At 33.4% G+C, this 143,235-nt stretch overlaps 11 protein-coding genes and 2 long non-coding RNA genes across 43 annotated transcripts; 3 read left to right on the top strand and 10 right to left on the bottom strand.

The window, feature by feature from the left end:
• Positions 1-6,451: 6,451 nt before the first annotated feature.
• LOC121223805 (uncharacterized) lies at positions 6,452-8,499 on the bottom strand. 3 transcript variants are annotated; one of them, XR_005921204.1, is made up of 4 exons: positions 7,918-8,498; positions 7,706-7,784; positions 7,559-7,601; positions 6,463-6,584 (listed from the first exon to the last, which is right to left on the bottom strand). It is a non-coding gene; the product is annotated as an uncharacterized lncRNA (long non-coding RNA). The 3 variants fall into 3 exon arrangements; XR_005921205.1 differs by lacking the exon at positions 7,559-7,601 and having other exon boundaries at positions 6,452-6,584; positions 7,918-8,297; XR_005921203.1 differs by having other exon boundaries at positions 6,455-6,584; positions 7,559-7,784; positions 7,918-8,499.
• A 4,366-nt stretch (positions 8,500-12,865) lies between these two features.
• On the top strand, positions 12,866-15,468 carry LOC107963830 (CBL-interacting serine/threonine-protein kinase 10). The gene is made up of 2 exons (XM_016900328.2): positions 12,866-13,043; positions 13,382-15,468. Exon 2 carries the CDS (start codon positions 13,813-13,815, stop codon positions 15,241-15,243), a length of 1,431 nt encoding a protein of 476 aa, XP_016755817.1. The 5' UTR covers positions 12,866-13,043; positions 13,382-13,812; the 3' UTR covers positions 15,244-15,468.
• A 600-nt stretch (positions 15,469-16,068) lies between these two features.
• LOC107963831 (uncharacterized) lies at positions 16,069-18,431 on the bottom strand. 2 transcript variants are annotated; one of them, XM_041106363.1, is made up of 3 exons: positions 18,186-18,431; positions 17,987-18,115; positions 16,069-16,883 (listed from the first exon to the last, which is right to left on the bottom strand). In XM_041106363.1, exons 1-2 carry the CDS (start codon positions 18,330-18,332, stop codon positions 18,011-18,013), a joined length of 252 nt encoding a protein of 83 aa, XP_040962297.1. In that variant the 5' UTR covers positions 18,333-18,431; the 3' UTR covers positions 16,069-16,883; positions 17,987-18,010. The 2 variants fall into 2 exon arrangements, with proteins under 2 accessions (XP_040962297.1, XP_016755818.1); XM_016900329.2 differs by lacking the exon at positions 16,069-16,883 and having other exon boundaries at positions 17,480-18,115; positions 18,186-18,423.
• A 2,398-nt stretch (positions 18,432-20,829) lies between these two features.
• On the bottom strand, positions 20,830-25,991 carry LOC107963829 (uncharacterized). Of its 3 annotated transcripts, none has more exons than XR_001702044.2 (12): positions 24,696-25,991; positions 24,474-24,586; positions 24,253-24,372; positions 24,084-24,171; positions 23,500-23,591; positions 23,311-23,415; positions 22,772-22,881; positions 21,682-21,769; positions 21,554-21,589; positions 21,371-21,464; positions 21,163-21,233; positions 20,830-21,079 (listed from the first exon to the last, which is right to left on the bottom strand). XR_001702044.2 is itself a non-coding variant. In XM_016900326.2 (11 exons), exons 1-10 carry the CDS (start codon positions 25,255-25,257, stop codon positions 21,381-21,383), a joined length of 1,398 nt encoding a protein of 465 aa, XP_016755815.1. In that variant the 5' UTR covers positions 25,258-25,478; the 3' UTR covers positions 20,830-21,079; positions 21,371-21,380. The 3 variants fall into 3 exon arrangements, 1 of the variants encoding a protein (XP_016755815.1); XR_001702045.2 differs by having other exon boundaries at positions 20,830-21,090; positions 24,696-25,481; XM_016900326.2 differs by lacking the exon at positions 21,163-21,233 and having other exon boundaries at positions 24,696-25,478.
• A 2,524-nt stretch (positions 25,992-28,515) lies between these two features.
• Positions 28,516-30,545, bottom strand: LOC107963828 (CBL-interacting serine/threonine-protein kinase 11). The gene has a single exon (XM_016900325.2). The coding sequence runs from the start codon at positions 30,249-30,251 to the stop codon at positions 29,028-29,030; it is 1,224 nt and encodes a 407-aa protein (XP_016755814.1). The 5' UTR covers positions 30,252-30,545; the 3' UTR covers positions 28,516-29,027.
• A 9,002-nt stretch (positions 30,546-39,547) lies between these two features.
• Positions 39,548-41,653, bottom strand: LOC107963826 (EPIDERMAL PATTERNING FACTOR-like protein 5). Of its 7 annotated transcripts, none has more exons than XM_016900323.2 (3): positions 40,853-41,653; positions 40,685-40,737; positions 39,548-40,069 (listed from the first exon to the last, which is right to left on the bottom strand). In XM_016900323.2, the coding sequence occupies exons 1-3, from the start codon at positions 40,908-40,910 to the stop codon at positions 39,803-39,805; spliced, it is 378 nt and encodes a 125-aa protein (XP_016755812.1). In that variant the 5' UTR covers positions 40,911-41,653; the 3' UTR covers positions 39,548-39,802. The 7 variants fall into 7 exon arrangements, with proteins under 7 accessions (XP_016755812.1, XP_040962276.1, XP_016755808.1 ...); XM_041106342.1 differs by having other exon boundaries at positions 40,685-40,734; positions 40,853-41,652; XM_016900319.2 differs by having other exon boundaries at positions 40,955-41,651.
• A 19,921-nt stretch (positions 41,654-61,574) lies between these two features.
• On the bottom strand, positions 61,575-70,411 carry LOC107963825 (nardilysin-like). Of its 3 annotated transcripts, XM_016900317.2 has the most exons (19): positions 69,935-70,411; positions 69,784-69,859; positions 69,645-69,691; positions 69,302-69,414; positions 69,040-69,113; positions 68,762-68,857; positions 68,553-68,672; positions 67,933-68,166; positions 67,288-67,436; positions 66,792-66,948; positions 66,221-66,370; positions 65,498-65,877; positions 64,771-64,920; positions 64,329-64,511; positions 63,567-63,770; positions 63,354-63,460; positions 62,805-62,958; positions 62,577-62,698; positions 61,575-62,190 (listed from the first exon to the last, which is right to left on the bottom strand). In XM_016900317.2, the coding sequence occupies exons 1-19, from the start codon at positions 70,274-70,276 to the stop codon at positions 61,941-61,943; spliced, it is 3,108 nt and encodes a 1,035-aa protein (XP_016755806.1). In that variant the 5' UTR covers positions 70,277-70,411; the 3' UTR covers positions 61,575-61,940. The 3 variants fall into 3 exon arrangements, 2 of the variants coding, with proteins under 2 accessions (XP_016755806.1, XP_016755807.1); XM_016900318.1 differs by lacking the exon at positions 69,935-70,411 and having other exon boundaries at positions 69,302-69,406; XR_001702042.2 differs by lacking the exon at positions 62,805-62,958 and having other exon boundaries at positions 62,047-62,190.
• Positions 70,412-82,011: 11,600 nt separating this feature from the next.
• Positions 82,012-83,028, top strand: LOC107963824 (uncharacterized). Its single transcript, XR_001702041.2, has 2 exons — positions 82,012-82,677; positions 82,775-83,028. It is a non-coding gene; the product is annotated as an uncharacterized lncRNA (long non-coding RNA).
• A 1,926-nt stretch (positions 83,029-84,954) lies between these two features.
• Positions 84,955-86,262, bottom strand: LOC107963823 (uncharacterized). The gene is made up of 3 exons (XM_016900316.2): positions 85,744-86,262; positions 85,406-85,509; positions 84,955-85,302 (listed from the first exon to the last, which is right to left on the bottom strand). The coding sequence occupies exons 1-3, from the start codon at positions 86,260-86,262 to the stop codon at positions 85,023-85,025; spliced, it is 903 nt and encodes a 300-aa protein (XP_016755805.1). The 3' UTR covers positions 84,955-85,022.
• A 1,726-nt stretch (positions 86,263-87,988) lies between these two features.
• Positions 87,989-95,019, bottom strand: LOC107963822 (B3 domain-containing transcription repressor VAL1). Its single transcript, XM_016900315.2, has 13 exons — positions 94,591-95,019; positions 94,307-94,429; positions 93,651-93,732; positions 93,447-93,563; positions 92,453-93,111; positions 92,235-92,331; positions 91,934-92,108; positions 90,865-90,938; positions 90,450-90,767; positions 90,283-90,332; positions 89,579-89,692; positions 89,397-89,464; positions 87,989-88,960 (listed from the first exon to the last, which is right to left on the bottom strand). Exons 2-13 carry the CDS (start codon positions 94,417-94,419, stop codon positions 88,230-88,232), a joined length of 2,598 nt encoding a protein of 865 aa, XP_016755804.1. The 5' UTR covers positions 94,420-94,429; positions 94,591-95,019; the 3' UTR covers positions 87,989-88,229.
• Positions 95,020-99,411: 4,392 nt separating this feature from the next.
• Positions 99,412-103,370, top strand: LOC107963820 (methylesterase 17). Of its 12 annotated transcripts, none has more exons than XM_016900309.2 (7): positions 99,412-99,732; positions 99,851-99,944; positions 100,698-100,775; positions 101,407-101,757; positions 101,858-101,998; positions 102,756-102,890; positions 102,983-103,370. In XM_016900309.2, exons 4-7 carry the CDS (start codon positions 101,527-101,529, stop codon positions 103,262-103,264), a joined length of 789 nt encoding a protein of 262 aa, XP_016755798.1. In that variant the 5' UTR covers positions 99,412-99,732; positions 99,851-99,944; positions 100,698-100,775; positions 101,407-101,526; the 3' UTR covers positions 103,265-103,370. The 12 variants fall into 12 exon arrangements, with proteins under 12 accessions (XP_016755798.1, XP_040962229.1, XP_040962234.1 ...); XM_041106295.1 differs by having other exon boundaries at positions 99,415-99,732; positions 100,704-100,775; positions 101,507-101,757; XM_041106300.1 differs by having other exon boundaries at positions 99,431-99,732; positions 100,704-100,771; positions 101,507-101,757.
• Positions 103,371-106,443: 3,073 nt separating this feature from the next.
• On the bottom strand, positions 106,444-111,044 carry LOC107963819 (probable inactive receptor kinase At5g58300). Of its 7 annotated transcripts, none has more exons than XM_041106256.1 (5): positions 110,817-111,044; positions 110,447-110,677; positions 110,237-110,333; positions 107,500-108,870; positions 106,444-107,362 (listed from the first exon to the last, which is right to left on the bottom strand). In XM_041106256.1, exons 4-5 carry the CDS (start codon positions 108,848-108,850, stop codon positions 106,734-106,736), a joined length of 1,980 nt encoding a protein of 659 aa, XP_040962190.1. In that variant the 5' UTR covers positions 108,851-108,870; positions 110,237-110,333; positions 110,447-110,677; positions 110,817-111,044; the 3' UTR covers positions 106,444-106,733. The 7 variants fall into 7 exon arrangements, with proteins under 7 accessions (XP_040962190.1, XP_016755791.1, XP_040962200.1 ...); XM_016900302.2 differs by having other exon boundaries at positions 110,846-111,044; XM_041106266.1 differs by having other exon boundaries at positions 110,237-110,326; positions 110,846-111,044.
• Positions 111,045-130,734: 19,690 nt separating this feature from the next.
• Positions 130,735-142,456, bottom strand: LOC107963818 (ABC transporter B family member 25, mitochondrial). Its single transcript, XM_016900301.2, has 19 exons — positions 141,834-142,456; positions 141,354-141,732; positions 140,171-140,232; positions 140,023-140,066; positions 139,731-139,833; positions 139,400-139,507; positions 139,221-139,304; positions 139,008-139,068; positions 137,996-138,141; positions 137,747-137,863; positions 136,902-136,987; positions 134,887-134,975; positions 134,156-134,211; positions 133,796-133,876; positions 133,641-133,706; positions 133,480-133,572; positions 132,389-132,453; positions 131,806-131,941; positions 130,735-131,200 (listed from the first exon to the last, which is right to left on the bottom strand). Exons 1-19 carry the CDS (start codon positions 142,131-142,133, stop codon positions 131,057-131,059), a joined length of 2,220 nt encoding a protein of 739 aa, XP_016755790.1. The 5' UTR covers positions 142,134-142,456; the 3' UTR covers positions 130,735-131,056.
• Positions 142,457-143,235: the final 779 nt, after the last annotated feature.

The raw sequence follows: 143,235 nt of genomic DNA, 5'->3' as shown, positions 1-143,235 counted from the left end.
ATAAATTGTGAATATGTCAAAAGTGACTTTAAATTTCTATAAATTTGGATTTTTGAAGAATGTAAAAGGACATAATTGAAATTGGAATGAAAAATGAATCTCAATTGTGAAAGTTATACTTGTTTCGATTTTACGAACTAAATTGAATAAAATACAAAAGTTTAGAAAATTTATGTAAAATAAAATTAAAAGATTATAAGCATGAATTTTAGTGTTATTATGATATTTGTATTGATATTTCGAATCTTAACCAATATATAGGTCAAGTTGTTGACTTAGGCGAAAAAGGGAAAAACTGTCGAATAGTCCCTAGTATCCAAAGCGTTACCGTTTTATCAGGTAAGTTCAGACGGTATAAAAATGTTTAAATTGCTGTTGAGTTTTATATGTATTTTCATTAATGTTTTATTAGCCATTTGAATTGGCTACAAATTAGTACTTAAATTGAAAATTGAATCAAATTGAAATGGATTGTTGCGAAATGGTATAATGTGAGGTTAAATCCCAATGAAAATAGTAAAAGTCTCATATATGAGGTTACGAGTGTTTCCTAGCTTCCGAGCTTCTGCATATGTTGTGGACTCGAGAATGCAAGAATAGGTTTCGAACTCCGGCATATGTTGCGGACTTAGGAATACAGGTTACGGTTCTGAGCTCCTGCATATGTTGTAGACTTGAGAATACAGTAATATTAAGCCCTGGCTAGGCTATTTGTCATATAGGTTCAGCCCTAACGAGTAACCAGACACTATTACTTTAACCTGTATATAAAGTTCTTTTACGAAGATTCATTAGGTCGGAATAAAAGATGGAATATATAAAATTTTGAATTTGGTGTGGCAAAAAGGATGAATATGATATGAATGATTATGATAAAGATATATGATGCAATTTGAATGATAAAAGTGAGCAATGTGATAAATTGGAAAATGGATTCCTGATGTATTTTGAGTTGAAGTTGGTATTTTACCATTTGAAATTATTTATGTGGTTTGGCCTAAATCTCATTTGGTTGATATTGTTTTGAATATCATGATAAGTGAACTTGTTTCATATTGATTCATGTAACTGTTAAATGACTAAGGTAAGTTATTTGTTTATATTGTATGAGCTTACTGAGTATTTTATATATTTACTCATGTTACTAGTTTTTTGTAGATTTTGGACATCTGGAATGTGTCAATCGGATTAACGAAAAGCATACACCTTTCATCCTCCTTAATATTCTAAGACTTTCAATTAGTCAACTTCTACTTTGCATCATTTACTACAGCTGAATACATATGATCTTATCATTCTCGTATACGCCAATCATCATATCCCTGTTATACTTAATCTTTCATACTTAATTAACTGAAGGACCCTTCTCATTATTACATGATTCTCTTGCCCCATAATACTTTTGTAACAAAATATATCCTTAGAATCCACCTCCAACAATCCATAACTTAACTCATGCTATTCTTTCAAATAATTTCTTACTGACATTATCTTGGGAGGATACATACATATGCCAGATACCTACATAGTTTTTCATACTATTGGTTCACATTCAAATATAACCTGATTCATTTCTGTTCATATACCCATATTGATAATTCACTACAAATAACATCCAGATGGACTTCATATTATGCTATATCAGAATATCATAACTCATTTTAGCATTGAGTCAGATTCAAAATAGATTTTGAAAAAGATACGATACCCCTTACTTTTCATACTTACAGGACATCATAATAGACACCTCTTTTGTAATACAGGTAAACATTTCTTTTTCATGGATAACCTTTAAGACTTTATTCAAATCTTATTTCAGAGTATATTAATACCTTGGCTTAGTTATACTTGTTATAGAACTACTAGAACTTACTCATATTTTACCATCGAGACAGACATTTAGATTCATGGCTTACCAGATATTACTAACAATTCACGCCACATAGACTTAGCAAAATTCATCATACCGGTTATCAGATAGAGCACTCCACTAAGGCGATCCTTTCATGATTCTCCACAAAGGCTTTTCTTTCATGGCATGTTTACGATATGGATTTGCCTAAACTCACATTGCGTGAGGTTTGCCCATCATCGTCCTAGGACATGTAGGGAACCTCATTAGGTAATAACCATCCTTTAGTTCCTTTTAAAGAGAGCCATGGCCATGGACTTTTCATTTTAGATTTCATGTTTAAAGTCCCGACAGACCCCTTTTGACAACTTTGTAGAAAATAGACACAGACTCATTTTATAAACTCCTCATGCACTGATGTCTTAAACTCAATTTGTAAACCCTTCATGCACTTATTATATACATTCCAAGCATACATACATAACCATACTTCAGCATCACATTATTTATACACCATTCAACATATACTCGAACTTATCAATTTCCATATCAGATATACATACTATTCTCGACAAACAATCATGCATTCACAGACATCCTTTTGTAATTACTCATATAGCCATATACATAACATACCATACCTTTCATGATTCCAATTTCATATTTTAGTTAATATCCTATAGATCTCTTTGTATGAATAGTGAGCATGTAAGAGTCAACAACTTGATCTCCAAATTCAAACATTCATCAAGACTTCAGCAACCACTGTTTATAAGACATAAGAACACCATTAAAACTCATTCATTTAAGTTTTACCTTCATCTAAATCCCAAATAACCTTCATACAAAGCCTTACTTTTTCATCTTACTCTTCACACATAAAACAGACTTAGTCTTTCAGAAGTCAACATGCAAAACTATAATACTTACCCAAGATATGAAACAACCTTCTTCATGAACCCAGATCTTTAGTTTTAGTTTAACAAGAGAGATATATTCTCAGCTCCAAGGCAAATCAACCATAGCATTTTGAATGCAAGAAAAAAGAAAAACCCTTTTCTCTTCAAACCCAAATCAATATATGTATATTTAAAACTCATATTCTCATAGTGGAACTTGACACGTGTTACAATCTATCCAAGCTGCCTTATAAATGGTTTACAACTGTGAAGAAACGTACACGAGAATCCAACATTTTTATATATTTAGTTCATCCATTTATTTCATTCCTAACCACCTCATTAGAACATAACTAGCACCGTAACTAAACAAACTTGATGCACAATACCTTTGGCAACAACCCAAGATGCCCAAATATCCTTAATATTCTTACCTATCTCCTCTTCTTAATGACTCAACACATGTTAGGAACAATCCTTACAATATTCTAACATCTACTATGCGCCTGATCTATTGGCCAAAAGTATCAATTGGGCAGATAGTACTACACCCCTCAAATTACTTTCAATTAACTCGCCAAACTCAGAACCTGCCAAAACTGGGTATTACAGCATCAGTTTGTTACACAGTTGGGGACATGGCTGTGTTATACTATACCACACGGCCTCAACCCTATCACACGGCCATGTGACCCCTCTTTTTCTGTTTTACCCAATATTTTTATAAATGTGTAACACCTCCTAACCCCAAACCGTCGCCAGAATAGGGTTACGAGGTATTACCGAACATATTGGTTAATTTACAAACAATTCATGAATAAACAACAAGCATATTAAAATTAAATCATTAAATCTCTTTTATGAACTCTCGAGGCCTAAATCATGTATTATAAATGAATAGCGACTTATTCAAGTACTCAGGAATTTTTTTGTAATATAATTATTTTTTATTTTTTTGTTTATTTATTTTATTTTTATTATTATTTTAAAAAAACTCAATATAACCCCTTTAAAAACATCTAACCTTTCCTGCAATATTCAAATTTGCGACCAATTCAACACAAACAACAACTCAATAAATACAATCTTCATCCAAATCACATTCGTTTCATAACAATATCACTAGTCCTTATTTTATCTAACATTATATCCATCCATACTTTCAAGTAGTATTTAAACATCTTAGTTAATTTCCATTCATATCATATATCAACTTATATTAACTTAACTAATATATTCATGAGTTAATACAAAACATAGTCATATAAGCTCCTATACATGCCATATAAACCATTTAAAGTATTTATAACAAAATCTACCGGAAAATCCAGACAGTGTGACTTGAGCGTGATGATCCGATCCTCTGACCCTCCCGTTAATCTACAAAGAGCAATAAACATTACAAGTAAGCTGACTATAGCTTAGTAAGTTCGCCGGCTTTAACTATAAATCTTACCAAATATTGGTTTTCCAAAATTCAAATCATATGGACATTTCAAGTAAGTTACTTTCATCTTGTAAGTCATAATCTCATTTAAAAAAAATTTACTTAATTGAGCTCAATAATAATAATGATAACATTACTTACATTTCTTTTTCTATACGTTACATTTATAACTTACCAACTTGTCCATTCAAGGAACGGCTTACGGATTTGAGTACATCGTGATCTGAAGCCCGAAGTCTAGCTGAAGCACATAAGTGCTAAACGGAAGCCCGAAGGCTAACTGAAGCACACAAGTGCTAAACGGAAGCCCGAAGGCTAAACGGAAAGCAAACACGAGAATTCACAACAAATGCTGAATCATGGTTTACTTCGGTAATTTACTATCAATTCAACTTTTTTACTGAACGATCGTACTCATTTCCTGCTTTCCGTTCCTCCGAAATACTCAGTTCAATTTCGTAACTTTTGTACATAATTTACTTATTTTCAAAAATTAACATACATAAATATTAATCACCATTCATAAAATAATATTGAAATTTAATAATTTAATCGTACAAACTTACCTGGAAAAATTTGCAGTAGTTGTAGAGATTTCTGGAACTATTCCGAAATTTTCTCTTTTCCTCATTTATCCTCCATTTCTTGATATGATGCAAAAATATGAAAAACCAGCTTGTTGCAAGCCTCCTATGGCCTTTTTAGCTGATGAGAAAGAAGAAAAATGAAGAAAAACCTAGATAATTCCAATTTAGTCCTAACTTTATTTAGTTAATCTTGGCAATATTCCAATTTTGCCCTTATTTCACTAATTTCCTGACTTTTTCTCAGCTATTGCTGTCCAAAATATCTCCCTTGGGAAAATTTACTCTTTAGGTCCTTCCTCATTAGACACTTAAGCTATTTAATCACTTTCACAAGTTTTACACCTTTACAATTTAGTCTTTTTTTATTTAATTAACCACTCAAAGGATAAAATTTTCTAATAAAATTTTAACATCATATTACTAACACTCCATAAATATTTATAAAAATATTTTCGGCTCGGTCTTATGGGATCGAGGTCTCGATACCTCATTTTCAACTTAATTTATTTAATAATTTCTCTTTAAATTTTAATTTCACCTATTTAAAATATTTCTAACATCGCTCTCACTTCTAAATATTATTTTATTTTAATTTCCTAATCCTAGTCGTCGGATTTAGTGATCTCGAATCACTGTTCCGACACCACTGAAATTTTAGGCTGTTACAAAATATTTCAAATTAGTCCTAATTTAGTTCCAAGCTTGTTTAAGGGCTTGCATGAGCCTAAATGAGACTCGATTTTATTTACAATGCATGTTTAATGTAGAATTGACTTATTAATATTGAATTGCAGAATATTATTGAGTAATTTTTATATGAAAGTTTTTGTTTACTACTGTGACATCATGTAGCTCGGGTCCAGCGACTAGACCAAATATGGGGTGTTAAACTTGTTTTTGGTAAAATTTGGCCATTTGGTACTTGCTTCAAACCAACCATCCAAATAGGCCAAAGAATACATTTGACATCATTTAAACTTGTTCAAAACATACCAATTCCATGCCAAAACATAACATATAATCATCTAATCAACCACAAAACCAATTTGTCACATTTGGCACTAATTCACACCAAGGATACATGAATCAATACAAGTTATTCCACTTATTTATACCATTTCATATCACTTATCCATTTCATACAACAAGTTAATTCAAGCATACCTTGTAACACCCCAAATCCCGGCCCAGACGTTACGGCCGAATTCGGCGTGTCACATTAAAGTGTTTTTCGAAAACCATGTTTTCATTGAAAACCCTTCTTGATGTAAAACTCATTGGAGCGTTATTGTAAAACTCATGTTTTAATTAAAAATCTTTGAGAAAAATATTTTCGTTATAGATTAAAGTGAATGGAAGCTGTGCACCAGGTAGGAAGCCAGAAAAGAGGAGGTGTGTCTATTGGACTGCTTAAGTACCAAGCTCTTCATGGATCCAATCCTAGACATGAACACATCCATTGCCACACTTAAAGCATATTACTTGTCCTCAAACAACAAATTAAGTTTAAGTCTATTTAAAATATTTATTTCCTTTGAAAACATTTACGTTGCAGAAGCTTTGCTCGGTAATCGTGATATTTTGAAAATAAGTAACTTTTATAAAACGCACCCTAGAGCTAACCAATTTAATAACCCAAAATATTAAAAATAATAAAAAGAGCGGCCTTATTACAACTTAAACCAGAATAAAAATAATCAAAATAATAAATGCGAAACTTATTTTAAAGAAAACAGAAACTTAATCTTCGTGGCAACTCTGAATCCTGCCCAGTTCCAAGTCCACCAACTAGGGCTCACCTGCAAGGATGGAAGAGAAAGGGGGTGAGTTTGGAAAACTCAGTGTGTAAAGTATCCCAACTAGAGCCCAAATCAGTTCAAGCTTTACTGGGCCTAAGCCCTATTCAGAAATCAGTGTTAACTGGGCCTTAGCCCATATCAATATTAATCTAGGCCATAGCCCTTTACAGTATCAGAGTATATTGGGCCTAGCCCATATCAGTATCAATCTGGGCCGTAGCCCTATTACAAGTCGAGATATATTGGGCCTTGGCCATATTAACACAGTTGGGCCCATTTTAATACAGTTGGTCCATAACAAAACAGCTTCATATGATTAATGCATGATAACCTCATCCAACCCTGCACTTGCCTCCGTCCATCCCTACACTTCCTGTGGGGAATAAATCACCCACACCATCCCTACACTTACAGTGTTAGCACCGATTACGGCACAAACTATAATCCGCAGCAAAGCTGCTTATATCAGAATATGTGGCACAGCCACCAGAACGGGTTCATCCTCCATAACATAACCCAGATCCCATGCAACAGATATACATGTCATGGCATCCAACAAACAGATTCAAAATATCATGCATTTCAGTCAAAATTAACCCTAGGGGTATAACAGTCATTTTGCACCTGGGGTAAAATGGTAATTTTCATACTTAGGGGTATTTTAGTAAAATTTAATATTTTAGGGTTTACATACATCCTACAACCGTTAACGCATCAACAAAAACACTTATCGAGTGTCTTTACTGAATTGGGCCCGTTGGCTCATTAACCCGTTTTCGGCCCATTAAGCCCAAATATACCGAAGTGCACGAAATTGCGCACTCTACAATCATACCACTTTAGATTACCAAAACTAACAAACAACCATCTCACGAGCGCTTGCACGCTCGCAAGTTCACAAAATGTTAGCTTTTCGGCATTTCGACTTTTCGACTTTTGCCGATCTAGTCTATGAGTGGGTGTCGTTTACACACCTATTTTTTGACAAAACGTTGACGAGTTCCACACACGAGTTTCCTACAATCAGTTACTAACACGTTAAACTATTAATCCATAACAACTTAACACATCAAACCCTTACCATATTTGGCCCTTAACACCTTAGGCACTAAAGTTCTTACCTTTGCCGGAAAAATGGACTAGATCTAATTCTGGTCGTTCCAAATATCCAAGCCCTCGATTAGTAGCCTTTAATCCACACTAGAGCAAAACAAATCAAATAACACCACTAAACCCTTTTAGTTTAGTCGACAGGCACCCTTTGCATATAGGGGTTTTCGGCTTTTCTTTAAATCCTGAAATAAAGAATGGAAATAAGATTCCGAGTACTTACCACCAATGATGTACTTGTCAAGAGCGTTTCAAACACTTCCCCAATCTCAGATCCACAGTGAATCCAATCTTAAAATGCAAGTAGAGAATAGAACTAGATATTAATTCCCGAATCACTATGACTTATGAAGGTTTCGGCTTTTGTGAGTGATCGGTTAAGGTGATTGAATGGGAGAGGTTTTTTTCTTTTATGATTGGTGAAGCAAAGAAGATGGGAAGATGACGATAAAAGAAAAGAGAGGAATTGTTTAATGGCCTCGACTTGAAGAATTAAGAGAGCAAGAGAATGAAAAAGAGAAGAGAAAAAAAATGAATCATAAAGGCCAAAAATAAATGGCACTTATTTGCTATGGCCGAATGAGTGCATTTCGATATAAATCTTCCTTTTAAATTCCAATCCCCTGAATTGCTCCTTGATTGATCTACAGCCTTATCCACCACTTCATCATACTGCTAAGAAGAGTTTCGGTCAAACTCTAACTCTCCCCCACGTGAACAGCAAAATTGGCAGCCCATTACGCGTACAACAACTCGAACTCCAAGACCTCAGTCCACCTTTGCACCTACATCTGTGCTGCTAGCCACTGCACCTGGCTTCCTTCCTTACTAATATATGGTTACAATTAAATATAAACCTTACCTGCTTCAGTTCTGGCCCGCTTTAAAAATAAAACAATTTTCGTCTTTCCCTAGAATCAAACTCATAACCTCAAGGTAAGCCTAGCACACTGCTGCCACTGCACTAAAGCTCTTCTTATGATATTAACTACTCACAATTAACTATAATACTTATCTACTGCAGTCCCGGTTCGTTTAAAAATAAAACAAGATATCACTACTTACCAAACTCGAACCCCTAACCACATGCACACTCTTAACAACTCCTTGCCACTTGACCACATGCCTCTTTTGTATCACCTTTCCTCCCAAGATATTCCTTGCGGCAAATCCTTGATTGTAAAAAAAACAATCATTGGCGCACACCGTGCCTTGAACCCAGGCACCTCCGACGCCTTCCTAGCGTGCTTAGCCACTGGGCCAAGTGCTTCTTTATGCTAACATACAGCCCAAATTATTATTAAGTCCTACTGCCCAGATTCCCTAAGGTAGCATAAAATTAAAATTTTTCTAGAGTCTTAAACACCAAAACAACAATACTTTTATAAATATATATATATATTTTTTCCCTATCTAATAATAATAATTATAATAATAATAATTTTATAAATATATCTAATAATAAAAATTTCAAATATCAATAATACAGTAAATAATAATAATAATTTTCATAAAAAATTTTCAAACATACATGCAGTATTATTTTTCTAATAATAATAATTTTATCTCATAATACTAATTAAAATTTCGTAAAAATTTAAAATATCCGTAATAATAAATACAGTAAAAATTTTCTAGTAGTAATTTAATTCAAAAATTTTTTCTTAAACGATAATATTTAAAACTTCTTAATTATTCAGGTTTTCTTCTATCCAAATCCCAGACTCAAGGCCCAATTCTTTCTAAGCCCAATTTTTGGGGCGTGACATACCTAATTCATTATAATTGCCCATCCATATACGCATAGCAATATACTAAAACAGTGAACATGAGCAAATTAATATTACCATAAGTGTTCAAAATCAACTGTCTCAAAACATGTTTAACATTTCAACAACTAGACACTCTTAAGTACATGCCACATATAACCAGGTACAAGCGATCAAAAGTCTACCGAAACAAGAGATGGATAGTGTGAGCTCCTTGAGGATCAGATTGACACATTCCACAAGTCAAAATCTACATAGAAAAGAAAAGCATCAAGGTAAGCATTACGAAATACTTAGTAAGCTCATATATTTACCTAATACATCAAAACATAATCACATCAAAGTAAGTTTGATTCAAATTCAACCATGTAACATATCAAGTAAAAGCATAATATTTCAGATCATCTAAATATGATTTAATCTCAACTCAAACAACTGTGTATACTCAATTTGTCACTAAACCCTCCACTTTGCTACCTTTGATCATTTAGCATATTACATAGTGTTCAATTTCCACATTTCGCATCTAGTAAATTACCCAATGAAACATCGTAAAAGAATTTGAATACATTGGTATTAATCATATCTGATTCTAGTCCAGATTGAACTATGAAGACATTTGAATTTAATTCGGCTTGTTTGGAAAACAACATGTGAGTTAAAAAATTTGGATTTAAGTTTTCAAACCTAAATTCTTTGTTTTTATGTTCAATAAAAAAATGAATTTGGATTTGAGCAAATCCAAGCTCAATTTCATAAAAGATCAATTTTGAATTTTAAAATTCATTTTGAAACTTGAAATTTTCAAAATCTAATATTCATAAAAAAAATTATTTCTCTCTTTATTCACTCTACGTTCAAAATAAGGTATTAACCATGTCGATGAAAGTTCTGGTTTTGCCTTGATATTGATACATATCAACATTGCTGGCCGGTTTTGGTGTATCATTTTAAGTTTTTCACATATATATTTATTATATAATTTGTAATTTATTGATAAATTATATGTTATATATACATACAAATATTTCTTATTTACATTTATATAAATATATTTATATGTAAATATAAATTTTAAAATTATTAGTTAGATTCAATAACGTAATTTCAAAATTATAGTTTAATTTTAAATGTAACTATAAAAAAAATTAAAAGTTTGGTTTAAAATAATAACAAACTATCAACTAAAACAGGCCGATATGCATAATTACAAGTCAGTATTAGTTAAAACACACTTGGACAATCAAAATGCATCGAAATACTTTGAAATACTCAACTTGAACTTCAAATATTTTAATTCTTAAAAAAAATCATAAATATAAAAATCATAATTTTCAAATCTAAAATTTTGCAATTTGTCCTTCTTATTGCTTTAGAAATAGTCGAGCGAGTGGAAATTAAGCAAAATTTGAATAATTCAATTATATTCAAATAAAATCAATTTTTTTAAATGTTCTATTGAGTAAAGATAAGAGTTTAAACTTAACTTTGAAGTTCTAATTATAATTAGTGATGGAGCATAGTAGAGACATAGGGGTTATAATCCCCTAAAATGGTAAGTTTTTAATTTAAATCTTTTATAATTTATAAAATTTAAATTAATAATGGTAAAATTACATTTTGGTCATCTAAAAAATGAAAAAAATTTAATATAACCTTTTAAAAGTTATAAAGATATAGGCTATTAAAAATTTAAAATGGTGAAATTACATTTTCACTACGTAAAAATATACAATTTAATTCCACTCCAAAAAAATTTCCTGGTTCCGCCATTAAGTATAACTATCTAAATTATATACTTCTCTTCAACCTTAAATAGAAGAATAAATACGTTTCAGCACGTTTAAAGTCATATCCTACTGCATTTAATAATAATGTCAATACCAATCAAATTAAAACTCAATTCACCTAATTATAACTCTCTAAATAATTGTTTTTTAAAAAATTAAATAAATAAGAATTATCAAAGAAAGGCGAAGGCATTGGAAGTTATGTACAACTTTGGTTCATATACTAACACAAGTATTTGTTAATAAGTTGAGTAAATTCTTATAAATAAATTTATTGAAAATAAAAAAGAAAAAAATTGTCTTTTTTTATATATTTTTTCTATTTTTACCCTAAAAATAAAATAAAAAAGATTAAAATAGTAATTGAAATACAAAAATACCTCCCTTGAATGCTTTAAAGTAATAAAAATAAAAATTAGTAAATAAAGTAAAATGAATGGTGAGGCAATTCCAAAATATCAGTGGTCCGTCGTATTAGAGATAAAGCCTGTCCGGTTATCATTTCCTTTTCGGATAATCAGAAATTTCTGGATCACTTTTTAACTTTTATTCCAAATTAATAATAATAAAAAAGAGTTTTTTTTTTCTGGATCTGATTTCGACACACTGGGATCTCACCATTTTTTTAATATGTTCCTGCTCGCACCATATCTGGTCTCCTCCTAGTATTTTTCCCAATCTAAAAAGTTAAATTTTGCCTATAGTCTCTGTATTCATGTACTTGTATTTCTAGAAATTTACTTCTCTCCTTTTCAGATTTTAAAATTCAAGTTCAACTATTAAGACTATTTTTTTTAAATCTTTTGTTGTTACTAAAAATAACTAGGGATGAGCGTTCAATTGAATCGAAACAAGTGAAAAAATTTAGAGTTAATTGAGTTGACGAGTTTTATTTTATCATCCTAACTCGATTTGAATTTTTTCTTTTGAATCTAGTGAAATTGTTTGAGTTAAATTAAAAAATTAAACATGCCAAATTAAAATCTTGTTGCAAAATAAATAATTCTATATTAGAGCACATAACTTTGAAACCATAAATATTTGAAAAAAAAAATTCAAAGTAAAATAATAAAAAAATATTTTTGTATGATAAATTTGAATCATTAATTAACTTACTTAAGTCCCAAAAATTATTGTTCTAGAAAAAAATTAATTTTTTTAACTTTCTTTATATATTTTTTGAAATTTTATAATTTTTAAAAAAAATATAAATTTTGGAATTTTATAAATATTTTAAATTTTAAAATTAGGTTTGAATTTTTTAAAATTATTTTGAATTATTTTGTAACTTTTGTTGAGAGTGACCAATTTGCTCATTTTTAAACTTGACAGGGACCAAAAAGTTATTTACATCAATCTATTATTCGAATGATTCAAGTTATTCAAATTGTAAAATTCATCTCGATTTGAACTCAAAACTTGAATTACTTATTCGAATAACTAGATTCGATTAACTTAAAATTCAATTTTATTTTTATTTTTTCGGATCAAATTAAGTTTTGTTCACCCTTAAAAAATACTACTCACTTAGTTGTAATTAACCATTGGGCCTGAATTTTAAAATAAAAAAAAATAGTGAGACTAAATTACTAGAAATACAAGTATAGAGACTAAATTCATAATTTTCAAAAGCTCAGTGACTATCGGCATATTTTAACTTTAAAAAAATACAAAACCCTTATAATTAAGCAAAGCTCTGATTATTTTTATTCCTGTCAAAAAACAGCTTCAACATAATAATCTCAAGGATTGGGATCAGTGTTCGTCCTCCAAAACCCAGAAAAAAGAAGGTATTTCTTTATTATGAGGGATTTTTTATTGAATCTGCCTTCTTTGATTCTCCTTATTGCCATTTGATTTATGCTTTGATGGTGGGATATTGATTGACTTGTTATTTCGTCCATCTTGAATGCAAAATTTTACCTTTTGGTTTAAATTTTGTCCCCCCTTTTTTTTTCTGCACAATGAATATTGAATATCTTGCAATCTTGTATTCTAATTGAACTGAGTTTCATTTGTGGGCAATAGCTGGAAATGATGAACTTCTCTGCGGCCATCTGTGTTTTTTTTTTTTGGTTTATGTATTCGAAGTTAAGATATTGAAGGTGTATAATTATTCTCTTTGCAGGTTTCGAATCGACTTCAAATTCTGACAAGTAATTGTTAAAATTTTGATTGAGGGTCCTTCGGATTTCCTCTGGTAAATCCTTTCAGCGCTCTCAAGTTGGTTCCCAAAGAGAGGGTAAAAAGCCTGGGAATGCTGGAAGATGTGCCTCATCGTTCAAAATTCCATTTTTGAAGTTGATGAGCTTACGGCTTTTCGATCCTTTTTCATCTTTGATGATTCTGGATTTGGAGTTATTGGCGAACCATCACTAACTCTCCATGCACAGAAGCAGAATTGGCATATAAGTGATACGAGAGCACCTTTTCTGGTATTGCGTGAACTTTGCGGAGACGGTTGAGCTCATTATAATACCAGAACTACCTGCTGTGTAAATTACATAAGTTGTGCTTGCCAGGGTTAGTTGATATCTCTATATATTAGTTTAGTTCGGAATGGAAAATAAACCAAGTGTGTTAACACAAAGGTATGAAATTGGTCGGTTACTTGGCCAAGGTACCTTTGCAAAAGTATATTATGCAAGGTGTATACAAAACAACATGAGTGTGGCCATTAAAGTGATAGACAAAGACAAGGTCATGAGAGTTGGTATGATTAATCAGATCAAGCGAGAGATTTCAGTGATGAGAATTGCTAGGCATCCTAATATCGTGCAGCTTTATGAGGTAATGGCCACCAAAAGTAAGATTTTCTTTATTATGGAATACTGCAAAGGTGGAGAGCTCTTTAACAAAGTTGCTAATGGAAGACTAAAGGTTGATGTTGCAAGAAAGTATTTTATTCAGCTGATCAATGCAGTGGATTTTTGCCATAGTAGGGGTGTTTTTCACCGCGATATAAAGCCCGAGAACATTCTGTTGGATGAGAATGAGAATCTAAAGGTCTCTGACTTTGGGTTAAGTGCGCTAGCAGAATCAAAGCGCCAAGATGGCCTGCTTCACACTACTTGCGGTACTCCTGCATATGTGGCTCCTGAAGTGATCAACAGAAAAGGTTACGATGGAGTAGCAGCTGATGTTTGGTCTTGTGGAGTGGTGTTATACGTGTTATTGGCAGGTTATCTCCCATTTCATGATTCAAACTTGATGGAGTTGTATAGGAAAATTGGCAAAGCGGAGTTCAGATTTCCTAGCTGGTTCCCTTTAGAAGCACGCAGGCTAGTGTGTAAGATGTTGGATCCAAATCCCACTTCTAGGATTTCAATGTCTAGGATCAGGGGAAGTGCTTGGTTTAAAAAAGGATTGAATGTAGAACAGAAAAAATTGGAAAAGGAAAATGAGCAAGCTTCTCCGGACATGGGTCCCTCTGCTCCTTGTGGGAATAGCAATGACAGTGCTGAGACTAAACAAGAACCAGTTCAACTTCGAAGTCTAAATGCTTTTGATCTAATCTGTGGATTTGACCTGTCAGGATTGTTTGACGGAGTTTCTGAAAAGAGAGAAACGAGATTTTCGTCCAGACAACCTGCCTCAGTCATCATCTCTAAGCTGGAAGAAGCTGCTAGACATTTGAGACTAAAGGTGAAAAAGAAGGATGCAGGTGTTCTGAAAATGGAAAGGCTAAAGGAGGGTAGAAAGGGGATCCTGTCGATTGATGCGGAGATTTTTGAAGTGACTCGGACTTTTCATCTGGTGGAGATTAAGAAATCTAATGGAGACACTTTGGAATATCAGCAGATACTAAAAGAGGAAATGAGACCTGCTCTCCAAGATATTGTTTGGGTTTGGCAAGGTGATCAACAACAGCAGGAGCTGCAATATGAGGAACAGCAGCAGCTGCAATATGAGGAACAGCAGCAGCTGCATCAGCAACAGAATGAGTCTAGCTCTACTTCCAGCAGCAGCTTTGACAAGTATTCAAACTGATCATTTCTTAAGATACCTTATGTTTGTACATTGCCATACTATGTATTCGAACATTTGTTTTGTTCTTCCTATGATTGTATTAATCTTGTTTCAGTAAAAATTACTGTCGTCTGGCAAACCATTCCCCATCACCCTACTTGTACAATTTCCATCTCCCTTAGCATATTCAAAAATTGCGTTATTAGATGAATGAATTGGCATTAATGCTGCCAGCACTTGAGATTTTGAGTGTCTCGTTCATATTCTTGTTTGAAACTGAGAGTCGTAGTCAAGCCAAAAAAGAGTACCTATCTGAAACACAAGTGTAACCAGCAGATCAACAACCATTGAATCACATGCGGCGCCTGTTTTAGTTCCATTTGTAATAAAGAAAATGTCTGAGCTAACGTTGTTGAAGGTAGATCATCATACTGCTTTATTCATGGATGATGATGATGATCATAAATGGGATGACTTGAGATATTTAGGTAGGTGTGTGGTTCAAGTAGTACCAATAGGTGGCCAAGCAGACCACAAATGTAATTGCTTTTGAATTCAAAGATGGTAAGAGGGCTTGATGAAATCTGATCATTAGGCTGTGTTCGGCTTCACCTTTTCAAGTTCAAAAAGGCAAATATGGTAAGTGATTGATAGCGCTGTCCCCAATCCCCATATGAATGTGGCTAATCCAATCACCACTCACATGTCTTTTGCCTTTTGCTTTGCTTTGCTTTGCTGTGCTAGGACATTCACAACCATACATAAATGTGGATTTAACTGAGTAATTTTTTTAATTTTAAAATGTCACCTTCATTGTCAATACTAGTAATAGAAGCACTGAGAAGATGTTAACAACTAATTTATTTCCTGAATAAACTAAGATTTGTAAGGATTTAGAGTTACGGATGTTCTTGCCTCCTTTTAGATCACTCTACATTCCCCTTTTGTTAAGGACTGAACCCTGGGTCAGCCCCTCAAATACATCAGGTATTGCTCTCCATGGGGATTTTGTTTCTCGACTCTATCAAGAGTCCAAGCAAGTACAGAATAACTCTATCGAAAGCCTAAGTGCTTGAAGAGGTAGTCTGAAAAGACGATGAATTCTTGGAGCACGAGTGCCTAGGATTCTCACCCATAAGTGCCCTATATGTTATAAGGCACATGTTCGAGTCCAACCACACACAACACACATGATTTGCCTGTTGAGTTGCTCCCGCTTTGTGAACTCGTCGCCTCTTCAGTCGACCTCTTCAAGCACTCAGGTTCTTAGTAGAGTCACTCTATGAACCTGCTTGGGCTCTTGGCAGAACCGGAAGGCAACTCACATGAGGGACAACGCTTAGATGTGTCAAGAGTCCTGCCCAAAGTCAGATCCTCATTATCACAATGCCCATAGGTAATACATATAAGTTGAATCACAATTCACAATGCCACTTCCAAACGTCTCTACTTCTTCAATCCTCGTTCTCACAGCAACCAATGAGTTGAACATGCATAAGCATGAATCCACAGAAGCAAAGTAGAATTTTCACAGCTACAACTATCTACTTTTATGTATTTTTCAAAGGTAGCATCCAATATCTACAACCATAAGTATGGCACAAGATAATTGAAACCCGCAGTTCTTATCATGCCTTATTTCACTGCATCATCTGCCATTACTTTCATATATGCTCCACAAGTTAGTATGCTCATAACAAAGACAACATATTATTTATTCTTGGCATCCATCATTTTCATGCATTGCCGCACAGAATTCATAGAAAGTTTCTCTTATTAGTATCTAGAAGTGAATAAATAAAAGTCATTGAAATTATTGAGGAACATTATTAGTTAAAACCAATCTAATTTAGTGAAACCAAGGTTAAAGAAAGAAAAGAAAGGGCAAGAGGGGCAGTTTTATAAAATGTATAGCAACGGTCATGGAGATTATGAAAGATAAAATGGCAACCATTCAAAGAAAAAAGGAACAGACAGACAGTAATGCAAACTCCTGAGCGAGATCCTTGATCAAGAGGAAAACTACTTTGAAACATCAACACCAACCATATAGGAACATTGTAACGGGGAAGTTACAAGATACCGCAATGCATAGTTACATACATGGTGTCAGTAACAAACTGCAAGTCGGCAACCACCTAAACCTGATATATGCACATATATAGTTCAGAAACAACAAGGTGCTTATTCAGAGTAACAATTCAAGATTTCTTGGGTTTTGACTATATTTCCACAAACAACAAGATGCATAGAAAACTGAAATAAATGCTTCCAATAGCTTTCAATTATATATAAAACTCGTCAATCCTACAACCCCAGTAATTTACGGTTAACCAAGATACAGGTTATAAGTTTGAAAAGAGCAGTTATACCTAGGAAGTTCTGAGTTCCGACCCCTTTGATAAAAGCAATAAGATCGACTCATTTATGAACCATTGGATGGTGTTCTGACAAACTGAGTCCAAGAACAAAGTCATAATAAGGTCTTTGTTCATAGTTTATTTAGACATAAGATACCCATAGGTTGACACGAAATCTGTGTAGGAGGAGCAAATATTCAAGGAAATGAAGAAATTTGACAACTTACAACTGACAGAGTTGAGTATAATGAGAAGAAAAAGGACAAGTTCCAAAGCAAAGCAGACAAAGAAATCTCTTAACAAACAGTATAAGTTGAGAAGAAGTTCAATTCCCACAATGCATCCAAAAGATCCAGGAGATATGTACAACAGTAGTAGAAGAATGGGAAACAGCAGGGACACACCAAAGAATGGTTTTTTTTGCAGAATCAAGAGGAAGGCTTGGAGTTAGAGGAAACCAGATGCCTCCACAAGTAACGACCACTTGCCATGTCAAGAGATGCCCAGAATCCTGATTCTATAGCTGCCCAAACCTAGTCCAACAAATTGAAGCATTGACTGTTAATTACAAGCGGGAGAAGAAGAAGAAGAAGAAGTAGAAACCTTGGAGAAAGCAGAGTGGGAGTTATTGTTGTTGGGGCGGGTATGATCGTCATCGTTGGTTTGGGGGTGGCATTTGATGTTTCTAAGGAGGAAAAATCCGGCGAGTGTTGCCGACAGGAATATGAGGATCAGCCTCAGCGGACACATTTCTTTTTCCGAATCTCCCTCCTCCTTTCTCTCTCTAGCTTTAATTTCTAAACTACTCTGACGGTGAATATCATTGCTTTATTTATTTTGTTTGTTAAGTGGAGCAACTTAATGATTAATCTCCGTTTTATTTAGGTTGAAAAAGATGTAATGTTGTTGATTACTAGTTTTAAAGTTATTATATATAGATGAGGATAAAACTCTCAATCATTAGTTATTAGTCTTTGTATTATTTTTATATTTTTATTATCAAGAGTTTATTTCTTCCATCTTTTAAATTTTTATATTTAGATTTAATCATCAATATCGTTAAAATTTATCTACTAAATTTATTAATGTGACATTTAATATATTAAAATTAAAAAAAACTTCATAATAATCAAGTGATCAAAAAATTACTTTGTTATTTTTAGAATATTTGATGGTTTTGTGTTTTGTTCAAATCAATTGAAAAACTAATATGTCATCTATCAAGTCCAATTGAAGAGATATTGTGTCTTGAGCATCAAAGGGATGACTGTCAAAAGATTGAAACATAGGTAAGACATCACATTATTATTGAGATATTCAAGAGTACGAAAATGGCATATTAGTTGTGACATGTACTAAGGTGTCTACGTTTAGATATGTTAATTTCATATTACTTGTTTTGTGTTAGAATTTTATTTAAATGTGAACTTAAAAGCTCGGCTTGGTATTTCATTATACTATTCTTCTTTTGGTTAATCGATGATATGAATGAATACTCTACTTTTGAGATTATTTGGTTGTGATTTTAAAGTGCTTTGTAGTAGTTTTTTATATAAAATTAAGAGTTCTTTAAATAGGTTATATGCATACCATGAATAAAGAGACTTTGCAAAAACATTCGAAATGTTTTTGGGTGAACTCAATGAGTCATGTCGCAATCATGAAGTTGTAACAGCGCGACTTTGCGCTTCGCGTTGTCGCAACCTCATTAACTCAATGAGTCATGTCGCGATGTCAAAATGTTCATCATAGTAATGTCGCGCTTGTTTCAGCATTGTATTATTTTAAGTCATTTTGACATTACAAAGCCTATTTTGGGTTCCGATCAACTCTAAAGAAACTCTAAATGACATATGATAATTCTTGATAGGCTAACCATGTCGAGTCATAAAAAATTAATAGCATTAAAAAAAAGAGAGGCTAATATGTCTAACATAATACAAGTTTAGAGGTGAATCTGGAACAAAAAAAAATTCAAGGGCCAGTGTGGGAAATGGTAACAAGTTCAAGGGCCAAGTGTATAATTAAGCCTTTATTTTACTTTTCATTCTAAAAAATTATTTAGGGTAATCATACAAAGATGGCTTAATATATAATTTGGTACCTTAGTTTAACACCTTTTTTTTCTAATGTGATACCTGTGTTATTTTTTGTTCAAATTTAGTAATTGTATTTGACAAAAAATTATATTTTGATACCCAAAGATAATGATGTTAACTTTTTAGTGCTTAATTTAATTTTAGGAATGAATTGATGAAAGTTAATTGTTAATATTATTAGGTTTAAATATTTCATAATTTTGTTAATAGAATAACTTTAGCATTAATTGCGAAATTGTTTAATTTTTCAAATACAACCAAAAGGATGTGATTTAATTCAAGTTTTAAGGTTAATTTGATAAAAAGTTAATTACTTAAATTATTACCTAATTATGAATTTTTACCAAATCAACTCTAAAACTCGAATTAAATACTAAAAAGTTAACACTAGTAGCTTCAAATACCATAATGTATAACTTTTGTCAAATACAAATACCACATAGGGTAAAAAAAATACAAGTACTACATTAATAAAAAGTATCAAACTCAGATATCAAATTATGTATTAAATCTAAAAAGATACAATAAACTAACTAATTAAGAAATTTTATTTATTCAATTAATTTGAAAATTACAAATAGAATGACGAAATCACTATACTATATACACAAAATCCTAACCAATAATTTGTTAATAATATAAAAAAAATATATTTAATACGCTATCAATAATATTTTCAAATTCCATACCGTAATTATTTGTTTTAAAAAAACACATGATGAGAACTACAAATAATCATTGTATTGATTTTATTAATTTCTTTTTTAAGAAATGATCTTGAAACTTCGATAAACTATTAGTATCATTTGTAATATTATTCCATTTTTTATTTTAGCAATGGAAGTCTAACCAGAAACGACTTTGACTGGGAAAAAAATATATGAAAGTCGGATCTCCAAGTTCTGACTCGAACTATTTTGGTGAATTTCTCATCTATGTAATTATTTTTTCTTTATTATAAGAAAAAAGCCCAAAATACTTGTAGAAAAATTTGGATAAGTTTGCTGGCAAACTATACTTTACAAACGCACCCATTTCCTTCTTCTCTGACATTTTTGGTCATGGTGCCTGCACACAAAGCATTCACCTCCACAAAAATGGCCCCATCCTAGTCCTATCACCTTTCACTTGTCAAATACCAGTAATAGTTTATCACGTAACAAGTTTTCAACACTTCATTTTGCTTTTCTTTTGGGAAATCTTACAAAAAAAGAAAAACAATCATAAAAATCCCTTATACAGTTACATCTGATGCCACAGAAAGAGTGAGACAACCCACCAATACCTCTACATAATAATATCATTTCCTGTTTGATTAAATAACTTCAAGCTGACAACAACGACAAGAGCAGGTCACCTGCCAACACTGAAGTAGTTGCATCTGCACTAGGACACATCCTGCAAGGAAACTTTATTCCAATTAAAGCAGCACCAAAGTACTACCAGAAACAATGAGTCTGAGGTTAAATTTTAAGACATACATAAAACTAGTCAAAAGGTAAATCTATCAAGTTGGAAGTCATTCCTGATGTCATTGATTAGTAGATGATACCTGGCAATCACAGTTTACAGGTTTGGGGGAAATTTCATCAGTTCTCATCTAAAGAATCCAAAATGCTTTTAATTTCTTCAAGTTAACAGTTCAAGAACTACAAGAGACAATTAATAGAAAAGATGCAAAATAAGCACCTGGCCACAATTAGATCTTGGCAAACCTAGCGATCTTAGAAAGGACAGTTCTTAAACTTCGGATACCAGCTCCGGATTTTGAGCTCACCATCATCTGAAATAAAACCAAAATTCATGTACATGGCTTCCTACTCAATAATTCACTGTACATCAAAATATGTAAACAAATTTGTTTCTTCATACCACAGGTTGAACTATAGATCTATTTGCCTTGAGGCCCTGCAAAAACAAAAGGATTTTAGAAACTGAGTCTCTCTCAAATGCAAGATGCGAATTTCAATCAAAACGTAAACATCAATGCATCAAAGCACCTCTTCAATTTGCATTGCACGACGTGCCACATCAATTGGGAAGACTGTATCTGTCTTGGTTAAGACAATCTGGTATTTTGTTTGAGATCTGTATATTAATAATCGAAAAATCAACAAAACAAACAAATACATGTAATACTCCTAGTGTGGTTAATGTTCCTTCTATGCATAAACATGAACAAACATGCAAGACTGCTGCATGGTCATACCATACTGCCACCAGACTGGCAAATAATGATCTTACCCCCCCCTCCTCTCCCCAGGTAGCAATGTTGTCAAGGGTGCCAGGCGCACTCAAGGCACTAGGACCCCTATATAGCCTGGGGCGCAAGCATATACATATAAATATAAATATATATGTAAAATGTATATAAACATATGTAACTAATACATATAATTAATAAGTATTAATTAATTAGTAAAAGAAAAATTTTAATATAGTTCAATCTATAGATTCAAAACATTGTTCAATAGTTTAAGTTTAATAATTTACTTAATGTATTGTAAAATAGAACACCATAAGAACGAAATTAAATATATTATCACAAACTAGCTCTAAATTTCCTTCATCTTCTCTTGAAAAGTTTTATAACTTTTAAGAGTTACCTAGGTTTTTATATAATAAAATTAGGTCAACAATTAATTAAAAAAGTCATTTATTATATTTTTCTTTTAAAAGTCAGAATGATAAAAAAAAAAAAAGGATAAACAGGGGAATGGAACAGCTCTTCAGTGAGGCGCACTTTTTTTGCACCTGGCTTTGCAACAAAGGCACCCAAAAAGCACACCAGATGCTCGCCTAATGGAAGTCACCTTGCCTTGAGGTGGCTAAGTAAGTTACGGCCATTGTGCTGCGCCTTAGCGCTTGCCTTGACATCACTGCCAGGCAGGTCCTTTCTTCTTTACCAAATAATGGATCTTGACTCTTAAATCTTATCACACAAAATCCTGATGAAACTATTATACCAAATGAGATGAAACTATTATACCAAATTAAGTTTCCACTACATTCCATACCTTTTACTTTTTAAGCAAAGAAAGTAGATTACAGGCTTAAAAGTTACCAATTTGATATGGAAAAAAATATTACCTTTCCATGAGATCAATAAGTTCATTATCTCTAGGCTTCATACCCCACTTTGTATCAATGAGCAGGCACACTCGTTTTAGACCAACTCTTGTTGAAACATACTCCTTCACCTGCAAGTTTTAACAGTTAACAAAGTATCTTAATTGCAAGAGGTTAAGTCCTACCTAATTGGTTTTGACAAGAAATTAGCAAGATGGAAAAAGTTTAAAGCCTAGATTAAGATTTCTTTAACTAAGTCAGTTTTCAAATTTTCATCTCAGGAAACATTCCAAGCCAATAATTTCAGCCTCCCACAGTCGACTATCAGTACACACAACTTGCCTAACACTTGATTGGTTCAGCAAAAACAAATGTCTACCTCGTCCAACAACTGACAAAATGAATCATGCTCACTACTCACTAGCAACCTAATAACTAAGAACTCTCACAGATTTAATTATGGTGTTCACCACCAATAAGGTGTTAAAAATGCAAAGACTAATGTGTTTATATATGAAGCAGTTGCAGGAAAAGGCTGGATCCAGATATCATGTACTCACAAGCTCTTCCCACGCCTCCTTAACTTCTTCCTTTGCATAAGCAAAGCCATAGCCAGGCAAATCAACCAGGCAGAGCTTCGATCCCAACTGGAAGAAATTAATACTCTGCAACAAAACAGCTTTTGTAACTTCAACAAAAAAGATAAATTCCCAGGAAGCTAAAACGCAGTTTAAGAAAAGTGAGAGCACTTGAGTGAGGCCTGGTTTGTCTGATGTCCGTACAACACCCCATTGTCTGGTAAGTGCGTTAAGTAGAGATGACTTCCCAACATTTGACCTCCCTGACAAGGGCAATAAAGATGTATCATTCTTAACATGAATAAACATGTATTAGCTTTCTGAGACTACAAGTAGTCATATGGGTCATAAAAAAAAAACCCTGATAATCAGCAGTGTGAAACCAGCTTAACATTATAATCCCCTCTCTCAGAAAACTCATTACATTGGATTATGAAAGAAAGCACACAATGAAGAAAAATAGTCATTCCAGCAGCTTTATCATAAGGCCCTACAGGCAATCTTGAAAAGAGTACAGATACAGAGAGCATGGTTGTTATAGCTCCTGTGCACACCTTTCCCATTTGAGACATATAATAGACACTGAAAATTATAGACTCTTGCAATTGGTAAATGAGACCTTAACATGTAATACCAAGGAAGAGAAAACTTTTGAAGCCATCAAGATAAAGGGCGTATGGTAACCAGAAAACAGCAAAACATAAAATAAAATGAACAAATCTGGAAGGAAAAAATGAAAAATATCAAGTGTCTACCTGCAAATGCGATCTCAGGAATATCAAGAGCAGGAAATGAAGATGAAACCTTTGCAGCAGCGAAAAACTGCAACTTGTTCCTAAATATCTGCAAAGACATGGCCTATAAATGAACACAGCAGCAAAATGAAGAACTTTTAGCTAATTATCGCATTAATAAAAAACATACATTTTCCTCAATGCGTTCCCTTTCCGGATTGGTAGAAAAAGGGATATTATCTAATGGGGCAGAAAGCTCAGTGTTATAGCCTGCTCTCTGGATCTCAATAGATCGTCTACGCCCTAACAACTGTAAATGGTATACCAAAGGTCATAATGCAGAAAAATGGCAGCAAGAAATGATGCGAATGTACAGTTCAAACATCTCAAGGCACTGCCCATACAAATTACATTATCTTCCACAAAGGAAAGGATGGACGGACTGGGCTGTATTCCACGGAATTGCGCATTCTTTGACATGGCAGCATTTTCCTCCAAATCCTTTTTCTTATCCTTTTTACTTTCTAGACAGGAACAAACAAACAGCAACAAGAAAAAAAAGTTTTAAGAAAAAATCCACTCCAAACAAGGTGCAAATATAAGAACAGCAGACAAATTGGAAAAAATTCTGACCATCAGTTGCAATGCCATCATCAAGCCGCTTGTTTGAGATATCATAAGGATCTAAACGGATTACCCGCTTTTTTTTCTTCGGCTTATCATCTACAGCTTCTGAATCAGTTTTTAAGCTTTTTCTAACCCGAACTACTTTTTTAGTTGAGTTGGCTCTGGCATTGGCATGTTTCTTTGATGAATCATTTGGAGTACTATCTATTTCTATTTCTTTTGCTCTAGTGCCGCCATTCTTAGGGTTACGAGAAGTAGCTCTCTCTAAGGGAGGAGAAGCTTTGACATTGCTTTTTCTCTCTTTGTTTAAGTCACCCTTGACCGTCTTCGAGTGTTTTCCAGATGAAACCTTCTTATGGTTTGCCTCTAAATTCTTATGAGAATCAACTCTCATTCTTCTCCCATCATCTTTAAGTCTTCTACTTTCAGAGTTGGTCTTCCCACCAATAACACCGTCCTTTTCAACACTAGGTTTAGTTGCATCCCTGTTAATGTAATTCTTAGGTTTCCCCAAAGAAACCTTTATTTTTTTGTTGAGCTTAAGATTTAAGCCTGCCTCTTTAGACATTCTCAACTTCCCACTTCAGTGGAACACAAATTTAGGAACAAAACTGGAAAAGCTGGAAGACACGGAAAACGATATCGTACCTTATGAACGAAATTTCTTAAGCGTCCATGAACGAACGGCTAGGCTAGCCTTTGCCGCTTTATGTATGTTTTTATTGGTTTTGTTTTTGGTTAATGCTGGTGGTTCACCCTAATTTGAAGTTGGAAGAGTTGAAAGTACTTGGGCCAGGCATTGTTGCTGAATGAATGGATTGATTGACCCATAAATAAATTTTACCAGTGAGCTTTTCTTTTGGGCCAGACATATAAACTCTCTTTTATCTTCTGGCTTCTCCGGTCTCCGCGGGAAAGGAAATAGATTTCTTAACTCTAAAGAATAAGATGAAACTGAAGTGGAGGAAGCTTACCCAACTAAGGCCTGGTGCTTTGCAAGTAGTAACTCAAGGGATTCCGGGGTTTATATGGCCTTTTGCTAGCAATAAGTATCAGGCTGCAGCAGTTTTGAATATACTTACGACCTCGCCAGTGGCATGGTCCAAGGTTTTTATCCCTAAACACTGATGCCACATGCATGCCCTCTATGCAAGCAAGAAGGGGAGACTGAAGACCATCTATCTGCAGATTGTAGTTTAAAAAAGCTGAATATGGCACACACATATAAAGACAAGCAGGGAGTTGAGCTAGGGAGCTGCAACGGATCACAAAACAACTCCAAAGGGAAGACTCTACAAAACCATTATTCGTGGTGCTTGGATTGCTATGATATATCTGGCATGCAAGTAGAGATAGAGCTTGCGAAACAGGCCCAAGCGGGTCCGTATCGATCGAAAGTTCAAGCTTGGAAAAATTTAAGTGCGAGAAAATATAAGCCCAAAAAGATCCGAGTCCATAAGAATTTAAATTTAATATTGATCTAATTCGAGTTTGATCACACACATAACCCCCCCCCCCCGCAGCTGCAAAGCCTTCATCAAGTTTAACCGAACCATCTGATTTCAAGCTAACCTAATTGATGCCTGTATGCGATAATTGTGAGTAACCATGCGCCTTGTGAAGAACCACTTTTGAAGCTAAAGAGTATAGCTTTGCCCAACTGTATAAAACTTTAAGGATCTCGTCATAACTCCAAGAAAAGTCTTGAAAAATGAAAAAGTTGCGGTTTTTCCAGATGCGCCAAGCAGTAATCCCAAAAAAACACGGCCAATCCACCCCATCAAAAGCAATAGAGAAATGATTATTGAGATTAAACTTCATCCAATTTTGAATGGGACCAATATAAAACCAGGATCGACTTCCTTCTGGGATAATATTATCCCAGATGATTCTAACTGCAAAACAGTCTCGAAGTACATGTAGTACATCTTTGCAATCATGTCCACAAAAACCATAAGTGCTGCTATTCCCAATGCCTCTTCATGTCCTTTCGACATTCGTTAGAAGACGACCCTTGAATTTTAAACAGTTTTGAATTTTAAAATCGAAATCGAACATACAATACCAAATCAACTGATTATCTAACTCGACCTTAATGCATATATATTATATAATATAATATAGTCGAGGGGCTAACTTTCAAATGTGCAAAGACTATAGGGACTTGGAGCATATTTCAACCAGTATAATAATAAATAATAATATATAATGATAATTAATATATTATGTATTACTATTTCAGTATGTGATGTAGTATTACATAATGTAATAATTGGTCCAAAATCAAAATCAAATTTACCAAACGGTTTGCTTGATTTGGCTCAATTTGGTTAGTTTAGTTGGTTTTAATCGCTAACTATAATAGATTATAAACTATTTCATAATATAATAATATAGTATGTAGGGAGGGATCCACTTACATTAATGTAAAACTAACTAAAGTAGTTTTACTCCGTTTCATATCTCTTTGTATGATTAATATTTTAACAATTTAACCATTGTATTTATCAATACAATTATACTTATCATGCATGTAAATTTTTAAACTGATCTGATATCTCTATCATATTAATCTCAAACACTATATCTATTAGAAATTATTGAATGATTAAAAGTCTTTTACATTTTAATTTACACGTATGATCTATATAAAATATGACGATTGAAATATAAAATATTAATTGCGTTACTATTTTATAAAAATAAAATGAATATTTATGTTCGAAATTAAAAAATTTAAAATTATTTAAATGTGTCAAAACCTGTCTAGCTTGACCCAAGTTCAAATCTAAAAATATTTGAACTGAAAAAATTTAAGTCCAAACCAAGAAAGTTCGTAAGTATATGTATAAAAGAGGGAGAAGACTGTTGGCTGCCGACCAGAGAAAATTAGAGAAACAGTAGGCATACTATTGTATAACCCCTGTTTCTTTTTCGGATAATTACAGATTTTATGATCCAAAGAAGCATATGTATGCGGCACTGACACTATTCAGCTACATAAACAAACTCCAATCAACGAAAATCATTTTATTTTTGATAGAACCCAAGTATTCTCCATGTCTAAAAATTAGTTCATGAAAACTAATTCTTTTGGGATTGATGGCTAGTCTCCTAATAATGTCACTTTGGTGTTCTTGGTTGTTCAGGGTATACTTGTACCGAATAATCTGTCAGGAACTGCTCTCTGGATTAGTTGAAAGAGCCCTTGGGTCTACTTTCTTGTGCTTCCATGTAGCCTGTTGTTCCTATTTTGACAGAGCATGTAGATGAACACATTCCAGGGCCCAGGCAAGCCTTAAAATTACAAGCAGAAGTGACTCGCCTTTTGAAACCCGAGAAATCCAAACAATTTTCTCTTGCCAACCCAGCATATCTGTTTGAAGAAGAGTCATGGAAGATATGATCTCTGGTTTCAATATTTATTGCACACGATAAACAGTCTGGAAGAACCTTGCAGCCCCATGATATCAGCCAACTCTTTGGCAGTAACTGATCCCAAACAGCAACAGCAAGCCATTAGATAAAAGAGTGTTTCAGAATGGCGACCTGGGCTAAGCACCAGACCAATTTATGCCAAAACACCTTTTCAAACTTGTGCCCAGATTTCTGAGCTTAAGCAATTTTTCCAGCCCCAACGATTGTATAACCCTTAGCAACATTAGATGTACATAGAAACATTAATGCAATACTATAGCAGCTTGGTTGCTTTCTTGGATAATAGAAGGCAACTATCTATCCCCCCCCCCCAAAAAAAAAATGAAATAACTAGTGAACACAAAATCAACAATAAACACAAAGACAGAGGATTCTGAATTAAGAGAAATTAAAGAAAAACAATAAAAATCCATCCCTTTATTATTTATATAATCCAGTATTCTCTTTGGCTGCACTTCTCTTATATACACCAAAAGGAAAGGTATATAAAACACAACAAAATACAATACAATACAAGCAAGAGAAATCCAATGGTAAACTTTATGTTGGGGATGGGGATTTTGTTAACCCCCAAATAAACAAAGTTCCCGGTTATCTTTAGTATTACTCCACCAAAATGCTGCTAACATACAGCAACTTACATAATTATAATAACTACTATGATTGTTATACTAACTTCTGTATGAAGTAGTAAGTTTCACTCATCCTTCTCCTTCTGCTCTGCCTTGGAAGGAAAATTCCTCCATTGCTGATGCATATATTGTCTGTATTCTTCCCTTTTATTCACATCATTCATCAATCAATTCATAACAATAATAACAACAATAGCAAATGCACCCATATTGAAATCAACAAGACTTCATCTCTGCGTTTCCACAAAAGCCAAACCACTACGTACGGCTAATTTCCCACTAGGGCAGGTCTCAGCTTGTTGTTCCAGAGTTCCTTGTACCATTGAGCATCACTGCCTGTTCTTTTGGTTTCCACCACAACCAGCTCATCGGTTAACTGGTATACCTCAATAGCTACCCCAGAAATCCCTTCTTTTCCTTCCAATTCAACGCCCCACTGTTTCTTCTTCTTGACCTTCAATCTCTCACCCTTGCCTAATTGCTCTACTTTCTCCACCAATTTCTCTGGGGACTCTCTCAATATGAACCGTTCACCGTAATCGTGAGACTCATCCAACAACCCCGACAAGTTCAAACCCGAGGAGAAGGATATCAAATCGAATGCATTCAGCTTCGAGCTTGAGGCCTGAGCGTCATCCTTGGGTTGCTCCTCGTGGAACTTGGGCTCTTTGTAACCCTTCCTGAACCATGGATCCTTAAGGATCTCATCAAGGGAGATCCTTGTAACGGGATTCGTATCCAGGAGTCGAGAAATGAACCGTTTCATATCGCTGGACATCCATTTAGGACAACGAAACTCACCGTTGTATATCTTCCTGTACATAGCCATGAGATTGGGATCATTAAAAGGCAAGTAACCGGCGTTCATCACGAAGAGGATGACGCCGCATGACCACACGTCCACCTTAGCTCCATCGTATCCCTTCTTTGACAAGATCTCCGGTGCGACGTAAGCTGGGGTCCCACACAAGGTGTGCAGCATGCCGTCGGCTCGGATCTGTTCAGTTACGGCGCTGAGACCGAAATCTGAAACCTTCAAGTTCCCGTTGTCGTCGAGGAGGAGATTTTCAGGTTTCAAATCACGGTGGAATATCCCACGAGAATGGCAGTACCCAACGGCGGAGATGAGCTGTTGGAAATACTTACGGCTGAGATCTTCGGTGAACCTTCCTTTAGCAACCTTAGCGAACAATTCTCCACCTTTGACGAATTCCATGACGACATAGATCTTGGTTTTGGTGGCCAGAACCTCGTAAAGTTTGACGATATAAGGATGGTTCAAGCGACTCATGATGGAGATCTCGCGCTTGACGTTGGACATCATGGTGAGGTTGGGTAGCTTCTTTTTGTTGATGACCTTAACAGCGACGCTGAGGCCGGTGCGGAGGTTTCTGGCATGATAAACCTTGGCGAAAGCACCGCAACCGAGGAGCCGGCCGATCTCGTATTTGCCGAAAAGGGCATTACCTGGGGCATGTCCGATCTCTAGCATTGGTGGTGAAGCCAGAGATCGAACCCAAAAGGAGGATTTCTTCAACCTGAAAAACGAAACGCAAAACTTAATTTGATGGAAAAAAAAAAACAGATGAAAATGGAGGTCTTTTAGTTGGACTTTGATATTGGGAGAAAGACGTGTTTCATATATTAATATTTTTTTATTTTGGTGGGTTTCAACAAAACTTAAAACCGAGAGCGTGTTGGACGGTGGAAGTTTCCTTTCCGATTGCCTAATTTACTTCAATTACGCGGACGGCGCTACGCAACAAAACATTAACTGTCCTAAAATTTGCCATTAACCCCTAAATTTAACTTCCTTATTTATTTTTTTTTAAGAATTTAATCATAATTAAAATGTAATACGACTGTATGTTAAAATGTAAAAACTAAAGAAATTCAATTTTTAAACATATTTTAATTTTTGGAGTAAATAAAAAATCTCTAAAAGTGGCAGCTGATTATTGGGCCATGAGTTGACAATAAATGTGGAGCTGGCAATGTTGAATTTTAGTTTAGAAAATTGGACACCAACAACGGTTGTCTCAAAAGGCAGAGATTCCCATATGCGTTGTATAGCTTTCATTCTTATATTATATGACGTTAATTTTTATATGCATTTAACTCCGATTGATACAAATTCAAATTGTTTAAACATAATAAAAATATATAACTTATTTTTAATATTTTAACAATAAAAAAATCATTTGTAAACCATTTTTACTACACTAAAAATAGTAATTATTAGCTAGTATTTTACAAATAGAATTAAAATGATTACATGTGCCAATCGATTAATTTTTTAGAATTTTAAATATAATTTAAAAGACATTTGTCATAATGTTAGGGAATTCTTTTTCTTTTAAATGTGCACATGTTGATTAACTGTTTAGATATTTTTTTGGACTTATCTATCGATTTAAGAAATCCAATTATTTAGAAGCTTCTAGATTATGTTAATGTAAAATTTCTTTTCAACTAAGCAAAATCCAAGCCTAAGGTCTCTTTTGGATCATCATTGCGTTTATTTATAGATAGTATAAAAGTAATAATGATGATAATATTAAATAGTGTATGAATATTATAACATGAGATAAAAAAAGTTAAAGTAATCATATTCTCAATTATTTAATGTAATATATTCTAAAATTTATTGAAAAATTACGATAATGGTCAGAGCAACCAACAAAATTCTAAAGAATAAAAAATAGGAAATATTTAAAAAAATAAAAAAATAAAATTTGTTGGCTTGAACAGGAGTGTTTAGTTTTACTTGCTATAAAATTATAAAATAATTAACTAAAAAATTATCATAAAACTTATTAATAAACATAATAGCTCTATAAAACAAAATTGATAATTTGGTATTAATTATGGAACTTAATATAAAAAAATTAGTTTTTTTATCTATGCTATGAACTTACTTGGTGTATAAATTAGTTATAGTCTTAGAAACAATGAAGATATATCAAAATTTGAATATGTGTACCTTGAATTAATAATTGTGTAAAGTAATACTTTTATATAATAAATGTACGTGCTTATTGTATTTAAATTAAAAGATACATTTAATAAATTAATATATATAATATTTACACATAATATAATTTAATGCATTGCAGGAGTACATCAATCCATGTTAAAACATTTGTTTCAAATGTTTTGAAACAAACTTTTAGTTATTATAACACCTTTTCTCGTCCCGACGATCGGTACAAATGAGAGATGCCAACGAAACATGTGTAAGCAATAATCTTTGAAATTATTTAATACTTAAAGTATAAACATTTTTTTATAATATCATTAAATCAAGTTTTAAACCTATTGAAGGCTTTAAAATTATTTTTATGTCATATTCTAACTTAAGTCATGCCCACGAAAAGGATCATAAACCTTCAGATTAATTTCAGAACTCATCCTGAAACAGGGATTGAGGTTGCAACATCGAAGCAAGGGACACCATGGCGTCATTGGCTACCCAATGAAGTCACAATGTGATGTACATAAAATCACGACATCGTGAATCGAAGTCACAACGTTGTGACACCGAGGTTCTAGCATCACCTACTTAATTCCCCAAGACACTTCATACTCAATCACATTGAAATAAGGCTATTAATTACCATGAATATTCATGTCAACAACTAAATAATGAGTTTAGTAGAATCATTTTGTTGTTTTCAAGTAATCTACAATGTTTAATAAATTATCATGCCATGAATTTGTAAGTGTTATGTTTCAAAATGGAATTGCTACAACATTTAATACCAGCTCAATAGTAAAATGAAACTGGCATATATGCATAAACTAAAGACCTTCTAGTACATGTCACTAGGAGTCACAAATAAAAACACAATAGTTTCATACTCTCTCAATCTCGCTATGGTGTAGGATGATGATCCACGAGATGAATTGATCTTCCACAAGCAAAATATACCCATGCACAAAGACAACGACGCGTTAAGCATGAGGCTTAGTAAGTTCAATGATAAATTCCTTGGGATACGCTTTGATTAGCCATCGAGTAAAATTTAATGTGTAAGTAACACATTACCACAAAAACAAAGGTGAATAACATTAAATTAATTAAATTTCCTTGTTGCTAAGCTTTAGCCTAAACATGTATCTCAATCAATAAAGATTATATAAATATACAAAGTATAAGTTTTAGCATTTCTGCTCATGATTCATTGATCTTCAACTTAACATTTTTTAACAGAATTGTTAGATCATGGCCTTTAATTTACTTAGCAACAATATAAATTAGATACATGGGATTAACCAAACAAACACCTTGAAATTTATGCTAGAAGCATATTTATCCAATACCTTAGAATTGGATCAAAATTGCACATAAGTGCTTTGCCATGAGGCAAATTTGTCATAGTATTCTAACCACGACCTTTTAATTTAAAAGTGCATCTAGTCCCCTAATGGCATGTCAACCATATCCCAACTATTTGACTAAGTCACAAAAACATTCTATTAAAACTCAATTCCATTTATCAAATAACTTTTCAAGTCACAATATCATTCATGTTGCACATTTTTAGAATATCATATCAAAACAACGCAAAAATGATTTTTCAACATTTCTATTGCCCTCAAACACCTCAAATCTTTAGGTATAGTAAGTGGGTATTGTTCCGAGATTATGTACAATGAAATATAGAAAAGAATTCGATGATTAATGTTACAAATTTTTAAAGAATTATTTTGATTTTTAGAAAAATGAAAACTTATGGAATTTTAAAGGAATAATAAGGATTAATTTTTGGAAATCGATGAAGTAAATATTAGATGTGTAATTGTGAAACACGAACTAAATTGAAAAGACAGAAAAGTTAAGGACACTAGTGTAATTTGACAAAATTAAGGAAAATAAAATTTAATAATTATTGTGGAGCATAATGGTGACTCAGATTGATTATTAATTTGATGGAAATAACTTTGAGGACTAAATTGGAAAAAATAAAAAGTATATAGACTATAGTGCCATTTTCCCAATGTTGAGGAAATGAGTTGAAAAAGCATTGATTAAGTATTATATGATCATGATAGTGTAGGGGTGCAAGCAAAATGATTTTTGGGACTGAATTAAATCAAAATAAGAGTTCAGGGACTAAATTGTAAGTTTTTTTATTGGGAAAGGTCCTCAAATGCAATTTAAGAATGAATAATTGTTAATTATGATTGAAAATTATAAATTAAAGGGATTTTGAAGGATTAAGTCCTTGGATGGAATAAAGAATAGTGATGAGACAAAAAAAGGGGACTGAAATGCAATCTTACCACATGAAGGGGAATTTGGTCATTTTACATGGATTATATTTGAAATATTAAATTGAAGATATTTTAGAAGTGGGACTATATGTGAGTCATTAGAATATTTTATTGGTGAAATATCATGGACCATACATTTGAAATTATTTTTTTATATAGCTTTTGACTTTTAACTTGAATTTTTAAACGAGAATAAAAAAGAAGAGTCCCCAAAAGTCCTAAATTGATCAGGAAAATTGGATGCTTAATCGCGAAACTTCTATAGATTTTATTCAAAACCTACGCATGGAAACAAATAAATCCGTACGTTGAGTAATGGTTACTCAGTGGTGCTAACATAATTCAAATTCAATTATAAACTTAATAAAAACCAAATATGCATCTAACTAGGAAGATTATTCATATTAACCAACAACCATTTCAAGAACAACATTTTCATTACATAAACACCTGAAATCATTAAACCATTTACGGTTTCATATCAGTGATCATTAAATCACATCTTTGTCAACATTTTGCATGCATTCACGTAACTTAATTTTGATGCACCTTCCGGGCATTTGCATATGATTTATCATATCTAAATCAAGTTTTATATTAATATCAATATCTCATTGTAGATTCATATATATTCTACACGTCAATTTCACATTTTAATCCCTTTTAACCAAATCAAACACAAGAACGAATACTCGAATCAATCAACCATTACACCAAATATGCACCGAAGTGCTAATTGGGCATAAATGCATCGATCCCACCAACCACACCAGAATACGCTTGTACCCCTAGGGTATTTGAGCTGGTGATACGTTCTTGGCCCCCAGGGTATTGGAGAACTATCACAATATGTACACGTATAGTATTGAATCTCCTACCTATCAATACGGACCCTATGGCATGCCAACTATACCCACGACTTTATTCGACAATATTAATAGCGCAAATTCCATTATTAATCATCACATACTATTAAACAAGCATATACATATATAAATCACATACACTATGATCTTAATCACATAATCAGGTATTTATGTACCTTTCAAACATAACCATATTGGTAGTTAGCTATTTCTGATCATTTGACAAACCAAGCATATACATTTAATTATTTAACAAATGAGAGCATAAACTAGAGTATCTATTCGCTGATGGCTTTGGATTTCCCTTTGTCCTAGGATGGTCTTGCGCCGTCTATACCTATGAAATTGAAATTGAATACAAAAAAATAATTAATCACACAATTCAAATACAATTAAACACATTATATACATGAATGCAATTGATTCAATTTAGTCCATAGACATCTTAATATCCAAAATACCTGGTTCTCACAATTTACCCAATCAAATTTAAATCCAACTTAATAAGTACAGTATAAAGACCTTCTACAACTGTTATTTATTTTCAAACCTCAAAACTTTCATCCCTTACAAATAAGTCCCTATTAACATGTAGTTAACTAAATTACTTAAATACAAATTGAAGCTTAAATCAACAATTTTATCACACTTATAAATTACTCCTATCATGGTTTTAACTAGAATTAACCATGCATGTTTTGAATATTTAGCCTCAATTTTTCTCAAGTTTCTAACCAATGAAAACTAAATTAAAGCTTATTAATACTCTAATTAAACAATTTGGCTACTCATATATATCATCAATTAATATTTTTCCATAAAAAAATTTAAAAATCAAAACTCACCTATCTTCCCAATTGAAGCTACGACAATGAAGGAATAGAGGTGACTTGTGCGCGTACGTGCACGTTAAAACGAATGATTTTGCAAAGATTATTTTGGAAAGTGGGTTTTAACTACAAGTGTACAATGTTAGTTGTAATATTTATAGTTCGACGGAACACAAAGTGTTCCAAGGGGTCGAACCTAAAAGAGGCAGCGATTGAGCAATACCAAACTACTAGCACGCAAGATAAGGAGTCTAACCAACTAATCATTAAATGATATATTGTGACAAATCATAAATTAATGAGAGATTAACCTAAATTATAGCTAATGAACTAAAGGACTAAATTGTAAAAAGGTGCAAATATGTGAAACTAACAATTAACTAACAGTTGGTGGTTGGTTGACTTTGATGTGGTTCACTAACTCTTGAATTAGAGACCTAAATTGCTTAAACTCCTAATGGTTCTATTTTACTTCTTGGTCTCAACTTTACCAATTTAGATGAATTGATTCGGTTTATCTCTTGATCTCACCGACTAACCCAGGACTAATGAATTGATACTTAACAAGATTACCTCTCGGTCTCACTTGTTTAAATGTCCTTTTAGGGCGTCAATCCTAAGTTTTTATTTTCATTCAATTTAGTCCAATTTATTACAATTTAGTCTATTATCCAAAAATTAACTTATCCACATCTCCATCAACCACCCTCTTAAGAGTTTAGTTACCTATGCTACAAATCACACTAACAAACATAAAAGAGGCATACATGGAAGCCATAAACATAAAACTTAAGAAAAAGATGAAAGCTTGGATTTTTACTTTAGAAAACATAAAATAAAAGTAATCAGGATCATCCAACAATAAAAGAGAGAATAAGAAACATAAAAGTTGAAGTCTTTAATAAATTAAACTAAAAGAAACTGAATACATTAAGCTAAAGGCTGAAATGTCATTACAAGCAAATGAAATGGACTAAAAGTGCAAATAAACCTAAGCTACAATGTTACCTAACTTAACTAACTTGAATAACAACAAGAACAAGAAGAAAAGTTGCAGAAAAATATTAAATCTACAACTAAAAAGATTAAAAATAAGAAACCCTTGAAAAGTGTAGAGAAAAACTAAAGGAAAACCTAAGAGAAACTATCTAAAACTAAGCTTACGTGTGTGTCTCCTCTCTTCTCAGCCAAATTTGGTTGTTTTTAGCAGTTATTACTGATCCTTTTTCTTGACCAAATTGCCCTTGAACGACCCTTCATTGATTGATGCTTCGGTTGGACAAAAATTACCTCTGATGTCATTTTTTTGTCCCTTTACGACATTAATATTGCGATACCCAAGGGTAAGATATCGCGACATCATTGACAGTCTAGAATTTAGGGTTCTCCTTGGCAAGTGGGTATCACGATACCATAGGTGGTATTCATCTTGGGGCCTGTTGAAGGTATTGCGATTCCAAAGGTGGAATATTGTGATTTCCTCTCCTTTGGTGATGTTCTCACTCGATTCCGACCTCCAACATGTCCCTACAACACTCAATCATATATTATGGCCCTCAATGGTATAATTGGCCAATTTGGATCTCAAAATAAGTAAAAAAAGACATTTACACTTATTTGATCGAAAGCCTAAAACTACGAAAAACTACTGAAAGGACACGAAATTGCTCGAAAACAAGCTCCTTAAATATACCAGAGAAGTATAATTTGATATATCTAATTATGACAGATCAGGAGGAAAAAAATTGTTTTCTTTTTTTTCTAATGAACGGTGGAAGAGAAGAAAATGATGGAAGTAAAATTTTCTCTTTCCCACTTAATTTACATATGTATTTATATACTAATTGTCAAACTAATTAAGTTAATTAGTTACTAATATAAAAAAAATTAATTATCTTAACTTTAATTAGTGAAGTGTGATGACTCAACTTTTCGTTAAACATTGTCATGACATTAAAAATGGCTAAATTGCTACTTTGGCCTTAGTTTAAATTTCCAGTAGGCCTCACTTCATTTTTTAATTCAAATCTTAATAGTGATTATCTTTTTTATAATTTAGTTCGACCTTTTTTATTCATATGTGACTCGTAATTATTCTATTGTACTTATTTATTAACTCAATTGAATTAATTCAGTTCGAAACCGAATTTTACGACACCATTGAAATCGGATCATTACAACATGCGACTAAACGGTGAACAAATATATCTTCTTTAATTTTTCATAAATGCACAAACATCAAACTTTAAATTATTGTTAAGTGAGCTTAGGAATAAAATCATGAGAATTTAATGAAGACTTCAAGACGTGAAATCATGACAGTTTTCTAAGGTTTTATTTTTCTCAATCATAAATGTTGGTCAAGAGTTACTGACAAATGAACCTTCATAATATAGTAATGCCCAATGACATTTGCATTTAACACTAACAAAAATAACCCATTGAACATTGAACAATATGTATAAGAAGAATAATAGTTTTTATAAAAAATTTCTAGAATAATATTATATAAAAAATCTATGCATATTAGAAAATGGGGAGAACACATTGAAACTTCTTTTCAAAGTCATTGAAACTAAAATCCGGTTTATATATATTTGGATAGTTCCATCTATTACCAATAGATATACTTATTTAAATAAGTATCTATTTAAATAATCATATTACTCTTAGTTAATAATTAAGAGATGCAACATCTAATAACCAAGAGAACTTAACACTTGTACTATTTCATTTATAACTCTTAACAACATAGATAAATTTTCATTTATAATTATCGAAACATTATAAATATTATGAAAATAATCGAGCAATCTTTCGGGTAAGCACCCCTTGAATTCTTTTTATTTTTCCTTTGGCAGTTAGAAGATTCATTTCTTAGGACTATGTCTTCAAAAAGGAACTGGAATACAAAACGTTCCAGAATCAGGTCTTTACAACAAAAAAGCCACCAGAAGGCCAGAAACAGAAGATCAACATGAAAAATAAGATAAAAGGAGCAATATTAACAAAAAAAAAAAATCTGGCATAGGCGAAAAATTGTAAGCAGCCAACCTTCACAAGATAGATAACGGTTATACGAGTTTTTTACGGTTGATAATTATAGAACTTACCTTAAGGTCATACCTATCTTGGGCTAAACCATCTAAAACTCCTAGATGCGTTGATGGTGGTAGGTGTTGCTTTCCCCATATAACCATTTCAAATCACGCAGCAAAGAGCCAGTTGATCCCATGAATAATAAACAAATTTAGCATAAACATCGCACAGGGGAAATTATCATTGCTTCATTCGGGGTCCTGTTCCTGGCCTTGAATGACGAAATCAAATCTCTGCTCAGCCTATTCTTGTGATTTATCTAAAAATATATGGCGTTCTTGAATGTTCATTGACATTGTTGATGCCGTACGTGTTTAGAAAAATGCACGTGATTGCAGGAAACAAACTTTAGCACCATTGCACCCAGCCCACAGCCTTCTTTCCCAAGCTTTTTAATTTTTAAAGGCATATGACAGACATATTTCTTAATTTTTTTCATTATGTAGTTTTCAAAAAACAATTTTTAAAAAAAAAAAAAAATCCCTATTAGAATCATCACATTATTTACTAGTTTCTGTAAATTACGATGTCTGTCGCTAGCTATTAGTATTGGAAGGAAAAGTGACGAGCCAACACTTGACAATTGATTCGGGTAATTAGATGGTCTACTTGATCTCCTAAATCCATCCATTTTGAAGTTCAAAAGATTAAAAGTGATAAAAAGAAATTAATGGAGGAATAAAACGAATTTTTTTTATGAAGATGGAGTTAGAGTATATAATAATTAGTTGATAGCTTGTATAAAAGGAAGGCTAGGCTATAAGGGGTTTTTTCAAAGTGAGCAGCTCGTCTCATCTGTTGTTAATTATCACATACAATATATATGTTACTGTTTTTTTACATATATATTTGATGGAAAAGAAACCCTATTTTCATCACAGTAAAACCAGCAATGGTCTATTCATTGTTCTCCATTGTCACATGTACTAGCACTACACATATATTTATATGACCAAACAAAATTACGAGCATCATGGCATGTACAACTTATTGCCACATTTACACCTCCATGCTTCTGGATAGTACTCGGCAGTGACCGGTGTTCCAGGAGGTACCGGCACGTGAACAGGCTTGCACGGCGTGCACTTGCCGCACTTTGAGGCACACCGTGGCGGGGATGATCCGGGGCCGCTCAAAACTCTCCTGGGCAAGCTTGAAGGGTGTCCTTGGATTTCAACAGGAATAGACACTTGGTTCTCCTGGGCAATTTCCTGTGACAACCGAATCCTAGTCATCACCTACATGATAATTTAGTAGATGAAAATCCAAATCTATGGTTCTATTATTCCACCAATCTGCCCCCTACAAAAACCTGAGAACAGTTATGTTCACGGGAAGGGAAGGGAAGGGAAGGGAGGGAAGAATACAAATATATAACCTAGTCCTAGATAGTACGTGTTTTGGGTTAAAGCGCTGAGCTCTGCTACCGCAAGTTACCGAGACAGACTCGTTAAAATTAAGAAGATGATAATTCTAAATTCTACAATGGCGATTGGCGAATGCTGCCGCGGGGTTCACGAGTGTTGATTTCTTTTTTTGTTGTTTTCCGGATGGAGATGGAGGTGGCGTGAAGCCCTAATCATACATTATGATACTATGATTCTATTCGATGCATCTCAAGGCTCGTGTCGGTCCTTCCCTGCCCAAGGGCTGCACTACTCTACTCTACTCTACACCACTTATTTCAATGGACTCTTTGATTGATTCAACCCCCCGTTTTTTATACAAAATTTTAACCCGCTAACAACGGTGTCTAGATCGATTGCCCTTAAAAGACTATACTAGTATAAGATCATAGCATTGGTTTATTAGAGCAAGGATTTGAGAAACATATGCAGTGTGAACTGACTCACCTGAGAACAAATACCATCCGCGGCTTGAGCAAACAGTAGAAAACTGAAATCTGCTGTCCAAGAAAAAAACAGAGGGGTAAATTCAGATTATCATGCATAATAGCAAGCTGAGTTGAGATAGTAGAAGTAGAAACAGTTGTTTGAGTACAGGACCCATCGATTTGAGACCTTGAATCTGGACGCCCATAGGAAATGATTTAGAGGTCAAGATCTCCCTACATACCATACAAGGTTTTCCTTTTTCTCGTTAGATGAGGGGAAAGAGCATACCTCGTTGGCATGTGGTTGCAGTGGTGATGATGCTAACCAATACCCAAACTGAGAAACAGAAAAGCAAGTGAGATTTGTGGGTGAGGTTTAGTTTTCTGTATCCCTTACTCTCCATGATTCTTTCTTTTGAGACTTGGAAGATTGAGAGGAAGCGAATTATGAAGCTAAGCAGAGAGAAAATGAAAGGGTTCCTCCATATTCCATGCAAGTGTGAGGCCAACCCACTAGTTAATAAATTTCATGTTGGAGAAAGAGAAGAGGGTTGTTAATTTTGAACTCTCTTTCTATATATGTCTGTAGAGAGGAGTTGGAAACAAGTGGGCGGCACGTAGCTAAGAGGGGTTATTTTACATGGATGCAGCAGCAGAAGAGAGAAAAAAGATTGTGAATCTATGCGGATGGTGGCTTCCTAAGCTTTACCATGTTTGGATGTTGGATTCTGTTGCAGGCTTTCTTCACTGTCTTTCTGTGATTCCCAAACTCAGAAATACATTCACACCAACATCCACCTCTGCTCCATCCATCCAAACCCCACCCCACCCCCCCTCACACACTCTCTCTCTTTATCTCTTCCGTTGCTTTCGAGTTTTTCCTTTAATTTTCACAATACCACCAGACATTGTTAATGTCATTGTCATAAAATTCTGGAACTTTATACCCTCTCATATCTAGTTTAAGACTTAGGAGCTAGCTAGTGATTAGATTCCAAGGACGGAAAAAGAGAGTAACTAATTCATTTAATCAATCATACTATATCTAACTAAGTATGAAATTAATTAATATGTTTGTATCTGTCCACATGAATGTCTGAGCTACTCTTGTTTCAACCACCTCTAGCCTCTAGGGTCTCCATCACCTGCTTTACAATAGTTTGGTCCTTGGCATGCAAATATTTCACTAAAATCACTGCCATTTGCCAAATGCATGCTTCTTTCCTCCTGCTGATTAAACATTTCCCTTTAGGCTAATATATTCAATAGGCCCTCAAACTTTATTATTTTGTTTAAATAAGCCCTTATATCTTTATTGAATATGCAACTAAGCCTATATGTTAAATTTTAACATAGACAATTATTTGTTTGTATTTACATTCAAAATTATATATTAATTCTAAATCAAAATAAATGCTGCGCTATAAAATTATATAATTAATTAATAACGTGATTCCATATAATCCTTATCCCTTTTCAATAAAAGAATGACAAATCAGATTTTTTTCTCTTGATTTTCAACTTTTTCGCCCTGAAAACTTCAAATCCAACTAAAAATACTAAAAATCAAGATGAAAAATATGAATTGTCGTTCTTCTATCAGGAAGAGATAAGGATGACGTGGAATTGCAGTTTCATACAATCCCTTCTCTTTAAATAATATTAAATGTTAAATATTTTAACAATACAATACACAATAATTGCTTAGTTTGCTATAAATCAAAGATTAAGTACCTAGTTGGATACCGAATAACTTAAAAAGGATTTATTTGAATGTAATGAAAGTATAAGGATATATTCAAATGAAGTGGTAAAGTTCAAGGACTTATTCAGTATATTAGCCTTTCCATTATTAACTAATTGCTGATTAATTAAATTCAAACACTGACCTTTTGATAAAAGAAACGAAATTCAACCACTGTCCACATTATATTTATATATTTCTAAAGAAAGAGAGCCTATGGGCACAAAAGAGAATAGGATATGGCCGTGTGTGCTCTTCATTTATCAATGAATTTGTAGATTCCAAAGGCAAGGAAGTATGGACAAATAATGCAAACATTGTAGTGTAGTGTACCATACGAAAGCAATTTAAGAAAAAAAATAAAGGTTTTGTTTTTGGAAAAAAAAAATGGCTTTCTTTGGCTGTTGTTATGGGTTTTTTTATATTGAGAGATAGGATGTTTATGTGTTTAAAGATTACTGATAGTGAAGTCCCATTTTATTCACTTGCAGTGAGAATGATGCCATATTTTAATATATAATTTCTTAGGGTAATTGGGTAATCAAATCAATAAGTTTGAATCTTTATGTGCATTCTATATATATTTAAGATACAATGTGGTATAAGGTTCACTGGGTTCAGATTCATCTGTGATAAATACATGGAAGGTTCGTTGAGTGCGGTAATTCGTTAGTTTAATTAGGCTCACCAAACGTGTATAGCATAATTGAGCGAAGATATGTGGTGTAGGTACAACGTATCTGACTCGTGTTACATATATTGTGGGTTAAAAATGTAGATGAGGGTCCTATACCTTTGGGTTTTACCTAGCAATTGCTGAAAAACACTGGGGGTAAAAGTTCAGTGGAGTCAATGAAGTGAAACAGCACTCAAATTTCCTCCACTAAAGTCTACGATTTCAGTCTAATTGCTGTTGGAACTTGAAAAGGATTGGCAATGGAATTGTTGTGATAAGGAAGTAGGCATAAAATGAAATATGATGGTCCATACTTTATAGGATCTTGGCCTGAGTCCTGAAACTGAGATATACATGGGATTTGAAGAAATAGACACTGAAAGAGTTAAGGAGTAGGTGGGGACGAAGAAATCTTGCGTAGATATATAGATGTGGATGTGGAGAAAGGGAAAAGTCTGTACAAAAAACTAATGAATGAATGAATATATATTGTTATTATGCTTTTGTTCGTATCTAATAAAGTCTTGCAATTGGGAAGCCAACACTTAAGACCTGTTTCTCATGGTTTACTTTCCTTTTTTCACCCAGTAAACACATATGATGCAGACTCAAAATTCACCTTTGCAACCCCACCAAAGCTTTGACAGTGATAGGAAATGTGAAGGTGACGTGTGGACGCAACCTTCCACCCTGTCAGTCAAACTTGTTTTCAATTATTTAACTTATAAAGCTGGCATCCCATTTTTCTGATAGCGACACATGGGGTCTGATGACATACATGGGCTTTCAGAAATGTTTTGGATAGGACTCTGATTGCAAGCCCGGTGAGGACGCAACCCAACCCATGCAAGCTTCATCTCGATTCTCTTCTCTCTTTCTGTTTGTTCACGCCTAAATTGGACAGGGAATAAACAAAAGCTCCAAAAACATGCATGAATTAGTGTTCCAGATACGGTTTAGGGTTTATGCATTTGATTTTGATTGGCATGTAGATGGTAGTATGCCGATAGGATACATTTCTTTCCAATAAAAAAATGATGATAATGATGATGATGATGATACTTGTTTAACTAGATTTTTGTTTTTTGCCATCTACTTGTTTAGTCTAGTCTAGTATACCTTCTTGAGCAGTGCTCCAAGTCGCATTTCCATTTATTTCGTAGCTTGGAGTTTCTCGAATTCACATTCATTATTTTTGTTACTAAATAAAAACTCGTAACACATTATCAAATATTTTTACCTTTTCACCAACATTACACATATTTATATACACAACCTCATACATATTTGTTAACCAATAAGGTGAATAAGAGAAAAAGACAGTGACTGAATGAATGGAGGAAAGATGAAGGTTAGGGAAGAGGTTTATTTGAGAAAGAGTCTAATAGTTGGAGAAGGAGAACTGAGTACGTGGTGTGTATGGATGTTTGTACGGCCCAGGGGACAAGCTTTACATACCTTGAGGTTATTGATACTAAAGTCTAATTTGATATTTTTGACAGTGACGATGATACAATATCCTAGAATAAAATATTTTAGGACAATTGATAACTAATTACTTTGAACTTTCATGTGATCCTCACATAATCTCAACGCAAATATCCAACCTAAGGTTTGCCAACCTGAGATTCACAAATGGTTCAAGGTCTCTATAAATACATCATAAGGTTCACGAGATATACTGTAAGGTTTACAAGATCCGTTACATAAGGCATAACAATATTAAATGAAGCAGTATACCATTATTGTCTCCCTTGGAACGTATGGCTAGCTAGAAGTTTTTTTTAGATCAAACATGAGCCTTTTATTTAGCTTATCTTCAGGACTTCTAAATTAATTTTATATCATTGGTTGATAACAATTTCCGTTTTTTGGTTATATATTCGTATATAAATTTCAAATTAGATAACAGAAGAAAGAGGAAGAGATTGTGCTGTAAAAAGGAAGAATAAGAAATGGGAAACCATTAATACAAACGGTGGAAGCAAAGCCATTTTAGTGCTAGCCATGGTGATGATGACGGCGTTAGCAACCCATACGCAAGCAGCAAAGTTCAGTTGCGTTATGAGATGTAATGTGATTAAATGCCTTTGGAGTTCTTCAATAATGAATCGACAACAATGTGTCCATGATTGCTTAAGTCGATGTGGTCATTGACCAAAAACCATATCGGATCCTCAATAGCATCAACTACGACTTTAGACCTTGGTATATCAAATGTTTTTTTTCAATAGTTCCATATAAATTATTAATTATTAAAATTTTAATGAAATATTGTTTTTGATAAATTCTTTTCGTTTATTTTTACAAAAAAAAAGTTTATTTGACGACTCCACAAATAAAAATGAATACAAGTTTAATATCAAAAATAGGAATTTTTGAATACAAGTTTAATAAAAATGAATACAAGTTTAAAATAAACACATGTAAGTTTAGATGAACACCCGTTAAAATGTTAATTTTGTAATATTTTAAGAACTGTGTTAGTGGGCATTTAAGTGGAAAGAAAGAGAATGACAATCATTCTTATCTTCTCCACCGAAATCTCACCGTTGTAGAAAGAAAGAAAAGCTCTAAAAATTTCTTCGGCTTCCAATTTTGCATGATAAGCTAATTCAAGTTTATTTTACTTGAATTTAATGATTTTGGAATTGTCGTGCTTCAATCTGGCTAATAGAGGTGATTGTTTTCAAAAATGTTAAACATTTTCTGATGTTACCATGGTTGAATCCTTGAAAATTTTGGCATTAAATATTTAGATTCGATAAAAAGTTATGGAAAAGAGGTTTAATTGGTAAAATGAAAATGTGTTAGACAAATAACAACTAAAATGAAAACATAAACCATCTTAGAATTTCTATAAATATGGCAGTAAAGAGCTTAATTGTTTAAGTGTTAGGTTTAAGGGAATGCTAGAGTGATGGAAATGATCTGATTTATGTGTTTCATAAGCTGATGAATAATGTTAGTTAATAAAAAATTGAATTCGCCAAAAGAAGATCGTAGGAAAGGAAAAGTAATGGAGTAAACTATTGTGGCGAATTATTATTCTGCCAGATAAGTTCACGCAATAGGAACAATCCGCCATTTTAAAAATCCAGAAGAAATGCTTCAAATTGAATATCTGCCTTACTTTTTGACTTAGGGATATCCGCGAAATAAGCTGTGATTTAATCATTTGAATTTGTGCACGTGACAAAAATAATCCGTCGAGGCGATCCACCACCTATTGGTCCGCGGTATGTTCCGCCACGATAGTTTAAAGTATGTAATTGTTTTGTGAATTCGCATAGTAACCCCTTGTAATTCAGGTCTGATAATCGGGCCAAGCAAGGGGTGTTACAGTTTAGGTGCTTTCTTCAAACTATACAATGACTTAACTAATTTGTAAACTTTATTTTTATTTCCAGGAAGTATAAAACCTTTTGATTGTTTCATAAATACTTCTTCATTTAAGTCACCATTTAGAAAAGTTGTGTTAACATCCATTTTATGCACATGCAACTTATAAATATAAACCAGTGCCATAAGAACTCCAATGGATGTTATCCTCGCTATCGGTGCATAAGTATCAAAGTAGTCTACGCCTTCCTTTTGTTTAAAACATTCAACAACTAATTTTACTTTAAAGGTTTGTATAGAACCATTAGTGTTGTATTTCCCTTTGCACACCTATTTTACAATCAATAGGTTTAGAACCCCTAAGTAAATCACTTAAGATTCATGTATTATTGGACAACATTGAGTTCATTTCATCATTTACAATCTCTTTCTAAAAAGATGTATCTCTTGAAGCCATTTTTTCACTAAAATTCTTAGGATCTTCTTCTAAATTTAAAAGAATTGGTGTTTTGTATAACAATTTGGTTTTATCTCCTTCAACTAAGAAGATGATTGAATCTGGAGAAACAAAGTCTAAATTAATAAAGTCAGAATGTAGATGTTGTTCTTTTCTCATTCTTTGACTTCTTCTTAGTTCAATTGGTTCTTTTCTTTTATTACCAATTGCGGATGCTAATTCAATTTGTTTCTCATTTCTTTTATCACAAGCAACATTATCATAATTTCATTCATCACAATCAATATTATCAAAAAACAATTCATCATAAGCAATGTTATTAGAAACAAACTTATTTTCTAAGAATTCTGCATGTATGGATTCAACAATAACGTTACATTTTAAATCAATTAATCTATAAGCCTTAAAGTTTTTTTAAATAACCAACAAGAACACTTTTTATACTTCTAGGGCCTAATTTTGTTTGATGATAATCAAATGCTTTATAATAAGCTATACACTTCCACATTTTCAAATAATTTAAACTTGGTTTTCTGCCATTATTTCATAATCCATATGGTGATACTTGTAACTTTTTTAATGAAACTCTATTAGTAATATGGCATCTTGTTAATAATATTTCACCCCCAAAAATTATTAAGTAACTTAGCATTTAACAACATACTATTAACCATATTAACTAATGTTCTATTCTTCTTCTTCTTTTTTCGACTATACCATTTTGTTTGGGTGCATATTGTGTCATTCTTTAATGAATTATTCCATTGTCTTCACAGAATATAGATAACGAATCTGGAAAATATTCAATACCTTTATCACTTAGAAGAATTTTAATTTTTCTTCTCCTTTTGATTTTCCACCAGAGTATAAAATTCTTTAAATTCCTTAAAGGTTTCCTCCTTTGTTTTAATCAAGAAAACATAGGTGAATTGAGAATAATCATCAATGAACATTATAAAATATCTTTTTCCTCCTCTAGTTAGCACACCATTCAACTCACAAATATCAGAGAATGAACAAGATCTAATAAATTAGCATTTCTTTCTACTTTTGGAAAAGGTTTCTTATTCATTTTAGATGTCACACAAATTTCACATTTACCAACATGACCTTTCCTGTAAGATAAATAACCATGCTTGGACATATATTCCAAAGATTGATAATTCAAATATCCTAGTCTAGCATGCCATAAAAATGAAGTTCGTTCAACAGTATAGACAAAAGCAATATTCATATTATTGATACTTAGTTTGAACATACCATCACATGAGTAACCCTTTCCAACAAATACAAATTTCCTAGAAACAATGACTTTATCGAACTCTAGAATAATTTTGAACTTGTTCTTACACAAAATATATGTTGGTACAATATTTTTCCTAATTTCAGGAACATGGAAAACATCAAGCAATTTCAACTACTATCCTAAAGTAAAATTAAGTTCACCAATTCCTTTTCTTAAGACCTTAGCAACACAATTGTTTCCCAATAGGATCTCTTCTGGTTTCTCACACTTTCCATGTATTGAATTGTCTCTTGTTGTTGTGCACATGAATAGTAGCACCAGAATCTAGCCACCACTCGGAAGGTTTTGTTACTGTAGCCATATAAACTTCAATAACCATGCTAATTTGCATTTCAAATACCATTGCAACAAGTTCTTTCATATCTTGTTCAACAAGATTGGTTGTGTTTGTGTTTACTATGCCAAGATTAGTTTTTTTTCCAAAATTTTTGAAATCCTTGATAAAATTTCCTTTCCTTCCATAATGGAAACACATTTTATAAGTCTTTATTTTCTTGGTCTGGTTGAATTTTTTTTCTGAATTCGAGACCTTTTTTTTTTTAAACTTTTCCTATAACTTTTTTATTGGACAAGGTTAACACTCGAACCAAAAATGAGTGCATCACAAGTGCGATTTTAGCCTCAAATTGTAAATAAGTAAGAAAATTATGCATAGTAAATGATTCCGGAGAATGCAGTTTCTGTTGAAAAAATCTTGTTAAGAAAAATGATTTTAAGTCACAACGAAAAATTAAAATTGTGAAAACAAGCATTAGATAAAATTATCTAGAACTTATCATAAATTCTACAGAGTTATACTCAAAATCTTGCAATTTCAAGTACATCCGATCATATTTCGATGATTTATTCCACGATTAAGTGGATACTATATTATCATTTTTTTTTGTTTCAACCCTTCAGATACAATATTAATCAATTTCAACTTTTTGAACATATTTAATAACCAATAATTCAATATTCAATCAAATCTTTAAGCAAGCAAGGTAGATATTCATACCAAGAGTAAATTCATACCAAATATAATATTTTCCTCATTCACAATTTCAATATGAGATCCATTAAAGTGAATATCTTTTAAAACTAATGCATTAATCATCACAAATTTTGTTCTTTCGGGTATTGATATATTACCTCTTTTAGAAATTTCAACTAATTTTGTGCTAACGAATGATTATCTCTTTTGAAGCTTTCAACTAATTTTGTGCTATCAAATAATTATCTCTTCTAGAGTTTTCAACTAATTTTGTACTACCTAATATTGCATTAATATTTGTTTGTTTCAATGCCAATTAAGATAAATACTTCCTACTTGTAAGGATCAATGATCAATGATCTTTCGATGCGACAGACATGTGACCAATAATCTTTCATATCCCATTGATAACATAAGTTATCTCTACCTTTTGAAGGATTATTTTGAGAACTCTTATTGTTATTTATTTATTTATTACTATGTTTTCTTTTTTTATGATTATTGTTATGTCACTTATATTATATCCTTTAGTTTTTTTTATGCTTTCATTCACTTCGGAGAATGCAACAAATCTAGTAGGATGAACTTTTAAATGTCCCAACATATTCTTTCAATATCACAAAAGCTTATGTTTGAGGACAAGCAATATTTATTTAACCAAAGAACATTTGATAAAAAAAAAGAATATGTACTCAAATATAAAGCAACATGGTATTATACAAATTTTTTTATAGACAATCATTTGAAAATTATATGTTACGAAGGTTCATTAGTAAACTTTATAAACCTGCCAATATTTAATAACCTAACTAGATAATTCAATAAGGTTTAAATAAAAAAAATCACAACCATACCTCAATTAAAAAATATGTCGAAGTTCCTTACTAATCTAAAATTTTACTAATGCTTGTACAATGATAAATCAAAGAATAGGAATCAAGATCCACTCTAATATTAAATCTTTCAACATTTTATTAATGTATAAATAAAACAAGTTAATCATAGAATAAAAAAACAATAATCGTAATATAAGACATTCTTGCAAATCTCTGCACAACTTCAAGACTTTTTGTCGTTAATTTTGGCTTTCTTTAATTCTATAGGGCAAGAAACTGTTTGAATTTATAAATCTTGGTGTGTATCAATAAAAATTCTAGGGTTGCCGAGTGATGGAAGTTAATTGAGACATTGCTTAGGTTGTGGCATTGAATCCTATTGCAAGCGTACGTTGTGTTTATTTTTTTTGTTGCCGGGTTAGAAAAAGTTAATGAAGGCAACTGGCAAGTGGTTAGAAAAAGATAGAAATGATTTGGGGTGTAGATTTCCAAAAAAAAAAATCCGAGTTATCAAATAAAATATGGGTGTGTTTAAAATAGTGAAAAATAAAATCAAATATGGTGCTAATAACGTGTTATGAAATAAAAGAATAGCGAAAGTAAAAACAAGAAATGAGAGAGCAAAAGAGAAGTACGTATTTTTTATCGCTCAATAAGATGCTTACAATACTTCTCCAATGTTTATATTTATAGATGAAATAAATATCTACTTCTAATTAATATTAGAATCCTATAATACATCAAACTTATCTTGATTTTTATGGACATCCACTTGACAATAAAATATTTATAATAAAAATATTTATAAAGTGTTTTTTTTCAAAACTTTATAAATATATATAAATTAAAAAAATTAAAAATTTTAAAATTATATAATGCTAAATTATGATTTCTTTTTTAAAATCTAAAATGATAAATTTGAAGCTTTAAACAAGTAAATTATTAAATCAAGTTAATCATTCTAATTATCTCGTTTTCCTCTTATTTTTTTTAAAAGAAAGTTCTTAAATATGTATGATATTTATATTCTTTAACTTGAAATTTATCATATTGTCAACAAGATTTCAATATGGTCAGTTTAATTTTTTTAATTTAGCTCATATAATTTTTTTTACTCAACTCGGATTTCATTTTAATTGACTCTATTCTAAACCAAAAAAAATCAAGTTAGAATAATAAAATAGTACTCGTCAACTCAACAAATTTAAAATTTTTTCACTTGATTCAACCGAATGCTCATCCCTACTTAGAATGATGGGAATATCAAAAGGGTTCAGGCATCAAAGTGAATAATAGTTTCTTTGCAAGTGATAACCAACTCTTTATATAAAAAAAAAGGCTAAACCAAGAAAGGTAAAGGAGTAGCTAGTGAAATATGAAAATAGCTTTGGAAGAAAGTAAATCTTGAGAAGTCTCTTCTATATTTTGGTCCAAACACTCTGATAAAAAATATGGAATTAATGCAATTTTGGAGGTAATTATGGTGAATGATCCAGATTTGCATTTGGAATTGCTATTAGTTGTGGGAAAAAAATAAAACAAATGCAATCAAGAGATTCATTGGCATATACCAAAGGATCCAGAACTGGTGGAAAAGGCTATTGTCTTATGGTGTCAAAGAGATAATTATAAAATCAATTTTACAAGCTTTGCCTACTTATGCCATTGTGAGTGCCATTTGTAGGTTCAAGTAGGCAAGAAAAAGAAAGGACCATGGTTGGTCTACGTTGGCTTGGGATACTATGATGATGCCTAAGGTAATAGGGGGCTTGGTTTTAGAGATGTTTAATTGTTTAACTTAGCCTTGATCATAGAGGTTGATGAATAGCTGATATACTCTTTGCTTTCAAGTACTTAGTGCAAAATATTTCCCATTGGTGATGTTATGAGTATGAAGTAAGTTGGTTAACCATCTTTTGTTAGGACCAGTTTACTTGTAGGTGAGAGTGTTCAGACATAGATGGTATGGCCTTGTCTCATTGGTACACGACTGTGCGGTGCGAAGGTAAGTATAGTGTTGGCTCCTGATTAAATTGGATGGAATGTTGCTTTTGTTTAATGGTAGTTCTTTCAATCTCAACAGTTGATATGAGGACAATTAAAACAAGGGTTTGGGGATGTTGAAAATATACTACTGCAAACAAAACCATTAGTACTGACAGGAAACCAAACTAAGTGTAAAATTCCCAGTAAAGATTGAAGGGGTTATAGACGATCCCACTTAAAACCCAATCTATTCGATAGAATATCGCACTAGTGTAATTTAGTAAAGCACCATAATTTTTAGAGAGCAAGAACATGAGAGAAAAGAGAGAATGGAGTTTTCTTGTGGTGTGAAAAATGAGTAGAATAGCCTACTATTCATATTGTTTTCAGAAAGGGAAAAAGGGTAAAATAGCAGTGTCAATTTTTAAAAATAGTAAATGATTTTCCTCAACCGAAAAATATTCTACAACAGAAAATATTTTGAAGAAATATTTCCGATTTTGCATTACCAACATTCTCTCCACTAATAGTAAAAGAATTGAAAAATTCTGTAAACATGGGAAAAGGTAAAATGTGAGAAGAGTAATAGAGAAATTAGCTGCTTAAGCACTAGGACCTTATAGATTTGAACTAGTACGTAGTAAAATGAGTGATTCTTCTTTTTAAAAAGTGAATAAATATTGAACTTGTTAAGATAGAGGTTAACTCATGACACATGACTAATTTCAGCTCCAATTGAGTTTTGCGATAGACCAACAATTTAGCCAATATACCTCGGGATGTTGGTAAGTACTCTAGAAAAATGACCTAACGTCTTTTATAGAAGGTGGCTAATCCTTCAAACTTACGTAGGTGATTTCATCAAGTCTATCAGTATAGACCACCCAGACCAAGGTTATGAAATCATTAAGAGCATTTAATAAGCTCAACCTCTCAGTTTTATAATTCAGTGAATTCATCATGTCCGTCTCAATAGAACCACCCAAAATTTGGGATATGAATTCATTAAGTGTAAGAAACTCAACCTCACACGTCAGTGAATTCACCAAGTCTGTCTCACTAGGACCACCCAAACTCTAGGCTATGAACTCATTAAGAGCAATGAGCTTATCTTTATGCATGTACATTATGCGCCATAGGGATAGGTAAAGATTTACACTATGAGTTTTTCCATGGTTTCATTTGACCATATTGAACTTAGAAGACTAAGTTAGTATCCACCATGAATTCCTCAACTAATGGGTTGAAGACCCATCCCCCTCGACGAATTAAGAACCATTTTCCTACATATCCCTTTGGTTAGTGGATCAACTAGGTTCTTCTCAGATTTTATGTACTTTGTAACACCCTAGGCAAATCTCATATTGGCAAAGCATGGGAGAGACCTGCGTTACATAAAGGGGTAGCAACACTTAAGTGGAAAGAGGTCTTTTGAAGGTGTATGAGCCCTCCCAAGAACAAAGTTATGACGGCTATGAGTACCCAAAGCAAACAATATTTTACCGGGATGGGAAATTTATCAATGTAACACCCTAGGCAAATCCCACATTGGAAAAACACAAGAGAGACCTAGCCTATATAAAGGGGTAGCAACACTTAAGTGGAAAGAGACCTTTTAGGGGTGTATGAGCCCTCCCAAAAACAAAACCATGAGGGCCATGGGCGCCTAAAGCAGACAATATTTTACCGGGCTGGGTGTTGACTATGACATACTCCATGGCAAGTATTTCATTTTTTATTAAGTGTCTCACATATTCATGTCTTATGCATATATACTTTTTCTTACCATTATAAACTTGAGTTTGAGTAGCACAAATGGCGGCTTGTGAATCATATAATAAGGACATATGAGGTGTAGGTTTCCCTTATAAAAAAATCTTTGTAAATAGATTCTTGAGCCACTCAGCCTTTGCCCGGCTTAGTCAAGAGTTATAAACTCTGATTCCATTGTGGAGTGAGCAATACATGTCTGTTTAGTAAACTTTCAAGAAATAGTTGATCTATCTAAAATAAAGACATACCCACTTGCAAAGTTAACTTTATCAGTTACCCAGTTTGCATCACAATATCTCTCCCGGACTGTAGTGTATCCAACTTTCAAGTTATTGTACTTTAATTTCACTCAAAATCATTTGGGGAAAGTTTAACCTTGATAGCATAATAACTGGCAAACCATGTCACTACTTTTCCCAACTTACTATGTGATGCCCTCATTGACATGAAGCCACACTTTTAGTAACCTTGTTGTGTTAAGTTAGTATTTTAGTCTCAAGTCTATCTTAAGCCTTCAAGGCCTAAGGTTATGGTCCATTCAATTTGTTAAATATGACTCCTATTTTCAGTCAAATTTAAAAAATAATCTTTCAGTTAAACTCTATTTACTTGTTTCAATCAAACACTGATTAGTTTAGATTATTTTATTATTATTTGACTTATGAATTTAACCTATAAATAGGCTCTTTTACAACCTTAGAAATATGACACCCATTCGATATTATAACTCATAACACATTTAGAGAATTTTGTGTTTACATTTTGAGGATTCTTTGTTTTTGGGTTTTCGGGATTTAGTCTTTATCTCCATCTTTTTTACTCTTCGTTCTTTTTCCATTATAGTAAAATTATGTTTGCCCATGAGGGGTTTTACACGTTAAATTTGTATGTTCAATTTCTCAATTTATTCCGCTATTTTTTCTTGCTCGTTGCTTAATCGGGTCAATCCTAACAAGTGGTATCAGAGCTAGTTCACATAGATCAGCTCATTCAAAGATAGCAACAACAAGGTTTGAAATTGAAAAGTTCGATAGTGAGACAGATTTCAATCTGTGGCAAGTTCGGATGATGGCAATTCTAGTTCAATTTGGTTTGAAAAAAGTTGTTACAGGGAAAAAGCCTGAGAATCTAAATAAAACAGAATAGGAAGAACTTGATGAAAAGGCTTTGTCTGAAATCCAGTTGTGCCTTGCGAATATGATATTGCAGGAGGTATTGATGGAGAAGACCTCATCTGCCTTGTGGAAAAGGTTAGAAACTCTTTATGCGACTAAGTCTCTGGCTAACCGTTTAGTGTTGAAACAACGTCTATTTACGTTTCGCATGAAAGAAGGTGAGCTTCTTAGAGATCACATCAGTCAATTCATTACTCTTTTAAATGATTTACAGAACGTTGAGGTTCATATTGATGATGAAGATCAAGCTATGCTATTATTGTGCTCTTTACCTCCTTCATACAAGTCTTTCAGGGAGACACTGATTTATGACAGAGACAAACTCTCATTTGAAGATGTGAAGGGTCATTTGTTGAGTAGAGACAAACTCGACAATGAGCTTCATTTGGATAGCAAGACAGATAGGCAAGCTTCCGTGTTGGTAGAATCAAAGAAACGAGACAACAGGTGTCGCTATTGTAAAAAGTTAGGTCACGTCAAAGTAGATTGTTATAAACTGCAAAATAAAAGAGTTGCTGAGAGTAACGAGGAAGATGTAGCTGGTGCTAATTTGGCCGATGAAAATGGTGATGATTTCTTGTTAGTGTTAACAAGCGATAATTCCAAGCTCACGTCCGAGTGGATCCTAGATTCATGATGTTCTTTCCACATGTGTCACAATAAAGAATGGTTCTCTACAAACAATTCGATTAAAGGTGGAGTTGTACGCATAGGAAACGAGTCATCTAGTAAGGTAATTGGTATTGATACTGTTAAAATTAAGATGCACAATTGGACGGTTAGGACACTTTCAAATGTCAGATATGTACCTGATATACGAAAGAATCTCACCTCCTTGAGTATTTTAGACTTGAAAGGATGCAGAATTAACATCAAGTCGAGTGGCATTAAAGTATCCCGTGGAGCTCTCGTTTTGTTAAAAGGTAAAAGAACCGGCAGTGTTTATATTTTGAAAAGTTCTACAGTGACCAGTGAAATCGGACGTCCCTCGTCCGTTATAGAATTGAAGTCAACTTGTTTGGAGCGAAGACAACTTGGTCATAGAAGGGAAAAAGGTATGACCGTTTCATTGAAGAGAGGTTCTCTTTTGGATGCAGATTTTGAAAAGTTAGGGCACTGTGTTCGTGAAAATCAGACCCAGGTTAGTTTTGATTTGACAGTGTACAAGTTGAAGGCTAGAAGTCTTCCAGTTTCTAAGCACAAATTCGACTCAGTTAATTCCCTGCATAGTTCAAGATAGGCTCGTGACGGGCTTTGGCAAAGATGGCGTTGTGGAAATATAAGTCAAGGTGGAGATTTATTAAATATGACTTTGATTTTCAGTCAAATTTGAAAAATAATCTTTCAGTTAAACTCTGTTTACTTGTTTCAATCAAACACTAATTAGTTTGAATTATTTTATTATTATTTGACCTATGAATTTAGCCTATAAATAGGCTCTTTTACGACCTTAGAAATATGACACCCATTAGATATTAGAACTCATAACACATTTAGAGAATTTTGTGTTTACGTTTTGAGGGTTCTTTGTTTTCGGGTTTTCGGGGTTTAGTCTTTATCTCCATCTTTTTTACTCTTCGTTCTTTTGCCATTATAGTAAAATTATGTTTGCCTGTGGTTTTTTTATCCTCTTTGGAGGGTTTTTCCACGTTAAATTTGTGTGTTTAATTTCTCAATTTATTCCGCTATTTTTTCTTGTTCATTGCTTAATCGGGTCGATCCTAACACAATGTGCATTGGACTTAGTATCATCTCAATTGTTAGTGTAGTCTTGTCTATGCCCGTTCCTCCACCGAACACTTGGATTCAATGCTACAACATATAATCATCAGGTTACAACCTTGAGGAACCCTTAATGGTATGACTCTTTGTCGACTGAATATTACCATGCCTTTGATACTTAAAAATGCATCCCTCTGGATATGGCACCAATTGCACTCTTGTGACCCTAACACTAAAGTTCTCAACATGGAAAATTTGAACACATTGGTCATCCCCAACTTAAGCCCTCTCGGTCCCTCCATGGTCACCCCATTGGATGTGGCCATCTTGGCCAGTCGCAATACATGCGGCATCACCGAACCAGGTTGATCTCAATATCAATTTTAGAATTTAATGCTCATTCACGCAAACTCTATCACCCTACTTCTTTCCCCTCACAATCTCATATGTTGCCTGAACAAGATATCCTCCCACTAGTTCTCTTATTCAAGCCCTTAGACTAGATAATCTTGTAGTCTACTTTGGTTAAAAATTTTGTGACGTTTGGACTAGCTCCACCAAATCTAATGTATTAGTAACTCATTATGGACAAAGGCATTGTAAGCCCTATCCCAAACACAAGGATCCAGTGATCCGTTCATGGTCCTCCAAACAACTCAAACTCAAGGGTCCTCTGACCCACTTAAACTCAAGCTCGCTAGGCCTTCCAAGCCCATCTTGACTTCAATGGCCCACCAACACAGATAGAGCTTGCAACCACTCTAATGCTATTTAGGCACACCCTTACACTACTCAGGTTCCTTCAAACTGATTGCCTCAATATCATACCAACATATTTGAATCAAATTTTTCCTTCGTTGTCTATTTTTTTTCCTCTCTTCTGAGATCGAACCCTAAGACCTTTTAGGAATTCAAGATACAAATAGTTTACAATCAAGTCTCATAGGCTCAACTTTCAACTTAGGATGGGCAAGCCAGAGTGAAACCACCCGAGATCTGAAGCAACAAAGCCAAACCTGCGTTCCAACACCTTAAAGCCCCCTACTCAGCTTACAAGCTCGCGTTACCAAACTCGGTTTCTAAATTGCTTGTAGGAGTCTTCATTGGTTCTAGCAACGAGAAATAAAAACGATTCTCATGTTCAAACAGTAGCAAATAAATCGCTTTTAAATTGTTGGAAATATACTACTACAAACAAAATAGTTAACACTAACAGGAAACCAAACTAAGTGTAATAAATAAAGCAATCACTATGTCGTTGAAGAACTACTGTCTTAGAAACAATTTCGCCCTGATCAATGTAATTGAAAATGGACGTTGCCCCCAAGGTTAACACAGTACTTCCAAATTCGTACACTTGAATTAGGAAGATGGAACTCAAAAGGATTGCCCTTCTCGTAAAAGTCGGGAAATAAACTAGAAGAAACCTGAGTATTCAATTCCCAGGAAAGATTGAAGAGGTTACAAATGGTCTCACTTAAAACTCAATGTTCTAGACAAAATATCGCACTAATGTAATTTAGTAAAACACCAAAATTTTTAGAGAGCAAGAACAGGAGAGATAAGAGATAACTGATTTTATTGTTTTCTATGTTGTGAAAAATGAGTAAAATAGCCTATTATTTATATTGTTTTCAGAAGGGGCAAAATGGTAAAATAATAGTGTCAGTTTTCAAAAATAATAGAAGATTTTCCCCAACAGTCAGAAGATTTTCCTCAATCGAAACATATTCTACAACAAACAATATTTTAAAAAAATATTAAATATATTAAAATTTTAAAATTGGCTATACTTAACATTTTTTTAATATATTTAATTTCTTTAAGTTTTCAAAATTTTTAAATATATTAAGAAAATATTTTTTGCCTTTATCTATTAAAAATATATATTAAGTACATAAATTTATGAATGTGTACTAAAATTAAAAAATTAATATATAAATTTATAAATGTGTACTAAAATTAAAAAATTATAACCAACACATAGATATTTATTAATTTCAAGCAAGAAAATAGTTAAAAAGGAATAATAATAACTAAATAGAGATCAGTTCCATGTAATCAAAACACGTTGAGCAAAGTAGTGCTTAATAAGAAAAAAAAAGAGACTAAAACGATTTTTTTATTTAATTCATAATTAATTTTACTGTTTCGTCGATCATCGATAAAGTATAATCCGTATATTCAGAAAAGATTTTGATATCTACATAATATAAAAAAATACAATATAATTAATGATTATATTGCAATAACTATAAAATATAAAAAAAAATGAAATAACTTACTTTTTTTTTCCACTCTTTTCTTTCTTCTGAAGGGGGACCAATCCCCTATTATATAACATTGCTTTTTTTTTTAAATTTATATTTAACTTTATATCTAATCACATTATTGACATGATGTGATTTTATAATATATATTTTTACTTTTTAATTTAAATTTTTACTTTTTAATATATATATTTTTAAATAAACATATTTTTTCAATAAATAAATCTTTTTTTAACAAATATTTTTTTATTTTTTAATTAATTTAAATTTCACTTTTTAAATAAAATATTATTTTTAATTTTTAAATAGAATTTAAAAAATAGTTTGAATATTTTCTCTTTTTTATAAAAATAACACAAAATTTAATTCATTAGCAAAATAATCTATTTTTTTAATTAAATACAAAAATGACCTAAAATCTATAGTAAAATTGGTGGAGCTAAATTAAAAAAATAGGTCATTTTGATAATTAATTAAATCTTTTAGGTTATTTTTTTGTAAAAAGCTGAATATCTTTAAAAATAATTTAAAAATTACAATTTAAAATATTATAAAAAAATTAAATAATATTTAAAAGGGTTTTTACCAAAAAAATATAAAAAATAAAATAAAATACCAAAATAGGTTCTTTCAAAAATTAAGTACCAAAATGATACATTTGTCTTGGTGGAGGGTGGTGCATAGGCGGCACCACTCTGAATTTCTGACCCAAAACAGTAAAAATATAAAAAAATAATGATTTAAAAGATTTAGGGACCTGTTATGTAATTTTTCCATTTTTGAATGGCTGCTAAAAAGGAAGGGCAAGGGTGCCCCTAGCAGTGTGGCGGCACCAAAATTTAGATTTGGATAATTTCATTTTAAGCCTTCCTTATTTATTATTTTCTTTTTATTCCCCTTCAACTCACTATATTGTGTTTAAACAAACCATTAACCTATTTTTGGAAAATAATATGTTATTTGGAAAATAACTAATATTGTAATGAGATACATGTTTTATTAGGTATAAGTATTTAAATTTTTGTTTTTGTAATGTGATACATGCGTAAATCTCTCTCTCTCTCTCTCTCTATATATATATATATAATCATATTAGTGAATCTACTAATACATACTTCATTCGGATAAAGTATGCATTATTAAAATTAAATTAAAATATTAAATAAGAAATAAAATTATAAAACAATATGTTATTTGGAAAATAACTATTATTGTAATGAAATACATGTTTTATTAGGTATAAATACTTAAATTTTTATTTTTGTAATGTGATATATGCGTAAATATCTATATATATAATCATATTAGTGAATCAGCTAATACATACTTCATCCGGATAAAGTATGCATTATTAAAATTAATGGTTTGTTTAAACACAATATACTGAGTAGAAGGGGAATAAAAAGAAAATAATAAATAAAGAGGGCTTAAAATGAAATTATCCAAATTAAAGTTTGGTGCCGCCACACTGCGAGCAACCATTCAAAAATGGAAAAATTGCATAATAGGTCCCTAAATCTTTTAAATCAAAAAAATGGAAAAATTGCATAATAGGTCCCTAAATCTTTTAAATCATTATTTTTTTTTATTTTTTTTACTGTTTTGAGTCAAAAAATAATATTTAAAATATTATAAAACTAATAGCAAATTTGAAAGTTTAAAATATTTAAATATTTTATATTATTAAAAAATATATTTAATATTTAAAAAATAATATTTAAAATTTAAAAAAGTAATTTCAAAATATATATTTAAAATTTAGAAAAATATATATATTAATAAAATATTATAAATTTTTTAAAATTGATAACAATAAAATAAATAAATAAATAAACATAAAAAACAAAACATAAAAAAAAAGTCAAAAAAGTTAAAAAAAAAAGGAAACTGCCATGGCAGGTAGGGAATCTGGTGGCGCCATATTAATTGGCTCCAGCAGAAAATGGTTACTTTTTTTAAGTCTCCCATATTTTCAAAAATTTTAATATTTTCCTAATATTTATACAGGTAGCTTCATTCTAAATGGCTCAACAAAAAAATTAATTTTTTTATGTTCCATGCTGACGTGGCATATTGGTGGGGCCAAATCATTTGGCTGCGCCAACTTTTACTGTAGATTTCAGGTCATTCTTGTACTTAATTAAAAAGGTGGGTCATTTTGATAATTAATTAAATTATTTGAGTTATTTTTATAAAAAAAAAAACCCTTCTTTCCTTTGTTATTTGCTGAGAACTGAGACTGTTTACCCAAGGCAGTAAAATGAATTTCTGAGACAACCCCAGCAGTAGCATATATTAGTCATACCTAAATCTAATTTCCTTAGGGTTTGAACCCAACCCAACTTTGAGAGACTGGGGGTTTGAATCCACAACTCGTAGGTGGAGAAATCAACTCTTTGAGTGTGGCTCCCTTAGGTCGATTTTTGAGAACTACGAGCCTATCCATGATGGGCCATTTTCGGACCCCTAGATAGTCCTTTTGAGTTCACGGCTACAGGGCTTTGAAGGAGCCATGTTTTGTTCACTCTAAATCTTGGGGGATGTAACTTAATGAGCTCATAAAAAATGACTACATAAAAGAGAATGTTTTTGAATTTTTGAGCTTATGACTGCTATAATATAGGTGAATTAATCAAAGAGAGAAAAAAATGAAGTCAATCTCTTTTTTTTTTCTTGGGAAGTAAAATGCAGCGAGTCTTTCACTCACGCTTCCGTTCATTTTCCATGTCAGAAGGGAAAATATCACCACAAAGTATCATATCTTTGCAGTCAATCCAAATTTAATGAGAATACATAATCCAATTAATGTTAAAATAGGTTTAAATGCTATACTACTATATGAATCCACCAATTTGGTCTGTCACCAACATCCCTTTGAATATCGTTGTTCTCGTTCCCACAGCCATCTTTTCATCGTTCAAGCGGCCAGTGGACCATACGATCAGTAATTGTATACTTTTTCAGCGTAATTTGTCTTTTCTTTTGGTTCCGCCCAAACAGCAATTAGCTTTACATTTAACAAAGGCTCGGATAGTACTTGGATGACATCTTGAAGGCTGCAAGGTCTTTAATGTGCTGCTGCTGCAAACAATCTGTTCTACTTTCACCCTCGTTTATGTCGGTGTTGCATCCCCATACACGAACTGCAAGTTTTCGACATTTAGGAGATGGTTCTTGCAAATACGTCTTATACCAGTTCACAATGTCTGCCTTTTGGATGCTTCTGAGTTCCTCTGCTTCCGCCTTTGATAAGTCAAACATGTACCTGACAGTTGATCCCATAAACAAACAGTTAACATACAGCATGGAGGAGAAGAGGAAGGCACAATGCTATTTTACATATAATATATAAACATCTCACACCAGCAAAACCCTCAATAATATTCTCCACTCAACTGATACATCTACTGAACCAACGCAGAAGCACAAAAGAAACAAAAGCAATAGTCTTGGTGAGGAGAAAATTAACAGCCGGTATGGACTAACATGACTACCACCTACTCTGCACAAGGTTGTCATATGATAGTTGTAATGCCACAAACCGAATAATTCTTTCCTCTTCAACTTCTACTTATTGACCTAAATATAAAATTTTAGCGCTTAGAAACGGAAAATCATGTTTCACCAACCAAAGTACCATACGGATAGTACCTATTATCAACAATCTGATTCCATAGGCGATTGGTTTCATATAAGAGGGATGGATCTTTTTCCAGCAGCTTAGCTGTTAGTCCACTCCTATAACTCTCAAACGATTCATCATCAAGGCCTGCCTGCAATGCATTAACAAGTAAAACAGACAAACAACGTTTTTATTAAAAGATAACATAAGGAATACAGCAGAGCGTGCAATGAAAAGATAGCTGACTCAACACTGACCAACAAATCTGCCAAGCTGTTTATGAAGTTGTCTGTTCTCTCCTGCAAGTAAACTGGGCTATACTTGGAAGACTGAATACAGAAACAAAAGCCATAAACCCGATAGGTCACTCGTGGGCTACATTCAACAACATAACCAAGTTGCTCCTTTGTCCTATATTCCAAATTGAATAAATTAGATAACTCATTTTAATTTTTCAACTTAGCATTTACCAAAAAATAAAGGGATATATATATATGAAATGGCATGCTATCACATTCAATTTACACACGCATACAAACAGATTTTAGTTCGTAACTAGCGCAACCTAGACAATAAAGATCTCAAACAAGGCATGACTGCAGCCTCCACAGAATCAGGACAACCCTTTTTTACAAACAGGAAAAAGATCAAATGAATTTCAATCAACCGGCTTTCCCCAAAAGACAAGGAAAATTTTTCACTTAATTTGCCCATTTTGGTATGCTTATGTGCTCGAACACTAAGACAGGCTAGCAGTATCAAAGATTGATTAGCACATTTTCAGACTTTCAGCCTCAGAAAAATACCTTAGCTGATTAAAAAGCGGTTCTTCCACAATTTCATCAAAGAGATCTATCAAAGCCTTCAATTTTACTGCTTCCACCCCTGCTTCTGGCTCAATTTGGAAATAAAGCTGCAACGCAAGGCCAAATGATGTAAACAATAATAGCATAAAGCATTAATAAGCAAAGAAGATATTTAACTGATATTTCATAGAGAAACTGACCATCATCATTTACCTCGAGCACTGAGTTCGTTTCAGACTTATTCTTTACACTGACATCTCTCACAAAGTTGGCACCAGAGGGAAAACATATCACTTGCTCCTTATGTCTCATTGTGACTGGCATCGTTTGTACAGAAAAGTTGCTTTTGAATATATTTGATATGTCAACTACTTCTTTTTCTAACAAATTACCATGGAAAAGGCCCTCAATATAAATCTGTCCAACATATGCAGTTAGAATTTAAACAAACTCAAACAAATGTCCTTTAAGAAGTAAACAGCAGTAACTATCAAAAAATAAACCCAAAGATTGAATTAATCGATTCATGTTACTATCAACAGTATCATGAAACATCAGGAAGTAGCAAAACAATCAACTTTTGGAATCTGTCGTTCTAATTTCATAGTAAATGCATCACAGGTGGGAAGACTAATTGTATTTTTACGTTTTCTTTAAAATGTTTTGGCTCCATTCATGTGTACATATTGTAAAAAGAATAATAAATAAATTACATTTATGATTCAAATGGGAAAATAACTCTTCTTAGAACAACCACTTCCCACTTTCAGAGGTGATTTAAGTGTAAGCACAAAATGCATTCCAAATAAGAAAGTTAATGATACTTTATCCAATCTTAAGATCATTAACTACAAGAATATTTTGGGCAAAAAAGAAAATACATGAAAGTCCACCCAATCAAAAGAAAATTTAAGCTGATGGAAGAAAACAATCTTATGAACTTGCCAAAAACCAAACACCATGTGTCGGTGTTACCTGGGAACGGAGCTCAGGAATAAAGGCCCTCAAGTCGGATAGAGAAATGTCATTTAGAGAAGAAAGCTTCTCGTCAACATCATAAAAACTCTTGCATAAAATCTGCAGTCTCAAGTAGGATGAATGATTTAGAGGCTTCATGTTGGAGTTTCTTAAAGTTCTCTCCATGTTCTCCTTAATAACCTGTCCAATGCAGAGTCAAATTATAAAACACAGCAAAAGACCTCAAGAGATCTATAAGAACCAATTAAATTATCAATAGGTAAGCGAATAGTAGAATTAATTGATAACCTTTTCCTCTAGATAGTAAGAAAATAGATTAGTTCAGAGTCAATCTTTAAGGTGCCAATCTTAATCAAACGGCACTTTGCTCTTTTCCCAAAGATTGACAGCCATATTGAATGTACATCAAACACATCACAATTTGAGGAGATGTGTGTACCTTAAAACGGTCATCTGTAGGCAAAAAAGAGTTTGCGATTGCCAAAATTTTTCCCAAGAGAACAGGAAGCTTATCATTGAATCCAAAAAGCTTCAGCTCTAACTTGTCACTGTACATTGCCACTGAAGTTTCAAGCTTGGCAATACTGGCCTGGAAAAAAAAACCTAATCACATTCAAATTTCAACAACAAATGCAAGAACAAACCTAACATAGAGTTTGAAAGAAAATGAAAACAAATTATGACTATGTTTAGAAACCATGCAAAATAATACAGCGGGAGAAGGAAATTTTTGAGAGATTATTTGTCAACAACTCAACAAAAATGTCGGAGCTTCATCAGTGCACATTACTTATTAAATTGGTGCCGCAAAGACAGCTTAATACAGAAATGTAGATGGTTCAGCTGTACTATTGACTACTAATAGCGATTATAATATGCCCTCAAATTCAAAAATCCTAAAACACGTATTTCACAAATACTTTTGAGCCATGCAAATATTATTAAAATTTCTGTTTAAGAAATCAAATTGAAAAACAAGATACTACAAGTAGATCCACCGATCCAGTAATCCATGTCCTAAGGCCAGCAAAATACTCACCTAAAAAAACATGATTAAGTAGTTTAAGAACAAGTTAACATTTCAAGATTCCATGCAACAAATTTCAATAAAAACATGATCAATTACTAACAGAAAAGTTCAAAATGATAAATGATAAGTAATCAACCTGATATATAATCTCATTGAGCTCATCCTTAAGGAGGTGAATATAAAGTTCAGTCAACAAACAACTCTTCAAAGTACAGTATGCCCCTTTTAGATTAATCCGAAAATATGTATTTGCCCGAGGAAGTTTGAAAGTACGATCAAGCTTGTACCAGAACTTCATCAATGGTTCATCAAAAATGCATATAGGCAATGTTTCATTTGCAGAATTGATTTCTGCAGTGTCAGCTCGAATGGAGAAATCACATGGAATGAACTCATTTTTCAAAGGCAGATGCAATGAAACATCAATTTCTGGGGGATCTTCCCATAATTCCATCAAAGATGAAGAAATTTCTTCCTCAGAATAATGTGATTCAAACCAGGGCTCCAACTGGACATCTGCAAAAAAGAGAGTATACAAAGCTTAGTTGCTTTCCTACAATTATCAGTATATTATATTGATTAGAAGCAATTATACACATTTTAGCTGAGCAGAATCACCATAACATAAGAAACATGCTAATAGTGGAAATTCACAATGTAAAAGATGCAACCCAACCATAATAATCTAACCATGTAGCTGCAAATTAAAGAAAGTTTTATAGCTTCAAATTAAATTATTTTTCTGACTCTTATAACAAGAAACATAGATAGTCTAATAATAATAACTTCATAACAACAACAACAACAACAACAACAACAATAATATGACGGCTAAACAGAACAGAACAGAACACAGTACCTTGTGACTTGAAGAATTTTGATACTACATCAACTCTCATGTTTTTGGGAGTGAAGAAACCAAGAATCTTTCTTATCATTTCCTCATCCCAGAACTCAAAGACATAGTCTCCATAGATAACATGTTCTGGTGGATAAACAAGCAAATTTTCTGCAACAAAGAAACATAGGGAATAGTTAATGGTGAAAAGAAGAATCATTGTAAAGATACTCTAGGAGCAGCATCAAAATCCCAGATTTAGAAATAAATATAGCTTTCTTACTATATTTATCAAACTGACGTTAAAAGTTATCCCTTAACCCAGACAATGATCAAACGATATAATGTGTTCCCGGTTGCTAACATTTGTTGCTTCACAAATGATATGGATGTACCAGTAAGTGTAAGTTTGCTTAATTTACATGAGGCACATCAACAAATTTCAATGCATATAAGCACCATATCAACTATTTTCCAGTTTCAAGCCAAAAGAAAATTCAAGTATGGCAATGACATTAATGTAAGCAATTTAGATGAATCATAATTTTTCAACAGATGAAAGTTAAAAATTTGAAAAACAAGAGGAAAGAACCTGCAAGCCCTGCAGCATAATCATCCTGAGGTTTTTCCTCAGCAAAACGAAAGTCCATGTTTCCAATATCCTGCAGCTCCTTAAATATCCATTCTTGGGGGGAAAGTTGACGCAATAATTTAAGATATTGATAAACATAACCAATGATGTCAAATATCTGTGAAGAAAAAAATGAAGCACCATTAACAATTGTGGGCAGAAACACAAAATTCAAGAAGCAGCCTTAACTAATGTAAGCACGTACAATATAGAAACACAAATGCAGAAATAATCATAGTAGCAGTAACTGACTATGTACAATTTATTATAAGATTGAGCTAGCGTTAACAGCAACACAATGGGAAGATAAAGCCAACCAATATCCTTGGAATTTGAGATGGTTTTTTCATGCACATTCCACAAGGAAGTATATGTAATACAGCATAAAATGGAAAACAAGAAAGAGAAGTTTTATAAAGAATGTTATTTGCTTTGAAGATGTAACAATATATGCTACCTTTCCCAAACCACAATCTGTAAGATATATGGACATGCTAAAGATATAAGCAACAGAGGATCGCTCCATTCCGTCGTCTGAAACACCAGCAGATAGAGAGGTTACCCATCCTTTATCTTTGAGAAAGTAATGCAGGCTTCCTTTGCCCTCTGGAAAAAGGAGGGAAAAAAGATATTACATTTGCACTTTAGTACAGAATACCAACCATATAAAATTTCATCAAAGTTTAAGAAGCACAAATATGTCTCAATGAATTAGCCAACAATAAAAAGAGAACAGAGAAAACAAGGAAAGGAACTTCAAGGAATAAACATGAAACTAAGATCGAAGCATCGTTTATCTTTTCTATGGCTCTAAACATGAAGGGAATAGTAGCAACCATATTAGTTATTGTAAGGCATGGAAATTGAAGCAATAAGGAGGTATAATCATGGAAATTGAAGCAATAACGGGGAATAAGCATAGAAATTGAAGCAAATGAAAAATACCATCCACATTCACAGGCAAATCAAGAATAACTTATAAGGCATCAAAACTGAACAGTTCACATTTTCTTCATATTTGCACATGCATCCTTTTCTTTGTTATTATTATTTCCATGAGCAACCTACTACTTAAGCATTAGGATAACACAGAATTACATACCATGGCCAAGAAGATGAGCCAGATAATCTTCTGGTTTCTTCAGATACGCTTGCAAAAGACAAGGCAGTGCCCACCTTAATTCAAGGATATGGACATCCTTAACTGCCTCTAACCTGTAAAGTTTACCAGCTCTCCAGACAGGACCTTCCACCTTAAACTCTGGCTTTCCTTGAAAACCTTGTCTGACGTCAGAAAATAATTCAACAACCCATTGCTGAAGTACATCCAAAGGCTCTGCACCATCAAGAAGTATTATCATGATTATTCTATTAAAGAATGTATACAAATAATTTAGATAACAATTACACCATAATTTTCTTCCAACTGACATATGTACAATAAGCACTGAAATTCCTTCAAAAAATTAGAATAAAATGCTTTAGTATGTTTAAGCTTTTCATGGAAAAGTTATAAACTTAAAAAAATTAGTTAAAAAATCAGCTGTCTAAACAAGGTAAAATGGATATGAAAAATAAAACAAAATTTTGAACAGAAATGGGGGAAAACAGAGGCAGTGAAAATAAATTCCATCCAAGTTAAAAGCACTGTTTCCCTCAGAGACTAGAAAGAGAGAGTAAACAATGGCCACAAATCTAGAGAATCACAACAAAGTAACTTACCACCACCAATTACCGCTAACTTCATCAGTCCGCCATGGTAATAATGATTATACAGTTCTAGTATTTGTTTGCGTAGATCAATCCCTTTCTCAACAGCATCAATCAGGCTCTTCTTGTTTCCTTCCATTTAAGTCAAGGAAAATTCTCATTTTTCATGCCAGTAGACATAAACAAATCATTCAAAGAGAGAACAATGACAAGAATCTCACCCCAAGAGAATCTATTAAAAGGGTGACCATCTTCAGATGTATGGCACTGAAGTTGCTGAAGGCGGAAACTATCATTCTGCAAAACCTGGTTAAATTCTACAATCCCATTTTTGTTTAAATTAGAGTTCCATTGAGAAATCATGAATATACCATCAGTACATGTAATAACAAGTGTAAATGGAGGACGAGAAAAAAACTATTTTCGATTTTAAGGGGGGAAAGGCAGGGAGGGGGAAGGGGCGCAAGAAGACATATAGACTCAAATTAATCGTGCACACCAGAATCCACAGCAAGCACCTCTCGCTCCATCGCTTCAAGTTTCACAAGGGGTGAAATAAAAAATTGGGAAAATCTGGTAAAGACAAGAGACCAACATAAGTCCAAAATTCTGATGACTTAGGGAATCAGTATAAACAATGAAAGACCAAACGATTACTCCATTAAAAATCCCTATAGTGACGCTCGAATCAAGCAATGGAAAGTAAAAGGAAAAAGAAAATTCAATAACTAAGCTCTGCCCTTTACAGTTTAATCATTTACCTTCTCAAAGCACCCTTGAGAAATTCTCTTTCAACTTCAAAATGGTAGCATGTATGCTCAGCTTCAGTATATGCATTTGATGAGCCTCCGTGTTTGGATAAGTAACTATCATACTAGCAAAGAAAAGTGTCAATGGAGGTAGGCCAAACAATTATTACATCACCAACTAAAAATAAACACACCGTTTAGAAGTAGGATAAGAAAAAAAAAAGTTTAAATTGACAATAAAAGAAGCAGGCAAAAAAAAAATTGTGAATATCATTTCTAAATTCTGATAGGCTAGCAAAAGAATGACAAGTTAGGCATCTAGAATAGCAATAGGAAAGATTATGGATGAACAGACCTCGTTTTCATCGGGAAATTCAGTACTACCCATGAATAGCATGTGTTCTACAAAGAAATAAAGAAACTTCATGAATATAGGCAGAGCAGAAATGCAGTTAAGAAGAATGGGCAGTGAATAAAACTGTAAGTAACGAAACCTAGAAAATGAGCAAGACCCGGCGCCTCAGGAGGGTCAGAGAAGCTGCCAAATCCTACACACATTGCTGCCGCTGCCTGCGACCAAATTCGCAATCGATGAATCAACTAATGTCTGGACTTCAATTAATAAAAGGAGGAGAAAAGACGAACCTTTTTAGTCTGAGCAGTCTTCTCTTTCTCATTGTCGGCGTCGGCTTCATCTTCGTCTTCGTCTTCTTCTTCTTCTTCGTCTTCTTCTTCATCATCCTCATCTTCATCCCCATCCCCAACCTCATCTTCACTTTCATCTTCATCTTCAACTTCAGGCTCAGTCTTATCTGGCAAATGAGAAGGTTGAGGAAGTCCGTCGGGGTAAATCTGGGGATCGTGAACCAACAAAGCGACGAGACCGTTGGAGAGCTGGATTACCCTGTAGAGTCGGCGGTCGTTTGCAGACTTAATTACCACACTGTCCGATGAGTACTTCAATACGCTTCCGCCGGAAACCATCATCAATTTTTCCACTTTGATACGAAGTGTGACAATTTATTAAGAGACTAAAACTTCGATTTATGAGTAAATATTTCACTCTTCCAACAGTAAACTCTAATTCAGCACTTCATCAGCTTAACTATAAACTATCATTCTCGCCCTTTAATTAGGTCTTCCCTCGTGGACGGTTTATAAGCCCAAAGCACACACCCCGAATCTTCTTCTTTTTTTTTTTAGGACTTGGGTTTTCATTTTATGTGAGCCCAAATATCCAAATCCATCCAGCAGTTACTAGTAACTAAATATTCACAAATTTCTTTAAAATTCAAATTTGTTTATTATTTCTATTAAATTCAAGTATTATTATCTGAATTTAAATAAAAATTAATTAAATTATCCTTCAGATTGAATTCCATAAATATTTTAATTTATTAAGTATTTTATTTTTTTAAATAAGTGAATAATAGAGTACAATAATCAAATCCAAATACGTTATTTATAAAAATAAAATAAATTCAAATATCCATTATTTGAATTTGAATCTTGTACTCATAAAATTAAAATAGATTTGGATAATAGGTATCTAAAGATTATATCTGCATCTGCTCCAAATCCGATACAGATAATAATTAGAATATTTAAATTCATAATCTACATTCAGAAAAAATAAATTAAATATCCGTAAATATTCAAATTTGCACTATCCATTACCATTCCTACGTAGTACATACATCTAAGAGACCGGATGAGAGTGTGTTCATGATTTGGATTAAAAAATTTAGAATGAATACCAATTCAAGCTTTGCCTCACCTTAACTTTCAACCTATTAATATTATCAGATGTTTCTATCCACATACGAATTTTTTTTTAATAAAAACAGATCGATTAAAAGGGGTAGAGAAGCATTACATGGTGTTTAAAAAATAGTAAAAATAATTAATGCTCTTGAATCCACATACCAGAGTTTGTTTTCAATCCTAAATAATCTCAACCTTACCTCAATTATAAAAAAGAAAATAGATACTCAACAAAGTGAATATATATTAATTTTTCCTGTGATTTGATAAATAGCGTAAGTTTACAAGCTAAAAGAGATGAAAAATTAAATGGATGACTAAAATGACTTTTTTACAGTTGAAGGATCAAATAAGTTATTATTACTTATGTGTTTTGCACCTATACATAAGCACTGCCCTTTGAATCGTCATTCTCCCTAATCTCGAGCTTTCTAATGATGGATCTAAAACCTCCTTCAAAGACAATGTTTCTAAAGTCCATGGCCTTGGCAAATAAGTGCAGCCTGTAGAGTGGCCAAAGCTTTAACAGCAAAAGGGGTAGGTATATTCCTACTTAAGTAAGAGCAAGCCCTTAGCACAATCCTTCTTGAACTCTTAGGATATCTCATGTCCTTGATGTTTTGTTTTCCAGAATATAGTAAGTGTCAAAGTTCATCTTCACTAACACCAAAGTAGGAGGGACCAGTGCACCTTTTCTCTGACCATTAAAGTATCCTAAACATTTGTCAATGCATCAATATATTTAAAGCAGCCAACAATAAAGTTAAAGATTTCTCTGCTATTTGGACTACCTTCATGAATGAGTTTATTTCTAGAACACAGCAAAGCCCAAATTGTGATTGCTATCTTAGTTTGTTTCAGAAGATGATATTTGTCAAACAATTTGACTAACCATTCTGCATTGTTGTTTTACATGTTGTCATGTCGACGATCAATGCCCAGCTTTGTTGAACTATACTATGGATACTAGAGTAAAGAGAACGAAAGAGAAATCTAAGATATTTTATTCATAGCACTAATACATGCATTTATAGAGTGGTTGTACAGTCTTAACAAACTAACTGCTAGTTAACTGCTACTAACAACTAACTAAATTTCTTTCAACTACTCTAACATTCTCCTGGTTCTTTCCTCTCCTGAAGATCATTACTATCAATAGTGTTGACTGGAGTGACTTGTAGTGCATGTCGAAACTCAGCAAACTGTTTGAGTGGTATAGGCTTTGTAAGGACATCAACAACTTGATTGGCTGATGGAACATAGTTTACCTGAAGAGTTCCATCAAGAACTTTCTCTCGAACGAAATGATGGTCAATTTCAACATGCTTGACTCTTGCATGATGAGTCAGATTTGCAGACATAGACACAGTAGAAGTGTTATCACACTAGATCACTGGTGTCTGTTCTAAGCCAATTCCAATTTCTTCCAGAAGTTGTTTAACCCATAGCACTTCAGATACACAGTTGGCGAGACAACGATATTCTGCTTTTGAGGATGATCTGGACACCATAGCCTGCTTCTTGGAGCACCAGGCGATTGGATTCTCCCCAAGGTAAAGAACATAACCTGTAGTGAACCTTCTGTCTTCAACTGAAGATGCCCAGTCCGCATTTGAGTAACCAACAAGCTTGTACTGCCGTTGTGAGTAACGCAATCCATACTCTAATGTCCCAATTAAGTAGTGCAAGACGCGTTTAACTGCTCTCTAATGATTGTCACTAGGAGAGTTTATATACTGACTTAGCTTATTTACACAGAACGATAAGTCTGGCCTTGTAATACACAAATATTGCAGCATTCCCACAGTACTTCTATACAGATGACCATCTGGAAAAGCCTGACTTTCATCAGAGGCCACCAGTTTAGGTATGCACACTATGGGTATTGGTGTTGCAGCAGCACCTGTCATACCTACTTTAGTTAAAATCTCCTGAACATATTTTCTTTGACTAAGATACAGCACTTGAGACGTAGTGTGAACTTCTATGCCGAGAAAGAAATTAAGCCTGCCCATGTCTTTAAGTACAAACTTGCTATGAAGCTGCCGAACCATATTATCTATAGCTGTATTGGAGCTGCCAATGATGACTATATCGTCCACATAAGCCATAAGCAACAGTTGACTATCAGAAGAAGTACGTATGAAGAGTGAGGGATCAGCTTTTGAAGCATAAAACTCGAACATGTCAGTCAAATACTGCTTGAGTGTATGGAACCATGCACGAGGGGCTTAACGCAGTCCATATAGCGCTTTGTTTAGATGACAGACCAGCTTCTGGCCAGCTGAATCAAACACCTCAAATTCAGGATGTTGATCCATAAAAATTTCCTCAGTCAGCTCCCCATTTAGAAACGCGTTATTGACGTCGACCTGTCTCAATTTCCATTTCTTCATTACTGCTACAGCAAGAACAGATCTGATAGTAATAGCTCGAACCAACAGACTGAACGTATCTCAAAAATCAGTACCTGCATGCTGTGAGAATCCCTTGGCAACCAGTCGGGCTTTGTAACGATCAAGAGTATGTAGGTATTGATTTTCGAGATACGTTACAAATGGATTCTCACAGCCAATGCATGCTGTGAGAATCCCAATGCATCTGCTTTCTTTTTTACTTTAAATAACCATTTACAGCCAATGGTTTGGTGATGTGAAGGAAGGGAACACAAAGTCCAAGTATTATTGCGCTCAAGTGCCTGAAGTTCAGCATAAACAACATCAACCCAACACTTATGCGCCTTGGATGTATGTATGTCAACAGGAATATCAGAACAAGGCACGGTGCTCAGATAGGCCTTTGGTTTAAATATGCCTACTTTGCTGTGAGTAATCATTGCATGAGAGTTGTAAGAAACAACAATTGGGACACTAGCTGTTGGTTGAGTAAGAACTGGTGAGCTGGATGCATTAGGGAAGGGTTGTATATGGACAGTAGAGCTAGAAAGAGGTAGGTGAGATGTCTGGCTATTAGAGTTACTGTGACTCGGTGTGGGGGAGTTGGGTAAGCTTGGGACGGGTAGGTTGACACAGGGTAATTGACTTTGTTTAGAAGTGTCAGGTGATAAGACAAGTAATTTTGAGCTATATTGAGGGTATGGCTTGGATGAGGAATGACTGGTGGGGATACTTGCAAAGGGAAACACAAACTCATGAAAGGTGACATGTCGAGAAATATAAACTCGGCCATTGCTAGCTTGACACCTATACCCTTTTATGAAGAGATGAGTAACCCAAGAAGGTACAAGGGGTAGAATGAAATAAAAGCTTATGGCTGTTATAGGGCCTGAGATTTAGAAAGCAAAGGTAGCCAAATGTTCTAAAAAAACAAGTAGCTGGGTTTGGTTTGAAACAGCTTCTCATAAGGAAAGACAAAGGCTAAGGGAGCTGTAGGTAATCGGTTAAGAAGATAAACAGCACAGCTGAAGGCATCATTCCAGTAGGTAATGGGCATGGACGCATGTGCCAGCATGGAAAGGCCTGTTTCAACGATCTAACGATGCTTACATTCAACCAAGCCATTTTGAGCTGAGGTGTAGAGACATGTAAAGCGCTATGTAATCCCATGCTGACTAAGATACTACTTCAACACTTGAAACTCACCCCCTCCATCCGTCTGTAAGGTTCGAAGAGACACCTCAAGCACTCTTTCAGCCTGTTTATGAAATTGAGGAAAAATAGTAAGAACCTCAGATTTCCTACGCAAAAAATAGACCTACGCGTACCGAGTGTAAGCATCCGTGAAGGCTACATAATACCGAAACCCATTTGAGGTTATCGGAGTTAGTCCCCAAACATCTGCTACTACCAGTTGCAGAGGGGCAGAATATGCAGATATTGAATTGGAGAAGGGAAGCTTATGTTCCTTGCCAAGGTGACACGCAATGCATGCAAAATCTTCTTTATTGACATCAATTAGCATATTACAACTTTGTAAAGCTTTGAGCAGAACACTTTTACAAGGGTGTCTTAGCATAGAGTGCCATACACTTAGAGGAACACGGGTACTAGTAGTGAAGCAATAAGCATTAGATGTAACTTGATCACGTTCTGCAGCAGCTTTTAAATGCAACTTGTAAAGCCCATGATGCATCGAGCCATGAAGAAGTACCTCATTGGTTTTCAAGTCCCGCACTTGACATTATGTAGGTAGGAACTCAAACATGACCTGATTATCTCGTGTAAATTTAGACACAGAGAGCAGGTTTTTGGTTATTCCAGGAGCAAATAATAGAGATTTCATATACAATGGCTGTGATCTAGTAAGCAGAAATGACTGACCAGAACATAGTACAGGTAGGGCATTACCATTTCCAACATAGACCTTACCTGGTCCACTTTGAGAAGAACTTTCACCAAGATTAGAAGTTGATTGAGTAAGGTGATGAGTGGCCCCAGAGTCAGGGTACCAAGTGTTGTCATCGACTGTTTCAGCTGTGGCAAGATAAGCATTAGACGGTGGGGTAGTAGAAGGAGATGTATTAGCAGGTTGTAAATGATTGCTCATAAATAGATTTGTCTAAGATGGTGGAGGTGCTGCTTGATAAGACCAGCCTGGTGAAGGTGGCCAAGGTACAGGCGGCAATGAAACCATAGAAGGCATCATAGGCACAGAAGGCTACATCCAAGGAGATGAACCAAGACCATAAACACATATTTACCTGCGGTGGAGGCCTGTAGCTCATGCTTTTGTATGAAGTATCAAACCGATGGTAACAATGGTCAACAAGGTGTCTCATTTTTCCACACAACAAACGCGACCTCAAGTAGTGGAAGGTCGATATGATGAAGAACGACTATTGCTATCTGAGTCTGACGCTTGCTGAGAGACTAAATTGGCTGAGGTAGGAACCTCAGTCATTATAACTTGCTGTCGAGCTTCTGTAACGGCCTAATTTTTAGTGGTGTCGGAAATAGTGATTTGAGATCACTAAATTCGACAAATAAGATTGAACAAGATAGTAATTTAATATTTATGAGTCAAGTAAGAATTTAAAAGAATTTGTGAAATGGTGAAATTAGTGAATTAAAAGAATTTATTAGGTCAAACGGGTCAAAAACGAGGTATCGAGACCTCAAAATTGAAAATCGAGCTATAAATATTTTTATAAATATTTATGGAGTGTCATTGAGTTAGTATTAAAGTTTCGTTAGAAAATTTTAACGTTTGGATGGCTAATTAATTAAAAAGAACTAAATTGAAAATAGCGCAAAATTTGTTAAATTGTGAGTAAATAGCTTAAGTATTTAAAAAGATGGATTTAAAGAGCAATTAGACCCAAAGGTTAATGGCTGGACGGTTTAGGTATGAAATAAGCAAGAAAACAATGTGAACAAGGGGCAAAATTGGAAATAGCATAAAAGTTAATAGTTAAATAATGATGTAATTGAAAAATCTAGACATTTCTTCATATTTTCTCAGCCAAAACGCCATAGAAGGTCTGGAGAAAGCTGGTTTTTGATATTTTTACATCATGTGAGTTTAATTCTTGCTTTTTCTTGATAATTTTTATGTTTTTATGACTTTTACAATTAGGTCCACTTATAGAATTCATTAGTTTTTGATTTTATGGGTGAAATTGGAAGTTACCCTGGATGGATAAGGGAAGTTTATGATGAATTATTATGAAATTTAAGTTCTAATTTCATATTAAGGTGGTTTTATTAAGTGATTTTGATAGGAAATGATATTTAGGACCTAATTGTGAAAAAGTTGTGAATTGAAGGTTTCTGTTGAAATTCAGAATATAAAAGGTTTTGAAATAGTTTATAATGATAAAATGAAGTATTCATTGAGAAAAATTAGTTCAATTGATGGGTGAATTGAGCAGGGACTAAATTGTGAAAACTGTAAATTTTGGGGTAAAAGTGCAATTTCAAAATTTGAACAGCATAAATTGTGAAGTGAAATAGAAATCAAATAAATGCTAATGAGTAGAAATATTTTATATTATAGATCAAGAATCCAAAGAAGAACGAGAAAAAGAAAAAGTTGCGAAATAGTCCCTAAATTTCAATATCTTCTACAAATTAGCCAGGTAAGTTCATATGGTTGAATTTAGATGTTTATTTGTGAATGATTGAAGTATATAATGTGTTATTATATATGAATTTGTTGTGGGATTATGAAAAATTTTGTTAATGAAAGAATAAATGTGGAAATGCAAATTAGGAAAAACGCAGGATTAAGTACGTTCGTATCGTGACGTGTGATGAATTGACGGATAAGACCATGGTTGTTCCATGGCAAAGTGTGAAATGTAGGTATGGTGTCATCCATACTGAGTTGTGAAATGTATGTATGGTATTATCCATACTGAGCTGTGAAATGTAGGTATGGTATTATCAAATCCATACTGAGTTAAGAAATGTAGGTATGGCATTTCCCATACCGAGTTGAAAAATGTAGGTATGGTATTTCAATGAGGAAAACCATACTGAGTCGTGAATCGTGGCATTGAGCAATGACGTACTCAATTTCGTAAGCCGTTTCCTAATTTGATTATAAGAAATAAAAGAGAAGTGATCCAAATGAAAGAGATTGAGTAGTTGTTACTGTTGAGCTCAACTATGTGAATTATTATAACAATGGTTGTGAATCGTAGGAAACTTTAGTAAATGTTTTGGTATTGTTTGGAAATATTATGTTTGGTAAGCATTACTTTTAAACCTATGAACTTACTAAGCTTCAATAAGCTTACTTGTGTGTGTTTAATATTTTTATGTAGATTGACTTGAAGTGAAGTGGGTAGATCGGATCAACACAACAAAGCACACTGTCCAGATCAATTCCAGTAGCTTTTGTTTTATGTTTGAAGATTTATATGGCATGTATAGAGTTTAAATGAAATGAAGTAAAGATGTTATAAACTAGTTAACAATATTTTGTACTAAAACAGTTTTTGGTTAGTAGCAGTAGTTTGAGTTTGAAAATTTACCATAAACCATGAAAATCTAATTAGAGGTTGAATAAAATATGAAATTAAATCTTATTGAATCTAGTTTCACATAGAAGAAACGGTGTAAGCAAAAGGCTTTCATATCAGGAGATATTTGAATTTTTGTGAGACAAGGTCAGAGTGATTTTGAACTCCCCTGTTCTGATTTTTAAAAATCATTAAAAAGTGTAAAAAATTAATTAGGAGTCATACTATATATGTATGGATTCCATATTGAGTCTATTTTTAAGAGAAACAAGCGGTTTGGTTATTTGAATTCTGTACATGGAGAAATTTGGTTCGTAGTGCACAGGGGTTAGAGCAACCGAACCCTGAAACAGGGGAGACTTCAACTAATAAACTGTACTAATTGGCCCAACCAAAAATTATAGAAAAAAATTAGTAAGTAGATATATGAGCCTAGATTTGGGAAAAATTTACGGATTTGGATTTTGAGTTTTGTAACTCGAGATATGATTTTTTTGCTTCTGTAATGCAGTTGGACAGCTTGTCTGGAAAGTATGATATAAATTGTTTGAATTTGTTTAAGTGCTCAAATAAGTTTAGTAATGCCTCGTGCTCGACTCCAGCGACGGTCTCGGGTAAAGGGGGCGTTACAGCTTCAGTATCTATTAACATGGTGGTGACATTCTGAACACTGTAGGGAAGTTGGCTAGTCACAATAATCAAGGTAACAGACTCATACTCTAAGGGTAGCCCATTGAGGATTGCAGTGACATGTTCACGTTACTGATAATCTCTCCACAGCTGGCAAGATTGTCACAATAGGACTTAATTTTCATCAAGAACTCTTTCATAGTAAGATCCCCCTTGCATTGTGAATGTAGCACTCGACGATAAAACATCAGTCGATATGTAGTTTTACTTCTATAGAGAGACACAATGGCATTCCAAATTTGAGCACTTGTATCCAAGCCAATAAGATGAGGTAAAACAGATTGACTCACCGAGGACAAAAGCCAAGAAGTAATGGCGCCATCTTGCTGTTCAAACAGAGTGAACTCAACATTTTCTTGAGACACACCATCCTCTCCTATAACTACTTGAGATGGTGGAACAGTACTGAGATCAAGAAACCGTTGAAGCTTGTAAGTTTTAACAGCTAAGAGAACCTGTTGCCGCCATAAAAGATAGTTGGAATCATCAAGGAGAACACTGATTCGTTTGGTGGAGAAGAATCGATTGTCAGCAACACTATCAGCAAGACCGGACGTCGTCATGGGATCAGCAGACTGGACTGCAGACGGACTCGACGAGAGACTCATGAATCAACTACCACCCCAGAAGAACTTGAACCACCGATACCATGTTGAACTATACTAAGGATACTAGAGTTAAAGTAAAAAGAACGATAGAGAAATCCAAGATATTTTATTCATAGCATTAATACATGCATTTATAGATTGGCTGTACAGTCTTAACAAACTAACTGCTAGTTAACTGCTACTAACAACTAACTAACTTTCTTTCAACTACTCTAACAAGCTTCACCCACAATCCTTTTGCAGTTTTTATAACCCCTAAAAATGTGCTTTGAGTTTTCCACTTTTGGTGAGCATCTTCGGCATATAGGATTAGATAGCAGTCTCTTAATGCAAAATTTTATTTTGAGGCAAGAAATTTTGTACGAATTTTCCATAAGATGATTTTAATATTTGTTGGGGATGTAATTTTCCATATTCTTTTGTACAAGTTTTTATAAGCACTAGGGAGAGTAGTTTGTAAAGTCCCATCAAACAATATATTATATTCACTATGCACCGTATAATGCCCAGTATGCTTACCCCTTAAGATAAGCTTCTCTTCCTGATAGTTAATTGGAATAGGGATGCAAAGAACACGGTTTACCTTACCAGGTGAAAAAAAAGGGTGCAAATATTGATTTATTCATTAATCAAATCTCTCACCCAGTTTAGATTCCTAATCCTTGGTGATTAAATCATGCTGCATCCACTTCTAAGGAGCCTTTTATCTTCCCAAATATAAATGCAGCTACCTGTTCCAGCTTTCCACCTCAAACCGAAATTCAGTAAACCCCTCGCACTCCATATGCATTTCCATATCATCGAAGGTTGTGACCCTATCCTTGCTCTCATAAAATTACTATTTGCATATTATTTGGCTTTTAGAACATGTTCAATAAGAGAACTAGGATTCACAATCAATTGCTAGCCTTGTTTTCCGAGTAAATTTGCTTAAATCACAAAATCACATGCGCTCATTTTCCTTTACAAGGCAAAAGGTAAACTATAAATACCAATCCATGCTTCTCTTTAGAATTTTGCAACCAATACTAACTAGTAATCACTTCAAGCTCCTTGCAAAAAGAAAACATGTGCGGGCAAATCGATATCACCTGTAAAACTAATTTAATGAACACTTCTTTACCACATTGAGATAACAAATAGGAACTCCAATTATAAATTCTCTTTTCTAACTTATCTCCGAAACTCATAAATGCTATTTTATTATTTTGACCCATCATGATGTGTTAGAATCCGATATCCTTAGTGTAGTATATTCGTTAATTTATATTTGTAATTTTTCGAATAAATTAGTTTAAATAAAATTTCGTTATACAATAAGATCATTTATATATGTCTTTAATGGTTTTTGGATGTAAAGAAAAATATAAGCAAATATTGACTCATTGATGATCTAATATTTAACTAATATTAAGTTGCATTATGTGATCAGATAATAATGCGAAAAGATAAATTATATTAGTAGATATTCTAAATAGCCTGTAGTCTAATTGAAATTGAACAGATTGATTGAAAGATTATTATATCGTTTATCAAGTCCAATTTGGGAGGTGTCTTCTCTTGGGCATCAGAGTGGATGACTCCCAAAAGATAGAGCTATAGATGTCATTGTCTGGACTAACAATACATCAAACAGGATTCAAGTTAAATTTATCCTAAATCCCTTTATGGATTCATTCACTTATGATGTTCATAGTGTGACATATCTTAATCCTAAGTGGATGATAGACTATGTATGCATGACTCATATACTTTGATGTAAATGAAAGCTTGATTTCAAATAAATAAGGAACCAAAAGTTGGTACATTGGGTATATGTCTTTTGCATGATGTAGCATCATTCCGCAGTAGTGGAATTCATATCCCAATTAAGGGTAAATGATATCGTCTCATTGGCATTACATGATTAATAAAAAAGAAACATAGTCATAGGCCATTTGTCATAAGTGTAATGACCCGATTTCTTACGGTGTTGAAAAATGCACTTTTGGAACCCAATTATGTAAACCAAGTCAATGAGATCATGAACAGAATGTGATATGAGTCACAAGGCCCAACCTTAGACCCATGGATGTGATGGGCTTTCTTTAACTCAAGGCTCAATAATAAGGGGAAAAACCAAAGCAAATTAAGGAAAGATTGAACAAGACTTTTCAAGACTTCGTTACAAAGGTCTTAGAAGAAAATACGAGGATAAAAGCAAATCAAGATTCACTTTCTTGTTTTCAAGAAAATCAAGAAATGAAATTTTAGTCCAGTTTTGCTATTTCGGGTGATTTCAAGAATTAAGAAAATCAATGTTTCAAATTTTAGAATTTTTTTATCCAAAAAATTGAACCTTGCAGTTGGTGTACAATGGATTACACGTGCAAGCTTAAATGAGCCAATTTTAGGAGCGAATGGATCACAAGTCCAAGCTCTTGAAAATTGGTTCATTGGGATGTCCACAAGCCCATCATGAAGTTTGGAACATGACTTAGTTGAACATCAAGACAAACTGTTAAAGTGGCCCAATTTGAAAACATTTTAATTTTTCTATTTAATTTTACTTAATTTGTGGACCAACATGTTAATTAGTTAGTTAGTTGATGAGTTGTTATACTTAGTTGACATATTTATTACATTCCTTACATTTAGGAGATTAGTTAAGCGTTAATAGGCTATAAATATAAATAGGGTGTAACTCCATTGTATTCTTTATTCATTGATTATTCAGAAGAATTAGAAAAATTAGAGTTGTTTTAAGGAGGATGTGAATTCATCTTGTTTCCAATCCATCTTTTCCATCTATCTTTTTCTTTTTTTTTTCTTTTTTTTTTCCTATTTTGTTCTTGTTACTTTGAATCTAATCTTTGATTTTTCTTAATTTCAAGTCTTATTTCAATCAAGAGGGGCGTTCTCCTATCTTTTCTTGCTGTTTGAATTCTTTTGTTACAAAACAATTTGCTTTTGGCTTAATTCTTCATTCTACTAAACTATTTTTGTTATTTTGTTTCAGATTTGATTGGAGGTTTCTTTAGAGTCCAAGAACGATTTCTTCTCTTCCAAGAAACCTTATTCTGCTCATTCTTAGACTCATTTTGGCCGTCCCTCCCTTTAGTTGTTGTTAGGTTTTCTTTTAATTTGTTTTCATTCAATTTCTAATTTGTTTTTGTTTCTTTTGTTTAGATCTTTGTTTGACAACTTTTTCTTTATCAACAACGACCCAAATCACTCCAAACACTTGGTTACTTATTGTTTTTGATTGATCGAACCTTTTTTTTAGTTTTTCTTGTGATTTAATTTGGGTTTTAGCCTCAGGTCTTCAAATTTGTTTTAATTGTTTGCTTTTACTTAATTGACAGTCTTATTTCATTTGGAATTCATCAAAAACAAGTATTTTCTTGATCGACTTGACTTCTGTAAGAACTCTAATTCTTAATTTGGTCTATTTGTGCTGTTATTACTTGATTTTTGTTGTTACCCTTTCAATTTTGACTTGGATTGTTTGCGTTTTAGGTTGAGTTGAACTCCAAGTTTCCTTTCGTTCGTCTAGATCCCTAGATCAAATCTGCAACTTGGACAAACTTGCGATCTTATTCCGCACACGTCCATATTATTTGGTATCAATTTCTTGGGCATTTTGGGTCTTCTTTGAGTTTTTATAAACTAATTTCTAGCAAAACAGGCTCAAAGTAGTTTTTTACCCATATATTTTTCAGTGGGTAAACATTTTCCAGATCATGTGAAATTTTACACACCAATTTTTAGCACGCTATTGGAATATAAAAAAAATCCCACAAAAAAAAGATCGAAAAAATGAAAAAAAACCTCAAAAAATATGAAGAAATTTTTTAAAAAAAATTCTAGATTGAATTTCATGCCAAAACTTTCCAAATCAGATCTATTCTATTTGAGAATGTTCTAATTTAAATTTTGTGGTTTTGGAAATCGGGAACACCTTGAACGAAGTTTGTCAAGTTACTTAGCGATTTTCAGGTTTCACCGATTTTTATTGATAACATTTTATTGTTTCCTTTAGGTTCTAATACATTTCTGATTGATTGCTTATTAACATTTTTAAAAGACTTAAAAGATTAATTCTTATCTTGTTGAGAATGCAATTTTATTTCTAAGTGTATAACGGTGATGTTTGCTTAATTTTTTTTTCTTTAGTGTTGTGTTTTATTAAGGATTTCACAATGATTCGTGATACTCATAGTAACAAAGAAAGTGATAATAGTAGTGAAAAGCCACAATCAACAAAAAAATCATGTTGGTTTTGTGACGAATCATGTTGATACTCGTAGTACCATGAAAAATCATGTTGGTTTTGTGACGAATGATACATTCGATACTATACTAGACACAATCAACAAAAAAAATATTTTTAATTTAAAATTCAATAGTTTTTATAACTTTTTATAATATTTTAAAGTTTTTATATGTTTGTATAAAATATTTTTAATAATATTTATGATTGTTTATATCTTTTACAATCTCTTAAGATTTTTATAATTTTTTTAAAATATAATTTTAATAACTTTTTTTCATAATTTTTATGATCTTTATATATATATATACAATTTTTATGACTTTTATTAAAAAAATAAAGGACTAAATATCGGGTTATTAAATGTTGTCATATGATTAATCCATTAATTTAATTTAATGGTCAACATAATCAAGTACAGAAACCATTAATGGATAGGTATAATCGATTTTTTTAATTAACAATAATGATTCAAATGGAGGTGAATTAAATTGAAGTACTAAAATGACTTTCAGATTTTTTTTTCAGTATTAATTTTAATTAAATGAAAATTAAAAGTATGAGCTATAGTTTAGAAGAAAAGTGTAATCTATCCTATAATAATTAAAACAAACTTGTGATCAATAAAATTTAAGGTAGACTCAGAAATTGTTAATGATGAAACTTTGTCTTTTTCATAAATTAAAAATATTATAGAACGTTTTATTAAAAATAAAATTTTATGCTTAGAATTAGAATTATTATATTTTATTAAAATCGTGCAAATTCATCTATCATAATGGCTATAGCGATAAAAGCGATGCGACTGAACATGACCGCAAACACCATTTAAATCCTTGTTTGGTTGAATTGGAAATTTTATTGTTCTCTGATGGGTGTTGAAAATATTGCAAATAAGTGAATATGTATTAGGAAAATTGCCTGTGAGGTACTAAGAGGTGGCCCTTCTGACCCCATGATTGGGAAAAGTAGAGCAAGGATTAATGGTTATGCAGGCTTGCTGTAGTTATTTGAAAAAGATGAATCAATTATTAAAGGAAAAAATGAGTGGGTCACAGCCTGCAAACCAAAGGTAAAAGGTGGTGCTGGAGTTGGAATGAAGCTAGCATTTTACATCACATTTAAGCTATCTTGAATCAGGTAAGACCCCTAATGCAATTGCAGATGGCAACCAGCACATATGTAAAGATAAATGATTCCGTAATTATATCTTTTTGTATAGCTTAGGGTATAAATCAGGAGGGTTTGGCTTCACCTGTAAATAGCTATATTGATTGCACTGTAGTAGGTACAGTTTTGTTTCGTAGCAGTTTCCTGCAAATTCCTTTGGACGGTAAAATACAAAGTAGTTAATGCATAACATCCTATTTCTGATAGGATGGAAAGAATTACGAAACAAAGCAACAATATAACGAAGGCTTAAAGACCAAAAATAATTAGTTCAGCTTTGACCAAATAAATATTCAATAGAGAATAATAGAATAATATAGCAAACTAGATGGGAAGGTGGTGATGAGAATAAGGGGAATAGGCAGGTGAGGTAGCGACAAAAGATGGGGTGCTGCTAGTAGTAGTAGCCATCGTGGTCCTGGTCCCGGTTGGAGTCCTTTGAGGGCTTCTTGACCTTGACATCATGCTCAGGGTCACGGTACTGCGCCCATCTGCTCTCTCCCCGCTTCTCCGAGGCCCTTTCTCTGCCCACTTCAGCTCTGCTTGCTTCACCATACTCGGGTACCTCCAACAGCAGCCCATCTTTCCTGCTCTTTTTATGTACCTATCCAATCACTCATAAAACGTTCTCTCTTATTGTTTGCACATCTATATATTTATATAATTCACTCCAAAACTTAACTCTTCATGGGGAAATGTTATGTTACCTTGGGCTGAATGTTCTTCCCAAACACAGAACGCACTTTCTGCCTTCTGCCATTTCTCCCATCCCAATACAGACGCATTGCCTACAGTACACCCTTCCACAAACCTGCATATATATCCTAGCTAGTGGTAATCTTGAATTGTTCAAAAACAGAGATATGTAGCATATATATTTTTGAAATTGGTTTCTAAACTAGAAATTAAAGTTTCTGACAACTTATTGACCATATCCTAACTGCATAAATTCATTAAACATCAGCTTCCAGTCATATAGTGTCTCGGCCATGCAGCCGTTGCTTTTCTTTTGCACAAATTAAATGAAATTAAATATCTTGGTTACCAGGCATCGATGGCGGAAGATGTATATGTAAGTACTGCAGATGGTGCATATGTTGGAGTGAGGAATCCCAGGGCGGCGTCTTTGCCCTCTTTCCGGATAGTTAGATGCCATGCTTATGACGCTTACGTCATCGTAGGACACCCCATGCCTAAACTCCGTATGACCCCTGGGACTAGTTCGTTGAGTTTGATCCTTCCAGGCACGATGGTGATCCATTTCCATGTGGGAATCAAAGTTGTCAGTGTCTTGAACATAATGTTTATGGTGATGGTTGGTCCCTTGCAGGCCTCTGCTGAGATCAAGGCTGGGAAGTTTGGTCAAAGATGATCCTAATTGTTTTGTAGTTGGAGTATTGTCTTGCTGAAGGGGATCCATCGCGCTGGTGCTTCTCTTGTTATCAGATGCGCTTGCCTTTTGCTTCATGTCAGCTAGGTCCTGGAAAGTGAGATTAACAGAGTCATCGGGGATCCCCAGATATAGTTGTTCAAGCTCCACTCGGGCCTTGGCCAAATCTCCCATTCTGATGTTGATGATTCTTAATTGTTTCGATGCACAAGGGAGAGAGATTTGTGGGGGAATGAAGTGTTCCAAGTTATTAAGGGGTGAAAGCGCGTTTATTGTAATGTTTCATTGAAGATGGAGACGCGTATGTATATTTAATTTAATAAAATGCATGGCCGGACTTGACGATGTTATACGTTGGCGTGAGGTTCTTCAGCCTCATTATCAAACCACAATTCTCACCAAACTGATCTATCATTTGATTGCAATTATTTTAATGTGGTGTTGGAACCAAGGAAAGCCATATATTATTTGGTTTATGATTCATGGGTTTAGCTTGAGAGATTTAATCTTTTTCATGGTTCGATGTATGAATTTGCTTCGAGGTTGATTTCTTGACTCAATTTGAGTGAATGAATTTGGTTTAATAATGGTGGAACCAGAGAGGAGACCATTAGCGGCTTTGACAACCCATTTCTCTATGATTCATTCACAAAGCTATTTATGAAAAACTTCATAACCTAACCTATAATGTATGTGAGAAGATAAAAATGAAGCAGGTGAAGGCCGGACTACATATTCATATAGAGATAAACAAATAAAGATGAAATTATATATTTGCCATGGTTAGAATTAGTGAAGGATTGAAGTAAAGTTAAAAGTAGGGTGTGAGACATACACTATAAACAAATGCATGCACTTGTTGATAAGTAAACGGAAACTTCCCCTCTTAATTACCACTCATGCATGTCGCATTCCATATTTTGGTTTGTTGGATGCAAAAGCTAAGTATAATATTAAATAACACTCAACCTAGTATTATTATATTAAGATGTTTGGTTGTTAAATATTGTGATATTTATTATTTACCATCTGTCTAAAAGCAAATACTATAGCAATTAAAACAAAACCCTTTCGTCTTAGGAATCGGGAAGGAATTACTTATTCCCCTTGTATTTTATTTTATTATTTTCCTTCAGAGTTGAATGCACTTATAGAATTGTAAATAAACAGCTTTTCATCAACAATTCATTTATTAAATTAAATAAATAAATAAAAATAAAATTTTGAGGCTTGTTTATTAAACGGACCAAATACAAGTAAGAGTAATTCAATTCATTTATGTTCATGATTAAATTTGTTTATATTTGTTTAAAACTCATTTAACAAATCATTTAAAACTTATTTATTGTTCCATTCACATATGTTAATAAAATTATTTTGTTCAATATAATTATTAATATTTATATCTAATTATTTTATATCAAAAAAATAATATATATTTATTTATTGTTTGTTTATTATTCATGAATATATTTGAGAACATGTTAATATTAAACATAAACACATAATTTTAAATAAACGAACATAAATCAAAAATTTAAGTTTAAATTTCTTAAAAATAAATAAACAAACGCGAAACGCGAATAGAAGCCCATGCGTTCAAACCCAATTCATTTACAGCCCTAACCCAATTCATTTACAGCCCTATGCCACTCACCACTCATCGAAAAAAAACCTTCCCCACCAAAAGAACAGGAAAAGGAGAATAATACAATTCACTGATTAAATTATTCGATCTGCAACAGCCTGGAAAAAGAAGGAATTAAACCAACCGATTACATTTGAATAAATTTAATATGTTATGTTCTGTTTTAGTGAATTCAACTTGTTTCTATCGTTACTTATAAATATAGATGATTGATAAACCAAATCACGGCCACCACCTAGCACCAGCAGAATATATGGATAACAAGACAGCCCGAGCCTTAGCCTGCCATAATAAATGTGGAAAGAAACAGACAGAGACAAAGACAAAGAGGCGCCCCATTTACTTGGTATAAAGGTAACCAGCTTAACAAAGGTTATTGCAGTGTGTGTGTGTTTGAAGATGTGAGGCTAACACCTACAGAACTAATATACCTGTAAAAGGAAAGGAAAAAAAGAAAAAAAAAAAAGGAGCAGCAAATCTGCCAAGGACATTTTCATTGAAGACTATTTCTCTCCAAGCTGGGCTCCTTATGCCCTACACGCTCCCATCCTACAGATGCAAGAAACTCTTCATCAGAGAGGGGTCTCTCATTCTCTCTATTAGCTTTTGACTGAAAATGGGACCCAAGGCTACCCTGTTGCTGTTGCTCAGTCTTTAAGCTTTCAATTCCATTTTGCTTAATGTAATTTTCTACTGGCAAGCTGGTAGCTTCAACAAAACTCATCATATTCAATCCTCCTCCAAGTTGCACATCTTCACGAATGGGGTGACAATTCAGGTCTATTTCTCCAGTGCTGGCCTCTGCTACCTCACCTTCAATTCTGCTTCGACTTCCTTCATTTTCTGAATGATCGTTTCTTGTGTCCTTCAGCTCTGTTTCATCCATTTGCTTCTTATTATCCCTTTCGGAAATTTCTGCTTCACGTTCTGATTGGCGTTTCTTCTTCCGTAGCATGAGTGTTTTAAACCGGCGCTTTACTGTCAAGCACACATTACAGGTGCAATTCGCTTTGTGCTTTCCCTTCCCACTTGGAGGCTGAATGCACACAATGCAGGTACAACCAGGACGGTGTCTAGGATGTTTTGTTGTAGCTCCAACTGAAGACTCCCCCACATCACCCATTTTGTCACCTAGAACTGCAGCGCTTGCCAGAGCATCCAAGCCTGTAGGTTCAGGTTCTGGGGCTACCTTAGGGCCTTCTTGAACTTTTGTCTTCTTCAAATCTGGGAAAAGGTTTCAAGCGGTGATAATAGTCAAGAAGTATAATGAAAGCCAAATAGGACACCAACTATAAAGGCTGAAATATATATACACGCAAATATATATGCATATATGTGTGTGCATGTATGAGTGTCTATGTGAGCGCGTGGCACATTTATTCATGCCAAATGATGAAAATAATGCAGCACTGTCACACATACACCAAAAAAGATAAAAAAAGCAGTCTGTAGCTAGTCAAGTATCACGGGATACAAAGATATGCATATGTCTACTTGCTCAAGTGTGTGCAAAACTAATGCAGCATTAACACATGAATAAAGGATCATTTACAGCATACAAAACGTTCTGAAACCATCTTCCTGTAAAAAGAAAATCTACTTTGTTTTCCTAAAATTATCCTAAATGTGCCACAGAACCTCCTCTGGAATATTGCCCTACCTGTACCCACTTTGAGAATATTCTCCAGTTCCTTTGGGCCGATCTCCTCTGGTGCAGAGCATGCACACCTAGGAACACATTACTCAATCAGCAAAGCATAAACATCTAGACTAAGGTTTCATCCCACAAAATGGTCCCTCAATAGTAGCAATCTCATTTAAAAGTAAAACAAAATGTCGCACCTGCTAGAATCCCAAACATTATCAGAACATGTCCACTTTGAAGGGAGGAGAACATCAACTGGTAACCTTCGCCATTTGGAGCAATCATCGCACTGTGCCCATTGCTCCTGTTCCCTACAGACAATCCTCATATATTCCGGTTAAACAAATATAGAAGAAAAGAAGCTATACAAATATGTTCTTTACCAAATAAGCAGCAATGTGAGATCTTAAAAGTTGTTCCAGCATCTATGGAACTAGAATTCATAGCAAACTGGTATCATTCCAAAAGCAAGAAAAGTTTCAATAATTAAAGTAAATGAAGGAAACTGGAAAGTCAGCAGTTATGTTCAAAAGAGACTGCATAACAAACGATTTAGAGAGACAACAGATCAGAGCATGAGTATAAAACCAAAGTTTTCCAAACTGAAAGTTTGACCACCCTACAGAAGGATTTTAATGCTTTGAAACATTGTCAGCATTCACAATCAGGAAATAGCTCCAAAACTTAACTTCTGCTAGCAGAAGCAAGACTGCAATAGAACATGTTCAAATAATCTTTTACAGTTCAGACCCTTTTGCAGATGCCCTAACCATAATCTTGCATGACCAATGAACAATGGCAAAACAAAGACAAATACTAGAACCACATTATAACTTCGTCAACTGCCAATTTTTCCAATGACAAATGAGAAAATACAGAGAAATGTGTCATGTAGGCTTACCCAGATGGCCAGGCACCAAATATAGTCCTCTTTCCAAAAACTGGGGGTTCCTAAACAAACAAACAGCATTGATCACAAACTTTAAATAAACATGGTATATATGAATTTGCATCAACAAATCATCATGGCATTGTTATAACAAAAGGAAAAAACTGATTGCTACATACATCATATTCTTCAAATTCATGGTCCTCAATAGTCACAATGCTAGGCCTGACACTTGGGGGTGGACGAAGCAAGTCCTGTGCTTCTTCCCATGTGAGCCTTAACTCCAACGCATCTACACTATGCATCAGCAACCTCTTACTTTTGGATCCAATATTTCTAGTCTTCTTCTTCTCTGCATTCATTGCTAGTTGATGCCCGGAATTCTCATTTGCCCTGACTCCATGGTTCTCATCTCTACTGCGACTAATATTTCCATCAGGTAAACCAAAATGTTCAGACAGAGCATTTCCAAGAAGATCCTTTCCTCCTTTTGGGGTCTGAAAAAGACCAGAGTAAGCACTCACTGTAGACAAATACTCAATTAAGTTTGAAAATCTTCATAATGATTCCAAAAAGGTTTGCATGGAGCTTGACCTGTGTATCAGAGTTTGCTGCCTTCCGGAACCCCATAACAAGTTTACCCCCAGGATCTATTCGACTAAATGTAACTGCAATGGGAGAAAAAAAATTATTACTAGTAAATAAGAGAAAGAAAACTTTAGGTCTGCAATGCAAGTTGAGTTCCCACTATCATTATAAAGCTATCAGATTATCAAGGAAAGAGGATACATAAATGCACTAAAGATCTCAAAAATTAATAAAATTTCACACAAGGAAGCTGACATATAAAGTGAAACAAACAATCCAAAACCATGGAGCACACAAAAAAATGCAACGCAGGAGGAAAAGAAGAAGCAAGTACTAGTTATGCTCTTCAGTTCTAATGGAAAAGAATTTCACACAACCTTACTGGAGAAATCTAGTGTTTTCTTTTCCTGTTTCACATCATAAATAATTATTACAAAATGAATATAGATGGAGAGCAATGTTATAACTTTCATAGCTATGCATGTACCATGAGGAAAAAATAAAGTTCCTCAACTAGGGTAATACCTAAAGACATAGAAGGGACATCCAAGCTATTAATTGGAGTCAAGGAAACTAACTCTAGACACAGCATAAAAGCAACAGATTCAGACACCTACAAGAGATTACGGTCCATATAGAGAAACCGAAGTGATGGAGGGGTTTTATCCCTTTAAGAATCATAAAGGGACAGTTCCTAGTCATAGCCCCCACAACTGAGATCCTTTAAAGAAAAAATTATCTTATAACATTTTCAGATAAAGACACATAATAGAAGTGCATAAAGTGATCACTCTTAAGGCTTGAACCATTCTCTTTTTGTTCTCAGATCTCTAACCTAGAGGTATATTTCACCAAGCAAATTGCATTTAAGTTCTAATTCTTGGGGAAGTTGTTTCATTAGACATAGAATTATTCCCACTACAAAACCACTGAGCTATTCTGTACAGAGCACCATTAAAAGGATTCCTTTTCTATCACAATAAAATTATCAATACAAAATCAAATAAGGAACAATAGCATAGATATCAAGCAAGATTATACATCATGCTCTTAGCAGCAAAGTAACAGATTATACCAGTATCGCCTGCTCGTAGTTGCATGGAGTGGATACAAGGAGTAACACCCTCCAAAACATACATCCTACTATTGTTATTTGGCCAAAATCTGAACTGAAATGTCCATTCTTTCCCATTTACATCTTGAATCCTTAGAGGAAGGCCTTCTGATTGTGAAATTGGAGGAAAATATGCCTGCATTGATTTCTAGTTCATACAAATGCAATGCCAGGACAAGAATGAAGGGTAGATAGGGGGACTTTGTTGCAGAGGGTGGGGTGCAAGGAAAAGGCATGAAAGTGAGTATATTGAAAAACTTACTTCAGCACATGCTTTTGGAAGCACTAATCGACCAATTCGACCAGCATCACTGGCACTGAGAACCTTCTCAAACAGTGGCACAATGGTAGATTTTAAACTTCAAATTTGCAACTTAAGGTGAACAACAAATTTGAACCAACAGAGATAACAAAAACTACATACATAAATCATTCTAGGAAAACCAGAATTTAGAAACTTAAGCTAACAATCATGGATACTCTCCCGATAGTTTCTGTAGCTCTTGGTCAGTAATCCTGGGCCAATACCGAGGAAGTAAATGATTTTTCCCACGTCCCTCAATTGGTGGCCTTGTAATACGTGCCTGAGGAATCATGCCTTTATTCAGTTCTGAACTTGTTGTTAGACCATTTTTAGAGGGTTTGGGCAATATGCGACGAGATTGCTGCCCTTGTTGAAAAGAGGACCATGTTTTGCTTGGTTCTTTTCCATCAGCTAGCCCACCGGAAAAAGGCAGTAAAAAATTGGGATTGGCAGAAGATCCTCCCAAAGACATGCTCAAATAAGGTTGTGGAAGTGAATCCTGAATATCTCTAAAGTCCAAAGCTGGTCTAGCATTGTCTAATTTTGCAAAGTTAGCTGGTCGGACATATGGTTGTGTAGCATTTGAAAACCCAGCACCTACTTTCTCAGTGGGGCATATGACTTCCTCTCCTCTGTGTTGCCCAAGAGATGCATTTGCATCACCTCTCTGAGATTGAGGCAAGAGGTTGCATTCATTAGCCTCCATGGATTTGCACAATGGTGCAAGTGTTCTCTCATCAACATGATCACTAACTGCTTTACCTTCAACAGCACTGGATCCAGCATTATTCATTGGCACTGCTCCAACTCCTTCAGGGATTTCATCACCATGTGTCTGCATCACAAAAGGAAAAATAACAGTAGGAAGCAACAAGAACACGACCAATAAATAGTCCAAAGACCAAATTACTTAATGTGCCATTTCAATTGTTAAAATATTGGTTCCTAGATCCTACTTTCCGTGGACTTAGGTGCTACAACTGAGAGCATCACTACAAATGAAGCAAAAGATTAAAAAATAAAAGGCTAGCAGAAGAGCTACGTTGGTGTAAAGAAGCATCAACTTTTTCCCATGATCTCAAACCAGGGTTACCATATGTTTGACTGAAACGAAAATTCATGTTAAACATCAAACGAAGAAATCAGGTGAGGAGTGACAGAAAAAAGTACCTGAATTCTTTTAACTGAATGAAGTCGGGAGCTCTTTGCGCAGCTCATACACCCAACACCACCATAATCTAGGAGTTCAAGCAGATAATTGGAGGCTATGCACCCACAGTGAAGATGCTGCCATATCAAGTTTAATTACTTAAAAATGATAGACAATTGATTGTTGATTGAACTATAATAAGATCAGCAGGATTATCAGCTTACATTGCCGCATATTCGGCAGTCCCTCCAGCCAGATTCCTCCAAGTGGAATGTATCGCAATAGACGCCATCCTCGTAGGCAGAGCTTAAGCACAGAAGTCAGAAGACAAAAAAGGAAAAGAAAAGAGAAAGCATTGAAAATCAATAGAATTAAACAGTTAATACATGAATAAAACAACACTATCGCCTTAATAGTTCAGGAAAAAAAATCTAAGTCTCTATTGGAACTAGAATATCATGCACCAATGCACACCGTCTAAGAGGAGGGGAATTCCATGCAGCTCCTGATCTATTTTAGCAGTATCAGCACTTAATTTAGGTACATTGATGATGCGTATTCTACAGCTTTTCGCAATAATGACTTGAAATTTAGAAGACCACTAATGAAGTGCAGTTTTGAATGGTTGAATGACATATATGTTTTTGAACACCAGATTAAGCGCAAAATCTCACAGGTACTTATACGATCTATAAAATTAATACTTGTTTTGATAAATTTCTGAAAAAAGGGTGAAAGTACCTGTGAGATTTTGAAAAACGTAAAGCAATAAGGGTGATAAAATAAATCCAAAATTGTAGTACTAGTAGCAAGGAAAGCGTTAAATTTGAAACCCAGAACCCAAAATGTGGAACTGATAGAAATGTGAAGATTGGAGTACCCGCAGGGGTAGCAGAGATGAGCAAAACCACCAGATCGCAAAGGCCAACCCTTCTTCCATTCATTGCTGGTAGCAGCTCCACAGGAGGAATTCATGCAAATCTTGGACCCCATCCAGCACAAGCTGCTCAAATCAAAATAAAAAATCAAAATCAAATCCCCTTTCAAAGTCATTCATGAGTCCAATTATAATTTCATCAATGGAACACCCCCATGCACAACATATATCGAATATTTCCAAAAAGAAAAAAAAAAGCATGATGATAACATTAAAAGGAAGCTGACCTCGCTCAACTCACAACAAATCAGTCATTCAGAGAAGGAACCCACTTCACTTGGAATGAACAAGAAGGAGGAGGAGGAGGAGGTAGTCAACCAGCAAGAAGTGGACGAGTGAATAAAACAAAGAGAAGAGAAGAGAAGAGAAGAGATGAGAAGCGTAACGGCGGTGGTAGATGTAATTATGCTTTGTTATTGCTATAGTTACTACTACAACTACACATAAATTTAGAATTAAAAAAAAAGGAACCCAAAGAAAACGTGCCTATGTTTATGTTTTGTGAGAGAGAAAAGAGTGAGTGCATGCACGAGCAGCGTCAGAGCATGACACTTGAAGACACACCACACCGCTTAAGCCTTAAAGTTAAAACCCCTTTCAGTTCAACCCAAACCCGAACTAACTCTCTCTCCCTCTCTGCCCTTTCTCCTTCTCGGGCACTCATAAACTCACCCAGCCGTTTCCTTGGATTCTGTGACCTCTTCTGTCTCTTCTTACATTAATTTCAACATGGATTGGGCCTGTAGGCTGTGTTTTTTTTACCAATGGGTACGCCCTTTTTCTGTCACTTACCAGCCTCATCAACTTATTTATGTTACTTACGACAATTTTAACTCATGCTTGACTCCCCTTAATTGGATAGTACGTGCATGTGTTGTTGTTATGCATGGTTGTACTGCACATGACATGGCCATATTTAAAAATTAGTCCTTCAATAGGAAATTACTTGCATGTTTGAGTAGCATAGGAACTCTACACTATAAAGTTTTTAAAATATAAAAATGGAAGAATTAGATTCAGCTTCCTCATTACATGTCAAAAATAGGCTGTTATATACTAATTTACTTAATTAATCAATGCCTAATCATCACTCACGTCACAACCTTTTAAAGCAAACAATTATTAATGCAGCAAAGCATCCACCTCCCTCGATCCTTGTTTATTGTGTTTGATTTTGGTTCTACTAGGGTATATAAAAGATTTGACTTAATTTCTTATTGCCTTGCCTCTTTTTTCATCCGATAAGACTTTCATTCACACACAACCAATCATCTTTTTTCTCTTTCTTTAAATCACTCTTAATTGTTATTGGTATTATTATTGCTACTATAATAATGCATTGGCAGTTGGCACTAATGAACCCAACAACAAGAGATTAAACCATATAAATGTAATGTCATGTGCCGTGCGTCAAATACGATGCATACTATGCCTGCATGCATCATGCATAGATGATAGATGGATGGAGTGGTGGGCAGTAAAGACTACTGGAGAAATGAGATGCTTGGTTAATTGTTGTTGACTTGGCTGCTTGAAAACGTTGCGTTGCGTTTTGGGGAAAAGAAAAAGACTGTTCATTCAGAATGGTCAAAAGGGAAAGCGAAATGGGTTTGGTTGCTGGATCCAACCTTGAGCTTTTTCAAGGGAAGGATTATTTGGTGCGTGGTGAAAAATAAACTTACGAGAAATTAACAAAAGTTTTAAATAGTGTATCAATGTTATTTTTTTAAGGTTTTATTCACCTCACGTATATTATGGTGTGCAAAAGAGTTACTGACAAATAAACCTCGAGGATACAATGAAACCAACTGACTGGTTACGTTTTGCATTAACGAAAACAATACACTGAGCATTGAGCGAAGTATAGTAAGGATATCAATTTCTATAAAGAATTAATAATCTAGGAATATAAAAGAGTCGGGAGAAATAGAAAGAAACTTTGTTTATATGTTTTGGAGTGTGTCATATGGTTGATTTATAAGATATAAATGGCACTCCTAATGGCATATGTTGGTTGATGTGTTGAATAAGAATTGGTATGAATGGCATATAAATTAGATGATAATAGAATTTGAAATAGATGTATGTTATTGATATAAACTTATATTGCATTGACTTGAATCATGAAAATATCATTGAGTATTATTACTAAGCATACGATTTGTTTTACCATGCGTAGGTATAGGTACATCTTGAGGTTCTAAGAAGTGATTCCAGCATCCAAGAGGTGATCCCGACTCAACAATGTTTGTATAGTTTCATTTTGTTAAATATATGGCATGCACCTAGGTTAAGTCGATTTTCGCATAATGTGTGAATACGTTCATAATTGAAGCTTGAAACGGTAACTTGGAAGTGGTCAAATGGTTGATTTGCATATGTGAATTTGGTTCTTATATGGATTGTATGAAAGGTTGCAATATTTAGATTTATATGTGAATGTATGTCAATTTGGTAAATGAATGGTAATTGTCATAAGTGTTTAATTTAATATGTATGTTTAGGTAATATAAAGGTATAATGATGAGATATGATAAGAATGAACATTTGAGAATGACATATTTGACAGGAATGGTGATTGATTGTGATGAATTTGTTTTCTAGGTGATGCAGGTTGGTGCTATGTTGGATCATTTAGAAATAGATGATCAAGTCATGACGTCAGACCCTTAACGTTGTGACAAAACCAATTCAGTGAGTTGCGTTGCGACGAGGAACCCCTGAAGTCGCAACGTCAACCGAATACTTTGAATTTTTTACAATTTGGTCCTATTCGATCTCGGGTTAGTAAAAGAACTTTTATAAGATCGTATAAGACTCGAAAAACATTACATATCATATTATACACATATGTTATATGTATTTGAATATTTAATGATATTAAATTGAATATAAATTATTGTAGTTGCTCTAGTAATAAATATGGCATCCTATAACTTGAACCCGACGATTGGATTGGGTAACGGTGTGTTACAATCGCACTACCCCTATGATCCAATATTTGGAGGAGGAAGTTTACAACTATAAGTGCTTATATCATATAGGCCACATCTCTAACAACTGCCTCAACTTAAAGGATGCAATTGAAGCTGCGATAAGGGAAAGATGGTTGGGAAGGTTTATAGAACAAAACCTTACTCCCAAAAGCAAGGAAAGGAGGAAAAAGTCTTAGGAGCCTTAAAATATTGGTGCAAAAGGAGGAGCGATCTTAGGATACTGATCCACGACGACCAACCACTTGAAAGAACAAAGACCAGAGGGGGAAAGGCGACTAGGCTCCTTCGAAGGCTAGTGTTTAGAGAAACAACTTCATTCATCATCTAACTTGAATTGAAATAATGCTTGTTTATAAATGGGTGAAAGAGGTTGACAACGAAGGTGGAAGTGATGGCTTTTCAAGATAGTAGGTTAGGAAAAAAAACAACCCAGAGTAGCTCGATGTGCCTTACTCTTAAGGCCAAGAGATAACACTCTGCAGACGCTAAGTAGAATACCACCAAAGTAGACATATGAAGAAGGCAAGGCATAAGGAGGAGATGTACACTGTATTGGATCTTGGACTTCCTTACTGGAACTATAATGCCTAATGACGTCTTGAAAAGCGGTTTGATAAGAGGAAAAGATAATTATGAATAAATTAATCTTTTAGGTGCGCAAAGGCGAAGACCTTCCCTCAATGGGAAGCAATGAAGGTACAGTCTGATGGTCTCCTTCATCTAAAACAACAAAAATAAATAACAAATAATAAGACTAAGATTATTTATATGGTTAAAAAATATCTTATGTTTGCAAGGCCATACTTAAAGATTTAATGAATCTACAATAAAATCTCACAAGTAATTTAAGTACAAACTACCCACCTATCATTCTCCACCCCAACACTTTCCTTCAAGAAGAAAATAATCACTTAACCGACCAAGTGAAATTACAAAGCAAATGCCCAAAAAAAAAAGTTGTTCCTAATTTAACAAAATATGGTCTCAATTCCCTTCTGCATCAAGGATGATGTCAAGCCTTACAGGGAAGGCAAGTAATATTAAATTCAATCTTTCATGAACACTTTTATTATTCTCCTATATTTGAATTTGAAATACCATACTTATTTTAAAAAGTAAATATAGTTAGGCATCACCTTATCCGATCGATCAAATAATCAGCATTATTTAATAATACAATTTGAAAGTTTCTCACAAAACTCATACTCTTCTAGAATATATCTAATTTCACTTTTAAAAAAAAAATCATATATTTATAATCTAATTTTACAAGCCAAAAGTGTTTGTCATAAGCATCGTGGAAACTAATATTGCGACAAATAATTTAGACAGCAAATATTCTAATACTTTTCTATTTTTAACATTTTTGACAGAACCTTACAACAAACTCAATCAACATACTACATCAATAAATCATCAAGCATCATAAGCAAGAAATTTAACATTAAAAAGTCATGCATAAGTTATAACATATCAAGTGTTGGTAGTATAAAAGTTGTAGGAGTCGTCAAGCAAATAACAGTGGGCTGGCAAGTGACAACGTATTTGAACTTCAGCCCATACCGATATTGAGCTCATGGAGACATGAGATGATTAAAGGTCCAATCTGTTATATCTACGTTTTAACTCGAGGTTAGGTACAATGATAGATCGGGTTAAAAATTAGTATTAAAATTTTGAAATATAATAAATAGGAATTTTGAGTATTAAATTAAGAAGTATATAGATCCAATAAGAAATTAGAAAAAAATTAAAATAAAAAAATACTCTTTAGATAGAAAATTTTAAAATAGATACATTGATTTAGTTGAAACAATAAAGAAATTGTTGTGGCCAAAGTAGGAAAAATATTAAGTTAGGAGATATATAATAGTAGAGGAAAAGAAAGAAGGATTAAAAAGAAATTTAATCAAAGTGTTGTATGGGTCATAGTAGGAAAAATGAAAGATGAGAAAGGACAAAGTGGTAATTAGCCAAGTAGATATTATTAGGTGTAATAATGGTAGGTAAAATTATAAAGATGGATGACTTAAGGACTTGTTAGTAGCTTGACCATTTTAATTAAAAATGTGAGATATTTTAGTGGAATGATGTAGAAAGTGGGAGAAAAGACGAAAATATATCATCTTCTACAAGCCAAACCGTCACTTCTTTCTCCCAAGTTTCAATATCCAACTTTTCTTTTAATTCCCTTCATATCCTTCCTCTATTGTTGAACCATTCAAGCTTTAAATCTTTCTTTCTTTTTTGAAATTTCTTTAGTAAAATCAAAGAGAAGGCTAGTGAACAACTTTATTTCATAAGAAAATTTTCATAGATGGGTTAAAATAGAGAAAATCATGAGTTAAGGTTTTAGGTGTTCAAAGAGCTAAGGTAAGAGATGATGAAATTATCATACCATACATGTTTATTTTTATTAAATAGTATAGGAAAGTCACTTGATTGTGGTTTTTTAACATGTAAATGTTATATATGTTATATGAAATTGAAGAGAAAGAAAAGAGAGGACCTAATTGAAGGAAAAAGGGAAAAAGAAGGCTAAGGAGTGAAGGAAGAAGAAAATATATCATCTCAACCTTTTTGTTGTAAGTACTACAAGATTTTTAAATTCTTTTTATTTAAATGCTTATATTGTAGTATGAAATTACTTAGAATAGAAATGTAAAATATATATTTAAATTTGTAAATAGATTAAAAAAAAGACTAGATTATGAAATTTGTAAAGAAAATTATAGGTGGAGAATATGAAATGGTATATTGTTTGAATACTAAGTAATGATGTTGTGGTAAAAGTATGTGTGTGTAAAAGGTAAGATATTTGTGGTTTGTGAAATGGGGACTAAATTGTAGATGATGGAGAAATGAGAAATCTTTTTCAAAATATTTATGTAAAGTATTTAAATGTATGAAATTCAGCTTTAATGACCAAGTAGATGGAATTTAGAACTATTAGAATATTAGTGGCATGCCATTAAGGGACCTTAGTGCGCTCTTCGATTATTAGCACATTCATGCTCTCTGTATAGCATTTTAGTGCTCTCTGTTCGATAGTGCATAATAATACACCACTGTATTTGTTTTGTATATCCGGCGTGTTCTATAATGTCTACTTTGGACTAAGAATATGAGTTGTGAATAAAAGTGAATCACCAATGCGTTGAGGTAAGTTTGATAACTTACAAAAAGTAAGTTAAATTTTATTAAAGTAAGGTATAGTTAAAGAAACTTGTATGTGTATAGATATGTATTAACTGAATAAGTTTAAAATATTCTGTTATGATTCATTTACCTATTTATTCTTGTAGTGCTTACTAAGTCTTCACTGGCTTAACGCGTAGGAACAGTTAGACTCGAAGAGGTAGAGTCGGATTAGGAGATCTCTTATCTCATCATATCCTCAAGAGCTTCAAGAGTAGGTATCATATTTTGAATTAAAATGGCATGTACATAGGTAGACCAAATGTGTTCCCATGTGTTAGGGACTAAAATACAAACTCTTGAAACTGCATCTATTTTGGTTTTACTTGAAGTATTTTAATTCTATATGAAATGAATTATCGAAACTATAAGTACGTTTACAAATGTTGTTTGCTAATATGATGGTTATGATTGATTTGGAGTGGTTTTAAGTAATTTTAATATATTTTGAATTGGTGTTAAGTGTTGAGAAGAATATATATATATATATTGCAAGGGGGTTTAGTGAACTTTTAAATTGATTTTTGTCAAATTTTACTCAAGGGTATAGGTATCGGTACCTAGGCTTTGAAATACAAAATTTTCAAAACAGAATGTGATTTTGGTATCGTTTTTGTCATTGGCATCGATATTTTTCTCCTGTTTTGTGTAGAAACAGTGTTAAAATCATTTTTAAACATAATCTAACATCCAATAATGACTCTAAATACTATTTATAAATAATTTTTTAGTTAAATAAATTAAAATACTATTTATAAATGCTTAAATTAATTAATGTCTAGCCAAAACTATTTTGACACTAAATATAATAATCTTATATCGGGTCGGTACAATTGGACCGGGTACAAGGGTGTTACCCAATCCAAACAAAGACTACTCTCGCTAAAGAAAATAAATAGAACGGTGGTTAAGCGTCAGCAAGCTATGGAAAGTCAACATTGTTTCATAGGAAAGTGAGCAGAGCAAGAGATGAGCGAGACAACTGAAAAGCTTCACTTCGTTATGGTGCATGGATTCGGTCATGGAGCCTGGTGCTGGTATAAAATCAGGAGTCTACTGGAAGCATCAGACTACAAGGTCAGCTGTATTGACCTTAAAGGTTCGGGTATGGATCCATCCGATCCCAACACCATCTTCAGTTTCCAAGACTATAACAAACCCCTGATTGACCTCCTCTCCAACTTACCTCACAACGAAAAGGTCATCCTCATCCAATTAGTTTAGTAGCAACCCTACAAACTTTACCGTTACTACTCTTAAAGGATTTGCTAATATATATTAATTAGTTTGGCTATGGCAGGTGATACTGGTCGGACACAGTGCTGGAGGTATGAGCTTAACCTATGCCATACACAGGTTTTCTCAGAAAATTCGTATGGCCATTTATGTCGCCGCTACTATGCTCAAGCATGGGTTCGTCACCCCTCAAGATTATGAACATGTAATTACATTCCTTTTTTCTTTTCTTTTTTTTTATATATAAATACATGATATTCACAGCTTCTTTTTATCCATATGTGTATATATCTTGATCACTTGATCTCTTTCACTAATTAATTTGAGCATCCTGGTCATCAAGGAGAAAGTGATTACCAATACTTAAGTCATAACATGTGTGGATAGATTCAAGTGAATGTAATTTATGTATTGGATTTTTACGATAATACTTAGAAGGTGAATTGTAAAATATGTCAAACCTTGTACGTCTTCCGATGAAACTAAGAAATTGCAGCAAGCAGTAGGGTTAGCTTTTCTAATTAATGACTCCTATAAATATATGTTCTATTTGCATGCATTTGAGTTTTTGTTTTTGTTTTTCAATTCACTTTTGGCTTCTAATTTATTACTTATATATATAGTATGGTGCAATTAGTTGCTAATATCTTCTCTCCGTTGCAGTGGCTAGCACATGATTCCCTGCTGGTTAATATATATTATTGTCTAGTTAATAACAAAATTGAAAATTAACTGCAGTACTGCCATGTGCCTATCCTTTGAATGTAAGCTGCATGCATAGATTAAATAAATGGACAATATGATAAATTTCATTAGAGTGCTGTTCAGTTTGTGCAGAATTTAAGTTTCTTTTAATTCATACTTTTACTATAGCTACGTATATATTTCTTTTGTTTAGAAAAATAAATAGTGAAAAGCTAATGAGGAAATGTAAGGTATGTTGAGTAAATTGGAGTATGCAGGGAGATCCAGATTTATCCATCTATGGTGATGTATGTAAGATGACATACGGTTTAGGAGCTGACCAGCCCCCAACCAGCATGATAATCAAGGAGGAGTTTCAACGCAAAATTCTATATCATTTAAGCCCCATAGAGGTGAGCACAAATTAAGATTTAATGCCTAGCTCGCAAGTAGCTGCTGTATAATAATAGAGTGAGACTTGGGACATAATGATGACGATGATCAGGACTCCACATTGGCGGCGATGCTGGTGCGAGCAGGTCCATTGAGAGCATTAGTAGGTGTTCAGTTTAGAGAGGGAGGTGACGCAGACAGCGTGCCAAGAGTGTTTATAAAGACATTGCAGGACCGAGTGTTAAAGCAAGAGCAACAGGAAGCGATGCTGAAAAAGTGCCCCCCTGCTCTAGTGTTTGCTTTGGAAAGTGATCACAGCCCATTTTTCTCCATGCCTACTCTTCTCTTTGCCTTTCTACTCAAAGCGGTGGCTTCCATCAAAGCTGCAACTTAATCTATACTCATCATCCCATCCCTTATTTTAAAATCACTTTTCTTTTCAAATAAGTCTCAGATGATGAAGGTCTTTATTATTATATATGTAGCAGCCCATTTTTCTCCATGCCTACTCTTTTCTTTGCCTTTCTACTCAAAGCGTTGGCTTCCATCAAAGCTGCAACTTAGTCTATACTCATCATCCCATCCCTTATTTTTAAAATCACTTTTCTTTTCAAATAAGTCTCAGATGATGAAGGTCTTTATTATTATATATGTAGCAGTAGCTCATGATGCAGGAGAATTCACTTCATCAGCATACATAGGCTTCCCATCACTAGGAGAGAAAAATAATTTATAATGGAACAGAATTGCTTCATCTTTTTACTTAATTTACATCATAAATAATATGACCACCATTAAATTATGCATAATTTAAATATGGGGCTGAACCATCCAATTAAATTTTTTGGTGTAAAATTCACCAAAAATAAATTATTATAAAACCTGGTAGGTAGTTGTCGTGTTTACGATGTGTGTTGATTTGTAAAAAAAATAAAAGGAAGAGTTTAATCTAACGAAGAACAAAAATAAAAAAATAAATGAAAATTGAAATTACAATAAAATAAATAGCACGAAATAAGATTAAATAAAATGAATGGACACTCTAGTTTTATACATGATTTAGGCTCCTACTTTAAACTGATCCCGTGCAATGAATTTTATTCTCCAACAGATAAATTAGTTATAATGATCAAGGATGTCTCAAACCACCAACCTTTCATTATGTAAATTAATTAAGAGAACGCTCGACAATTAACCCTTACATAATGAAAAACTCTGAACCATGCATCCACGATTTAGCTCCTCAGTAGCCTTGCGAAGTAGAAGTACCTAGCTTGAATCAATGGTCTCAACCACGCGAGTTGTTTAAATTCGAATTGTTACTTCCCTTGACGAATCTAACCACTCAATTAGTCACATCAATTTGCTCTTCAATAAACTGATTATGACAATTATTAATCGTATCGGTTCTTCCAACTGTAAGCCACACAACACCAAATCAATGAATCTTTTTTGACTTGATGCTATTACGGCTTTATGAGACAACTGAGCTTATATCCTACACGAAAAAAATAATGAATACCAATATAGAAAAATTTTAAGTATAATTTCAAATCTTACAGTTTTAAAAATCGAATAAAAAAATTCAAACTAATTCATAAAACAAAAGAATAATAAAAGAAGAAATATGAAGGAAATTTTATAAAAATAAAGAAAAGAAAACAAAGTGGCTGTGCGCTATTCCGGCCCCCTTCTATTATTCTCAATTGTCTATATTATAAAATAAATGTATCAAACCTAAAACTAAAAAAAGAGGTGGCTGTAAGTGTGGCCTCCTCTACTATTCCTCATAATTATATATTATAATAACAATAATCATAACCTAAATTAATAAAACTCTAAAATAAAAAGAAATAAGAGTAAATCAGAGTTAACGGAAAGACTTAAGATTAATTCGGTGTTTAATGTAGGTGTGTCAAAGTTTGTTTGTGCAGATCAAGTGATCCTGATCGAGACAAGTCACAATGAGAGTAAGTAAAAGCAATGACCTCTTATAATCGATATGTAGAACAGAGAAATATAGTTCGAGCAGGTGATGACAAAGACATAAACCAACACAAATGTTTCGAGGAGCGGAGCTAACCAACAAAGAGAATGATTGGGAATCATTCGAGGCGTCGAGATCATTCCGATACAAGCCAGTGTCATTCCAAGGACGTGACAAGGGCATCGCGAGAATGGGTGAGGGAGAATGTCACGGGCCGTGGATCAAAACTCATGAACATTGCATACAGAACGTCCCATGGAGATCAATTAATTAAATTAGACTCATTAAACTTACTTGAACTGGCCCGATTTGTAGAATATATGGAAAAACTTATCTACTTTTGGAAACACTTGGCGTGCACTATTTTTCTGTGACTTTTTGTTTGTTCATAGCTTCTTTCGTTTCAAGTTTGTTTTCGTGCCTTAAAAACTTCTACGAGAATTCTTATTTTTCGAGAAATAAGTTAAGTTAGATAAATTTAAACCCAAAAAATAGCCAAAAACTGTAAATTTTATCAAACTAAAGTTGTAACCCTATAGCACTTCAACATAATTTATTCCAATATATTATGAATGGATTCCACCCACTAATCCAGTGACAACATTGTCGTCTACTAGTTCAAAATCATCACCATCATCTATAGATTCATCAGAATTCCTACTATTCCCAAAAGAATTTAAAAAATAAAATAAAAGTTGGTCTTTTAAAAGAAATTTCAACACCTATTGGTACCTTCATCGCCACATCCCCATATTTACAGAGTGATATCGGTTCAGTTTGATTGGATTTTTAAAATTTTTAATTTATTGTAATTTTTTATTTTTTCATATTAATTTTTTATTTTGAATTTTAGAATTATTTTGATAAGATAAATTTTTATTTTATGAATTTAGAATATAATTTGACAAAAATTGAAAATCTTTTTCATAAATATTTTTAAAAAAAATAAATTTTCAAGAACTTTAAAATTATTTTCATCATTTTAAATATAAAATATTTATGTTATATCATAAAAATTAAAATAAATTATCTCAATTCAATTTCGATTTTTAAATATACATTTCATAAATTATTTAAACACTACTCGAAATCGATTTTCTGGTTTTTTATTTTGTCTTGCTGAATCCTACCCACATCAAGCAGGTTGCCGTCCATTATCCATACCTTCGTCGTCGCGCTGCCACCCCCTCCATTATTGGACGCGTATTGATCATCGACCATGGAGTTAAAATCTAGAGTTTTATTTCTTATTGTGTTTGTGAAGAATGAATATAAATATTTTTAAAGTAAATTCATAGATATAGTAAGTAATTATGAATTACTTAATTTATATTATTTTTAATATTCAAATTTAATTATTGATTAGGTATTAGTTTGATTAATATAAGTATTATTATTAATATAGTAATACATAAGTTCAAGTGCATTAAATAAATTATTTCAATAATGAGATTATTAAAAAAAAAATGAAAGCTACTCTAGTTCTGTATAGCAATTTTCATTTTTTATTCTATTTCATTCTCGGACTCTTCGTCTACCCGCCCACTCTCACCATGTACAAAAAGCAAGCAAGGAAGAAGAGAGGATGCGCACAACACAAAGTTCATAAATTTCATTTCGTTAAAATCCAAATCAATTGCCCAAATTTAACATTACAACAAATCAGGAAGATCTAAATACAGATAAATGTAAAAACAATAAGGAAAACCACCCCTAGTTAAATTAACGAGAAAAAAAAAATCATAAAACTACATTCATCTCTCTGAAATATTACACAACACCTACACCACTGATAATGTCGATAAGGCATGCATGCATGGATGGGAAAACCTTGCTTTGCCCATTCTTAAAACTGCAATGCAGCAGCGTTTGATGTTCAAGGGGTCTGCACATTTGAATCTTTTGACTTGTTCTCTTCAGAAGATGGCCGGTTCTCTGAGTCGGATTGCCGGACTTCTTCAATCATTCTTACAACTTCATCCATGTTTGGTCGCATGTCTGCTACCTTTGCTACACATGCCATCGCTATTTGTAACATCTGGACCATCTCCTCTTCAATGTTTTGGAACCTCATCAACTCAACATCAAACACCTCAGCTGTCCATTCCTCCCTCACCACAGATTGTACCCACCTGGGAAGATCAACCATGTCATCCCTTCTAGGTGATTGTAGTGGTGCTTTCCCAGTCAGCATCTCTAGGAGCAAAACACCGAAGCTGTATACATCTGATTTATGCGTATGCTTACGGGTTTCAATCACCTCGGGAGCACGATACCCCACTGTCCGGGATGGAGTTGCAGGGACATTCATAAGAGGGGTCAAACCCAAATCAGAGATACACCCATCATGTTCTTGACTGATGAGAACATTTGAGGACTTGATGTTTCCATGAGTGAACTTTGGACCGCCCATAGAATGGACGTGGGAAATTCCTCTGGCAATTCCGAGGGAGATTTTTACTCTGGATTCCCAGTCTAATGGGCTTCTTCCACCTCCTCTGTCTCCTGTAGTCAAAATGCTTGAATTCTTACATGCTTCTTTTCCACAAACTTAATTATTTTAGAATTTGTTTGAAATTGGAATTAGGGAGAAGGGAGATGGAGTCACAAGGAAAGAAAGAAAAGGAAAATAATATATGTACCATGCAAAAGTGTAGATAAGCTGCCGCCTGGTATATAGTCATAAACTAAGAGCTTCTCATCCTTGGAATAATAATAAGCACGAAGTGGGACAACATTTGGGTGCTGCCCAACCCTTCCTATAATCTCCATCTGCTGCTCAAAATCCTTCTTCCCCACAACCACTTCCTTCAACCTTTTCACTACCACTGTTGTTGATTCCTCCAGAACAGCCTTGTATGCTGTGCCATAACTACCCTTTCCCAAAACTTCAGCTGAAGCCCTTAATAAATCCTCAAGGTCAAAATTATAAGAACATCCTTCAAAGAAAACTAACTTGTTTTTCTCAGGTTCTTGCACCCCACTCCCAAACTCCTCTTTTGGTTTCTCACTCCTGCCACCCCCAGAAGCCTTCCCCTTTAATACACTACTTCCACCATTATCTTTTTTCTTCAGACAGCAGCATAAGACGATTAAAGCTAAAAGAAGTAGCACTACAGACCCTCCAACTGCGATGGCAATGATAACTCCCAAACTCAGTTTCTTTTTGGATCCTTGTTTTTTAGGAAACTCTGGTGGGGGAGGAGAAAATGTAGGAGATGGTGATGGAGAGGGAGAGGGAGAGGGAGAGGGAGAGCAGGCTTGTAGAGGTGGACCACACAAGAGTGAGTTCCCTATAAAGGATGAACTGGGAAATCTTTGAAGGGATGATGGGATCGGACCACTAAGCTGGTTATAGCTTAAATTCAACTTCTTGAGCCTAGTAAGGTTAAGATTAGGTATTGCTCCAGAGAGATTGTTGTTCTGAAGGTTCAATCGAGTGAGAGATGTTAGGTTTTGTATTGCTTCTGAAATGTTGCCTGTAAAAGAATTGAATGAAAGATCCAATACATTGAGCTGGAGGGAAAATGAAGCAGGAAGATCACCAGTGAAGTTGTTATGTTGAAGGTAGAGGTATTGGAGTGATGGAAGAGTGGTGATATCTGAAGGAAGATCACCATTGAAGCGATTGGATCTAAGGCTGAGAATGTTAAGGGCACCTAATTTACCTAGAGTGTTGGACGGGATTCGGCCTATAAATCCAACCCCAGGGAGCCTGAGGGCAAGCACACTAGAATTATCTTGTGTGCAAGTGATGCCAACCCAGGATGTGCATATTGGGTTGGTTGAGTTCCAGTTCAGATTTCGACGATGGGGGACAGCAGCATGAAACTCAAGAAGGGCTTGCTTATCAGAGTTTAGATCAGCTACTATTAGAGGAAGAAAAATACTTATGATGACAAGGAAATAAAACACTGAACTCATGCAGAACTTCATTGGTTGTTGTCTGCAGAGGGGAATATGACAATGATTATGGTTATGAAAATGCAACATCTGTAGTCCCAACTGAATTCCTGTTCCAAAGAAATGACCAACAAATACATCAGGGGACTGTATAATGAAGAACTCAAAGAAAAGAATGCGATACTCAACATGCTGTTGCAAGAATGAAAAGTACAAAACACAAGGGGATGACATAACACAAACACAAACAATCTGAGGTATCTGGAGCAAAGTAAAATAAAGAGTCAAGACCATATCAAATGACCTATTAATTATGTGGCACAAACCAACATCCAGAAGGCCATTGAAATTTATGCTCAGAAGCAGTTGCTGAATTTCAAATTAGCTATGCTTTTGTACTTTTCAAAGGAAGGGGAAACACATCCAATAAAAATGTACACCAACATTCTCTTCTATTAGGCAGTTGGGAACTCTAACTGGTTTCAATTATATCCATTTTGGAACTAGGGAAAAGTCCCCGATGAGAATGTACTTACACGCTCTGCTCTTTGAGGGCCGTTGGCTGCTAAAATCTAACTAGCAAACATAAAATATAATATCTGACAAGCAAGGGAAAACGCATCCAAGAAGAAAGTACATTGGCATTCTTCGGCACAATGCACCTTTAAGAAGGCACTGGTTTTGACATCCAGTCTTGATGGTGAGCAGTGACTTAAAATGTGGGGTCCAAATTATTAACATCTCCCTATCAAACAAAGAAAAGAACTAAAAACAACCAACTTATTCCATAAGAAAATTCTCTTTTAGTTGTTACTAATTAGAAAAAGGTATTCTCTTGATGTCTTCTAATAATATAAGTCGGATCTTTATTTTTCTTCCTTTTGTGAATGATTTTTTCTTCTTTTTTTCATTTTTCAAGTAAGAAGGATGTCTTAGAAGGCATAAACCTGAGAAATATGACTTCACCTATTCAGCTAAAAGGAAAAGGAAGATATTTGGAATAAAAATCTCTGTTATCCTACCAGCATAAAACCAAAGGGCCTGAAAGGGAAGTAAATTTTTCTTTTTAAATATAATCCAAAGTTAAAGTGAAAAGGGATTCTATAAACAACAAGAGGGCAGCATAAGCTCTTTTCCATCAAACAGCAGCAAGAGAAGAATATACTTGGGAAAAAGAAAAGCTAGACCTTTTCAGCACTAGAAATATAGGAGAGTTTTCACAGATACATATATAGTGACAACTAAGACAGCAATTTCATAAGAGGGTTTTTTTTTCTTTTAAGAAAAGGGAATATTCAAAATTTTAGACTGGTTGAGGAAGATAGATAGAGTAGTTAAACCTCCTAAGCTGCATTGTGCAAGAAAAGAGGTGGAAAACATGAAAATGAAAGCCACATTAGCGCAGAAACAACCAGGGAAAAAAAGGGGTGTTCTTTAACGAAAAACAAAAACTTAGAGAGCATAGAACAAACTCACAAATTGTTGAATCACCATTCACTAAAGAAACATGATGGCCATACTTTGAGCTGATGTAAGAAACTAGAACATTCCTCGGATGGCACAGATCTACAAGCTTGATTATGAGAGGTAAAATGAATACTGAATGACTTAACTTCTTTATTTTACTTAATTCAAAATTAAAAGAAAGTGCATGTGAATTTAAGAAGAAAGAAAGAAGAATGAAACCTGGGAAAACAGCCTCCAAAAATCCAAATGAGGGGAGAGGCAGGAGTTGGGTGGAAGTGAAAGTCAGTCAGGGTTGAAAGGAGATAGCCCCAGAATTCAGCCGCATTTGCATTTACAAAGGAACAAAATAGGATTTCAATTTCAGATCCGGAAATTGGTGAAACTGAAATGAGCAACGAACCGCAAACTCCAGCTCAAAAGTGAAATTGACTGAAACTCAAGCAGCTGCATCTGTTACAAAAATAAATATGTCGGAACTCATTGAAACAGGAGACTGCATTTAAGAGCTGAAAAAATTAGAAGTGGTTTTGTTTGGGATGGGATGGGATGGGGAGGAAAAATAGACTGAAGTGAAAAAAGTGAAACAAACCAAACCAAACCACACCAAACTAAACCAACCCTATTCCTTAATTTTAATTATTTTTGTTTGGTCTGCAAGAGAGATAGAAGCAGCAGGTGAGGGACGAATGACTTTGCTTGATTAGTCATAGGAATGCAAAACAGAATTAAGCATCTTCCTAAATAATCCACTCCTTGTTTTGCTCAACTATTACAGCTCTAGTTCCTCAACCACTCACTCTTTCCAACCCACACTTTGACCATAAATAAATAATTCACTTAAGCCTCCTTTAGTATTGTTTTCTCAATTCCACATTTTCACTCAATTCTAATTACTGAATTTAACTGCTTTCAACTTTTGGAGAAGTTTCCATGTGAAATTGTATACGAAATTAAATTAATGCTGATAAAAGATGAGGTGTTACAGATTTGAGCGATTCACAAGGTGTATCAAGAGACACTAGTAGCTGTTTAAGAGTACTTGGAGAGTTGTGAGATTTTGGCAGAATGGAGTAATAGGTTAGAATTATTTTAGTAAGGGTTAATATAAATTTTTTTGTTTTTAAACTTAATAACTAGATTCACACTTAATCTTAAATTTGGTAATTATTTAGCCCTTAAACTTGGATTCTATTAAGATTTAATGATGTGACCAGTGTTATTGGAATAGGATCGGATTGGATGGACCCAGAATTTATTGATATAGCAGTCTGAATAAACGAATTTGACCAATTGACTCAGAAACTGCTTGAAATTGGAAAAAATCGAAAATTGGAACAAAATAATCAACAATCGAACAGATTGAACCAATAAATATTTTTAATTTTTAATTTTTTTAGATTTTAATGAATTTTTAATTATTTATATAATTATTGTTAGTCTAATGATTGAACTGGCTGAATCGAGAATTAGTGGTATGACATGTTCAACCATTGATTCAATTATTAAAACATTGAATGTGACACTCTAAGATTTATAAAAATTTCTATAGTTTTTTTCAAGTGATGATGTTGTACAATCTCAACAAGTCACATCATCAAACTTTTATATTTTTTAAGTTCAAGGATCAAAATAAACCTAATTGTCAAGTTCATGAGCCAAAAAATATATTATACCTTTTAGTAATTAAAGGAGTTTATACATAAGAAAAGCTTAGTAAGGGCCCCTTTAGATGGATGTCCTATTGTACAAGGTTGTTAATAATGTAATGAAAAGCTCTATTGGGATGTGGCTCAACCACACTACAAAGAATTGGTAGTAGAGTTATAGGGACTTTACTACAAGTGAGGATGGATGTGATAGAAAGAGTCTCCAAGTAGATCTTCATGTGATCTAGCACTGGTTCATGTGGTAAGCATGTAGAAGTTTTTACATGGGTGAGCCCCTCCTTATTCAAAGTGGTTGACTTGGTGAGGTACCCCAAACGAAATGATTATGTATAGCAATTGCACCCCAATCGAGGGATGGACTATAACATGACATTTCCCGAGATAATGCTTCTTGGTGAGGTGTCTTTTCTGGCGAAATCATATCATAGTGTTATTGGTGTGTCTGAAAAGGCATAACAATGATTTTGACGAGGGAAGTACTATATTTTGTAGCTTTTAGTACTCTGAAGAAAAAATTTAAAATTTTCTTATTTTAAAAGTTTATTTTGGGTAGGTGACAACTTAAGATTTTTACTTTTGTTTGGGAGAGGCTTCAGTGCCTTCATCTCATAGACGACTTTTCCAAATGGTTCCTCAATTGCCAAAAGCTCCTTAAGTTTGTCCCTATTGATACTCCTGTAAAATACCGTTTTAACTCATTAGTGACATGTAAATCACTAATTTCTTAAGCTAAAGAATCAATAACGTTGACACTAAAGACATTCGACACTTTACGAGGATGACACATAACCTCATAAACATTTAATTTAACAATATTGATAATACTTTAAAATGTCATACTTTTATGTGTTAATTACATATATATTTTAAGTACGATCCTATTAATTTGGGTTGTTTATGATTTTTTATCTTATAGGGACTAAATTGAAGGCAAAAGGAAATTTGAGGGAAAAAAGTGTGAATTTAAAGACAAAACAGGTCAGCATGCGAAATTGGGAAAAAATGGTACTGAAAATACAAAGTGTAAAAGACTTGGGGCAAAATTTCAAAGAAGAAATTTATAAACATAAGAATTTCTTTAAATTTGAATTTTATTTTTAGGATTACTGTTAGGATTATTATATTGTTTAGATTTAATTTCAAATTATATCTCTTAAACATTATCATTTAGAGTTTAAATAAGAACAAACGAGGTTATTTCATATACTATAAGTAGGAGATGAAGTGACATGGATATTCACTCATCACTGCTGTAAAAAACTCTTTCCCCCTAAGGCTCTTAGCTTTTTTGTTTCTTTTTCGATAAAATTCCATTTCATTATAACTTGTGTTTTTTACCCAAAAAGCATGAGTAACTAAACTCATATAGCCAAAGGTTATCAAGACTCCTCCAAAAGAGTTCATAAGGCTTAGCCTTTCTTAATGAGTATTCATCATTTCTCCATATTACGGAACTGACGCTTCCGTCCATGTCCTTCAAAAAGGTAATATTTAATCTTGTGCAAAGACAACCGCTTTGTATATTTTGGGAAGGTTACATAGTCGGCTTGCTAACTTACTACATCAGAGGTTGTCGAGCCCAAGAGACGAAATGGCATGACATTCGCCATTTTGAAACAATGAACTAGTGTAAGACAGTCCCACAAAAGTGACAGTTGACTAAAGTCAGGTTCCTCTAGATCATAAGACTATAACCTAAGTGGAGTTGTTGATCGTAGGCGTCCTCTTCCACTATAATTGGCTTATTCGATTATGAGAAGAATCACATAAAAGCCTATGATTGAACAAAAGGAGGATCGAGATAATCGGAGGCTGGAATCCTTCAATCAAAAAACCTTTTTTTTTCTCAATTCTGCTTCTTATCACAATTACGATTTCAATCTATTTAATTTTAGCTCAATTATATTTTTAATTCTGTTTTATTTTATTTTTTCCAGGTCAGCTATTTTTCTTGCGCACGACTGTACCCGAGATTTTGAGAAACAATAAGTTATAGCTATTCAGTCTTTGAGGATTTGACCCTACTCTCCTTATTACTATTTCTTTTTGTTATTTAGGGATATGATATATTTGTTGCTCTCAACGGCACACCAAATATCACCATCGAACTCCATGGTGAGCATGCCACTTCGAACATTGATTTTTGTACGAGTAGTATTAAGAAACGATTCTTGACTAAGAGATCGAAATAGCCAGTCGAGTTATCCTCTTCTATGTCTATGATATAGAAGTTTGCAGGAAAGATCAATTCATTAACTTTAACTAAAACATCTTTTAAGACTCATCTTGAATAAACTATCGACCTATCCGCCATTTGAATCATGACACATGTTTCTTTCAAAGGACTTGCATTAAGTAAATTATAAATAGAAATTGACATAATATTAATAGAAGTACTTATATCGCACATAGCTTTCTTTATGCTTACATTACCTATTTTGCATAGAATCACAAACATACCTTGGTCTTTGTATTTTAGTGGAATTTTCTTTTAGAGAACTACAGAAGCGTTCTCACTCACATTTACCCTTTCATTACCAAGTAACTTCTTCTCGTTAGTGCATAACTCCTTGAGGAATTTTGCGTAGTGTGACATTTGCTTAATAGCATCTAATAAGGGTATATTTACCTCAACTTTGAGAAATGTTTCAAGAATTTCTTCTCCTCCTTCTCTTTCTTGTTTTTCATCAATCTTCTTAAGAACGGAGGTGGTATTGCAATAGGCTGCGATGATTCTTTTTTTTTTTTGGTTTTTGGCACATTATTTCATTTTTCTTGACTGGAATCGTATCGTCCATTCAAGTTAAGAAAGGGTTCTATGATCGTTCCACTTAAAGACATTGCTCTCGCATTTTACCTCAAGTTTGGTTCTATTTAAGACGAAAATTTCCTTGAGACTCCCATTCTATTGATCAAAATGGTAATTTTGTTCACTTGGCTTTCTAGATTTTGGAATTTCACCTTTTGTGTCCTGTTGAAACACTTCTGTGGTATGTTGAAACTTGAGGGAACTAGCAACAAGAGAATTCATAATGTTCTCTAGAGACATACCTGAGGTTTGAGACTATCAATGATGAAAAAGCTTGGCGTGGTATGAGGGCTTCGCTCCGTAGCTGAAGTTAGGATGGTCTCTCCATCCAGCATTGAATATGCTAGAGTAACGGTTAAATCGCTTCTATGGTAGTCCTGGAAAGTTTACTACAACACCACTTGTACTGTGAAGTATTCATGTAGGATAGGACATGCATCAGTCGTATGATCTAGGACTGCACAAGTGCCACAAACTAAAGGGGGTATCTTACCTACAACTAAAATTTGAACAATACTAAAGAGTTTATCGATCTTGTCTTCCAAAGAAGGAGTACTTATCTAATGATCCATTTTCATGGGTTCCACATTAGTTCTTGTTAGGATTTTAATCCGATTAAGTAACGAACAAGAAAATGGCAGGATAAATTGAGATATTGAACACACAAATTTAACGTGGAAAAACCCCTCCAAAGAGGATAAAAAAATCACGGGCAAAGATAATTTTACTATAATGGCAAAAGAGCGAAGAGTACAAAAGATGGAGATAAAAACTAAACCCCGAAAACAAAAAACTCACAAAACGTAAACACAAAATTCTCTAAATGTGTTATGAATTCTAATCTCTAATGGGTGTATTTTCTAAGGTTGTAAAAGAGCCTATTTATAGGCTAAATTCATAGATCAAATAATAATAAAATAATCTAAACTAATCAGTGTTTGATTGAAACAAGTAAACAGAGTTCAATTGAAAGACTATTTTTCAAATTTGACTGAAAATAGAAGTCATATTTAACAAATCTCCACATTGACTCATATTTCCATAATGCCATCGTTGCCAAAGCCCGCCACGAGCCTATCTTGAACTATGCAGGGAATTAATTGAGTCGAATTTGTGCTTAGAAACTGGAAGACTTCTAGCCTTCGACTTTGTACACTGCCAAATCAAAACTAACCCAAGTCTAATTTTCACGAACACAGTGTCCTAACTTTTCAAAACCTACATCTAAAAGAGAACTTCTCTTCAACGAAACAGTCATACCTTTTTCCCGTATGACCAAGTTGCCTCCGCTCCAAACAAGTTGACTTCAACTCCGTAACGGACGAGGGACGTCCGATTTCACCGGTCACTGTATAACCTTCTAGAATATAAAGACTGTCGGTTCTTTTACCTTTTAACAAAATGAGAGCTCCACGAGATACTTTAATACCGCTCGACTCGATGTTGATTTTGCATCCTTTCAAGTCTAAAATACTTAAGGAGATGTGATTCTTTCGTAAATCAGGTACATATCTGACATCTAAGAGTGTGCTAATCGTCCCATCGTGCATCTTAATTTTAACAGTACCAATACTAATTACCTTACTAGATGAATCGTTTCCCATGCACACAACTCCAACTTCAATCGAACTGTATGTGGAGAACCATTCTCTATTGGGACACATGTGGAAAGAACATCCTGAATCTAGGATCCACTCAGACGTGAGCTTAGTGTTATCACTTGTTGACACTAACAAGAAATCATCCCCATTTTCATAGACCAAATTAGCACACCAGCTACATCTTCCTCGTTACTCTCAGCAGCTTTTTTATTTCGCAGTTTATAACAATCTGCTTTGACGTGACCTAACTTTTTACAATAGCGACACATTTTATCTCGTTTCTTTGATGCTACCAAAACGGAAGCTTGCCTATCTGTCTTGCTATCCAAATGAAGCTCATTGTCGAGTTTGTCTCTACTCAACAAATGACCCTTCACATCTTCAAACGAGAGTTTGTCTCTGCCATAAATCAGGGTCTTCCTGAAAGACTTGTATGAAGGGGGTAAAGAGCATAATAATAGCATAGCCTGATCTTCATCGTCAATATGAACCTCAACATTCTTTAAATCATTTAAAAGAATAATGAATTGACTGATGTGATCTCTAAGAAGCTCACCTTCGTTCATGCGAAACGTAAATAGACGTTGTTTCAACACTAAACGGTTAGCCAGAGACTTAGTCGCATAAAGAGTTTCTAACCTTTTCCACAAGGCAGATGAGGTCTTCTCCATCAATACCTCCTGCAATACCGTATTTGTGAGGCACAACTGGATTACAGATAAAGCCTTTTCATCAAGCTCTTCCCATTCTGTTTTATTTAGATTCTCAGGCTTTTTCCCGATAACAATCTTTTTCAAGCCTGATTGAACTAGAATTGCCATCATCCAAACTTGCCACAGATTAAAATTTGTCTCACCATTGAACTTCTCAATTTCAAACCTTGTTGTTGCCATCTCTGAACGGGCTGATCTATGAAAATTGAACTAGCTCTGATACCACTTGTTAGGATTTTAACCCGATTAAGTAACGAACAAGAAAATAGTAGAATAAATTGAGAAATTGAACACACAAATTTAACGTAGAAAAACCCCTCCAAAGAGGATAAAAAACCACGGGTAAAGATAATTTTACTATAATGGCAAAAGAACGAAGAGTACAAAAGATGGAGATAAAAACTAAACCTTGAAAACCTGAAAACAAAGAACCCACAAAACTTAAACACAAAATTCTCTAAATGTGTTATGAGTTCTAATCTCTAATGGGTGTATTTTCTATGGTTGTAAAAGAGCCTATTTATAGGCTAAATTCATAGATCAAATAATAATAAAATAATCTAAACTAATCAGTGTTTGATTGAAACAAGTAAACAGAGTTTAACTGAAAGACTATTTTTCAAATTTGATTGAAAATAGGAGTCATATTTAACAGTTCTAAATTGTTGGGAGTTGGCCTCCATGGTACAGATAAAATTTCTTGAAGCTTGGGTAGTCATGTTGACTAATGCTCCTGCATTTGTGACATTAATAATTTTCCTCTCCATTAGAAGTAATCTTTTGTAGAAGTGCTGCAAAAGGGATCGTTTAGTTACGCCATGTTGTAGGCAACTTGTGCACATATTTTTGAAGCACTCCCAATATTTATATAGTGATTTTGAGTCCTTTTATCGCATTCCACAAATCTCTCATCTTAACACAGTTGCTCCAGATGTCAAAAATGATCGGTCAAAAAATAAGTGAGACATTTAAATCTAAGTATTAACCAATTTAGGGGGTAAATAAAATAGTCATTCTCTAGCTAAATTGACTAAAGAAAAAGAAAAAGCATGAATTTCGTCCTCAATAACTCCTTATGGTTTCATGCTCAAGCAAACCATATGGAATATCTTGAGATGTTTGTGCAGATTCTCATTCTATAGGTCATGGAAGGTAGGTAATAAATGCATAAGGCCTAATTTCAGCTTGAATGGTGCCTTTACAGTCGGGTAGGTGCATAACGGTTGTTGTTCATCTGGTGGCTCAGCAAATTATCTAATAGCTTGGTTTTTATCGACATTTCTTGTCTTAAACAGTAACTCCTTGTCATTTTCTGTTGTCAATGTGTTTTCCTCCTCAATCTCGTTGTCTTCTTCAGAATGTAGGGAGTCTGGCTCCTATGGTCGTTCACCCCGTTTAATCACCTATTTTCGTCTAATGTGAATGGTTTTTTCGATCTTTAGGTCAAACACGAGTGGGTCTTTCGTATTTAACCTGGTCATAAAGAAAAAGAAATAAAATTAATAGTTCTAGTCCTCGACAATGACACCAAAATTTTATGCGTGTCGAATGCACCAAAAATAAATTCCTACGCTTAAACTGAAATTAAATTAAATTTGTAGTATAATGAGTAGGGCCAATCTCTCAGTGACTACAATGGTCAATTTTATTATTTCATACGACCAAGAATTTATGTGAACCTATGAAAATAAAGAAGGGGGATTAAATATAAGTATAAAGTAAATAACTAAAATTAAATAACAATAGATAAAAATAATCACATTAGTGAAAATAAACCACATAGGACGCGCTTTTAGTAGAGAAAACAAAAACGCATTCTACATGACACATTTTCACTGCCACATTAGTGAAAACACATCTTGTAAGACGCGTGTTCCTTTAATGGTACTATTCCAACTATAATTTTTTCAACGGCTAGTAGGGTTTCATGAAATCGACGCACATACACCACTTTCTATTACCATCACAACATTAGAAAGGGGGTCAAGCAACATTTCTGATGAAATGTGCATCTAATAATTTTTTTCCTTCTTCTCTTACTACTTGGGTGCGAATCTTCTCTTTTTTATTTTTATTTTTTGCTTGATGGTCTTAGTAATCACTTTAACGTTGAGAGAATGTACAATGACGTAGGTTCAATGCCCAACATATCAGTAGCTCATCAGGTAAAAGTATTTAGATTCTCCCTGAGCAAACTCATCACCGTATTTCTCCTGTCTAGCCAAAGCGAAAGGTGTTTGCATTACCCTTTCTACGTTGTCATGATATAACTGTAAATCCTCTATTTGTTCTACAAGCTAAAATTTAAACTGATTTATTTCCTTTCCAACGTTTAGGCTTTCTAGATTTTATCATGCTCTTGTTAATGAGGTTTACTTGGCCTTTCGTTCTCTGTTACTTTCATTGAAAGACTTTAATTAATGCTCTATAATTCTGACTTTGTTGGGTTTATTAAAGAGAAATGATGCGACATTTTCTCACATTTGGATTGCATATAGCCTATTCCCATCGAGGTAGGGAGCTTTGCCTATACAGAAAGTTGCCAAAGTGAGCATTGGCCATTTCATCAGTGGCCATCCAAAAAGGGTATCGTATTTGGGTGGCTGGTCTACAGCCAAAGATTCTACCATGATAGTGGTAGTGTGTCTCTCATTACCCATAGTATCTGGGAGAGTAATCGAGAAATTCACCTCAATGAGCTAGTTGGCAAAGCTGAAAATGAAATTTGCCCTCTTCGAGTCTCATTCTGAAAGACCTATCTTTGAAAAGACTTCCTAATGTAGCACCTCCACCACACTCACTATCTAGTGGAATAATAACATTTAAGATATGCAAAAGAAATATAATTTACTTGTTAAAAAATTATAGTGTTATTTTTAAAATAAAATTTATAGATCATTGCTAGCTACCAACTAGAAATAAATTCAGTTAACATTACAGACAATTGTATGTATGAAAAATTATTTGATACACTATCAGTAGAATTTTTTAGGTCTACCAATAATATTTAATAGATGACACATACTACCATTTAGGGTGTGATAAAAAATAAGTATTAAAAAATGAATATGTAATTGTATTTGAATCAAAGTAGTCAATATCTTATCGATGGACATACCAACTTTCTATTGGTATTGTACGTACAAGTACTGGTATATTTCGGCGTACCGTTAGCTTCTAGTAGTAAGATCATTCCATACTATGTAAATAACAATCCATAATTCAATAAATCTAATGAACCAGATTATTGCAATTGCTCATAATACCCTATTTTAATTTAGCTTCTAGTTAGCTTCTGAATCTATTTCTTAGTTAAAGGCCACTTTTTACTAACTAGAATAAATAATAAATATTTAAATATAAATTTAAAATATATTTAAAAAAAATTTTACCAGCTAGTACACCATATTTTAATTGGTACGGGCATAATTAACTAATATGGTAGTTTACTACCATACTTATAAACCATATTTATGAAGTGAAGTATTTTGTTAATAATGTATCAAATACTAACCCATATATAAAATCAGATATTAATCACTTAACTGTTTTCATCGACTGCATGTATGCATATGGTGATATTGTATGTATAAGGATTATTAAATTAGGAAAGCAAGATGTTAATAGCTGTGCTCTGGTGAATGCTGGTCATTCTTCGTAGACTAGAAGGGTAATAGATCATTTGGATGCATGTGGGGTGATGAGTATTTTGAACTTTATGGTGTTACTATTATGGAAACTTTAAGATGTATATGGAACAAAAAGAAAACAAGTATCATTATACTAATGTTTTAGGGAATAGCCTCCTTCAGCCTCTCTCATATTCCCCCCCTCAACTACTCCTCCTAATTAATTTCTTTCTTCGGTTCAGCTATGCAAAGTGGACAAATCTGTACGTATAGAGTTAATTTGATGGTTTAATTTGAGATTATAAGATCCTCCTTCCATAAGGACAAAACCAAAAAACCCAGATTTATTGAAGGGAATAAATTATTTTTCTTAAATATTGTTGGTATAATTCTTTTAAATAAATGTAAGTATCGAATCTTGCATTAAAAGACAAGTAGAGAAGATATTTTTGATGAGAATAAATGACAACAAAGTTCCATAGCAGCTGCTATTTCATATTTGATGTACATATCTAAATGGTTGAGAAAGCAAACTTTTTTGTTTTTTGTTTTGGACATTAATGAATAAACTAACTTTGCCACCATAAAAGTAGATCGCATTAAATAGCCAGCTACGCTGGGCGAGACAGAAATAAAAAAAGCCACCTACTTTTGTTTATCAATAAATTTAAGGATAAATTTTAAAAATAGTCATTTTGTTTGTCTTAGATTACATTTTAGTCACTTATATATGAAATGTTACGTTTTAGTCACTTGAGTTATCGTTTTGTTACGAAGTCGTCACTCTACTGTTAAACTTTGTTATCTCTCTAACGGCGGTCTTACGTGGCAGCCCAAATAGGTTTTAAATGCTAACTTTAATGTCCTATGTGACAGTCCAAATTAAATTTATTTAATTAAAAACCTATTTTCATCCCAATAACTAGTCATGCAAGTTGACATTTAAAACTCATTTGGACTGTCACGTAGGACTGTCATTAGGGAGGTAACAGAGTTTAACGGTAAAGTGACTACTTTGTAATAAAATGATAACATAAGTGACTAAAACGTAATCAGAGGCAATCAAAAGTGACTATTTTTATAGTTTACCTTAAATTTAATTCAACATATTTTAGCTTTAATTTTTTTATCCTTTAGTTAAATTGATTTTTTTACCAAAAAATTTATTGACATGAGAATTTATTTAGCCCTTTAATTTTATAAAAAAGTTATTTTAGTCTTTTATTAAAATTTTAATCTCTTTTAGTCTTTAAACTTGTATTGTTTGTTCTAAATCACCTAAAAATGAATGAAAAAATCAACCTATGTTAACTTTGCTGACGTGTCAATACATGTGTATGTCACATTGATAATTAATTAACTTTTACAAATTAAAATATTTTTAAAAATTATATTTTATATATTTAAAATAATTTTCATATTTAAATATATTTTTATATTTTTTTGAATTTTTTTAAAATCTTAAAAAATTAATTACTTGTCCATGTGGCAATCCACATCAACAAATTTAATAGACATGAACTTTTTTATATATTTTGAGGTGATTTGATAAATAACACAAGTTTAAAAGCTAAAATCGGTAAAATAATTAAATTGATGGTTAAAATGATTTTTTCTTTTTATAAAATTAGAAGGCCAAATAATTTATTATGCCAAACTAATTTGACTCTTAAAATTTTAATCACACTAACTACTTGTAACTTACAAAAAAGTTAGAAATATATATAATAATGTAAAAAATAAAAGAATTCATAAGTGTTTTTTTAAAAAAATCTACCTTAACAATAAAGTGCATGTGAATTTGTAAATTGCTACATCAAAATCATTAAAATTTTAATAATCTAGTCTATCTTATGTAAAAAAAAGGACAATTTAATTAAAATTTAAATGTTGAGAATTAAAGTGATTAAAAAAAAGAAAAAGGATAAAAATAAATAAATGTTTAATAAAATTAAAATGCAAAAATTAAAAAATCAAAATGAAGCATTCGCTACAATGGTAAGGTTGAGGTTATATGTTACGTTGATGATAGAGATTCAAATATTATTATTTACAATTTTTCAATGGTTTTATTTAAAATGTGAAAAGGTAAAATTACCCTTAAAAGAATATAAGTCATTTCAAATATATAAGAGTAGTTTAGTAATTTTTTCAATTAAGTTAGTGTCTAGTTGACTTTAAACACAAACTTTATCAAGGGTTTTATATAATAGTATAGACATACAAACAATGTAGGTGAAATTGCAATAATGTAAAAAAAAATGTCAAAATAAAGCTTTAGCTCAAGTGGTAAATAAAATATTTTATAAATAATGGAGTCATGGATTTAAATCTCAACATTTGCAATTTTTTATTGTTTTTTAAAATGAAAAAAAAATATAATAATACAACTTATTTAAAATATTTAAGGTCATTTAATTAATTTCATTAATTGAGTTGATGTTAAGTTAACTCATTACACCAACTCACTCACACATTTGAATAATAGTACAGATATACAAACAACATGTAATAACAATGTATAAAAAAAAATTAGTATAAATCTTTTTTTGAAGTGGTAAAGAAGGGATTTTATAATGTTGATGGCATAGGTTCAAACCTCACCATATGCAATTCTTTTACCGACTTTAATAAAAATATAAAAAGATAAAAGTACATTTACAATAATATAATTCATTTATACATGAAGTGCATTTTCATAATTTTCTTAAACGAGTTGGTAACTAGTTGGGGGTAACACTAAATTAATTAGGGTTTAAAGTCATATGTTACCCACGTGATATTATCAAATTATAATATGGTAATTTAATTCAATATTTTTTATTAAAATATATAATTAAAATATTTTTTATTACAATATATTAAAATAAAATCTTAAATTTAAATTTAAATTTAAATACAAAATATAAATAAAACATAACATAAGATTTAAATATTAATATCAATACAAAATTATAATCTTTTTTATATTTTAATGTTTTTACCTTTAATTATACATAAATTAATTAAAAGGTGAATATTATATGATTTTATTAATTAAATTTGATGTATTTTCAATTTGGTATGAACAGAATTCATTTTCATATTAGAAACTGATTGATATTTATAATATATATTCTACTTAATTAATAAGTTATAGAAATTGGTACAATTACAAATATAATTTTTTTTATTATCTTTTGTTATTGATTATTCAGTTTTATATGATATACCATTTACTATAGTTTTGTCTATAATACTTTCTACTCGTATATTATAAATTACTTATTACTATTATTAAGAAGTGTTTGCCCAAACACTTTATCATTAATTGATTGAAAAATTTGTAATTTACTGCTATGTTAAACATCACATTCTATTAATTACTAATTACTTATCTTTAAAATTATTAGTGTTGAGACAAACGTTTTGATTTGATTGTCAGTGGTCGCTACAACTAATAGTGCATCGGACTTTATTATTTGCCATGTTTTAAAGATGGAAATTTTTGAAATAAATTCTTTGGAGTTTGATTAATGTTGATATTGTAAAAGTATGTAAACCTGGTTATGAAGTTCGATCCATTTAGAGAAACTTATCTTGAATATTGGATTGGATCAAGCAATCAAATCTCTTGGATTGTGGATATTAGATCAGGACGATACTGAAGACACATCTCTAACAGTCCACTTTAAATTAGTCTTTATTATTTAATTGTATCTTGTTATTTTAGTTGTTGTTTAATAAGGGAATTGATTGTAATTAATCTCTAGTATGCTAGTAAGTCTCGAAACTCTTATATATTTGAGAGATTTGTATAGGTTTTGTATAGAATATTGAAAGAAATTATCTATTAATTATGGAACGTATTTTTGAGAGTGCAATTGAGGAAGTAAACACAATTTGTTTACTGCTTAAGTTCTTAGAGGAAGAACTTACAGGTGAATGATCTAGATCTTTAAGTACAAAAGAGAGGGTGCTATAATGGGGTGTGATAAAACTTGAATCACTTGTTGTATTGAGTCGAAACATAATAAATTTAATCACTTCAAGTTAGGCTCCGCAGATGTAGAAAAATCGAACTATATAAACAATTTTGTATGCCTTATTTTTGTTGTGTTTATCGCAGTTCCATCTTCATTAGCAGTTATAGCCATCACTTTCATTTAAGAAGTTTATTTTTCTTAGTAATTAACAACTGTCTATTTCAATAATTGATATCAAAGCCTCTCACTTGACATGAAGGATTTTCAGTTGATTATCCCCTATGCTGGAATGTTCCAACTAAGCTTATTAGAAAGCGAGAATGAAAGCTTTCATCAAGTCCCCCTAATAAGAAAGCATGACACATTGTTTTCATTGGATGGCAACCATTTATGGTTGAGATAGAAATAGGGAAAACTCCAAAGTCTAAATTAGCTTGGTATGCTATCTTTTGTGGAGTAGATGCACAAGAGTGTAAGAGGACTTTAAAGTGTAAATATAATTGCTAAGGAGGCATGAGACATCCCTAAAAATGCTCATAAAGAAACCAACATAGCAAATCAATTTAGGATGCAAATGTTAACCACTAAATTTGAGACCCTGAGAAAGTAGGATTCAAAAACTATTGGTGAATTCTAAGCAAAGCTTTGTGATCTGCTGAATTAGGTATTTTCTTCTGGAGAAAAATATTCCAACTCCAAGTTGGTCAGGAAGGTGTTGAGATTATTCCTTGAAAGTTTTGCTATCAAAGTCATTGTCATCAAGAAAGAAAAATATCTAGACAATCTAAGGATTGATGAATTAATTGGATCATTGCAAACCTTTGAAATGAACCTAGATGAAGCCAAATGAAGCAAAGCTAAAGGAAAAAAAAAAGGAGTATTGCTTTCAAGGAATAGATGTAGTGCCTAATGTTGATTGCATTACAATTAAAGTGTTGGAAAAAATTCGGTTCAAAAACGATTTTCTTACATAACTGAAAATAAAAATTTTGAAAACCGAGTTGGTTTGTGATATTTATAGTAATAAACCCTTTTACTAAAATCACACCTGTGTTTTCGATTGGATAGATCCTTGTCATTCCTGGCTTTCAACTGAACGACCTTCTTTACTATCCTCATATCACAAACTACTTCAAGCATGGGCTCGAAGGATTCGAATCAAGCATAGAATCGAAAATAATTTTCTTTACTTTTAATGTGAAAGCAAAATTTCTCTCTTTAATAGAAACCGGTAGAATTATTATTCCGGAAAATAAAATTTACATTTAGAGAATAAAACTCTCACTATTTTTGGGCAGAATAACAATATCTCAGAACTTCTGTATTTAACCTACCAGTATCATCTATTTATAAGGAAAAGAAGGGAACTTGTTGAATTGTAGAAGTTTATTTCAAATAGAAAAACGAACTCCTAGTTTAACTAGAAGTATGCGGGGTGACAACCCTAGTTAAAACTAGGGTTTGTCGTTCCTCTCAATAAACATGAGTGCTTTTAAGCCTCTTCCATATCGAGTCCAATTACAAATACTTATTGGAATTTTAACCCAGTACTTTATAATTCTATCCAACCCAATATTAGTTTTTCTATTTTCCAAAATAAACATCTTAAATTAATTTTCTAGTTAAATAATTTTCTCAACCCAATTCTAATTCTATTAAAATCATGATGACTTTACCACAAAAGAATCTATGAGAAAATATATTTAATATTTCTACATTCAACGGATTCACTATGACCAAATGATTTATTTCTATTTTTGAACTTCATTTAATTTGAAAACCATAAATTCATTTCCAAATAATTTCATTTTGGAAAAAATCACATTCATTTCCAAACATTTCTCATTTATCCATTTTTAATATTTCTATCCATTTATGTTCATTTGATTCAACATACAATTCATTTTTTGTTTTAACGAGCTAGCGGAGGGACAGATTAGACATATACGATCAGAGCTCAAATGATTTATAATTAACTTCCAGGATTTTGCCTATTAATTATAAACTCATTTAGTTACGAAATAATTCCACTGTAGTATCGTGACTGAGCTCTCCCTAACGACATACCATTCACAAGCAACTCAATCAGTTTTCATCAAATGACTTTGTCATAAGTGTGTTACCCTCATAAGATACTATTAATATCTTTGGGATAAATTTGTTCTCCCAATATGATCCTATTTTATCTCATGGTAACTATTACATCTTCTTTCATGAAAAGTCAATTACTATAAAGTAATAATCAAGTCATCCATCACAAAGAAAAACGACCGTGGTCACATTTACTTTTCACCAACCATGTAATGCCAATGAGAGGATATCATTAACCCATTTTTTTGGGCTATGAATTCCACTGTTGTGAATGGCGCTACATACTTCAAAAGTCGTATACCCAACGCACCAATTTTTGGTTCCTTATCTATTTGAACTCAGGCTTTTACTTATATCAAAGTATATGAGTCATGCATACATAGTATGTCATCCACTCAAGATTTAGGTATACCACACTATAAACATCATAAGCGAATAAATCCATAAAAGGATTCGAGATCTATTCATTTTAGGTCTAGTCCGATATACTATTAGTCCAGTCAGTCACATTTATGTCTCTATCTTTTGGGAGTTATCCGCTCCGATGCCTAAGGCAAGACATCTCACCAATTGGACTTAATAGACGACATATTAGTCTTTCAATTGGTTTGTTCATTTCCAATTAGACCAAGGACATGTTTAGGTTCATCTACTAATATTAGTTGTCTTTCAGTATTACGATCCGACCATGTAATGTTGCTTAGTATTAGTTTAAACATTAGACAACTAGTGAGCCAATATTTGCTTCTATTTTGCTTTGCATGCAAAAACCACGTGAGGACAATTATACAAGGTATGCTAATGTAATCCATGAATTGTTTTATTAACCGATTTATTTGAAAAAATTATAAGTTTACAAACGAATATACCACACTCAGGGCACCAAATCCAATATAATGATCTTCAAGAAAAAATTGCTTTGCTCTGCTTTTATCTACATTGATCTAACATTAGAAGATGATAAAATTTAGACTTAAATTCATTTTCCATTATTGTAGTGTGCTTGGTCATAGTAGACCATGATATTTCAGATTGTTGCATGATCTAAGATGGAAAAGTGGAGTAACCACTTTACCTAGCACATTGCATGTGAAGAAGCGTAGTTTATTTGGAAAAGAATGATGCAATGTCTTACTGGTAGCACATCAATTCTTAAAATCTACAATGGATGATGTTTGGTATTTTGATAGTGGCTACTCTCACCACATGATAGACAACTAATTATACTTGATTTTGAAGAACAATATTCTAGCCGAGTCGCTTTCAATAATGAGAAGAAGGATCATATTCTTGGAAAAGGAACTCTTAATGTTCCTAAATTTTTTTTTCCTTTTTGATGGCCTGAAAGCTAATTTGGTAAGTATTAGCCACCTATGTGACCAGACATGTTTGTTAATTTTAACAAAGAAAAGTACTTAGTTTCATCAAAATCAAATGAGAAGATAACGGAAGGGGCTCAAAATGTTGAAAACTGTTATAGAGTAATTCAATCCATCACTTTTAACAAATGTCAGAATAGGAGTTGTGGCATGAAAAGCTCAGCCACATTCATTACAAAATTTGTAGTGGATGCTTAAAAGAGAAGTAACACAGGGAGAGTCATCAACAATTTTCAAATATCCAAACCATTGCACCACTCGAGCTATTCCATATGGATCTTATAGGACCTATGCAAGTTGAGAGCATTGGTGGAAAACGTTATGTCTCGGTGTGTGTGTGTGTGTGTGCAGATGACTTCTCAAGGTACACATGGGTAAGGTTTCTCAGAGAAGAGTCAGATACATTTGAAGAATTCAAAAAACTATGTAGGAGATGTATGAATGAAAAGCACCAAATCATTGGGATGATTAGAAGAATCAAAAGCGATCATAGATACGAGTTCAAGAATGAAGGCTTGTCCAATTTCTACGATGAGGAAGGAATCAAACATGCGTTCTTTGTTGTCAAGACACCACAACAGATTGGAGTTGTAGAACACAAGAATCACGCCATACAAGAGATGACGCAAGTGATGTTCAACAACAAAAAAGTTGCTCAAAAGTTTTGAGCTAAGGCAGTGAACATGCAACCTATATAATCAACAGGGTTCTTATTAGACCAAAGGCCCGTATGACACCATACGAGATGTGGAAGGAGAGGAACCCAAATGTTAAGTATTTCCATGTGTTTGGAAGTACCTACTACATCTTGAACGATCGAGAATATCAGGGCAAGTTTGATTCAAAGATTGATGAAGAGATCTTTCTGGGATGTTCAAGAGGCCTTAAGAGTGCATAATAAAAATACTCAGAATGTTATGGAATCATTCAATGTAGTGGTGAATGATGATGGAACAAGAGAAGACAGAAAAGATAAAGTTGTTGAATTGTCACCAGCCTGGCCCATTGAAGTAGTCGTTGCATCTAGCATTGAGAATGTTCTTGATAAGCATGTCGCTAAAGCACATGAAGTTGAGATTGTGAATCTTGTAGATGATAGCAATGAAGATGTTGAGCTACCTCAACCTTCTTCTAGGGTTGAAAGAATCATTTAGTTGATGACATCATTAGGGATATTAATGGTGGGTTTCGAACTAGAAGATGACCAAGGCAAAATTATTGAGATATGGTAAGATGTGCTTGCTATACCTCTCAAATTGAGCCTAAATGTGTTAAAGATGTCTCGAAGAGAATTACGATCATTAATATTTTTAGGTGATGAAATAAAAATCTTCAATGGCTCGAGGCTATATCTAGAAGAGAAGGATTAGGAATTGTTGAAAGTTGACTTCAGAATGCTTTAATGCTTTAAATGAAACATTAGAATCTATCGAAATTTGACCTTCGGAACTCGTTTTAATGTTGAAGTGAATGAAATATTAGAATCTATTGAAAATTTGACTTTTGAAACTCGTTTTAATGCTGAAGTTAATCTCCGAATGAGAAGAGAAAGAAAGTGTATTGAATGCATACGCTTGGTCAACTCCAGTAAGAACTATTTTACTTGTTTTGATAGTTGGCAAACTGCCTCATGGATGGTAAGATATAAAGGCAACCTAATCAATGAGTCTCACATGATGTTAAATGTTTAAAAATTCATATAATATAAATTATTAACGTGTTAACTTTTATATATTGCAGCACTATTATAATATAAACTAATATAAATATAAGAAAATTATTTGATGAGTAAATTGCTTTATTCATTTCCTCTGCATTTGCATGGATATTAAAAACATCCATGTCTACAGATGTCAGTTACATATATGATTGTTACACATGGTTTCACTTCACTTTATTACTAATTTTTTAAATTTAATATTATAAAAATATATGCAAAGATGGGCCTGGGATTTCGAGACTTGCGTTAAAAACACCTCTTATCTTATTTACATAATCATTATTTAAATTAAAATTAAAAAATCTTTTTATTAAATAAAATTAAAATGAAAACATCGATATTATTTGTCATATATTTTAAACATAAATAAAAAGATAATACACTTCTACGCATTCAAACTTATATCTACCTATATTAACAATAATACTCATATTAACCGAACTAAGACTCAATCAGTTAATTTTTCTTTATTTTTAATTACAAAATAATGAAAAGTTAGTAACTTTAAAATATAATTGACTTAAGATTTAAGCATTTTCACGATTGATAAACATTATTAAATTAAGCCAATAATGTATAAGCCAACAACTCAAAAAAGCAACCGATGGAAACTTACCCTGAGACTGAAGGTTCAAATTTTCTTCTCTTCCTCCCAGTTGGCTACCCATGCCGTCATCAGCCAGCCTTTACCGCCAGATCTCATATTCTCCAACGCCGGTGGGCTTCTCTCTCATCTATTTTCTCCTTCACCATCACCTCTTCAGCCAGCTACCTGCTGGTTACTGACCACAGGCTTTAGGGTGGTGGCAGCTTACTTGCCAGTTCCAAATGGTAACGGCAATTTCAGCACACCACTCAAATAAAAATGGATCTGATCTGGAACTAAAACTAACTACAAAAGCACACCAAGGCCATCCAAGTATGCGAAAGGAATAACGCAGTCACACTGAATTGATTTTATTTTACCCAAAATGGGTACCACTGATAATACGATCAATAACACCATATCATGGTATTTAACTATTGGTATCTAGTTCAGATGCTTCAGTTTGACGCATCATAACTGTACAATAAATCAGACACAACAGCTTTGCCCCAGTATTGAAAGAGAAGATAACATACATAACTTCACCTCCATCTTGCCAATAAGGGCACGGAAGAATTGCGATGGTGCTACATTTGAACTACAAATTTTGTATGCTTATTTAAGCTTTGTCATGATCCGGTTTCCTTATACAGGACTATATTTTAAATTTCAGGCCTCAACTTTCACCGCTGTGTCTATGGCATCCATGGAACTATTTTGCTGTGACCACAGCTGTGCATATCTTCCTGCCTTCCCCAAGAGAATGTCATGGGGTCCCTGCTCAACAACCTTGCCATTCTCCAGAACTATTATCTGAAAATAAAATAAAATAGAAACCCAGAAAAACTTGAGCACCAATGAGGATTAGGTTGGTTGAAAGTGATAATATTTGAGGAACCAAGTCAGACGAGTAATTACAATGTTCAGTTCAACCCAAATATCTCACAGATTGTGACCAATTAACACAAAGCTTCATAATTCAGTGAAAAACCAATTTGTGTTTGTTTCTCTGCTGAAGAAAGCAACTTTATTGTTTTGAAATAAGTTAATACCAAAGCACCAAGAACTAGATGAATTTAGGGCTCAATAGATATTATAATATAAATAAAGACAGTTTTCACAGATGCTGCCGAATTACTAATTTGGTAACTACCCTGGAAATTGCTGAAACTATTTCAATGGCTCGCTACAGTTTACCTATCATTTTATATAAATATATATATATGTTTCTGAACTACTCATCAACATAGTTGCCACAGAATCTTTGTCTATTGGGCACGGATACAGAAGGCATGAGGAAACAATAGAAAAACTGGTTTGACGGGCTAAAGTCTGAGAAATTTTAACTGTTTTAGCCCAAAGGATGTAAGCAAATGGTAAAAACACATCATTCATGCAAATAGTAAAAACATCCATACCTCATCGCACTGCATTGCTGTTGTAAGCCTGTGAGCAATGAAGATTGAAGTTCTATTATTTGCTAGTGACTTCAATGCATTCAATATCTCTGCTTCAGTTGTACTGTCAAGGGCACTAGTAGCTTCATCACACAACCTGTGAAAAGAAATGAACAGAAAATAATGTTCTGTATATTACAGAAAAAAGAAATAGGCTTTCCAAATTTTTTCTGTTTTTGTTGGCCTATATCCCACATCACAAGTAGGTTCTTGGGGAAAGGATTAAAAAAGATTATATCTTTCAACTAACTGAGAATGACAAGACAAGATCTTTCTATCCAGTGCAACCTTAATTCTCTTTGTTGGGTCAAATCTATCCGCATATGTAACAAACTCAAAATATGGGAATCAAAAATTGTAAACCAATTATTTATCTATAATATATATAAAAGCACGAGTTTGAAAAAACTTTTTAACTGACCAATATAACCTTTGTTATTTTGTTTTATTACTGATTGTCATTTTAAATATATATTATTATTTACAGAAGTAGAGTACTCAAGATATGTATGCATAATATGTTATATCAAGAAGGAATGCTTACAAAATGGCTGGAGCTTTCAGGAATGCACGAGCAAGAGCCACACGTTGTTTCTCACCACCACTTAACTGGAAACAAAAGTCATCTAATTAGATAGAATTTCTAGAGAGTACCAAAAGGCAATCTATGAAAATAACTCTCTCCCATTAGAGTTCTTTAGAGAGGAATTTATCGTCAATATTGATTTATTGAATAGTGCATTTGATATAAAGATGGCAAAAAACCTGTACCCAACAAGTTCCAACTCAATCCAATATTCAGGTTTCTATTTTCAAATAGGTTTTGGGTTGGAACAGGTAAATTTTTAGTAGTGGTCCGGAGCAGATTTAGGGAAAACTCGTCCTGCCCCAGGATAATTACAAAATTACCGTTACATATAATATATAAATATTCAATAAGGTTTTAACATAAGTCTTCCCCTTTTCCTTTCTTATGCAGCCTCTGTCTCCGTCTCCCCCCAACCATAAATTTCTTTACTTATTCCTTTTTAATTTGTTTTCCTAACTTCTTAATTAACCCAGAGATTAAGTGCATGTGGTGCTTGAGGAAGAATTCTTTCAAAAGTGTTTTATTTGATTTCCCAGTCTCCCCCAACAGAAATTTTAGTTCTTATTTCAGACTTTCATATTTTCCCTAATATTGCATATTGATCTTGCGAGTTCTTCAAATGAGAACAATTCCAAAATTTGCTTTCAGTTTACAACTGACTTGTCATATTAGTTTGGTTTTATAAATTTTAATATATTTGATATAAACTTGTATTTACAATAGCATACAGCACCAAAATTGTATAAAAATTTTGAAAATTGTCAAAAATTAATTGTATAAAAAAATTAAAAATTGTGTATGTCGGGTCGGAAGCACTTAATTTTTCGGATTGGGTATAGGTGATTAATTTTATTTTTTATGTTAGGGTCGGGTCAGGTTCAGGGCATGTGAGGACTACATCAGGTCAGGGCAGAGGCGGGCAAAAAACTGCCCCACCACATTGCCATCTCTAGTCAAGTAAAACTCCAAGCATTACACCCAAGAAGCCCTAATTAGGCATAATACCACTATTATGTATCAAAACAATCATTAAGAGAGCCTCTTACCTTAAGCCCTCGTTCCCCAACAACAGTTGAATATTTTTCAGGGAAGTTCATGATAGTCTCATGAATTGCAGCCCGTTTAGCAGCCTCGTAAACCTATATAGAAATGACTTTTTAGACTGTAAACAGAAGAAAAGAACAATGCAGTGAAATATGAGATTAACCTCCTCTTTTTTTGCTGAAAGACGGCCATAATGTATATTGTGAAATATTGTATCATTGAAGAGTACCTGCCAATAGAGCACAATGGTGTTCCTCATTGGTTTGTGCATAAATTATCGAAAAAAAAAAAAACACAAAAATTGCCAGTTGAACTAACAGTATCTTGTGGCACAACACCAATAGATTGTCGAAGACTATCTAGTGTTACATCTCGAATGTCTTGACCATCAATCCTGACCTGTACAGAGAACTAACCAGTGAGTCAAACTGGAAAAGGAAAATGCTAAATATCTTAGACCAAATAAATAATGTCAGGTCTTAAATGAAATGGCATGCAAGCTGTCACTAGCATGCAAAAAGAAGAGCTTTCCCAGTGAGTAACTATTTGGAGTTTATATATGATTCAAATTTGTATACTCATTGTGAAGACTGTTAAGGTCATTAACTAATAATTCCCAAAACCGGAAAGACGCATTAGTAACTTATAATACAACTGAAAAAAAGTACTTGTTATTACACTTCCTGAATGAGCATCAAAGAACCTGAAGAGCAATCGCAGAATGGTTGACTTGCCTGAAAGTAAATTTAAAATTGATTAAATCAATGGTTAAACTACAATATAATACAAGAGCTTCAATAACAAAAGCATAATTAGCTAGAAGTCCCTTAGACACGGTTGCTGTAATTAGCGACTGATAATCAAAATTAAAGGCAAGTAGGAAAAAGACAAATGCTTTATATTGAAATTTCATGAGCCACATAACCGACCAAATAATTCAAGCTCCATACACTTTTCATACACCCGAAGTAGAAATAGTTTCCTCAAGTTATGCATGTATTGAGTCTTGGGAGTTTGAGCATTGAACAGATGATTGTTATGTTCCATATTGTTAATTTTAGATGGGTATCCAACTTAGAATCAATCAACAATAGGTTATGTGCCCAGGTAAGCCAATCTAATATAGGTGAGATTTCTTTTATCTCCACTCAGATTGGCATGAGTTAAAGGAAAAGGGTAACACCTGACCTAATACCATGCTAAAGGTAGAAAATTGAAGAAAAAGTTAAGTCTGGCAATATGGTAGTCTCCTATGTATTTATATAGAACCGAAGTGTCTTGCACAAAATGTATATATGTGTCTGTATGTATACTGAAACATCAAGTACAATGGACTTAATATACCCTTAACCCAAATACTTGACACACCAAAGCAAATACCAAGTGTGTGTTTCCATTTGAAGCCTTACCACTTCCACTAGTTCCAACAATAGCCACACTTTTCCCGGCTGGTACAATAAAAGATATCCCATCCAGAATCTTTCTTTCCGCCAGGTAACTGTTACAATTAGAAAAAAAGGGGGGATGGCAATTAAACACATTTAGTAAAAACTAACTCATGCTGAATGTTAAACTGAACAACTAAATGATGGAAAAAACTAAAAATTATGCAGAGAAACCAAGCGCGTATAGGTTAGTCAAACTTCAATGACCTTTCTTAACAGTTGAAGTTCATGATTTTTGTTTAGATTACAACCATAATGTATAAATATGAGATTGATTAATTTAACAAGTAATGATGAACTCAATCCTAATTATGATACTATATTACTTGCCAACATGTTAAGAAATCTAATAGGGTCACACATAATAGAACATAACTTGTGCAAGATTAAACTGAGCATAATTAAATTAGACTTTAGGCCTTGTTTGATAAGGCATTGAAAAATTTCAGTGCATTTAAAATGAACTTATATTTCCAATGTGTTTGATAATGGATTTTAAAAATGACTTATTTGAATTTTTTCAATAAAAAATGGCTGAAAATGTTGAATAGATAATGACCTGCTTATCACTTAATGCAGAAAAAAATTAATAAATTTTTATTTTATTTTTTGAACTAGATTTTCCTAAAAAAGTTATTTTTCAATGTTGAAGATGACGGGCTCAAAAAATGTTATAAAGGTAAAAATATGAAGTTGTCGGTATCCAACATTTATTATTATCAAACAATATTTTTAAATTCAACACTTAATTTTCAGTAAAAATATCAAACAGTTTTTATAATTTATATTCAGTACTTATCAATTCCAGTATTAAAAGTTCAATACTTAAGACTTTTAAGACAAATAGTCAAAAGCATGAGTCATATTAAGAATTTAGTTTATCAAACAGTATCTTAGTAAAAAGTTTAAGACAAATAGCCAGTATTAAAAGTTAAAAAAATTTAAGACAAATAGTCAAAAGCACGAGTCATATTAAGAATTTAGTTTATCAAACAGTATCTTAATTAAAAAGTTTAAGACAAATAGTCAAAAGCACGAGTCATAAGGCTAGATCATATCCAATAAAAAGAAGGCTCTGGCACCCCTCTTTAATAAATTGACTCATCTTTTTATTTAAGCTCTACTTGGTATGAAGGATGGAAAGGAGTGAGATGGAAAATTTGTTAATCGAATGGTTAAACTATAAAGTAAGAAAGTAATTATGAATCTTAACCATTTGATTAGCAAATTTTCCATTCTCTATAAAGTAAGAAAGTAATTATGAATCTTAACCATTTGATTAGCAAATTTTCCATTCTTACTCCTTTCCATCCTTCATACCAAACAAAGCTTTAATGTTTGAGAATTCTCTAAAGAGCAATTTGCATAACACTACTAGCATAGTGTTTTGACAAAGCTTCCTCTCATCATCATTGAAGGTTCTTTTTTGTTGGTACGGACATGATCACTAGAAGCTGGATACTTCAACAGCTGATCGTTCACTACAACCTAGCTTGGTGTTTCACAAACAAAGCAACCTGTTGCATTCTTTCATATATGCAATTAGCCTCGTATAATTGTATACCTGATCAATGTGACCTTTTATCTCTAATTATATTTATGAACAATTCCCGATACAGTACTGAGTTCATTTTTCAATTCTAGCCCACAAAATGTTAATAATAATTTTATCAATATAGGCAAAATAGTAAAACAACATAACGACTAATCTTTTCCTTTTCTCCTTTTATGTTAGAAATATATAGACAAAGGAAAGCTAACATCTCTCCATTTCCCTTATTTTCCTTTCCGAGCCCCTCTCTCATTCATACATAGGGTAACATCTAAACCACTAGATCCTAGCTCTAGTAAAAGTACAACTACAGGCAACTTGCCCAACACAATGCCTATCGACTAAACACAAATGGTTACCTTTAGAACATGACACGCAAATTGTTACCTTTAGAACATGACTAACTGTAAAGATAACTGTTAATCACCTGAAATGCACATTGTCAAACAGAATGCTTCCCCCATTCAGCTTCAGAGGTTTTGCATCTTGCTTGTCACTAATCTCAGCCTTCTCCTGCAAAAGTTATTAAGTTGAATAATTTAGGTTAGGAGAGCAACATGATATGAGCCCTATATCATGTTGAATAAATTCTGAATTACTAAACTGAAATAATATGTGCTCTTGATATGGATCGTGATCATAGGCATGATTACGGTTTATAAATAACCCAAACCCTCGGATTCTGTCTTACCCAATCCTATAGGGGTCCTTTTTTTGAAAATTGGGTTGAAGGGCAAGGCTGTTATTTGATTAAAACTTTTGGGGTCAGGTCGAGACATTTTAGACAAAAATCCACCCCGCCCCAAGATAGTTGCTAAAATGCCTCTTTTAATTTTTCTATATACTAATTAGAATTTCTCAAGTATAAGATTTTATAACATGTATTTGGCTTAGTTTTGTAAAAATTAATATAATATAAAGCATTAGTAAAATTTTGAAGCAGGGCAATCAGGGTCGAAGGAAACTTTCCTCCTCAGGGTTAAGGTGGGGTTTAAATATTAAATAAAACTAGGTTCAGAGCAGGTTCAAATATATACGTAAAAATAGGGTCAGGTTGCTTTGGCCCGCCTTGTTGCATCTCTTGGCAAGATATCTAAAACAGAAAACAAAGCAAACAAATTTTTTCCAGAATTATTTTAAAATGGTTTCATAAACTAAGATTTGTGATGTTGCTCAACTCAGGAATAGCACTCGAAAACCAAATGAAGCGACAAGCATCAAAGGCAATATATCAAGGTACTCTTAATCTGTAGGAACATCCTCAAGAAATACCTCAAGTAATTGAAACATGGATTTCATGTCAACAAGACTCTGTATGGTCTCACGATAAACGCTTCCAAGGAAATTGAGTGGGAGAGAGAGCTGGAAAAGTAGCCCATTCACCATAACCTGTATATTCATATTTAAAAACAGTGCACATCACATTATTCGACAACTGGACTAAATTCAATTTCTTTTGAAAATTTCAGAAAAGAAAATTATGGGACGAGCACGGGCCAACAAGACAATAAAAGGTTTTACCAAATCACCAACAGTCATTTGGCCATTCATAATTCCATGTGAGCACAACACCATAGCTGTAGATAAAGCTGAGCTAAATATCACATTTTGGCCAAAATTCAGAAAAGCAAGACTCCGTTGTGTTTTCAAGGCAGCATCTTCATACCCTAGAAAAAGAGTAAAAAAGAAACAAGAGTAATAGAAGCAATATCAGAGAGTGTGAAGAATGAAAACATAAATAGACCAACTTGACTTCCATTTTGTCTAACCCTATTTGTAAAGTCACTTAAAGGTTCTCTAGTAAATGAATAAAAGAGTCCTGCAGAGCTTGAAGAACAACATTACAAAATTTTATTTCGCATAATAATTTAGGTAATGCCAAAAGCAGCCATCCTCGCAGGATTACAATCTCCTTGTACTAACTAACTGTAAGAAGCAAGAAAACTTATTTCGCATAATAGCTTAGATAATGCCAAAAGCAGCCGTCCTCTCAGGATTACAATCTCCTTGTACTAACTAACTGTAAGAAGCAAGAAAAAGGTAGGTAATGTATGCAAAGTTCAGGGGAGTCCTTTCCTTAGAAGGTCTCGCATTTGGAATGTAGAAGCATGGAGCACATTTGCAATGCATATATGAGCCTCTACTGAACAAATATATTAAGCAAATGAAAGTGTTGACTTTCCAATATCCACATCATCTCTAGTTAATAAAGTTCTTTTCTAATCACTAGAATTCAACTGTGAACAAACTTTGGGCCTTCCAAGGTTACTAGTATTGTATATGCTCAATAGATCTGTTATGCAATAACATCCATTCATTTTAATGAAGTCTTACTAAATGCAAATTGTTAAATTCACTATAACACTTTAGATTATGAGGCTAGCCTTTACAGGTAAAGGCCTGACACAAATAGGATTGAGTAGCTCCAGATTTTCCATTCTTAATATCAGGTTTTACAGGTTAATGGTTCTACTATTTCCAGTTTGAGAGGAACTTGCACTTAAAAGTATTATAGTCAGCCTAAAATACTTACTCTTTAAGAACTCATCATACTTTTCAGCTTCAAAAGCTTCATTGTTGAAATATTTAACTGTCTGAAAGATAAGGCCAAAGACAAACAAGAAATCAGGTATTAAGGTGGGGCCATATAAAGGTAAAAAAATCATTATCAAATACGGAAAAATAAAATGACCGCTATAAATTAACAATAAAATTAAAATCTTCATAGAAGAGAATAAAGCCTCACCTCATAATTGATAAGTGAATCAATGGCCCTTGTACTTGCATCATTATCAGCTTTATTCATTGCTTTCCTAAATTTGGTTCTCCACTGAAAATTGCAAGAGAAGCTTATGCAAGTAAAAAGTTTCAGTCCTCAAACTACATTAAGGATCCCGAAAAAGGTATTGGCAAGAATCACAGTACCTGAGTCACACTCAAAGTAAATGCAATATATGCAGCAACAGAGAGAGAAGTTATCCATGCAAAAGGTGCTCCAAATTTGTATGCCAGTATACCTGATACCATAGATATCTGGAAGGATATATGTTAACTCGGCTGTATTAGTTAAGAAACTGCACAAGATCTAATGTACTAACGTTTAATCCTAACACTCTGACAAAGATATTGAAAAATGTTTAATATAGTGAATGGCGGCAAAAGTTCAGGTATTCATTGGTGGGTAGGAGCATGTGAAAGCAGAAATTAACATCTTTAAATAATAGATAGCTTATCAGAAGTTGAACCAAAATCAAACCTCTAAAATGGTGGGAACAACATTGAACACCATAGATGAAAGAATAAAATTGATTGCACGGCTACCACGATCAATTATTCTATTTAGAGCGCCGGTTTCTCGACTGAAAATAAGGTGAACAAAAAGAATCAGAAGCAGGAGTACAAAACTAATCACATAAGGTAAACTACATTGTAGGAGAGACTGTTATAATGGAAGTGAGCATAGATAAACAAGCTATTTAGAAGGGCGAAAGAAACAATGAAGTAAAGGTTAAAAGTCATTGTAGTGCATCTGAGATTGAAGGCAATACCTAAGATGGTACTGAAGATCAAGATCATGCAAATGTGAAAAGACCTGCAAAAAGAAAAAGAACATTCCCAAACTGTAATTGACTGAAACATGCAAAAGATGCAATCTTTTATAAGATGAGCAGTGTAATTACTAGAAATTCCACATACCTTCCTGGAAACAGAGCGGATTGTTCGTAATGCTACTTTTGAAAATACAGCAGTACGCAGTTCTGCCCAAAAGAGAGGAAGCATAGTTGGAGATTGAAACTATAAAAAGAAAACAATGAAATAAAACCCTCAATACTCCAAGAAAAAACAATGAAAATGACTTAATAGGAAAATCCTTTACATAAATAATGAACAAATGTATCACTGAACAAGATACCTTTTCTTAAGAGTTGCTTTTACAATGAAAGAATTGTGTCTTCAAAGGACAGCTTTTACAATGCAAGAGTTGCGTCTTCAACGTTTGAGTTTTCTAGACAGTGTGAGATTTAGTTGGCAACCATTATTATGAACTAATAATCCTCTAGTAGTTTGTACTATAGGTTAATAATTTATTAAGTAGCTTTTCATCTAAGCAACTAAAATTATTACAATAAGGTATTCTCTTGATTTGAACCATCAATTTGAACACCAACTCCTAGCATTAGTATTGAATATACGACTGTTTGATGTTCACTTTTAGCACTATTATGAGTATCTTACATTTTTTTTATCGTAACCAGGGTGTCCACAGCCAGTAGCAGTGACTAATCCCCTCACCGTGAGTGCTCTCCAAAGAGGATGAGGTGAGCAACCACCACACCACATCTTATGGTTAGTATTACTTATCTTGTTCATTATAAACATTTGCAAGATGACCCCCAAAATTTTGTTGTTGAAATGACACCATTTCTTATATTTACATGGTAGAGTTTCTATAATGTCCACAGTACTTTTTGACATTTAACAACAATAAACACCATTAAGAGTATAAACCCATCCTCAGTATGCAATAGACCACACTAGTCTGCAAACAATTTCCTTTGGAATGAGTTTTACCAGATCAATGTAAACACATAATATTAACTTATTTTTATTCATTGAACTTTCAAAGTTAGTGGTTGCTAACTCATTCGACCCGTCTCTAACATATATTATGATATGATTATGGAAAGTACAATCCTCCAAATTTATTGACAACTTTTATTATGTATAATTGTCTCTTTACAGACGAAGTTTTAAAATACAAAATTGTATCTTTACCCTTTAACTTTCCTAGACAAAGTAGGATTTAGTTAACCACCAACATTAAACTACTCTACAAGTTAATTATTAATAAATTATATAAGAAGAGAAAAGCAGATACCGTTGAAAGCAGAAGCTCCGATACGGGCAATGCCATAACCAATTAATACTGCAATAGGGGTAACAAAAATAGCCGCAAGAGTAGAGTCGGCAAGAGCAATGGCATTGGGGGCGGTCAACCAGTCAACAGCAAGCTTGAAGAGGAAGGGAACCTGAACATTCAAAAGCTTAGCCCCAACAAGGAATCCCAGGGCAGTCATCACCCTTAAACGGAACTCCAAATTACCCTTCATCCACAAATAGCCCGCTAGAGTGCGCAGAATTTGCACGTCTGCAGCTTGTCTTTTCTCGGTACCAGATGATGCTTTATTTTGTAATTTGTCGTCATTGTTACTTGAGGTTGAAGATGAGAATGATAAGCGCCCATTTAGTATCGAATCCTGTCACCCGAAATTTGAAGACCAAAAGTGTTACTAAAGTTTAAAAAAAAAAAGAAATTTAAGGGGGAAAAGAAGCTTAGATCGGGCTCAAATTGACAAACCGGCTGCTGGCAGGGCGTGGACAGGGGGGAGAAGGAAGAATTGTTAACGCAGGCGTTAACATTAGTATATCTTTTGACGAGATTCCATGAGCATGCATTTCTAGGGTTGCAGGTGATGAAAGTGGGACTTTTCCCAAAAAAAGAGCTGCTACCGCCGCCTGTTGGGGTTGGAACACGGTTAAAATGCAAAGCGCCGGAAAAAAAGAGGGGATTATGGTCAAGTGCATCTTGCCGCAACGTTAGTTGCCCTCGTGCTCTCAAGCACCTGGATGCACTCAACACTTTCCAGCTCCTCATCATTCAACTACTCGATCAATCAATACTACTCAAATGTGCGATATTCAATATCTCACCACCACTATTGGATATTGGTGGTGAAAGTTAAGCTTCTGCGCCTTGGAATATAGAATCTATCTAAACCTACTATAAAAGTTGTCCCCTTTCTGAATTTGAAGCAAATTGGATGTAGGCTAAATTAAACCTTAGTTTAGCCAACACTTTAAGCCACATACACCCGAGTCTTAAAGCCCTTCCACAATGGTTACATTATGAGCGTCAACCGTAAAAAGGTTACAAAAATTAGAGGGAATAATAGCATGCATAAACTAGAGGGAATAGTAACGAGGTCACATAGCACCCTTTCTCGACTAAACTACAGCGACTCAAAACAAAGTTACGCAAAAAAAATCCTTAACTTGAGGCGATAGGAAAGCAGTCCAAATTAACAGCCATTGTCCTACAAGACTAAGCTAACTTGAAAATTGTAGCAAACTAAAAGCAACCCGAGAAGCAAATTTAACAGTGTATAGCCCCGATTTCTCAAAGTGCCAAAGTAACTTATCTGGAAATGGGTTAACCAACAAGCGTAGAATACACGTAGCATCTATTGGAACAAACAAGCCCTTGATGAAATCCTTGTCCGAAGTACCATTCGTATAAAGTAACCACAAGCGCATAGGAACTCTATGTTTGGTAGAGGAGTGGACACAATGAAAAAAGTAGAGTCATCATCAAGCAATGGATCTATGCAGACACCGATAGAGCGACCATCCCAAACCTCCAATGAATACCTTGCACCAACAAATCCTTAGCAACACAAATGCTATGCCATACAAATGAGGGATTAGTAGCCTCCTCGACATATAACAACTCATCTGTAAAAAGTATCTTGCTTGGAGTATACGATTAGGGGTACGGTCTGGATTGGAGAGAATCCTCCAACATTGCTTGCCAACATTGCTTTTGGGCACCAAGAGCTCTCCTTCTTACTTTAGAGGGATGGAGAAACCATCTATAATGATATCTCAAGCCTCAAGGTCGTTTGCTTAGTCGTTTGCTTGAATGAATAGCATCATCCTAGCCTTTCAATATGAGTAGTTGGCTCTACTGGAGTATGGAGGCT

This window comes from Gossypium hirsutum, chromosome A03 (assembly GCF_007990345.1).
Source record: "Gossypium hirsutum isolate 1008001.06 chromosome A03, Gossypium_hirsutum_v2.1, whole genome shotgun sequence".
Lineage (NCBI taxonomy): Eukaryota > Viridiplantae > Streptophyta > Magnoliopsida > Malvales > Malvaceae > Gossypium > Gossypium hirsutum.
The sequence above is the reverse complement of the archived record's forward strand: the minus strand, read 5'-3'. Positions and strand labels throughout refer to the sequence as shown.

What these genes read in the sequence shown, in the direction of transcription:
- LOC107963818 (XM_016900301.2), bottom strand. Translation starts at nt 142,133, where the DNA reads ATGATGAGGAGCTGGAAAGTGTTGAGTGCATCCAGGTGCTTGAGAGCA. An exon ending in ATTCACTTATCAATTATGAG is followed by an intron (nt 139,069 to 139,220) that starts GTGAGGCTTTAT and finishes CTTATCTTTCAG; the next exon opens with ACAGTTAAATATTTCAACAA. An exon ending in TTTGACAATGTGCATTTCAG is followed by an intron (nt 134,976 to 136,901) that starts GTGATTAACAGT and finishes TAATTGTAACAG; the next exon opens with TTACCTGGCGGAAAGAAAGA.
- LOC107963826 (XM_016900319.2), bottom strand. Translation starts at nt 41,069, where the DNA reads ATGGAGAGTAAGGGATACAGAAAACTAAACCTCACCCACAAATCTCAC. An exon ending in TGCAACCACATGCCAACGAG is followed by an intron (nt 40,738 to 40,954) that starts GTATGCTCTTTC and finishes TTTCTTGGACAG; the next exon opens with CAGATTTCAGTTTTCTACTG. An exon ending in CGGATGGTATTTGTTCTCAG is followed by an intron (nt 40,070 to 40,684) that starts GTGAGTCAGTTC and finishes ATTATCATGTAG; the next exon opens with GTGATGACTAGGATTCGGTT.
- LOC107963820 (XM_016900309.2), top strand. Translation starts at nt 101,527, where the DNA reads ATGAGCGAGACAACTGAAAAGCTTCACTTCGTTATGGTGCATGGATTC. An exon ending in ACTTACCTCACAACGAAAAG is followed by an intron (nt 101,758 to 101,857) that starts GTCATCCTCATC and finishes TGGCTATGGCAG; the next exon opens with GTGATACTGGTCGGACACAG. An exon ending in ATCATTTAAGCCCCATAGAG is followed by an intron (nt 102,891 to 102,982) that starts GTGAGCACAAAT and finishes GACGATGATCAG; the next exon opens with GACTCCACATTGGCGGCGAT.
- LOC107963823 (XM_016900316.2), bottom strand. Translation starts at nt 86,262, where the DNA reads ATGGGAGATTTGGCCAAGGCCCGAGTGGAGCTTGAACAACTATATCTG. An exon ending in TCTTCCGCCATCGATGCCTG is followed by an intron (nt 85,510 to 85,743) that starts GTAACCAAGATA and finishes ATATATATGCAG; the next exon opens with GTTTGTGGAAGGGTGTACTG. An exon ending in GGAAGAACATTCAGCCCAAG is followed by an intron (nt 85,303 to 85,405) that starts GTAACATAACAT and finishes GTGATTGGATAG; the next exon opens with GTACATAAAAAGAGCAGGAA.
- LOC107963819 (XM_041106261.1), bottom strand. Translation starts at nt 108,850, where the DNA reads ATGTTGCATTTTCATAACCATAATCATTGTCATATTCCCCTCTGCAGA. An exon ending in CTTATCTACACTTTTGCATG is followed by an intron (nt 107,363 to 107,499) that starts GTACATATATTA and finishes TTTTGACTACAG; the next exon opens with GAGACAGAGGAGGTGGAAGA.
- LOC107963822 (XM_016900315.2), bottom strand. Translation starts at nt 94,419, where the DNA reads ATGGGGTCCAAGATTTGCATGAATTCCTCCTGTGGAGCTGCTACCAGC. An exon ending in CATCTCTGCTACCCCTGCGG is followed by an intron (nt 93,733 to 94,306) that starts GTACTCCAATCT and finishes TCTGTGCTTAAG; the next exon opens with CTCTGCCTACGAGGATGGCG. An exon ending in TTCCAAAAGCATGTGCTGAA is followed by an intron (nt 92,109 to 92,234) that starts GTAAGTTTTTCA and finishes AAATCAATGCAG; the next exon opens with GCATATTTTCCTCCAATTTC.
- LOC107963825 (XM_016900317.2), bottom strand. Translation starts at nt 70,276, where the DNA reads ATGATGGTTTCCGGCGGAAGCGTATTGAAGTACTCATCGGACAGTGTG. An exon ending in AAAATTCTTCAAGTCACAAG is followed by an intron (nt 65,878 to 66,220) that starts GTACTGTGTTCT and finishes TCTTTTTTGCAG; the next exon opens with ATGTCCAGTTGGAGCCCTGG. An exon ending in TTCCTGAGCTCCGTTCCCAG is followed by an intron (nt 63,771 to 64,328) that starts GTAACACCGACA and finishes TATGTTGGACAG; the next exon opens with ATTTATATTGAGGGCCTTTT.
- LOC107963829 (XM_016900326.2), bottom strand. Translation starts at nt 25,257, where the DNA reads ATGTCTAAAGAGGCAGGCTTAAATCTTAAGCTCAACAAAAAAATAAAG. An exon ending in TTTCCTTTGTGGAAGATAAT is followed by an intron (nt 24,373 to 24,473) that starts GTAATTTGTATG and finishes TACCATTTACAG; the next exon opens with TTGTTAGGGCGTAGACGATC. An exon ending in CTTATTGATCTCATGGAAAG is followed by an intron (nt 21,770 to 22,771) that starts GTAATATTTTTT and finishes ATTAATATACAG; the next exon opens with ATCTCAAACAAAATACCAGA.
- LOC107963831 (XM_041106363.1), bottom strand. Translation starts at nt 18,332, where the DNA reads ATGTGTCCGCTGAGGCTGATCCTCATATTCCTGTCGGCAACACTCGCC. An exon ending in CCCACTCTGCTTTCTCCAAG is followed by an intron (nt 18,116 to 18,185) that starts GTTTCTACTTCT and finishes TTGTTGGACTAG; the next exon opens with GTTTGGGCAGCTATAGAATC.
- LOC107963830 (XM_016900328.2), top strand. Translation starts at nt 13,813, where the DNA reads ATGGAAAATAAACCAAGTGTGTTAACACAAAGGTATGAAATTGGTCGG.
- LOC107963828 (XM_016900325.2), bottom strand. Translation starts at nt 30,251, where the DNA reads ATGCTAGAGATCGGACATGCCCCAGGTAATGCCCTTTTCGGCAAATAC.